Genomic DNA, 144,179 nt, shown 5'->3' on the forward strand with positions numbered 1-144,179 from the left:
GAGACCCACTTTGGACCTAAAGACACCTTCAGATTGAAAGTAAGGGGATGGAAAACCATCTATCATCCTAATGGTCAACAAAAGAAAGCCAGAGTAGCCATACCTATATCAGACAATCTAGATTTTAAAATACTGTAACGAGATGAAGAAGGGCATTATATCATAATCAAGGGGTCTATCCACCAAGAAGACCTAACAGTTGTAAACATTTATGCTCCAAATGTGGGAGCACCCAAATATACAAATCAATCACAAATGTAAAGAAACTCATTGATAATAATACCATAATAGTAGGGGACTTCAACACCCCACTTACAGCAATGGACAGATCATCTGAACAGAAAACCAACAAGGAAACAATGGCTTTGAATGACACACTGGACCAGATGGACTTAACAGATATATTCAGAACATTTCATCCTAAAGCAGCGGAATATACATTCTTCTCCAGGGCACATGGAACGTTCTCCAGAATAGATCACAACTGGGACACAAATCAGCCCTCAACAAGTACAAAAAGATCGAGATCATACTGTGCATATTTTCAGACCACAATGCTATGAAACTTGAAATCAACCACAAGAAAAAATTTGGAAAGGTAACAAATACTTGGAGACTAAAGAACATCCTACTAAATAATGAATGGACTAGCCAAGAAGTTAAAGAGGAAATTAAAAAGTACATGGAAGCCAGTGAAAATGGTAACACCACAGCCCAAAACCTCTGGGACGCAGCAAAAGGCGGTCCTAAGAGGGAAGTATATAGCAATCCAGGCCTTCCTAAAGAAGGAAGAAAGGTCTCAGATACGCAACTTAACCCTACACCTTAAAGAGCTGGAAAAAAAAAAAAACAGCAAATAAAATCCCAAACCAGCAGCAGACAGGAAATAATAAAGATTAGAGCAGAAATCAATGCTATTGAAATAAAAAAAACAGTAGAACAGATCAATGAAGCCAGAAGCTTGTTCTCTGAAAGAATTAACAAAACTGATAAACCACTAGCCAGTTTGATCAAAAAAGGATCCAAATAAATAAAATCAAGAATGAAAGAGGAGAAATCACAACCAACACAGCAGAAATAAAAACAATAATAAGAGAATATTATGAGCAATTATACACCAATAAAATGGGCAATCTGGAAGGAATGGAAAAATGCCTAGAAACATATAAACTACCAAAACTGAAACAGGAAGGAATAGAAAATTTGAACAGACCTGTAACCAGTAAGGAAATCGAATTGGCAATCAAAAATCTCCCAAGAAACAAGAGTCCAGGGCCAGATGGCTTTCCAGGGGAATTCTACCAAACATTTAAGGAAGAGTTACCACCTATTCTCTTGAAGCTGTTCCAAAAAATAGAAATGGAAGAAAAACTTCCAAACTCTTTCTATGAAGCCTGCATTACCTTGATTCCAAAACCAGACAAAGACCCCACTAAAAAGGAGAACTATAGACCAATTTCCCTGATGAACATGGATGCGAAAATCCTCAACAAGATATTAGCCAACCAGATCCAACAATACATTAAAAAAATTATTCACCATGACCAAGTGGGATTTATACCTGGGATGCCGGGCTGGTTCAATATCCACAAAACAATCAATATGATTCATCACATCAATAAAAGAAAGGACAAGAACCACATGATGCTCTCAATAGATGCAGAGAAAGCATTTGACATAATACAGCATCCGTTCTTGATAAAAAAAACCCTCAAGAAAGTAGGGATAGAAGGATCACACCTCACACCTTGAGATCATAAAAGCCATATACGAAAGACCCAACACTAATATCATCCCCCATGGGGAAAAACTGAGAGCTTTCCCCCTAAGGTCAGGAACGAGACAGGGATGTCCACTCGCCACTGTTATTCAACATAGTATTGGAAGTCTTTGCCTCAGCAATCAGACAACACAAAGAAATAAAAACGCATCCAAATCGGCCAGGAGGAGGTCAAACTTTCACTCTTTGCAGATGACATGATACTCTATATGGAAAACCCAAAAGATTCCACCAAAAAACTGCTAGAACTGATGCATGAATTACGCAAAGTTACAGGATATAAAACCAATGCACAGAAATTGGTTGCATGCCTATATACTAACAATGAAACAACAGAAAGAGAAATCAAGGAATCGATCCCATTTACAATTGCACCAAAAACCATAAAATATCTAGGAATAAATCTAACGAAAGAGGTGAAAAACCTATACACTGAAAACTATAGAAAGCTTATGAAAGAAATTGAAGACAACACAAAAAAATGGAAAATGATTCCATGCTCCTGGATAGGAAGAACAAATATTGTTAAACTGTCAATACTACCCAAAGCAATCTACATATTCAATGCAAGCCCTATCAAAATAACACCAGCATTCTTCACAGAACTAGAACAAATAATCCTAAAATTTGTATGGAACCAGAAAAGACCCCGAATAGCCAAAGCAATCTTGAAAAAGAAAACCAATGCAGGAGGCATCACAATCCTGGACCTCAAGCTGTATTACAAAGCTGTAATCATCAAAACAGTATGGTACTGGCACAAAAACAGACACTTAGATCAATGGAACAGAATAGAGAACCCAGAAATGGACCCACAAACATATGGCCAACTAATCTTTGACAAAGCAGGAAAGAATATCCAATGGAATAAAGACAGTCTCTTCAGCAAGTAGTGCTGAGAAAACTGGACAACGACATGCAGAAAAATGAATCTGCACCACTTTCTTATACCATACACAAAAATAAACTCAAAATGGATGAAAGACCTAAATTTAAGACAGGAAGCCATCAAAATGCTTGACGTTGGCCACAGCAACTTCTTACTCAACACATCTCTGGAGGCAAGAGAAACAAAAGCAAAACTGAACTATTGGAACCTTGTCAAAATAAAATCTTCTGCACAGTGAAGGAAACAATCAGCAAAACTAAAAGGCAACTGATGGAATCAGAGAAGATATTTGCAAATGACGTATCAGATAAAGGGTTAGTATCCAAAGTCTATAAAGAACTTATCAAACTCAACACCAGAAAAACAAATAATCCAGTGAAGAAATGGGCAAAAGACATGAATAGACACTTTTCCAAAGAAGACATCCAGATGGCCAAGTGACACATCACAAAATGCTCAACATCACTCATCATCAGGGAAATACAAATCAAAATCACAATGAGATACCACCTCACACCTGTCAGAATGGCTAACATTAACAACTCAGGGAACAACAGATGTTGGCGAGGATGTGGAGAAAGAGGAACCCTTTTGCTCTGTTGGTGGCAATGCAAGCTGGTGCAGCCACTCTGGAAAACAGTATGGAGGTTCCCAAAAAACTAAAAATAGAAATACCCTACGACCCAGCAATTGCACTACTAGACATTTATCCAAGGGATACAAGTATGCTGTTTCGAAGGGGCACATGCACCCCAATGTTTACAGCAGCACTATCAACAATAGCCAAAGTATGGAAAGAGCCCAAATGTCCACTGATGGATGAATGGATAAAGAAGATGTGGTATATATATACAATGGAGCATTACCTGGCAATCAAAAAGAATGAAATCTTGCCATTTGCAACTATGTGGATGGAACTAGCGGGTATTATGCTAAGCAAAATTAGAGAAAGACAAGTATCATATGAGTTCACTCATATGAAGACTTTAAGAGACAAAACGTGAACATAAGGGAAGGGAAGCAAAAAAAATATATAAAAACGGAGGGGAACAAAACATAAGAGACTCATAAATATGGAGAATAGAGGGTTACTGGAGGGGGTGTGGGAGGGGGGATGGGCTAAATTGGGGAAGGGGCATTAAGGAATCTACTCCTGAAATCATTGTTGCACTATATACTAACTTGGATGTAAATTAAAAAAATAAAATAAACACTTCAACAAAAAAAAAAAAAAGAAGAAGAAAAAAGAGTCAGATGCTTAACTGACTGAGCCACCCAGGGGACCCTGGGCATGTTTTTGAGGTTCGTTTATGTCATAGCATGTGTCCACAGTTTGTTGTTTGTTATTTTTTACTGATGAATAATATCCCTTGTATGGATATACCACATTGTGTCTATCCATTCACCATTTGGGGCTATTATGAACAATGTTGCCAAAAACACCATAAAAAAGTCAAAAGACAAATGATAAACAAGGAGAAAATACTTGCAACATACACCACAAAGTACTAATATGTCTAATACATTAAAAAACTTTCCAAATTTGAGGGGAAAGTCCAAAATTCCGATTTAGAAATGAGCCAAAGACATGAATAGACAATTCACCTGAAAAGATACTAAAATGACCCTTAAACATATGAAAAGAAATTCACTCATACTAAGAGTGCAAATTACAAATGTTATCGAGAGCAGTGACTAGGATGGGCATGAAAAAAGGCAGGTAATTACAAGTGTTGGCAGGGATGTGCAGAAACGAACCCTTGTGCGCTGCCGGCAGGACTGTAAAATGTGGCAGCCTGTTTGGAAGACAGTCTAGCAATTCCTCAAAAAATTAAACAGAGTTACCATATGATCCAGCAATTCCACTCCTGGGTATCCAACCACGAGACACGAAAACACACACCCACACAAAAACTTGTACGTAAATGTTCACAGTGGCATTATTCACAACAGCCAAAAGTAGAAACAGCCCAAACGTCCATCCCCCAATGAATGGATAAACAAAATGTGGTCGACGCACCTAGTGGAACGGTCTTCTGGCACAAAAAGGAATGGAGTATCACTACATGCCACAACATGGATGAACCCAAACAATATGCTAAGTGAAAGAAGCCAGACATAAAAGCCACATTGTATGCTTCCATTTATACAAAATGTCCAGAATAGGCAACTTCTTAGAGTCATAAAGTTTACAGGTTGTCAGGGGCTTCAGGGAAGGAAGAATGAGGGGTGACTTACTACTAGGTACAGGGTTACTTTTTGGGGTGATGAAAATGTTCTAGAATTGATTGTGGTGATGGAGGCACAGCTCTGTGAATATTCTAGGAACCACTGAATTGTGCACCCTAAATGGGTGAATTATACAGTATGTGAGATATGCCTCGATACGGCTGTTATAAAAAAAAAAAAAAAAAAAGAAACTACTGGAAAATACCATTTCTCTACTGTCACAGCAGCAAACATTCTAAAGCTTGATAATATACTCTGTTGACAATGCCGTGGGGTAACAGACACTCCTGTACATTGTGAGAATGCAAAATGGAAGGCAAATTTGATCATATCTAACAAAATTAAATTTATATTTACCCTCTGATCCAGCAACAACAGTTATAGGGCCTTGCTCTTTTTTTAAGGTTAGTTTATATATGTATGTATGTATGTATGTATGTATATAATCTCTACACCCAATGTGGGGCTCGAACTCATGACCCCAAGCTCAAGAGTTGCATGCTCTTCCAACTGAGCCAGCCAGGTGCCCCTCTGGGGCCTTACTCTTAAAATACACCTGTAATAACAAGAAAATACACAAGCATATTCATGATTACTCACACCTGCAAAACAGTAGAAACTACCTAATCATCTAAATGAAGGATATGGTTACATAAACTATGACACATCCACATAATAGAGTACTTTGTAGCTGGAAACAAAACAAAAAAGATGTTGGGGGGCACCTGGGTGGCTCAGTTGCTTAAGCATCCAACTTTGACTCAGGTCACGATCTCATGGTTCACATGTTTGGGCCACACATCGGGCTCTGTGCTGACATCTCAGAGCCTGGAGCCTGCTTCAGATTCTGTGTCTCCTCTCCCTTCCCCTCCCCAACTCACGCTCTGTCTCTCGCTCTCTCAAAAATAAACAGTAAAAAAAAAATTTTTTTTTAAAGATGTTGGAAGATCTCTAGAGGATGATATGGTCATTTCCAAGAAAAATTGTAAAGTGAAAAAGAATATAAATAGTCTGTTCCCATTTGTGTAAGAAAGGGGAAATAAGTAAAAATGCACTTTATCTCCTTATTTTTGCAAAAGGAAACACAGGAAGGATGAACCAGAAAAAAAAAAATGAAAGTAGTTACCTATAAGTAGTGTGTGTGTGTGTGTGTGTGTGTGTGTGTGTGTGTGTGGTGGGGTGGGGTGGACAGCATGAAATAAATCGGGGAGGGAACAGCCTTTGCAGGGTATATCATTTTGTGTAGTTTAATGCTGGGGTCAGAGGGGACAGCTTCGAAGGGCTGCCACTGTCCAAATATGGACCAACTGGAGCATCAAAATTAAGATGACAGTAAAGGATTCTAATCACTGAATAAAACAGGAATCCAGGAGACCAATTTAGTAATAAACAGGTAAGTATATACATGGGGGGAGACGGGAGGTTCTTCCTTACAGTAATGCTGACATATATATGGAAGGACTGGTAGGACTGGAAAATCTTCACCTTGCTTCCATCGTAGTAAATATTGATTTGGATGAGACTCATCCATGGATGCTAAATCTCTGGGAGAGAAAGTCTGATAAGGAGCAGGATATTTATATAGTTTTGAAGTATCTGTCTATTGACCACTTATTAGCTCCAAGGGGCAAAATTGTAACTACAGTGGGGAACCTGGCCAGTGCTTTGACCAGCTGATCAAAATGAACATTACAACCATGGGCAGGTGCACACATGCTTCTGGATGCAATCATCGCGGAAGGACACAGATCACTGATAGTATTTTGGCTGAGAAAGTATAATCTTTCTGAATCTGTGAGGAAACATCAGGCAAGCCCCGACTGAGGAACAGTTCTATAAAATATCTGGCCTGTGCTCTTCAAAAATACCCATGTCATAAAAAGTGACCAAAGGCGGAGGAACTGTTCCAGATAAAAGAGGAATATGAAATGCCCTGCATGACACTGGACAGGATCCTGCACTGAAGGAAAAAATGCTATAAAGGACATTATTGGGACAGTTGACAAAACTGAAATATGGACTAAAATCATATAAAGCATTGTATACAGTGTTACATCAATGAGTACTGTGGTTACATGAGAGAATCTATTTGTTCTTCTCTCAAATGGTTCAGACAAAATACACAGTAATGTATGCTTGGACATACATATGTACTCTAACACACACACACACACACACACCTAGAAAGAAAATGATAAAACAAACATGGAAAAACTTTTTTTCTTTAATATTTCATTTTTAAGTAATCTCTACACCCATCATGGGACTTGAACCTACAGCCCTGAGATCAAGAGTTGCACACTCCACTGACCAAGTCAGCCAGGCGCCCCAAACATGGAAAAGTTTTTAATTGGCTGGAATGGTCTGTACTGTGTCAACCTGGTTAAGCCAGAACCCTGTTTCCCAGAGTCGCCTTTCCCATATGTTTCCATGTCTGAGACTGGACATACAGAAGTAAAACACGACTCTCCAAACGCATTCGGGGTTAAATGCAGTGTAAGAGGCAGAGGTGTTGGCAGATTCCAGCTTGTTCTATTCTCTGCTCCATGGCCAGCTCTTCTTCCTAACTGCAGGTGTTACTGACCAACAGTGCCACCCTCCCTAGGTCCATCACCGGACTCTTGGCTGTAGCACCTCAGAGGCAAGAGTCCCCCAGGCCTGTCTACCAGCCTCCCTTTCAGTGCCCCAGGCCCTGCTTTGGCAGCTGAATGGGCCAGAGTCTTCATGATGACCTGACCAGTTGGTGACTCCTCACCCTCCAAGTTCCCCTTTCAGACACAGTCACATCCCCAGCTCCTCCCACAGCTCTGTTCTTTTCCCTATAATAAATCCCTTCTCACTCACAGTGGCCCTGCCTCCCTGACAGAACCCTGCCATTGGTGAATCTGAGTAAAGGGTATATGAGAGTTTTTTGTATTCTTAAAACGTTTTGGTAAACGTGAAATACTTTGAGAACAAAGTTTTCAAAATTCAAAGTTCTATTTTGGTAAAATTTTAAATATTGGATGATCCATTCACTAAAAGGTTAAAAAAAAAGGTTTTTTGTTTCTGGCGCCAAGACTATGTAGAAGTAGGCACAGCTATTTCTGATGACAGGTTCCCCCAACGAGGCCCTGGCAAGAGAGTGGGTGGAGGGTGGCTTTGCAGCCTCCTGCTCTGTTCTCCACAGACTTGATGGCAGGACACGTGAATAAGGCAGACATCACCAAAGACTGTAAGCAGTTCGCTGGACCCTGGACCCAACCTACCCCCTTCCAGCCATGTGATTGCACCGAGGTACCCAGACCAGGCTGTGACATGCTTTACAGCTGGAGAAAGGGGGACACAGCACAAGTAACTGGTGTTCTCATGGCTACTGAAAGATGCACCCACCCAGCCTTCAGCCACTGTATTCACATGAGGAAAAAAGAGCACACGGAAAGGCAAAAGATTAGAATCAGGGTCACAGATGGCTCTAAAATTACTGTCAGCAGTAACTGAAAATAGCAGAGTCAATATATCCACCTACTGTTTTATTCATCTAGTTTAAAAAAAAATTTTTTTAAGTTTATTTATTTTGGGGGGAGAGAGAGAAAGAGCACAAGCAGGGAGGGGCAGAGAGAGAGGGAGACACAGAATCTGAAGCAGGCTGTGCTGACAGCACAGAGCCTGACATGGGGCTTGAACTCACAAACCGTGAGATCATGACCTGAGCCGAAGTCGGACGCCCAACCAACTGAGCCACCCAGGCACCCCTTTTTAAATTTTTTTAAATGTCTATTTAGTTTTGAGAGAGAGAGTGCGTGCAAGCACAGCTTCTTTTGAGGCCCTATGCTATTTATTCCCTTTGGTAGAATTTAAGAGCAAATACTCCAAGGAGATCAGCATAGATGTGGCAAAAAAAATTTTTTTTCATAAAATACCCAAGTCCTAAATGTTCGGTTTTCGTAGCCATAACTCAGGAATAGTCCTATGTTTTGTAAATGTTGGCCAGCATTCCAGGACAACTTTAATGAAATACATTTCTGACTTTTGTTTTAAACCAGAAGACTAAAATTGTTTTAAAAAAAAGAATGCTGCCATCTTTAGAGTAATAATGAATTCAGGCAAGAATCGGCAATGGGTGCTAAAATTAGTAGCTTAAGTATTTGATGAGAAAATAGATATTTACATAGTCTCAAAGTACCTCCCCACAAATTACTTATTACAAAGGGGAAAATACTGACTTCACAGTGATGAAACCTGGCAAAGACTGCCTTACTATTACTAATAACCAGACACACAGATATCACATGCCTGCCTCCTCATGTGACGCACTGGTGACAAAACATCCCCTTCGTGGGGTTCCTGCCCAAAATGAACACCCTGAAGATGGGCATAAAGAAACATCAAATAAACCCATAATGACAGACATTCTATCAAATATCTGGCCCGTACTCTTCTAAAATGTCAAGGTCATGAAAGGCAAAGAAAGGCAGAGGAAGGTGGAACTGTTCTAGATGAAAGGAGGTAAAAGAGACACCACGATGAAATGCACTGTATCATCCTGGTCTGGATCCGGGACTAGGAAAACGAAATTGTGAACAGGACATTACTGGGACAATGAACAAAGTGTGAATAAGGACCACAGATTATGGTATTATATTGTTAAACGTCTTGATTTTGATGTGTGTATTGTGGTAATGCAAAACAAAGTCATGGGTGTCCATGTGCTGAGGAAATACACACTGACATTCTTAAGAAATACCCTTAGAGGTAGAGAAAACTTTGCAGGGACTGTTGCAAAATGTTAGAGTTGGTAAACCTGGGTGAAGGATAGGAGGGTGTTCTTTTGACACTCCTTGCTTTGTTACACTTGCTTTAAGCTGTTTTAACTTTCCTGTGAGTTTGAAATTATTACAAACTAAAAAGTTAAAAAGAACAGGTAAAATAAAAAGGCATGCTCTCTATGGTCCACTGCATCGGAACTCACTGAAGGGTCGTGTACTGCGAGAATTGTTAACATCAGGCAGGATTTCACAGGACCTTGTGAGCTGGAATCTTGGTTAGAGGAGAGGACTGGGCAAAGGTCTGAACCCACCTTTGTATTTGGTTGTCTTCTCCCATCGTTTTCCTCTGAAAGAGGATAGTGAACTGACTGACCAAGTTCACATGAGTGTCTCCAGGTTGAGTCGCACAGTAGACCCTGACAGCTTTATGCTGGGAGAGGCAGCACGGTGGGGAGAAACACCACTTCCAATAATATTAATGGTAAAGAGATAGTATTTAAAATAATGATAAACCTTCAGCTGTTTAGTCTCAGCTGTTAAAACACACTGGGATACACAGCAGGGCTCACTTACCTGTGGGGAAAGGTAGTCACTGGCCAACATTAACTGTAATAGCACCCGGCTGGTCTTAAGGGTTAACCTGCTTTCAAGTTAACACACTCCTCGCTTGCTGACCTAAGGCCTTTGATCTGTAACAGAATTGATTTACTCTCTTTGAGATATGCAGACCACTGGCCTTGGGAAATGAAGGACCAGAACTTTCCCAGGCCATAGAGGCCAGCAAGTGTGTTTGAGGCTGCGTCAGCTTTCCGATTAGCCCAGCAATTTTTTAGCAAAATGTTTTCTTTTTTTAAGGTCACATAAATGACTTCACTGACCTCCCTTTGTGCATCTGTAGACCTTGCCCTCCTATGCAGAAAGAACAGGATATTCTTGCACAAGACCCGGAGTCCCAAGGAACCATATCTTCTTCCACAACCACCCCCGCATACCAAGGAACCAGAACTTCTTGCACAGCCCGCCCTCCTGCCTCCCGGGCACCAAGGAACCAGAACTTCTTGCACAGCCTTCAAACACCAAGATAACTCTGTAGCTGGCATCATCGAGTTGCACATAATCAAGAAATGCCACAGACCACCGCACTCCCTTAACTGATTAAACTCCTTTAAAAATTTCTAGGCCAGGCAGAAACCTTGGAGTTGGCTTTTGGACAAGAGTCCACCTTCTCCCCAGGTGGCAGGCCATGTGAATACAGCTATTCCTTTCCAATCAACGCTTGTCTCTTGAGTATTGGCCTTTCAAGCGGCAGGCAGCCAAACTTGGGCCTGGTGACATCACTTATGTTCTCTAATCCTAAGATTGTTTTGTCACCATCTTTGCTTCAGCCAGGAAGAAGTCTCTGTAGCTGTGCTCACTCCTAGCCCTGGATCTTTCTCCAGTTTCCCTTCAAGTGCTGGCCAAGCTCCATTACTATGTCTTACCCTCCGCCTGGGCCATTCCCATAACTGTACCAACCAACACGTATCCACCAGGCACAAACCTTATACAAAGGCATTATTTAGCCTGCATCTACCAGCCTGGAATCTACCAGGAAAGCCACACATTGCGTGTACCTCCATTTCTCTAGCTGTAAAATGCTCCACTGAAAGGCAGACCCTGTCTTGTTCAATTTGTTTTGGGCCATATCCAGTCACGGGGAGAAGGAACAGTTTCTTTGGTGATGTTTTCCCTGGTCTGAGGGAACTCACAACATGGTAGGAAAGACAGAAACACATCAGATGTTAAAGTGATTTGTGCAGAGGACTGATGTGGTCTATTGCAAACTCACTGTATCACCATGGCAAATGACATGATCTCTTAAGGCTTCATGCCTCATTTGTAAAATGAGGGGGTTACAGTGGATGATAAAAAGGTAACAGAAATTCACTGAACACTTGTTATATACCAGATCCTATACTAAGCCCTGAACAAGGATTATCACATTGAAATCTCACAATACTGCTGTGAGGTAGGTACCACTGTCCACATTTTACAGATAAACTGTGAGATCCTTTCAACTCCAATGTTCTATAATTCTGTGATTACAAGTAACATGGTAAATTCTGTTTTCCAAAGGCGGCCACAATATTTCCCATCCCACATGCTCTTTTTTTAAGTTTATTTATTTTGAGAGAGACAGAACCAGCAGGGGAGGGGTAGAGAGAGAGGGAGAGAGACAGAATCCCAAGCAGGCTCTGTGATGTCAGTGCAGAGCTCAACGCAGGGCTTGAACTCACGAACCGTGAGATCATGACCTGAGCCCAAACCAAGAGTTGGATGCTTAACCGACTGAGCCACCCAGGTGCCCCTCACATACTCTTCTTAAAGTATGACTTTGGCACTCACACTCCTGCCTTTGCGAGGTGGGTCTATGTCCTCTCTCATTGAATTTGGGTGGGCTTATGATTGGAGAAAGCAATGTTATGTGACTTTAGAGACTAGATCACAAAAGCCAATATAGCTTATATTAGTTTTCCATTGTGGCACAACAGATTACCACAAACTTAGTGGCTTAAAACAATACCCACTTATTATCTGGGTCTGTAGGTCAGAATTCTAGGCACAGCATGGCTGGGTTCTCTGCTCAGGGTCTCACAAAGCTGAACTGAAGGTGTTGGCTGGACTGAGTTCTCAGAGTCTAGGGGAAAATCCACTTCCAGGCTCACTCACATTGTTGATAGAATTCAATTCTTTGTGAGGACAGAGGTCTGCCCCTCTTTGCTGGCTGTCAGCTGGGGCTGCACTCAGCTCCTAAAGGCTACCCAAATTCCTTGCTAATATGGCCACCTCCACCCTCAAAGCCAGCTGCAGATAATCTCCCTCACGTCAAATCCCTCCCACACTTCAAATCCCTTGATATCCTCTATCTCTGGCTTCTAGAATGGACCCAGATTTAAATGGCTCAAGTGATTACTTGAGGCCCACTTGTAGAATCTCCCTAACTTAAGGTTAATTGATTTGGGACCTTACTTACACCTGCAAAATCCCTTCTGTCATATAACCATGGGAGTGAAATCTAATCATATTCATAGGTTCCACCCATCCCAATGGGAGATATGCCAGGGCAAGGGTCATTGGGGGTAAAATTCTGCCTACCACAGGGCTTCTATTTGATTCTCCTGTTACGCTTATTTTTGAAGCACAGCCACCATACTGTGAGGAAGTACAAGCAGCTTGTGGGAAGGAACTGAGGCCTTCCAGCCAATGATCCCAGTGGAGCTCCCAGCCAACAACCGGTATCAACTTGCCAGTCATGTTAGTGAGCCACTTTGAAAGTGGATCTTCCAGCCCCAAACCGAGCTGCCCCAGCTGGTGATGCTTGGAGCAGTAAGCAGTCCTTATGGAGTCCCACCCAAACTGCAAATTTGTGAGTAAAATAAAGGACTGCTGTTGTTCTAAGCCACTAAGTTCTGGGGTGATTTATCACACAGCAAGAGTTAATCAAGAACGAAGTAACAACCCAAGTTTAGCTGATCTACAAGTACTGAAAGTTTTTTTATGGACAAGGAGTGGTAGCTTACATTTCTTTCAGGACACTGGAGCATCTGACAGTGTAGGCCTAGAATGTCACTCAATTCATGGTCGCTGATGTGTTAATTCAAACTAGTACTGAACCAATTTAGTATTCCAGTCATCCCTATTTGGAAGCCCAACATTTTAAAAAGGTTATCTAAAAATGATGCTGTTTTCCTTTTGAGCAATGGCTATACTATATACTTGAAGCGATATTTGCAAAATATTTGGGGTGTAAATAAACATAATTAATGTACTAATTTTTAAAGCTACCATGGTCTTGTTTATAAATCACTAAAGTATTAATATTTCAATGTAGATTTAATTTTCACGTTATTTTTAATTGGAAAAATAGGAAACACTTGTAAGATAATTATCAGTTGTGTCACTAAGAATTTTCATCAATGTATATTGACTATTAGGTGAAAGACTGTTGAAACAGAATTTCCATACACTCTCAGAGAGGCTCCCCCTGTATTATTTTGTTGATTACAGAGGGGGAGAAACCTGGCAGATAACCCCTTAACCAGATAATCAAACTTAATATCACCAATGATGGAAAAATGGGATATCATGTGCCTTCCACTGTGATGCACTAAGGAGACAACATCACATGTGTAGTATTCTTGACCCAAAATGTTTAACCTAAATCGAATTATGAGAAATCGTATAAATCCAAATTAAGGATATTCTGAAAAACCCCTGACTTGTACTCTTCAAAAATATCAATGTCATGAAAGACAAAAAACGCTGAGGAACTCCTCTATACTAAGGGAGATTAATCTAAAAGACGTAACTAAATGTGAATCTTAACTGGATCCTGGATCCCCCCTCTCCAACGTGAAAGAAAAAAAAAAAACAGCCCAAAACTATAAAACTTAAATATGCACTGCATATTAAATAGTACTGTATCTATTAAATAGTACGGTATGTAATGTTAAGCATCTGAGTGGATTATTGTACTGTGGTTAAGTTAGGAGAATGTCCTTAAGATCCAGATGCTGAAAGATTTAGGGGTGGAATGTCACAGTATCTGCAATGCTCAGGCAAACTGTATAAGGACTAAAATTGTGTACTTGGTTGAAGGATTCTGTATCAACATCTAGTCAACACTGTCCACAGACTGGGCAGAACAAGCCAAGTTTTCCCCTGGATAGTTGAAGAGAAGCACACAGCTGGACGGACACTCACCTCCCTGCCTGCCACGTGGAGCCCTGAGAGTTCTACGATGGCCACACCCCAATGGCGAGTGAAGACGAGGCTGCGGTCTCACCTTTGTTAGAGGAACGAACACACACACACACACACACACACACACACACACACACACACGAGCACGCACGCTCTGCATCCTTTCTGGCAGCGCTGCTTACGGATGATGGCGACGCCACGCCTTCCATCTCCAAACGCAACGGAACCTCGTTAAGTGCTTGTCAGATACACTTTACGGCCGTCACGTGAAGGCGGAAGGGCGTGGCCACACCTCCTGCACTTAAAGGCACGTGCGACAGAGGCATGCGCTGTGTGGAGCACTTTATGGCAGCCACGCGAAGGCGCGAGGACAGTGGCCGATTGTGCGTGGGGCGGGGTCTGCGTCCACGTCTTTGGAAGCTGGCTGTTATTCCGTTGGTGCTCCCACCGCTCGGCGATCATGGCGACGGTGGCAGCACTGTGGCGGAGAGCGAGGGACTACATGAAGACCAAGGAGTTCCGGGAATACCTGACCAGCGTGCACTTCTGGGGTCCTGTGGCCAACTGGGGCCTGCCGCTGGCCGCCTTTAAGGATATGAGGGCACCGCCCGACATCATCAGTGGCCGCATGACGACGGCGCTCATCTTCTACTCGATGGCCTTCATGCGTTTCGCCTATCGCGTACAGCCTCGAAACTTGCTGCTGTTGGCGTGCCACACCACCAACGTCATGGCGCAGAGTGTGCAGGCGGGCCGCTTCATAATCCACCACTACGGCGGCACCGCCACCACCACCGCTGCCGCCACCACCACCGCTGCCGCCACCACCACCAACGACCCCACCATGGTTCCCACCAGCGACCGTGTGCGTGCTAGCGACTTTGAGGATGACAACTCCTGCTAGGCAGCCCCCAGCTCCAACCCGTCGTCCTCCAAACCTGGCTGAGCGGGCCCGATTGAGTTTTTGCAGCTTGCAAGCACTGAACTGTTACTCTTCCTGAAGAAAAGGCCAGTGAAAAGTTTGGTTTTGACTCAAATAAAACAGTTCGAATCTGATTTAAACCTGCAGTTTGGTTAATAAAAAAAATAGAAAGCAAAGAACGGAAGCTGCAGAGTGTTTATTTCGTGCTCTGAAAATACAGTGTTGTTTAGGGGAGGGTAGATTGGCTGGTCTTTCTCTTCACGGGACCTGCACACACCTCGAGGGGTAGTTTTTACAGGGGAGGAAGACTGAATGAAAGCTCTCTTGGGATGTTCTGTTACTTGTTTTGGGGTGTCCAGGCCAAGTAACGGTGCCTAATAGCATTCATGATTTTTAAAACTTGGTACAGGCATTAATCTCTTACAGCAAAAATAACTCGGGGGCTATGTCTACCAAGGGAAATACTTCAAAGTGGGTTTAAATGAGTTCAGTGAAACCCAGTTTGGACTTTTAAAAGGGGTACTTATTAAGAGAACCTAGAATCTCTTGGTGGCTGGAGAGCAATGACAGACTCTACCATAGAAACAAGATAAACAACTCTGAGGTCTGTTGCTGTCAACCCTGGATTTTAGGTAACTAGAGAATAAGAACGACAAAATCCTAACCCTTTCCTCTTTTCTTCATGTCTAGAAATGGGGGGGGGGGGGAATGGCAGCTGGTAAAACTGGTAAGCCTATTGCCCTGTATTAAATGCTAGCTAGGGGTGGGGGTGGGGGTGAGGGTCAGTGGTCAACAGTATTAGCCCTGTGTTCCCCTAGGAATCCCATGGGTACTAAGAACTTGTCAAACCAGGTTGCATGAAGTGGGGAGAGAAGGGTGGGGATGTGGATGTGAGGCCACTACCTCTGCAGCAGAGGCTACCCTCTAGGATTTGACCCTGAATCTCTGGCCTGTGGAGGATGCAGGAAGTTCCAGAGTGGTCTGCTGGGTGAAGACTACTTAAACCTTACTTTGGTTAAAGATCTCAAATGTAAAGAAATTGACGACAACTCACTGAAAGGTTCTGAAGACATCAGGTCTTGGACAAGACAGGCACAACATTAGTGGAACTCTGTTAGATTCCCCTTTATCTTCTTTTTTAAAAATCTTTTTTTTTTTTTTTTTTTTTTAATTTTAGAGAGTGCAAGCTGGGGAGAGGGGCAGAGGGAGAGAGAGTCTTAAGCAGGCTCTACGCTCAGCATGGAGCCCGACACAGGGCTCAATCCCATGACCCCGGGATCACGACTTGAGCTGAGATCAAAGAGTCTGATGCTCAACTGACTGAGGCACCCAGGTGCCCCCACCCCCCCTTTATCTTCTGTGGCATCTAAGCAGTAGTCCTTTTTGTAGGCAGTTTCTGCATTTCACACTCTGCATTCAGGGGGAGAACAAACTCTGGAAAACTATTGTGTATCAGTAACAAATCACCCAAAACTTAGCTTAAAACAACAAATACTACCTCACGATTTCTGAGGGTCAGGAATCTGGGAGTGGCTTAGCTGTGTGTTTCCGGCTCAGGATCTCTCAGTTGTCGGCTGGGGCTGCAGTCTCTGGACTTGCCTTGGGCTGGCGGATCCATTTCCAAGCTCACTCATGCAGTTGTTTGCAGGTTTCATTCAGTTCCTTGGCATGGGGGCCACAGGGCTGCTCATGACAGGGCTTCCCTCCACGTATTCCAAGAGAGAGAAAGCCCAAGATAGCCATGGTCTTTTGTAGCGTAATCTGGGAAGTGACACACAATCACTTCAGCTGTGACCTGTTGGCCCATTTCTGGTACACTGTGGGAGGAAAATACAAGGGTGGGAATACCAGGAGGCAGGGATCTTTGGGGACCATCTTGGAGGCTAGTTACCACATATGGTTCTGAAATAAAAATCCTCACGCCTTTCTGAAAGTCAGTGGAAGGTAATAAAGCATGTCAGATCAGCACCCACCTTCCCCCAAAGATGTCACAAAATGCTCAGTTTACAGTTTTGTGGTTGTAACTAACATGCACATATCAGAGAGCATGGGTTTGAGAATCAGGAAGGAAGTCTCTGGAAGATAGTATTTTAGATAGTTCAGACTATAATGTAATAATAGAAACCAGTTCTGAAAGTTTTGAAGTGGGTCATAACCTTCTTTCAAGATTTTTATTAAAACTTTAAAGGAATTTTCCCTTTCACTAATGTCTGAGTAGGAATTAATATATTTTTAGATCTGTCTTACAACATGTATTTTGTAATTTGAGTATATTCCAATAAAAGGCAGGTAGGTTTCTAATTAACCTGGTAAGAGAAAAGTAGGTAATAATCCTTACTGATAATTTCCTATCACTTTACAACGTTTATAATTTAGAGGGCAAAATGATTAGAGAAAAAATCCAAAAGATTGCAACGCCTCCTACTCAAAGGCAATGCTCCACTTACAGGATCTAATTTGCAGTATGCCCACCCAACACGTAACCCTTTGTTGCCTAAGATATTCATGTTTCAAGCCATAAGAGTGATTAACACTTTAATAGAAATGAGCATTTCAGGGCGCCTGGGTGGCTCAGTTGGTTGAGTGTCCAATTCTTGATCTCAGCTCAGATCTTGATCTCAGGGTTGTGAGTTCAAACCCCACATTGAGCTCCAGGCTGGGCATGAAGCCTACTTAAAAAAAAAATAAAAAATAAAATTTTAAACCTTAGGGTAACAATCATTTCATAATCTTCCCCAAACTCTCAAACAATCCTTTCTGGCCCTGGCAATTTAACCTGTCTACAGATCTCTTCCACTACTTTATGAAGCCATTAACATTTTCTGAATTGGCAGAGCTATTTTTCCAGAAGTTTTTGTTACGGACACACTTTGGTTATTTCCCAGAATTCGTGTTTTATACTGAGTTTAATAAGTAATGTCTTTCCCCTTAGGTCCTCTGAGCTCCCTGGCAAAAAACGGGCTACAATCCAAAGAACTCCTTTGCAAAGAACCTCACCTTTGCAACCATAATGCTGAAACGATTTCTCTCCTCTGATTCTTTCCACATATCGTGTCCCAGGGAGAGACTGAGAGAGTAAATCATATTGCTGGATGAAAACCAGGCACTCCGAGATGAAACAGCCCTGTGTGGAAAGGAGACCACTGCCTGGGCTTCTCTGGACCCTGATGCCTCACAAGTGCCCCTGGAAGTGAAGCTGACCCCCACAAAAATGGAGGCTACAACATATTCCGGGAAACGTAACACATAAGTCATGGCAGTTTGAATTTATATCGTTTGCGCCTCTTTATTGTCTTGAAATGAAAAACTGTACTTAAAAACTTTCAAAATACCAGGAGTCCATGTTTGTTGCAAAAATTTCATGCAGGGGTATGCGAAGAGCAGGAAAGCCAGATTTCTAACTACCCCACTCAACCCCAGTTCCTTTCACAGAGCTAACACTGCAAAAGAGCTTGGGAAAAGCACACAACTTTCAAGACCTTTTGTTGAAAGATACAAATAGTTTAACAGCATGCCACGCATTGTTAAACATTCTGCTTTTCTATTTAGTAGGTGTTCGAGAGCATTCCACGTTACTGCATTGCAGCATTAGTTTATACTTCTTAGCAACTGCATAATGCTCTGTAGCATGGATGTGCTGGGATTTAACCCGTCATCTCAATGGCTGGCTGCCAACGCCGCTGTGAGCGCCCTTTTGTGCACATCCTGTGCCGCGCGCACAGATCCGTAGAGAGGCCCACAGGTTGATGTCCCTGTACACGCTACATTTGCTTTAAAGCTCTCTCTGGGCATGTCTTCCTTTCTTCAATTTCAGTGTAATTAAACGTTGCCAGCATAATGTTTTTCTGAACAGTATCTTGAATTTATCAGAGCAGACAATAAATCCAGAGAGGACAGCATGTATACCATTGTCCACACCCTATGAATCCTCACATTTGCGTCTATTCCAGGGCCTGACCCGTGGCTGACACGTGATAAACGTTGGAGAGAGAAGGAAAAGCTAACTAGATACAAGGGGCATGAAATGAAAGTGTTCATAACCCTAAGTTCCTAAAGTTAGAAATCAGGTCTTAAATTGGTTAGGGACTCAAAATTTAATTTGATCCCAACTCTTGTACCTTGTATCTAGAAGCTAGGAAATGTTTCAGCAAACTTCTTAGTTTGGGGATAGTTGTGAGATGAATGAAAATTCTTACTTTACTGTTGATGTCTTCTAAAGGAGCTGCATGAAATGAAGGGAGAAAGAAAATGTATGATTCAAGACCAAATAGTTAAGTTACAGGCACGTTTGTATTTATCCAGGGTTTACAGCATTATATTACACTCATTTTAATATAAAAATATACCAAATACACCTCACCCTCTCCCCATTCTCTAGAGACCACATCCTTTTTTTTTTTTTTTTTTAATGTTTATTTATTTATTTTGAGACAGCGTGCACTAGCAAGGAAGGGGGGAGAGAGAATTGTAAGCAGGCTCCACACTATCAGTTGTCAGCGTGGGGCCCAATGTGGGGCTCCAACCCACGAACCACAAGATCATGACCTGAGTCAAAATCAAGAGTCGGACACTTAACTGACTGAGCTACCCAGGTGCCCCTACAGGGTCACATCCTTGATGGGCAGCTCAGTAAGCAAAGGAGGATGGCTTCATTTGGGGTTGGAGTGGAAGCATCTCCTCCAGGAAGCGGGGAATGAGGCAATTCTGTTCCTGAAGGTCCAGAGGTGACATGGCCCAGTTAGGCACTGCTGGCTTTGAACAGGAGCAGAGGTAGGGAAGGGTGAGGCTGATCCCCCGGACCACTGCATATGACTGGACAGTGGTTTTGCAGTTTAGGAAACAGACAGGATAAAGTCAGAAGTAGATGACTTTTGGGGATAGAGGAAGTACAAATGAATCTGTCAATCTGCTGAAAGAAAAATGATGCCTTTGAATTTCTAAAAGAATGTTGGTATTTCACCCTTAAATCTCATAACAAAGGACCAGGTTGGTTTAGTTAATGGTCTAACATTCATGTGTATGAATAAGTGATCTGTGGATCCTTCGGTCAACAAATATTCATGGAGCACATGAGGGCTAGGCCCTGTGCACTCAGGATATTAATGAGCGGAAAGAGTGGATTGCCACGGGAGTTGACTTTTCCCAGGAGTACCGTAAACAGGTCAGTAACTGTGAAGCTATCCCCGACATTCCCGTTTGTGAGACTGGCATGGGCCTTCTGCCTGCTTTGGTCAATCAAGTCACTGTGTTCTCTGGTCCCCACTGACCAGCCTGGGCCCACCTCCTTGCCCTAGTGCCCGGGGCTACCAGAAATAGGTAGCAACAGTTCTGTACTAAATTGGAAATGGCTAGAAAATGGGCAATCTGTTTTCTTGCCTTCTTTCAAAAAGGAAGGATTTACATCACAGCCTGCCCCTTGGGCACCCCTCATAAGCGAGACTTTTTTTAGGAAGGGGGTAGGGACAGGGCTTGTGTGCCAGCTGGCAGAGAACTCTTTGTGACCCTTCGCCCAGGGCTGGCCAAATAGCCTTTACTGTGTTAAGCAGCTTAAGTTTAGGATCAGAAAGGAATAGCAAAAACCTTCCCGCAAAACCAATAAACCAAAACAAACAAAAGAAAAAAAAAAAAAAAAAAACTCTGGGTGACAGCAAGTTTTGGCACAACAGTATCTAACATTTTTTGGTGGGTTACAGATAACACAACACGAAGCTTACGAATATTAAAAAAAATATTCCCAAAGAGTCAAAGGAAAGTCCAAGAAAAGACAACAAAAATTCTTTTTTGTTTGGGTGGTGCACTCTGTTAAGTTTTTCCTTTTGCACAGAAAAGAAGGGCTGAGATTGAAGCCATGCCGACCTTCACATAACATGCCTGGGTTTTGTCAAAGGGCAGCCTAAAACAAGAGAAAATGTTTAATTTTCTTTATTTGAAAGGAAAAATGTAAAACACCAAAGACAGTTATTTTAACAAGTTTTTCTTATGGAAATTAACAAGTTGCTAGTAATGCCACAGGGAAGAGCTAGGGATCCCTGGTGTCATTTTAGGGCTGATGTGCTTTTGGATTATGTTAGAAAGTTGATTTACTTAAGACTAGACCAATGACCTCAGGTATATTTGACTAAACACAGCTGACAGGCAGATTACGTTGAATTACTTCACAGATGTGAGAACCATCAATTAGAAAGAGCGCAGGGCTCAGTGTCCTTTCTTTCAAATAATAAGGACACAGAAAAACTTCGGGTTAGACTAAATTGTGAGTTCATTATGGCCTTACATAAGAGAACAGGCATCAGAGAGATGAGGTTATTCTATCCTTACTTAACCTCATAGGTCTAAACTCACCTCAGGCCTTCCCTTCAGGTGTCTGTGCCCCAGGTTCCTTTGAACTTGGTTTTTGATGCTGTAGATGGAGGCTGTTTAGCTTCTGTATATCTTCGGTAAGACCATTTCTAAGATCCTCATTGTTTCTCAGAAATTCTTTCACTACTTCCAGTCGATTTAAGATCTGCAAGAGGAAACCACACAATGTATGGCTTAGAAAATTTTATAGCAGGCTTATAATTCTGATGAAAAATTTACTAGCTTCAAGACTGTCTCTTGCTCATGTGTCCATCAGTAGCTAGTTCTGGGGCTACACAAAGGGGTGTCTGCTTGTCTCAAGTTTTTTGTTTTTGTTTTTTTTTTTTTTTTGCTTTTAGGGGCCAACATCCAAAATATATAAAGAACTCGTACAACTCAGGTACAACAGGTACATGAAAAGGTGCTCAACATCACTAATCATCAGGGAAATGCAAAACAAAACCACAATGAAATCTCACCATGTGCCTGTCAGAGTGGCCATCGTCAAAAAGACAAGAGGTAACAGATGCTGGTGAAGATGTGGTCAAAAGGGACCCCCTGTGCACTGCTGGTGGGAATGTAAACTGGTGTAGCCACTATGGAGAACAGTATGGAGGTTCCTCAAAAAAATTAAACACAATTACCATGAGATCCAGCAATTCTACTTCTGGGAATATATCTGAAGGAAATAAAAACACCATGTGGAAGAGATATCTGCAGCCCCATGTTCATGAGCAGCATTATTAACAACAGTCAAGATGTGGAAACAGCCTAAGTATCCATCGATAGATGAATGGATAAAGAAGTTGTGGTACATATATATACCATGGGATATTATTCAGCCATAAAAAAAAGGAGGAAATCCTGCATTTGTGACAACGTGGATGGACCTTCAGGGCATTATGCTAAGTGAAAGAAGTCAGAGAAAGACAAATACTGTATGATTTATACGTGGAATCTTAAAAAAAAAAAAAAAAAAGCCCCAAAAAGCAAACTCAAAGACCAAGAGATCAGAATTGTAGTAACTAGAAGGGGGGGGTGGGGTGGGGCAAAGAGGGAATGGGAGGGAGGGGATCAAAATGTAACAAACTTTAGTTATAAGATAAAAAAAGTACTAGGGATGGAATGTACAACACAATGATTACAGCGAACACTGCTGTGTGATATACAGGACATTTGTTACAAGAGTAAATTCTAAGCGTTCGCATCACCAGGAAAAGTTTTTTTCTTATTTTTTGTTTGTATCTGTATGAGCAAATGGATATTAACTAAACTTACCGTGGTAACCATTTTACAGTATATGTAGGTCAAATCATCATGCTGTATGCCTTAAGCTGCATGTCAATTACATCTCATAAAAATGGGGAAAAATTTTTAATTCTTTTTGCTTTAAAACTTCCTGCATTTGAAAAAAAAAAATTTCCTGCATTTGTAGGAAAGGGCTATATATCTGTCTCTATCTGTATATGTGTATGTACACACACACACACACACACACACACGTATGCACACATATATACGTATACTGTAATATTAAAACAAAATGATGCCCTTTCATTTGGAATTTATAGCTGCACATTTATTACTATTGAATATGTGTATATTAAATACTTATAAAATATATGTATGGTTAATAGTAATAAATGTATATGTACAGAATTCAAAATGAACACAGGGGAACAAGGTAAAAAGTCAGTCTTCTTCCCCACCCTGTCCCCAGTCACCCAGCTCCTATCTTCAGAGGGGACCACAATAAAGTTTCTTGTGTTTCTTCCAGAGACTTACATGTGAGCACACATATATACATGTATACATACACATTTAAAAGTTTTTTCACAATAACTATGACTGACACATACACATTTTAAAAAACACAAATGGCAGCATACTAGATGCTGTCCCTCAACCGAGTTTTTTTTTCTGTGGCAGATTAGAAAGAGTGGCCTCATTATTTTTTTTTAATGACTATATAGTATTTCAGTTATGGATGCTTCACATTTTAACATATTATTTCAAGTCTTCTGTTAGGAGCAATAATGCTGGAGTAACTAACCTGGTACACGTGTCATTTTGCACAAGTGACAGGCTATTTGTAGGATCTGTTTTTAGAAGTGGAACGTGGTGTTAATTTTGAGTTTTCTCTTTTACTGTTAATAGATTTTGCCCAAACTACCAACTATAGAGGTTACTGTGCTGATTTAAACTCCCACCAGTAATGCATACTTCCCAACGCTTAAACTAATACAAGTACTCTCAGAATAGTACAATGGAAGTGTTTTCACTGGGCTTATCCTCAGGATCCCCTAACCGGTCACTTTGCTTAAATGAGAGCCACTCATATTTTGGGGGCATGGTGAATTTTTTTAATGGGGGACCCTGAACTCCAAGCTAAGTCAAGATGACTTAAATTTGATGAAGACAAGCAATGGAGTACCTTACTCCTAGCAGAGTGGTGGTTCTTAAACTTTACAGAGAATTCATAATTGATTCTGATGCAGTAGATGTGGGGCGTAAACTAAGCACGCACTCAGGTTATTGTGATGTAGGCACATGAAACAGCCAGATGCTGGATGATGGCGGGATGGGAGGGAGGGAGAAGACTGGCTGTGGCTTGTGGCTAGGATGAACAGGGATCTGGGAGGGCCAGCGAGGAGCTAAAGACTGCCAGAGATCTCCAGACAGATTAGTTAAGTAGAGGGGAACAGGATGTTTATTACACAGCTGGAAGCAAGTCTACTGCTCCTCAAAGTTACCTGGGCTTTAAGTAATAAATCTGGAAACCATAAAAATGTGAAAGATCACACTGACGACATTACCCCCAGCACACGTTGGTAACTGGATACTGCACTGTTAGCGCTTATGCCTGTGCTTGGTACTGGGTTCCCATCAGATGCCCATGACACCGCTGACTGAGTCTGCGAACTGCACACACTCCAAGATGGAGTGGGGGCCTTCCTCCCCCTCTCCAGAGACCTTCTCATTGGATGACTTGGGCACTGTGATCCTTTTGCTGTGACCTCTTGATCCTCTGTGCCCTTGAAATGTGCTTAAGAGGGGTGATTATTTTAGTTTGGGGGGGTGGTGGGGGCGGTGCAGAGACACAGTCAAAAATTTTTTTAAATTAAGAATAGGGAAGACTTCTGCACGTTTATATGTAAAGGGAGAAGAGGAAATAGAGATGGAAAAACTGAAAGTACTAGAAAAATCACGGAATGTAGTCAGACAGACTTGGATTTTGAAGCCCAGCTTTACCACTTAACCAGCTGTGTAAGTTTGGGTAAGACACTTGACCTCTCTGAGCTCACTTCCACATATGCCAATGAAAGATGAGGCTACCAACACCACCTAGGATTCTTGTGAGCACTAGAAATAATCTACTCCGGGGCGCCTGGGTGGCTCAGTTGGTTAAGCATCCAACTGCGGCTCAGGTGACGATCTCGAGGTTCATGGGTTCAAGCCCCGTGTCAGGCTCTGTGCTGACAGCTCAGAGCCTGGAGCTTGCTTCAGATTCTGTGTCTCCCTCTCTTTCTGCCCCTCCCCTGCTCATGCTCTGTGTCTCTCAAAAATAAAGCATTAAATACAATTTTTTTTTAATAAAAAAAGAAATAATCTACTCCAAGAACTTAGCATTGTGTCTGGTACATTCGTTCCACAAATACTTATCAAGAGCCAGTCTACTATGTGCCATGTGCTGCTCTAGGCAAAACATGCTTAGCATCCCCATTCTTCTGCTTAATCCCAAACCCTTGGACTTGTCTTTGACGTCTCTACATGCCCCCATGTGCGCACCTTCTCACCATACCATGTCTACACTTCTGTCCTGGTCTGAACCCGGTAAGTACAGGAGCCTCCTTGTGTGTCTCCCTGCTCCTGTCCCACGGCGGCCATCGCAGGAGTAAGAGCCTACGTCCTTCTGATGGCTCACGGGCCAATATGACCTGCTTCCTTCGCCTTACTTTCTCTTAACTCCTCACACGCTTTTCTTTCTCTATCCGCACCCCAGCCATCCTGCTCACATTGCTGTCCCCCCTGCCTGAAGGTTCTCCCTGCACATGTGCACATGGCTAATCCTCACCTTTTCCAGGGGGCCAACCTGACCACCTGGTTGCAACCTGATACTCGTCCCCACTCTGCTACTCCTCGTCCCCCATTCTGTGCTTGACACAGTACTTCTTCTAAAGCTGAGAAACGCCGTTTGCTTACTACATTGACTGTTTACGTCTCCCCCTACGGGGATCTTTGTTTTGGTCACTGATGCACACCAAGCTTCTAGAACTGTGCCTGGCACATAGTAGGTACATGCTCCATAAGTATTTTCTGGAATATAATAAATGAAGGGTCATTTCAATCCTTTTTCTGACTGAGTCAGGTACATCTGTCACTGCCCCTTCTGCTTATGTCTCCCCAGGGGTCTCTGTGGAGATGGTCCCTTCACCAGGGTTTAAGATATCAGGAATGGTTTTAAAGAATGCATAAATTCCTTACATGTTTTTTAGCCACTTACTGCGCTTGACATGCTTTAGCTGAATTAAAAAAAAATTTTTTTTTAACATTTATTCATTTTTGAGAGAGGGAGGGAGAGGGGCAGAGACAGGGACACAGAAGATCTGAAGCAGACTCCGTTCTGTGAGCTCAGAGCCTGATGTGGGGCTCAAATCCATGAACCGCGAGATCATGACCTCAGCTGAAATTAACAGTCAGCCGCAGCTGATGACATTTTCAATTCACTGCCATTTGGCTTAGCAAATCTTCAGACTTTGGAGGCTCACCCTAAAGAATGTGGATAATCATGTATGGTGTGGAACTTTCAAAAGAGATCAGTTCCACGCATCATGGAAAGCCAACCTTCAAATTCTTTGAGATAATGTGCCAATCAATCCTAACTTACATTTTGATCAATTGAAATATCAAGAGAAATGCCATGGTCTACTGAACAGAAAGCAGGAAAAATGCAAATTTATCAATTCTATATAGAGGCTTTGGGATGCAGAGGACGGGCCACCCAACCCCAGTTTCCTCTCTGTAAAGCAGAGGTAATGAGGGTTCAGAATTGACAGCTGCCAGCACCTCAGCGATATGAGATCTGCAGTGCCGCATGTGGAAAGGCACAGGACCAGAGGAGGGAGACCCATGCGCCAACCCTCACACTCATCTGTTCCTGCCTGCTCCTTGGGGTTGCTGCCTGGCATGTAAAGCAGGGGATATGGTGACCGCCAGGTTCCCTTCCAGCTTCTAAATTACACAGACTCCTGGCTTGAGTGTGCTCCTGTACAGATGCATTTTGCTGTGTGTTACACAGACAGAAAAAAAAAAAGAACCACAGGTCCCTCAAGAGAGAAGACAGAGGGGCGCCTGGGTGGCTCAGTCGGTTGAGCAGCCGACTTCAGCTCAGGTCATGATCTTGCGGTCCGTGAGTTCGAGCCCCGCGTCGGGCTCTGTGCTGACAGCTCAGAGCCTGGAGCCTGTTTCGGATTCTGTGTCTCCCTCTCTCTCTGACCCTCCCCCGTTCATGCTCTGTCTCTCTCTGTCTCAAAAATAAATAAACGTTAAAAAAATAAATAAATAAATAAATAAAAAAAAAGAGAGAGAAGACAGAGCTAGTGACCACTCAAGGGGCTTGAGTCTGACCCCTCCTCTCCAACCCCATTGTTGTCTTGTTCCGTTCTACACTGCTTCTAACAAAAGCAGCAGAAAGAAAATTGGGGCCGGTTATAATGGTATTTTATTTTATTTTTTTTTGTTTATTTTGAGAGAGAGAGAGAGAGCACACAAATGGGGGAGGAACAGAGAGAGATGATGGAGAGAGAGAATCCCAAGGAGGCTCCAAACTGTCAGTGCAGAGCCCAACACAGGGCTCGATCCCACGAACCTTGAGATCATGACCTGAACCGAAATTGAGAGTTGGATGCTGAACCAACTGAGCCACCCAGATGCCCCTGGTTCTAATGGTATTTTAAAATAAAGTAAGGTAAAACACCCGGGTTTAGAAAATACAAGACTTAACTGTCCTCTTCATCATTGTAAACACCTATGCTGTGCTGGGGTGGGAGCATCCAGAAACCAGTGGTACCTGGTCCCGCTGCTAAATTAGGAGCTCACCAGGCTGAATGAATCATCTAGGTCAAGGTCAGAATGATTAACATATGCATATGGACCAGTAAGGAGTACGGCTTAATGAATGAAATACTTTATAGTAAATAAACACTCTGTATTTAAAGAGGCAACCAGCAAAACTACTTTGCTTGGATAAGGTACAATGGAGAAGAAAAATGATTTGTCCAAGATTTCCTGGTGATGTAAAATTCCAATCCAGCAAGTACTGGAATACGTCTGAATTTTACCAGAACACTGTTTGCTTTTTTATACCTTGCATGTAACAAAGGGGATTCATTTCTCCTGTATTCCCTATCAGGACTTACGGCCATCATTAGCCTGCAGGGGCCTAAGCTGGAAACCTTGTTGATCCTTTGACCCCCTCCTTCCCCACCTCCTTCCAGCCCCATGCCACACTCCAAGTAATATAAGTATCCACTAAGAGCCATCAGCTCTACCCAAGCAATGCCTCCAGAATGCGGCCCCTCCACCGCACCTCTAGTTTCTGTCCTTTCTCCAACCTCGCATGGCTGTGACACCATCCTGCAAGTCTCCAAGCTCCAACTACCATGAGTTAACTTTCTAAAAGCCATACTGGATCCATTTGATTAACTCTTTCTGGCCTAAAACACCCATTGGCTCCCTACTGCTTTTTAGGAATAAGGTCCAAGCCCCTTGGAACAGCACAACAAACCTTTCAAAATACGGCTTCAAGCTACCTGACTGCCCTCGCATCTGACCACATCTTCTATGCTGGCCTTACCACTGCTCAGGTCCAAGTTATTCTTCTATACCTCTGCAAGTGCTGTTCCTCCTGCCAAGAACACCCTTCCACTCATGCCAGTTTGCCAAACTCTTACGTGATCCTCCTAGTCCTGGCTCAACAGCATCTTCTCAGCAAAGTCTTTTTTTGCAATCCCCTCTCGACCTGCAGAGAATCCCCAGAGCCTTTTGTTCAGAAACCTGTTGGAGCCCTTACCGTGTTGTGCCACTCTGCACACATTAGGCACTCAGATGTCTGCTGATTGAGGGAAAATATTTGTTTAAAGGTAGTGTTAGTCTGTGTCAAAAGAACATGCATTTCTGGAAATGATCGGACTTATAAATCAGAAACATAACTGGCAATATGTTGAAACAAGCTACTCTTCCTCCCTGGTGCCTTTCTTTGGTCTACTCGCACAGAGAATAGAATACTTTTTTTTTTTTTTTTTACCTCTTCAGGCAACACGTCTTGTTCTTGTGCTTGAAGATAGATCTCTTGAAGTTTCTCCTTTAGTAATTCCATTTCTATTTCATTTACTTGGCTCTCACTCAGGTAAACTCCTGTTTCATATTCACATCCATCTAGCTGATCTTCTGCAGGGATGTGAACAGCCCAGTCAGATGTCAACAGCTGTTTGAATCATCGAACAAATATATGAATAATGGAATGGAAAAGATGTTTCACTGGATTGCTCAAAGAATTTATAACTAAACCTCTTTGACTGTATCCATTTTAGTAATATCTTGTGACCACAGAAAAGCTTCTTAAGCCCAGCACAATTCTGCATTTCGTATCAACATTTTTCCCCCTGCTTACATTCTAAAATTTCATTTAAATCTAACAAACTTCAAATTCTAAATGAGTGACTGGAGTTGCTTTTTTCCCTTAGTTTTTTTTTTTTTTTAATGTTCATTTATTTATTTTGAGAGAGAGAGAGACTGTGCATGCACGGGGGAGGGGCAGAGACAATCCCAAGCAGGCTCCACGCTATACCATGGAGCCTGACGTGGGGTTCGATGCCACCAACCTCAAGATCATGACCTGAGTGGAAATCAAGAGTCAGACACTTAAACCAACTTAGCCACCCAGGCGCCCCTCTCCTTAGTTCTTTATGCCAGAACCGTTAAATCTGATTTTTACCTGTTCTATTCTGGCGTAGGCTGCCACAATCTCTGGAATATTCTTGAATTCATTCAGAAAATTTTGGATCTTCATCTGAAAATCTCGAAGCCACAGAGAAGACACTTTCATCTCTGAAGAATGCATGATCTCATTACGACATCTAATCACCTACAGAAAGGCAAAAAAAGATAGAAGGTTTCAAAGTCAAATGACGGGGTAAATGGAAATTCTGGACTTCCCAAGAAAAACTGCAGAAACGCTTCGTTAATTACGAAGTCCACAAGGCTTCAGGGGGATGTTTGACTGCCTGCTACTTGGAGTAACGAGTGAGAAATAAAAACAGGCCTACAACTATTGTCGGCTCTTGAAATCTTGTGACTGGCTGGTTATCTCTTACACAACCTCCCAAATCTCTAAACTTAAAACCACCTGCCAGGGGTGCCTGGGTGGCTCAGTCACTTGAGCAGCCGACTTGGGCTCAGGTTGTGATCTCGTGGTTTGTGAGCTCAAGCCCCACATTTGGCTCACTGCTGTCAGCGCAGAGCCCACTTCGGATCCTGTCTCCCTCTCTCTCTGCCCTTCTCCTGCTCTCGCTCTCTCTCAAAAACAACAAACAAATAACTAAAAAAAAAAAAAAAGAGACCACTCTTATCAAAAACAAACAAACAAACAAAAAAAAACCACCTGCCAAAGAGCAAGAGAATTGGTTACTGGCTCTACGTATACCCAAAGGCTGAAGCAGACAATGCAAAACTCTTTTAAATATTGTTGGAGCTCCAGGAAGGTGGGCGAAGGGGGTGTTTTGATGTGGCAAGTCTGATGAAAACAAAATCAACTTTTGCCTATATTGTATAACAAATGCTTCTGTCTCATTGTGTATTAGTATACAATTCACATAAAGTCTTCCACGTTCTTAGCTAAAAGATACGAAGAGGTCGACTTTGTACTGTGACAGTTTTTGTCTGCTGATATTATGAAAGATTCTCAGTTCTTCCAGCTGCTAGCATGCCAGCAAAATACACGTGCATTTTCTCTATATGTTATATATAATCCAGGTACGTTGTATACTCTTTTCGACAACCCTGAGACTAATCAATGTGCGAGAGCTGTTCTCTGGTGAAACAGAGAAAGTCTAAATCCCCCAGAGGAAATCTGACAAGCATAGTGATCTATTCGGAGACTGCTTGTCTGTTAGGGTTAGCCAAAGAGAGTCAGAAGGGCAGGATTCAAATGCTGGCACATGACCGACAGAGTGATGCACTCCTCTCTGTTTTATTTTTTATTTTTTAAACGTTTTATTTTTTTAAGTAATCTTTACACCCAACGTGTGGCTCGAATCTACAACCTCGAGATCAAGAGTCACATGCTCCACTGAGTGAGCCGGCCAGGCGCCCCTATTTTTTTTTTTAATATGGAAAATTACCTGACTTCTGTTTATGGCAGACCAGGGGAGAGAAATTGGTGGCTCATCTATTTTAGCAGTGAACAGAAGATCAAGGTGTTGGGAAACTTCAGTGAGGGAGAACTCAGGGGCCAGTCTCCTACCTGCATTCTCATAGGGGTTCTTGGACACACAGAAGGTGCATGCGACGTGGGCCCCACTAGCCCACTTAGTGTTGCCAACCTTGAGCCAAAGTCTAACTTTCCCTGCACGACACTGTTCTGGGGAGAGACCGTCTGCTACGTGGGTGTGCGCACGGCTGCTTGAGCACCGCAGGGTGTCTTTCTCAGCTGCCCTTCACAGCACCGACCCGACTGACTCTCACGGGATGATTTTATTTTTATTATTATTTTTTAATGTTTATTTATTTTTGAGTGAGAGAGAGGGAGAAAGAATGAGTGGGGAAGGGGCAGAGAGAGGGGGGGATAGAGCATCTGAAGCAGGCTCCAGGATCTGACCTGTCAGCATCTGAGCATGATGTGGGGCTCAAACCCACAAACTGTGAGATCATGACCTCAGCCGAAGTTGGACACTTAACCAACTGAGCCACCCAGGGGCCCCTCACTGGATGGCTTTACATGTGACAGCTCTTACCTCTGTGACTTTCTTTCGATCAATCATGAAGTGATCACAGGTGTTGATGAGGCTTAAAAGGGCAACGGCATCACATTCCTCAGGGCCTGTTTTGTCTGCCAGTCCTCGGGGCATGAAGGCCTAGAGTAGGGGAGGCACAAGGGACACCTGAGTCTCCTCCAACCCTAGGAACCGGTGGGCAAATGTTACTTGCCTGTTTCCCAAATGCTGATTGGAATGTTCTTACTGCGGTTTCAAGGTAGAGCCTTGTGAGTCCAAAACACAGGCTGGGAAAGAGTGTCAGAGCTAAGGCTTGGCCAAGTGTGATAACCGAAGGGTTGCTCTATCTATCCCTCTGCTATCAGAAATACTTCAACACTTGGCATAACTGTCCTTTCCTAATGGTGGACAAGCAGGAAGCATAGGTAGAAACCAGTCCTTTTTTCCCCCCTCTTTTCCTTCCTGAGGTTTCAGTGGCTGAATTGTTAAAGAAGATTTAAAATTTAAAAGTGAGAGTTACTCCCAAGTGAGCCTGGGCTTTGGAGTGTGATAGAGCCACGTTCACATCCCACCTCAGCCACCTGCCAACTTGGGTGACCCTAGGCGAGTTACTTACCCTCAGAGTCCTCATTGGTAAGTAGGGGATAACTGTCCTCGTCTACTTCGAAGGATGTTGTGAGAATTACGTGAGTTAATGCAGGTGAAGGACGGTGTCCGGCACACGGTAAACCAACAGGCCATAAATGTTGGCAATTACCGTGCTGATAGTGCAACGTGAGCATGACCTACCTAGGAGTTGCAGATGGGATCCTAGGGTTTGAGATACTAGATATATCAGAAGGGCCTCGTTCTAGTGTGATCTTGCCTTCTGTAGGATTTTATGGCACAGACCCCCAAAATGGTGTCACAGCAAGGCTTGGGCATATTTCTCTTCTGCAACAGTTCCAAATTTACATCTGAATGCAATAATTTTACCAAGCTCAGCAGCTCAAGAGTACATTCCTGCCAAGGAACTAGAAACGATGACATAAGCAAAATTACTTGCAATAAGAACTCTAAATAAAGAGACCTATTTTCCTGAAAACAGACACATTTCAGTAGGCAGGCAACCACATTTCCTATAGTGCTGCTCGTAACGGTATTACAGAAAGGGCTTGTGGTCGGTGCCAACACACCCCAAGGAGAGTCATGGCTATGTTCCTGATGGTGGTGGAATCCTCCACTGGAGCCTCACACAATTAAGAACTTTGGGGGACGCCTGGCTGGCTCAGTCGGTTAAGCATCGGACTTTGGCTCAGGTCACTATCTCACAGTTTGTGAGTTCGAGTCCCGTGTGCTATGTTGAGAGCTCAGAGCCTGGAGCCTGCTTCAGATTCTGTTCCCCACCCCCCCCCCCCACCCCTTCTCTCTGCCCCTCCGTTCATGCTTGCTCTCTCAAAAATGAATAAACATTAAAAAAAAAGATACAGTAGCCAGTACCACTGTCTTCTCATGTCTTAACAGCCACTGACTTGCTGATCCTCTGAAAGTCTATAGTGGATGCTACAATGTTTACAAAGAAGTTAACTTATCACAGCCAAAGCAGGGCAGTAAAACTGGAAAAAAAAAAACCCCAAAAAACCCACCACCATCATCAACAAAAAACACTTCAGCTCCTGCTGGGAGGATAATCCCAAAGTTAAGAAGGGATCTTAGGTGCCTCAAAACCAGGCATAGTTTTTCTTTTCTATTACAAGGAACGTCCCATCTGGCATTTTCTTGCCAGTATAAAACTGTCTTTCCCACGTTAACGTTTTATTCTAGGACTTATTCCCTTTCTTCAGAACTAGAAGCCGACAGCGAGGCTTTGCTGCCTCCTTGCCACTGAAAGGAGTTTCTTAAAATGGTGTTGCATGCCACCGTGTTCCAGATGTCAAAGGCACATGGTGGGAAACACCTGTTACTTGCCTCTCACTATCCTCTACTGCGTGTTCAGTGAGTAGGGGGAGATGAAGTTGGAGAAACAAACAGGGGCCAGATCGTGCTGGGCTTTACTGGCCCTGGAAAGGGGTTTGGAGTTTATTCGAAGGATATCAGGAAGCCATGTGAGGGTTTTAGGCAAGGGAAGAAAATGAGCCAATTTACCCCTGAATACCACACATCCTGCAGTGTGGAGAACGGACCAGAGGTGACCACACATGACCAGAGCAGCAGAGGTGACTGGGATGGAGGCTGCAGCCAGAGGCCAGGCAGGAGAGGTGAGAGTTGTGACGTGGAGATGGAGAGAAGCATCCAAAACTATTGTGCAGGTGTAAACAAGGGGGTGGAGAGGGAGAGATGAATCGAGGGTGGTTGTAGGTAGTTGCTGCTGGAGTGTGGCCGTGGGTTTGGTGGTGGGGTTGGGGGGTGGTGGTGGTAGAGATGAAGAGTCCTGCTCGAGGAGTAAATACAAAGTCCCCAGGAGGGAATAAGGAGAGGGGTCGAGCACGCACTTGCATATGGGAAGGGCCAGGGGTACGAAATGGGGAGCCATTAGCATAAGGGTAGTCTTTAATGGTGAACTCCATGGCCGGGGCGATATCACCAGAAGAGAAGAGGGGGACAGAAGAGGCCTGAGAAATGTCCACCGAGGACCAGGAGGAGGCCGAGGAGGAGGAAGAGCCAGAGAGAGAGGAGGAAACCTGTGGGGGAGAATGATGTCACAGAGCCACAACTGTTTCAAGAGTGGCCAGGAGAGCCAAATGTCTGAGAGGCAAGAAAGATGAGGCTGGAGAACTGGAGGTCAAGTGTGCCGACAAAATAGATGCAGTGTGCTGGGAGGGGCAGAAGCCACGGTGGAATGGGTTGAGGAGTGACCGGGAGCTGAGGGAAAGACAACAGGCATAAAACCCTTTCTGAGACGCTCTGCTGGGCATGCACATGGGAGGCAGGCAGAGAGATGGGGAGAGTGCTAGAGGGAATGGCTCAAGGGAAGCATTTCTTTCTTTTAAAATTTTATTTTCCAAATATCTATTCAAGCTTTTTTTTTTTTAAACGGCTTTATTGAGATATAATCCACATGCCATACAGTTCACCAGTTCAAAGCATACAGTTCCTTAAACGTTGAAAAAATAAATAAATAAACATTAGGGGCGCCTGGGTGGCACAGTCGGTTAAGCGTCCGACTTCAACCAGGTCACGATCTCGCGGTCCGTGAGTTCGAGCCCCGCGTCAGGCTCCGGGCTGATGGCTCAGAGCCTGGAGCCTGTTTCCGATTCTGTGTCTCCCTCTCTCTCTGCCCCTCCCCCATTCATGCTCTGTCTCTCTCTGTCCCAAAAATAAATAAACGTTGAAAAAATAAATAAATAAAGCATACAGTTCTTTCCAACAATGTGAATGGATCTTGAGGGCCTTATGCTGAGTGAAATAAGTCAGAGAAAGACAAATGTTGTGTGATCCCACTTCTATGTGGAATCTAAACCAAACCAAAGCAAAAACCCAAGCTCAGCGATCCAGAGAACAGATCGGTGGTTTTCAGAGGTGGGGGGTGGGAACGGGCAATATAGGTGAAGGGGGTCGAAGGGAACTGACTTCCAGTTATAAAATACATAGGTCCTGGGGATGTATTGTACTGCATGGTGCCTGTAGTTAATAATACTGTGTTGTATTTGAAAGTAGCTGAAACAGCAGATCTTAGAAGTTCTCATCACAAGAAAATAAACTTTTTGTAACTATGTATGGTGATGTGGCCAATCACTCGATACTCCTATCAAACCCTTCTGTTGCACATCTAAAACTGATACAATGTCATATGTCAGTTACACCGTGATACAAAAAATGTACAGTCCAGTGGTTTTTGGTATATTCACACAGTTGTGCAACCATCACCAGTTCGTTTTAGAACATTTTCATCACCCCGAAGAGAAGCCCTCTACCTCCATTCACTATCACTTCCCTCTTACCCCCAGGCCCTGGCAACCACTAACCTTTTATCTCTACATATCTGCCCATTCTGGACATTTCATATAATATATGCCTGGTTTCTTTCACTTGGCATAATGTTCTCAAGGTTCAACCAACTTCATTCCTTTTATGGCTAAATAACACCTCATTATATGGACAGGCCACATTTTGCTTATCCATTCATCAGCTGATGGACATTTGTGTTGTTTCCACATTTCGGCTATCGTGAATAGTGCTGCTAGGAACACTCACACACAAATGTGTGTGGTTTTTGTGTGGACGTATATTTCTAAATTCATTCAGTATAAACCTAGAAGTGGAATTGCTAGGTCATGTGGTAACCCTATGTTTAATCTTTTCTTTCTTTTTCAAAAAAAAATTAAATAAACTGAGGCAACGTTAAAGCTATTTGTATGGTGATGGGACTAAGCTGACAGGGAGAAAGAGTGGATACTTGAAGACTGAAAGTCTGTGGGTAGGTGGGAGGGAACGTGGTCTGACACACAAGTGGAGAGCCAAGGCAGTAAGAGATGCCCTTCCAACTCTAGCAGAAGGAAGACAGTGCACATGGAGATAGGCTGGTAGGTCTGGCAAAAAGATGCAGAAGCATGTATCTGAGGGCATGCATCAACTCCAGGAAAAAAGTCAGCAGCTGGGGGTGAGGGTGGAGGAGTGGAAGCTTACAGAAGGAAAGGCAGCAACAGCTGTCTCCAGAAACAGGAGCCCTATACACAGGCAAGGCCAGAGCAATGGGACTCGTGATCAAGAACTAAAAGTGATACCAGTCAGCTAACCTTGGGGTGCCTGGGTGGCTCAATGGGTTAAGCGTCTGACTTCTGATTTCTGTTCAGGTCATGATCTCATGGTTTGTGAGTTTGAGCCCTCTGCCCTTCTCACACGCTCTTTCTCTCAAACTAAATAAATAAACTCAAAAAAAAAAAAAAAAAAAAAAGAAAGAAAAAAAAAAGCCTGGGTGGCTCAGTTGGTTAAGGGTCTGACTTCCACTCAGGTCATGATCTTGCATTGACTTTGGACCCCGTGTTGAGCTCTGTGCTGACAGCTTGGAGCCTGGAGCCCACTTCGGATTCTGTGTCTCCTTCTCTCTGTCCCTCCCTCGTTCACACTTTTTCTCTCGGTTTCTCTCAAAAATAAATAAACATTTAAAAGAAAGAAAGAAAGAAAGAAAGAAGAAAGAAAGAAAGAAAGAAAGAAAGAAAGAAAGAAAGAAAGAAAGAAAGAAAGAAAGAAACCAGTCAGCTCCCTCAAGAGATTCTTCCCCTGAGCACAAACAGATTACAGTGTTATCGGGGTTGGGGGTGGGTCATGCAAGTTCAGAGAGGAGAAAAGAGGAGGGTGTGGCTGGGAAGAGCATATAAATACTCTGGTAGGACTGGAAGGTCTTTTGATGACAGCAACAGAAAGGGGCATGAACAGGTGGCAAGGGCTTCAAGAGGATGCCAAGGGTATGAAAGCAGCAACAAAGACCAAACAGGTAAGGGACAGTCACAGTCAAGGGTAGAATTTTGGGTTTCTTTCTTTTCTGGGTAAAAGTTGGCAAGTCTATGGTGGCAACAACAACAACAAAAAAAAATGGGGAAGAGGGTGTAGATGTGGTGGGTTTATGGGTCCACGATAGCCACCAGCCTGGTGGCCACTGATCAAGTCCAACTTCCTCATTTTTGAGGTTAGGGTACAGAGGCTGGGCTACTGTCACACAGCAGCAGCTGAAATGGGACTCTGATCCCTGCTTTCCCGGCACCAAGCCTGTGCCTGGCTGCTAATTAGTATGCAGATTGACTGCAAAAGTTAATTTGTGTTAGGAAGTGACTTTGCCCCTCCCCACTCCCTACAGGGCTTCTAGCAAACATCAAAAAGTTCTTAAAAATTCCCCAATTGTCTCAGCTAGTAAGTCATAGTGCAAAGATCTGAAAACAGGCCTAATAGTCTTCTATCTGGCTGCACACTTCACCGCGACCTCCTCAAAGTTTTACTCCTTAGCTGGGCCTGTGCTCATGATGCTCACTCTACATCTGGTGTCGGCATCTCTTGTCGAAATTTTCCTTATAGCGGGTAGCAAACTCAACTGCCTTGTTAGCAGAAAGGTAGAAGAAAGCTTCTACTTCCCTAACCTAGGTTAGATCCAGTACAACAGCCCTGAACCTCGTAAACACTAGACCCTATATCAAACACCCTTTCCTCTCTCCCGCATCTGTTTATGAGGCTCTGGGCTTCAAGTGACCAGTTACCTGGTGGGTCACCTCCTATCCTCCCGAGCAGGTGCTTACCTTGGCCACCTCCCAGGCGTCGACGGGCCACCGGCCCGGTCGGCAGTTTCCCCAGTGGACGTCTCCATTCCTGTTAGTGTGGTGTTTCAAAATCTCCTGTTTCCACTCTGCGCATACCTGACACTGCGGCTGAAACTACAGGGGGCGGCGGTGAGAAGGGGTCCCGGGCGAAGGGGTGCTGTTTTGGGCAAGTGAACGAGGAGCGTTGAGGTCGGCCCCGCCCCAGGGAGGGCTCGGGACACCGCGCTCGGGGACCAGGACAGGGGATAGGGTGCGGTGGTCAAGGTCCCCGGCCCTGGCCTCACCTGGCGAGCGCGCGGGCTGCACCGCGAGCCGCTGCAGCAGGTGGCGCGGGGGCCCAGGTTGGGGGCGGCGGCGAGCAGGCCGCGGTGGAAAGCGACCACCTCGCGGGCGACGAAACCCTGCAGACAGCCGCGCAGCAGCAGCAGGCAGTGGCCCGCCTTCACCCAGTTCTTGTACTCGGCGCAGTTGAGGCGCGCTGCCAGCTCAGACAGCACCATGTCCCGCTCGAGCCCAGGAGGCAGCGGGGCGAGGGGCGGGGCAGGCGGCAGTGCGCAGGCGCGGAAGCCTGGGAAGACGCCGTCGCCGGCGGCGGCTGCGCAGTGGGCGGCGGCTGCGCAGTGGGCGGTGGCTGCGCAAGTGGGCGGTGGCTGCGCAGTGGGCGGCGGCTGCGCAGTCGGCCTGGCCCCGCCTGGAGGCAGGCCCCACGAGCACGGCGAAGGGAGGGGGTTGAGCTCCTCGCGCAGCCTCCTTGATCCCTGGGCGGAGCCTTCTGGCTTAACCGGTACGTGCACCACCCCAGCGTTAGGGGATCGCAGACGCCTAATTCCTTTATCAAGTGCTTGCCCAGAGAGCCTGTACCTGAAACTCTTCCGCCCTCTAGTCTATTTCCCCAAACTGAAACCCTGCCAGTCCCCGATTCGACTCCCCCTCCTGGTGTCCGTGCCTCTTTTATTGTAGAGATGTGTAAGGTGCTCAAGGTACACTTCTTGAATTACAGATGTTCCTTGCATTATACAATTCTATGAAGTTTATTTAGTTCCTAAGCCCACACATTGGCTGTGGCAAATAAAGGCATTAGTGCGGTGTGACCGCCGGCTGCCTGTACCACGCATCTACCATGCTCCTGCAGTGTGCCAAGGTGACACAAAGTTCAAAAACATCCGCCACTGGGCCATCTAGCAGTGGCAAACAGGGACGACGCATGCCCTGGATCCTGGAGGGCTGTACTGCCCTGAGCCCGGTAAGAGCTTCTTCCACTATGGTCCTGAAGCATCCAGCTTAGATGATGATTATTTAGTATTCTCGGTTATAATTAGCGCTTCTTACATAAGGCAGTCTTAGTTAAGCTCCGAATAAGTGTAATGAGGGTCAGAAGGTAATGGACTGTCAACCCTATGTGACAAGAAGTCCTTTCAGTTTTAGTTGCTTTTTAGTGAGCTTCTTGAGCTTGGAAAAGTGTTAAAATTGTGTGGAGTCAAAGGCTCTGGCGGAAGAGCCTACACAAAACTTTCCCCTGACTTCATGGTTAAAAGCAAAGTGGCACAGTATGTAGGAATGCTAGCTCTGGACTCAAACTGCCCCCTTTTAGCTGTTTGATCTTAGGCAAACTTAATTTTATCTCAGCAAATTTGAAACTTCATTTCTCTGGGCCTCAGTTTACTCGTCTGTAAAAGGAGGATATTAATACATATCCTACTGAGTTGATGGGAGGATTAAACACACACTGAAATACTCAGGCCAGTGCCTGACAATAGTAGCTCTCAGTGAATATTAGCTCTTATTTTATATTGATCTAAATGTGCCTTTCCATCAATGTCATATTCCTGGGCAAGGTATTTGAATAAATCACTTGGCCACTTGGAAGTGGAGGCGACTTAAAGAAGATTGTGAGATATGATATCCTGGGGTTGTGCAGCACAATGCTGTCTGGCCTCTTATTTTCTCTTAATAACCTCGATACTAAATCCATCCAAAGTAAACTTCAAATCATTCCCTTAGAGAGACAATTCCACAAGAAATAGTGAAACACACATGAACATTTTCCCTTTCCCTTAAGTTTCTGGTAAGTTCTTAAAATTTTCTGTATACTCATTTTAGATCAAGAACACCTGGCAGGGGGGCACGCCTGGGTGGCTCAGTTGGTTAAGTGTCTGACTTTGGCTCAGGTCATGATTTCACAGTTCATGAGTTTGAGCCTAACATCGGGCTCTCTGCTTGTTCAGCGTGGAGCCCACTTTGGATCCTCTGTCTCCCTCTCTCTCTGCCCCTCCCCGGTTCATGCTCTCCCCCAAAAATAAACATTAAAAAAAAAAAGAACACTTGGATAATAAATATTAAAGTAAAATATAACAGGTAGTACTTGGAGGGGAAAAATCATGAAAGAAAGGAACTTTTTATATAGAAACTAGATTCCAAATTATAGCAAAATTATACTTCTTGAAGTTATCAAATTAATCATGGTCCAAAGAATGACTAACAGACTGTTAGTATCCTGTGGCTGAACGAGTTACTGTGTTAACTGCAACACCGTTATTAGTGGTATTTACATTCATTATCATGTATATTTTAGTTTCTGCTTGCAGTAGCTGAGGGTAAACTTTCAAACATTAAGGTTCAGCCCCTGTTACTAATAACTTGATATGTTCTGTTGAATTTTTCGCTTTCTTCCTAATTCTGAAAGTATTTCTGTACATTCCAAAACATCATTTCCACAAATGAAAAAAAGGTGGCAAATCAGGACCAATTTCTTCTTTTGAGATCAAGCTAATACTAAACCAGACTATTATCCAAAATATCCCCGTGAAAATTAACTAGAGAGAGTTGGTAGTTCTCTGAAACTTGTATAAATTTATTACCAAAATTACTAAAATCACATTGAAAACACCTTAAAGACCCAAACCACCTATCAGAAAAAAAAAAAAAAAAAAAAATCACTATAGGCATCCAGTCCCTTTGATTGCACCTGGGTAACAAAAGAGGCAAAGGACATGGTTTGTCATGGAACCTAAGATTTGAATGCTAGTATTTTCAAAGCTTTAATAAAGTATATACCGATTCCAAGTCCCAAGCATATCAAAATTCATATCATGGGTTTACTCTTAAGCAGCAAAAGCAAATTCTGCTCACTGAATCCTATCTTTTGATTTGCACAAGGCATTCGGAGATGAGTTATAATCAGGAAAAAAAGTGTCCACTGAATGCATCATGTTTAAAAATACAATTAATGTCTTGAAACCACTTAAAAGGGAGGATACCTGAAAAGCTTACTCTACTTGTAAAATTTGAGACAATATTGTCCTGCAGATAAAAATACATTTCTTGTACATACATGTAGATTTCTACATGAAAGAAAGGACTCAGCTCCAAATAGGAAAGTGCTGACCCTTGATAAAGACATCGTAGATTGCCAAACTGATGTGATTCCCATTATAAGGAGAACTGAAAACTGAAGGATAAAGGTTAAAGGAAGGATAAAGTTCAGTCACCTGCTCCTGAATAGCACAGAGCTTGGCAAGAAGGAGGGGATAAAGGTAGAAATAAGACACAAAAGAAAGGCAAAGAAGGCCTCAGTTCTGACCAGAAGTGAATGGAGAATCAAGCAAAGTTGAGAACAGATATAACTGCAGTGAGATGTTTGAAACTAGAATTTGGTAGTTGATAGTTAATAGAAGCTCGAATCAACTTAAAGGGGAATTAGAACATCTAAAATTTACTGGAGGGCCAATATTACAGTGACCAGATAATTCAGTGCAGTATTATCATATAAAAAAACTTTCCCAAATAACATTTAAGTCACCAGAAGACCTTTGCTTCTGATCAACATTCTTTGAAGCTTAAAAAGGTCCCTGACTGGGAGAGAGCACAGTGCTCCAAAAGGAAACTCTGCTGAGATGTGTCAGCACCAGAAACTCCATGTGACCCTGGATGGGCACTGGATCTTGGATTCTTCAAAGTGGGGGGACTGTGCCAGGTTTCTTCCAAGCAAAACATTGTACCGTTTTGGTGACAATGAATTAAGTTGGGATTGTGTAGAATAACCCCAATTTTGGTGGGGGAGGCAAGGGGGAGAGGTTAATAAGCAAGATAAAGAAATGTCACAGAAATTTCATGCAAGGGTAGGACATCCAAGTTCTGTGTTTCCTATTAAATGCTGTATGCAGAAGCATCCTGCAAGCTAAATTTGCCTAACAGAAAAAAGTTCCCATATCTTCAATGGATGAGAATGACTGCGGTAATTTGGGATCCTTGATCAATATGAACTACTCACTGTCTCTTCTCAAAGACTGGTTCCTTCTTTTTTACCCAAATCCTACACTAAAAGACAACTAAGGTGCAAAATGTTCACCATGGGTCAAGTTAGGAATGTTTGAAGAAAATAAATTAACCTTGAAACAAAGAAGCGGATGTTTTTGGTAAAATTCCAGACATGTATCATTAGAAATTAACTACTGGCCCCACCAGGTGAAAGATGAAGGGAGGCCCTGAGAAGTCTATAGAGCTGATATACACACAAGTGAGTGTCACTGTTTTGGTTTTTTTTTAAACCTAGTTTTATTAAATATTGCTGCTTTGGGATGTGTTTATAACAACTCCCAGAACATTTTCATGTAAGGATTCAAAGCGGGCATATTAAAATACAGCTTCAATATAAAGTTTATCACAGTTTTACAGTATTCAAAAAAGACAGACCTGCCTTAAAAAACAAACAAAAACCAAAAGAAGGACTATTACACCCAAAACATAAGAAAACAATTAAATAAACAAGTTTGGCATTTCCATAACTTTATAGTATAAAACAGAATATTAAATCTATTACTGGCAAGCGGACACTGATGTTTTACCTAGTTTGAAATGTGTCCCATTTAAACACACTATACAAGTTCACTATACAAAAGATTGATGGTCTTTTTGAAGTGCACCCTGAAAATTTTTGCCAGTTTAGAATATTTATCTCTAAAAGTCAAAAAAGTCCTTTTTCTTTTTAAACTGAAGGCTAAATTCAGATTTTTTTTTTTTTTTTTTTTTTTTTTTTTTGCTGTTTTGTCTCATTTGTCAGCCTTCCTGGTTTAAAAACAATAGTGTCTATGGACGCCCACCAGGGGGCAGTGTAAGATTAGCCATTAAATCACGAACAGCTGCAAATATTGTGCATTCACCTGCAACAGAGAAAAATGGTCATTAGCTATTCGCAATACAGGAAAGATGATGTCAACACACCGGTGGGGGTAGGGATAATTAAATCTAAAAATCAGATTAAATTAAATTTAATTTAAATTTAATCAAATTAAATTAAATCTAAAAATCTAAAATCAGAAAGAACTTTAAGGGTCAAAATAAAAGACTAAATTTTAACTGCACAGATTATAGGGGATTAAGCTTTCGTGTTAAGTATCAAATGATACTTGGTTAGGGTTTTGTTTTCCTCATGGGGAAATTTTGGGTAAGTCCCAGTTAGGTGTGAACGTAGTAAGATAGGCCTAGAGTTTCTCCATAGAAACACTGGAGCATTGGATAAGCCTTTAAAGTTGGGTTTCGAGGCTGCGGACAGTTTGTTTATGCATTTTGAAGCTAATGCAAAGATCTAGTTCATATTTGTGTATCAGCTACAACATCTACGATGTCCTTCTAATGTCGCTTCAAAGACCAGATAAAAATGTCTAACGATAGCACTGTCCAGTAGAACTTTCTGCACTAATGGAAGTATTCTAGATGTGCACTATGGCTAGTGTGACTGAGGAACTGAATTTTAAATTTTATTTCATTTTAATCAGCTTAAATTTAAAAAGCTACATGTGGCCAGTAGTGACAATTATATTGGACAGTGCAGTTCTATGACATATATTGGAGTTTTCTCAAAATTAACGGAAATGATAACTTCTGGAGTTCAACATTAAATTCAATGGAAAAAAAAGTGATTTTTCGTAAAAGCACTTCACTGGGAGGGGAGAAGTAATGGGTTCGGAGGGGAGGGGGCGCTGAAGTATGGCACACCAACAATCCAAAAACAAGACTTGCTTGCGGGTGGAGGGGAGGCTAATCATTCATCCTTTCGATTTCCCCTTTGCTGAAAGAAACCAAAGACCCTGCCTCTTACTTCTTGTGAACATGACATATATTTAGACATAATCAACTGAAACCAGCTGTAAATAATATAAACCAAAAGCTGGCTCCCTGTCCTGGAGCATGGCCTGGTGCTACAGTGGCTACAAGTGAGAGAACCAGGGACCCCAATTGAATAATGAATGGCCTTTTGGCCAAGGGTGGGATGTGCAGTGACCCTGTGCAAGTTACTGCACGCTTCTTTCCAACTGGTACAGAAAGAAAATGAAACCCAAAGTTTGCCCCGTCTAAGGTAGAAATTAAAAAAAGAAAAGAAAAAAAAAAAAAAAAAAAAGAAAAACACTCCCAAAACATCCCAACAATTTCTCAAATAAAAGGAAAAGTTATATCCTTCTTTTTCCTTTTTAAAAACACATTTTCATTATTGGTAGGTAGAAAAACTTGTTTGATCCCAATAGGATCAAAACATTCTTTCCTCTTAATTGTAAATTCCACAAGACATAATAATGATAATCATCTGCTGGTGAAGGAATGGCGTTATCATCAAAGTTCTACTGGATTGCTACTTTGAAAATTCTTTTAGCTTTAAACTTTGATTTTTAAGGACCTATTTTTAGCTGAAAGAAGAGATAAGTCAAAGGATGAAAGCAGAAAATTGTAAGAAGTGGAAGAAGTATTAGAAGCATACCCTTCTCTACTGCCCAGTTCATTCCTTATAAACTATGCTTGAGTGAAAACTTGCCGATGTATACAATATGGAGAAATAAATGGCTACAAATAGAATTTCTCCCATGATTCCTGTCTCTAGTAAAATTTTGACACTGTGGTACCTAAAAATGTTTCAGAGAACAACTTTCCCTCATTTAAAAACATAATTCTGTTATCGTACTATTCTGAACAGAAAGCTACACAGGACTTCCTTAATATTAGATATAAGCAAATTTAAATGTAAATTTAATTTCCTGAAAATCAGAAACAAGGAAAATGGAAGAAACGTTCTCTTTGCTGAGCTTTTATGTGTTGTAACCAAAAATTTAGCACTGCCAGGAGGTGTGTGTTAAGTGTAGGCTACTATGTTATCGAAGGGACCTTGTTTATCTGCCAGAAACATTCAGGTTTCCTTGAAAATGTTGTTTGAGAGCTTCCTTGTGCACTTGGTGAAAAGGTTCACTTGCACCCACCTGACACTTATATAAGAAGCCCAAAAAGCAGTGATGCCATTTGTATCAGCTTTTATTCTTCACAAAACATTTAGAAGATACAGAACTTTGAATGATAATATTCTATTCATGATTGAACCATGAAGTATGAGAAACCGACATGCATTTCAACTGGTGATGTACAGAGTGGCAGGTTATCGATGGTAGTAGGGCAGGAATTCACGGCCATGAAAAGTCTATCATCCTAACCTAGGGCTCTGTGGCAATGTGTGCTATGAACACAAGCTTCTGGCATTAGCAGCTGGGTCAGTCCCGATAGTAAATCACTAACGAAAATGAAGTCCAGGCAGCAGAGACATGGACAAAAATGAAGAACCAGTGAGAAAGGAAGAAAGCGACAGGCAGACGTTAAGAGGGCCACAGCAATCAGCGCTCTAGTACTAGGATTGGGGGTGGGGTGGGGAAGGAGGTGGGGTGGGGGGAGGAGGAGGAATCTCTCAAAAGAACTCTTAAAACATATATGCAATACGATAGCATGTACCGGTCATGTACCTTGTCGCGGTGGGTTCATCTCTGCAAACCTCTTCAGAATGTTGCTGACCATCATGGGCGCAGCAACAGAAGAGTTCTGCTGTCTGGGAATGTCTGCCTGTTGGGTGGTGCCTGAGGCCATGTCATAAATGATTGGAACTATAATACTAACAGGCTCTTGGGGAGGGACCGATGTTTTCTGAGTTAGTTGAAGCTGAAGACACACAACACATACAAAGAGAATAAAAACGTAGTAAGAAAAAACATTTGCCTAAATTTATCAAGGGTACTATCATGGACTCTATCATATTAAGTTACCTCAGGCAAAAGAAAATGAAGTAGGACAAGAAAAGTGACAACTGAGTATTACGCTTAAGATACAACGGTGCCACACAATTATCTGGTTCAGTAAATTTCTGTTCTTACTAAAGGAACCAGGATTATGTCAAGTCTAAACTGACAATTAAGGAATCTGAGCCTATGTTTGGCAGCGAAGGGTAATCCTGCAGTTATCCCGAAGTTGTTCTACTATCCTCGCATGGCTTTTGCCTCAGGGGCTCTGCGCGCGCGCGCGCGCCCACACACACACACACACACACACACACACACACACACGCTGGATGGTACTTACAAAAAAAAGCATTTTGGATTTCAGCACCACAGCGGGCGTCCCAGGAGGCGCGATCGGTGGTGCACTGGGAGGAATGGTCAGGCAAAACTGAACGTTCCATTTTAGCTGTGTTGCCTGGTCAGGAAACTGTTTTGAAAAGAAATCATGATCAAGTCATATGAACATTTAAAATTATACTCTAGTACAGGAATCTGAAAGGTTAGCATTTTATTTTATACTCCATTATTAACAGGACATAAAGATGATAGCAGCCTGTATTATTTCAAAGAAAACGCATCCATAAAGTTACTAAATAAAAGTCAACTCCAGATTTCTGGGATGTGTTCCACTTTCCTTCCCTCCCACTCCATTAATTCCTGAGGCCTGTGGGTTCTGCTTCCTTGGTGGCTCTGACATCTGTTCCCGCCTCTCTATTTTCACTGATGCCACCCAACAAGTTCCAGGGTTCGTGACTTCTCCCGTAGCCCCTAATGGTCCCTTCTGGTGGCTGCCTCTCCCAGTTCCTCCTCCCACTACTGCCAGGCAAATGTCCTAGAGCACGGTTCTCATCAAGCTCACAAATGATCAGTGACACACAATGACATGCTGTTCCCTTCCCCTCCCAGGACCGAGACCCGGCATTCAAGGCCCTTCTTAGCTGGTGCCAACCTAGACTTCCCAGTCTCATTTCCAACCCCTTTCCTAAAACAAACTAGTCAAACTGTCAAACTGTATTAATAATTTTAAATTGTATTCAGTGGTGTCTTTTTTAGCTACATGAATACTTATTCCTTTAAAAACACAAAAGGGCATCCTTTTTGACATAAATGTTTCCTATAGGCTATCAGAAAGAACAGAAGCAAATGTTGAGACTATTAGCAAAGGAACACTGCTATCCCAATATTAACAGTAAAACACCAACTGGAAAAAGGAGTGAGGTATTTGGAATTAACCAAAGCAATACTAGAAACATCTGAATGAAAGTGTTGTAAGCTTGGAAAAATATAATCAGCTGCCATCTGAATTTCATCTATATGACACACTTTCACAGGAGAGAAGTGGAATTAGTCTCCCCAGAGAAGACAGTTTTTTTTTTTTTTTTAAATAAATGATATTAGGGCAATTGGGGGCATCAGAAAAAGCTAGATTCACACCTCACATTTGACGGTAAGATATATTTTATTTTATTAAAAAGTTTTTTTAATGTTTATTTATTTTTGAGAGAGAGAGAGAGACACAGAGACAAAGACAGAGAGTGAGTGGGGAATGGGCAGAGAGAGAGGAAGACACATAATTTGAAGCAGGCTCCAGGCTCTGAGCTGTCAGCACAGAGCCCGACACAGGGCTCAAACCCATGAACTGTGAGATCATGACCTGAGCCAAAGTCAGATGCTTAACTGACTGAGTCACCCAGGTGCCCCAACACGAAGATATATTTTAAATGGAACAAAAATTTAAATAAGTAATTAAAAAAATTAATCTATAACATTAAAAGAAATATTAAAAGAAGCCACGGGAGCACCATCTCAGTATCCAGGAGCAGGAAGAGTGTATTAAATACATTTGCTTTAAATTTTTTTTTAAATCTTTTTATTTATTTTTGAGAGTGAGAGAGACAGAGTGCAAGGAGGGGAGAGGCAGAGAGAGACGAGGATACAGAATCCGAAGCAGGCTCCAGGCTCTGAGCTGTCAGCACAGAGCCCGATGCGGGGCTTGAACGCACAAACTGCGAGATCATGACCTGAGCTGAAGTCGGACGGTTAACTGACTGAGCCACCCAGGCACCCTTAAATATATTTGCTTTAAAAAATTTTTTTTGTGATGTTTATTTTTTGAGAGCGAGAGAGAGCGAGAGAGAGAGCATGAGCAGGGAAGGGACAGAGAGAGAGGGAGACACAGAATCCGAGGCAGGCTCCAAGGCTCTGAGCTGTCAGCCCAGAGCCTGACGCGGGGCTCAAACTCAAAAGCCATGAAATCATGACTTGAGAGCTGAAGTCGGACACTTAACCGACTGAGCCACCCAGGCGCCCCAAATGTATTTGTTTTTATAAGAGGTACAACTCGGGTTGCCTGTGCGGAGGGAGACTGGATGGCTGGACAGGGATAGATGGGAAATTTTCCACTGTATCATCTTGATCTAAATTCAAAAGATGCAGGAAGACTGTATTACTTACTCAAAGATAAAATACAATTCAAGTTAAAAATTAAGAAGAGTTTAAGAGAAAAGCAGAGTACATAAAAAGGGGGAAAACCAATAAACATTGCTCCCACTAACTCCAACCCCTTCAGACAGATCTTGCTATACATAAAAGTGTGTATTTCTCTGTAACTTACCAGCTCTAGCTTCATAATATGCACACAGTCCCTGAGGATGTGTGTAGGAGCTCCTAACAGCTTGGTGAAGGCTATTAAAGTATTGGCTTTAAATGGCGGTCCTGCAACCTACAGGGATAAAGAAAGCAGGTTACTCTGCATTCTACGTCAACTCTTCTCTTTTGTTGATTATACAGGCAGACCTTAGAGATGGGAGTTCAGTTCCAGACTGCAATAAAGCAAGTATCGCAATGAAGCGAGTCAAACGAATCTTCTGGTTTCCCAGACCATATAAAAGTTATGTTTACACCATAGTGTAAGTGTGCAATGGTATTATGTCTAAACAGGGTACATATCTTAATTACAAAATACTTTACTGCTAAAACATGCTAAGCATCGTCTAAACTTGCAATGAGTCATAATCACTGATCACCATAACAAAAATGAAGAAGTCTGAAATATTGAGAGAATTACCAAAATGTGACAAAGAGACTTGAAGTGACCAAATGCTGTTGGGAAAATGGCCCCAACAGACTTGCTCAGTGCAGGGTTGCCACACATCTTCAATTTGTAAAAAATATACTATCTACGGAACGCAATGAGGTAAAGTGCAATAAAACGAGGTATGCCTGTATTAAAATTACGCGTTAATAAACACATACTCTTGTTTCAAAGAATTTCTCTAAAACTTGAAGTTCATCAGGTTTCCACTGTCCTGCATTTTCAGGTGTCACTTTTAGCTGAAGTGTTTGGTTGGTTTTGGGACTAAGGGCTACTCTGCATTTCAGCGCATCAGTTTTAAACATGATCACTCCAGGTTCGTTGGAGTTTATCAGCTGCAGCTGCAAAACATGAAGGGTGCATCAAGTGAACATGTGAGACAGCATGTAAGACAAGAGAAAATGAAAATGCTGCTGAGAAAATGGTTTCAAAGGGAAAACAGCTAAGTTGATACCTGTTCCCAAACAAAAATATCTAGGCAGTGAGCACCACCAGCTGCTAACATCCTCAAGAAAAAAATGTACATGATGTGTCCTTGATGGAAGAACAGAACGCAACCTATGGAATAGTTTTGTAAAATAACAACAAATTTGAGCCTGAACTCAGTAGTTAGATCTGTGGATGGACCAATATTATAGAAATATGAGGGTCAAAAGAACATGTTAAATAATTCCAAAGGGATGCAATGTTAGATCTGGACTGGGACCTTACACTGGCCCAGGGGTTGGCAATTTTTTCTGTGAAGTAATGGAGAATAATTATCTTCGGCTATATGGTCTCCGTTGCAACCACTCAATGATGCTATTACAGCTGAATTTACAGACAGTATGTAAATTAATGGGTGTGACTGTGTTCCAGTAAAACTTTTATTTACAAAAACAGGTGGTGGATAGGACTTGGCCCCTGGGCCAGTAGTTTATTGACCTCTGCTCTAGCTTAATATATTGATTATGCAGATGAGCAAAATGAAGTTCAAAGAGCTGAAAGCTTACACGGCTCATAAGTGGCAGAGGTAGGGTAGATTACAGATCTCATAATAATCATTTTTTAAAATACTAATTTATTCAACTTACGTTAAAACCTCGATTTTTCAAAACATCTGAATATAAAGGTTGCAAATTACCTTGGTGCCATCCATGGAGTAGATATTTTAAACATTCTTCTACTTCATTAAAACATACATACATCAACAGTTACCAGTAACTAAAATGTACTGAAAAACACTAAGACATTATGCTAAGGGCTTTCTATGAAATACCTCAAATTTCCACAATTGTTATGAGGTAGGTAAATACCACTATCTACTCTTATCAAAAAGGGGAAGAGATTTGCCTAAGCTTGTAGTAGCACGTGGCATGGCCTGTGTACAAACCCAAGAGGCCGGGCTCCAGAACCGGTACCATCAACCCTGAACTATCTCATAAGGGTTATCACCACAGGACAGAGTTTTTTCTATAAAAATTTTACCTCAATTCAATCGCCCATGTATTGAAAAAGTTTTCCACCTTGTGATCATAAATAATTTTATTTCAGTGGAGAAGCCAATTCCAGAGGGCAAATAGTCACTTGTATGCTAGTCTCTCCAGAGCCAGATCTTGGATACGTTTGTCCTATGACATTGTAGGGACCTTGTGGGACCTATCTCCAGATCCATGTTAGCCACAGCAGAGCAAACGTAAAATGCAGGAATATGTTAATGTAAGAATGGAAAATAAAATAGTGCAGTGCATTTTTAACACCAGAGCAGGGTGAAAAACATAGTTCTAAACAAGCTAGTTAAAGGAGGTGAAGGAATATCAATTTCATTCAGATCCTGTTCTGTGGGGCAGCTTAGCACCCGCCTTTGACAATCACCACTTTTGAGTTCACTAGGTACCCGTACCGTTTCTTGTTGAATAATTCTTTGAAGGTGTCGTCTCATGATGACGGATCCAAGGAATCTCTCAAGTGGAGAACAAAGGTAACTACCTGCCAGACCAGGCACAAGGCCTGGTGTTGGAGAGGGCAGCAGTAAAATGTTCAAGGCACTGTGAGTGAGGATGGTAGGTATGGAGGCTGCCCAGGAGCGCTGAGGTAGTTTACGAGGTGGAGGCATGTTTGTTGGCAAAGTCTGGGAACCTGTGGGAAGGAAAACATGTCATTTCATCTACAAATCACACTGTCTCGTTCTGTTTCGCTTTTATTATAAATCTTTGATGTTCTAAAGCAACCCATACTGTTCATTACTCTTTGTGCTATAACAATCATATTAGCTTCCTGTTAGCAAAATGGTCAGACTTATTCTCCCCATAGCTAGGTCCATTGCAAAGTGGCTTTGTAGCAAGTCTTTCAAGGGATGGAGTCTACTTTACCTGGAATCTGGGCTGGCCTTGTGACTTGCTCACTTACAGAATGTGGTAGAAGGGACATGGTGCCAGCAACAAACCTAGGGTTCCACTCACGTTTCTGAAACCCTGTCCACCCATCAGGTCAACAAGCCTGTGTTCGAGTATGAGACCACATGGAACAGAGGAAGCCACACCAACTGGGACCACTTTAAGCCAGTCAGGCCCCAGCCAACCACAGAAGCGTGAGTGAGCAAAACAGAGTCTGGAAAACTTGCCCAGCTTGGCTTAGCCCAAAATCACCAAGCTACACAATGGTGAGTTAATACAAGATTGTTTTAAGTCATGAAGTGTTACATGGCAAAGCTAACTAACATATGTGTACAATTTTTCTCTTCTGTGTTAACTTGCATAACCTTATCAGTTAACTTTAGGTGTCTTTTAAGGTCTAGTAGCTAAGTTAGTAACAGAACAAAGGGGGTCAACCTCACAAGATTTCTGGAGGAGACATTTCTTTCTTACGTTTTGCTTAACTTTGCAAACTATTGTTAACCAATTTACTAAGTGGATAAAAGTTTAAGTTATTAAGTATCCCCATTTAACAAGTAGGTCATGGCTTTCAAATGTGAGGATGGAAAAAAATAGGTCATTTGGAGGTTAGACTAAAAATGAACACAAAAATGGTGATGACACTCACTTGTTCCAGCTCGAGGGGAATGAGAAGCATCTGGAACCGGAGAATGTAGTGATGGGTTGGCTGGTGACATTCCAGGCATGCGCGTTGCTGGTGAGGGGCCAGACACTTGAGGAGACCCTGGCCAGTTCCCGGCTCTTCCACTTGGTGACACCATAGTGTATGGAGAACTAGGGTCCAGGGTTCCTGTAAACAAGTAAACAGATGGTTTTCAAAACCTGTATTTTAATAACTGAAAAGTACTTGACAGCACTGAAACACTCGACACTTTACAAGGTGACTGCTTTATTTTTTCTTTTGCTATTTCACTGAAGTATGATGCTTCTTAACATGATACAAAATTAGAAAAATACAGACCGAGGCAGGATAAAATTTACCTTCACCCAAGCTTCAACATGGACATTGTGTAACAACCTACTATTTTCAAAGCCTATTTGCAAACATGTTTGAAAATGTTGAGCAAAAAAATCTCCAAGCTCATTTAAGGGCAGAAATCTACTTTTCAAGTAACACTGACAAATTACATTTTCATTCTACTCAACGCTGAGGACAGGAAAATTTTGTTTTATTTACTAAAGGCTACACTGAGAAATGAACCAAGAATCAAGTTTTGAAAGCAGCAACTTCCTGAACAATTTGATATTTAAATTTCATCCTGCAGATACCGTTAACATATTATATATACACCCCTCCGTAACCAAACGACAAACTGAGAAAACACTTTTACCATGTATCAGAGGAGAGTAGACGGTCCCAATTTCAAGTTTCATAAATAGTTCAGAAAAAAAACACAAGAATATATAGGCAGGGCATAAAATGAGAAATACCAAAGATCCATGGGGGGCAGGGGGACGGTTCAATTTCATTAATAATCCAAGAAACTTTCACCTATCAAAATGACTTAGATTTTTGAAAATCATTAATACCCTGTGTTGGCAATGATGCAGGAAAATAGATACTCTTGTTTGATGCTAGAGGAAATTGACATAGCCTTTCAGGTGAGCAATTTGCAGTATGCTTCAAAAGCTTTAGAATTTCTCAAACCCTTTGAAACAGCAATTCCACTTCTAGTAACTAACCTAAGGAAATAATTAGGTGAGCAGAGATGATACCATTTTTAGTTGTAAAAAAAAAAAAAAAAAAAGGAAACATTCTAAACATATGATAGGAGGACAGTTACATTACAGTATGCCGAGACGAGGGAATACTATGAAGTCATTTAGTATGACGATGTAGAGTTTTTACTGACAGAAATGTTCCTACAAATATTAACAGTAGAGAGTAAAACCACAGATGCTACATAGCTGTAATTAACTGGGAAAGTTCTTCATGTTGTGATTTGGCATGGCATTAGAATAAAATAAATGAAAAAAGTAAGGCACTGAAGTGTGTTGTCATGAGTGTAAAAGAGAAGGGGAGAGTACACTTACAGGTATCTGCTTCTGTACGCATAAAACACCTCTGCAAGAACACATGAAAAATTAATAACACTAAATGCCTCTGGGAAGAGGAACTAGGTGGTTGGTGGCATAGAAACCCTTCACTGGCTACCTCTTCTTTATGTGAACCAATTCAAAATAGATTATTTTTAGTTAAAAAGTTAGAAAATCCAAGTCTCAATACATATGGTACAGTCCCAACTATCGGGGGAGGTGTCTGAGGGGAGAGACAAGCATACAGGTGGAGGGCAACAGAGATGCAAGCAGGCAGGCAAGCAGGGGGTGCGTGACGGGAAGAGCAAGGCAGGGCGAGGGAGAGAGAGACAGAGGGTTCAAAGCAGAGAGGCCAACTGGTAGGTCTCTGCGTGGTGGGATTAGGACAAATTCATTCTTTTGCGATTTCCCCAATAAACAGAGTGCTACTTTTGCAATACGAAAATAATTTATTTAACAAAACAACGACTTTCACGTCAAATTCTTATGCTATCACGATTTCCATGTACAGACTCACCATGTGGACTAGCAAAACTGGCCCCTGGTCCTATTGAGATTCCATGCGAGGATGGGGGAGGAGTTGGAACAAATGACGCTGGTGAAGGGGCTCTCAAAGCCCCACTGGGGGAGCTGGCAGCATGCAGATTCCCTAATGAAGGAAAATAATTATAGATGATCTTGCAGGACACATATTATGTCCTGGCCGAGGACCTCAAGTTAAGACTCTCTCAACAGACTAAAGAAATAAGTAGTAAAGCTCCCATAAATAGCATAAAGAAAATCTGGAATGATTTTGTTATCGAACGAGAGAGAGACAGAGAGTCAGAGACAGAGAGAGAGGGAGAGATCAATTCCCTGGGGCCCAAATTCTAGCCCTTATATTGACTGAGTTCTACAAAAATATCCAGTGTACTTTTTTTTATTCGCTCATTGATTCAGCACGTGGGCATGAATGTCAATTTCACGCCAAGCACTGTTGTAGGCACTGGGGATGCAGCAGTTCACAAGAGACAAAAATTCCTGCCCTCACGGAGCTTATATTCTAGTAAAATGAGAAAGACAAACCAATATATGTCAGTGATAAGAACTATGGAGAAAAACAGGGCAAGGAAAGGGGGCAATTTCATGTAGTGGCAGAGGTGGGTGCTATCGTTGATATAAAGCAACCCGAGAAGACCGCTCTGAGAGCATGTGGGCCTTGTCACAAAGAAACTGAAGGGTAAGGCATGAAGATACCCAGGGGATAAGGTATTCCAGGCAAAAAGAAGAGCTAGTACAGAGGCCCCAGAGGCAGGAGCATAAATACCAGGGAGGAGGCCAGTGTGGCTGATCAGTGGGTGCACAGGGTCAGTGGGAGGAGATGAGGACAGAGAGGTGGCTGTGGGGGGTGTCCCCAGATCACACGGGGGCTTGTAGGCCCACTCTAAGGACACAGGGTTTACCCTGAATGAGACAGGAAACCACTGCAAAGTTTGGAGCAAAGGAGTCATAAACTAGCTTCTGTTTCCAAAGGATCACTCCAGGCGTTGTGTGGAAAATAAGACTGTAGGACAAGGGCAGGGAAACCAGTTAGAGGCCACATTAATAATCCGAGTGAAAGACGGTTAATGGCTTGGGCGAGGGCGGAGGCTGAGGAAGTGAAAAGCGGTTAGAGTCTGGATAAATTCTGAGTACAGAGCGGACAGTGACCGGTAACTGCTCAAGTGGGTGCGCGAGGAAGAGGGGTCGGGCACGACTCTAACAGCTCTGGCCAAGCGGCAGGAAGGAAGGGGCTGCCATTTCCGGAGATAGGGTGGGGGCAGGGGCGGGTGTTAGGAGTTCAAGTCTCAGCCACTGTCTAGACATCTACAAGGACATGCTGACTAGACAGCTGGGAGATACAGGACTTGAGTTCAGGGGAGAGGTCTAGATGGCAGATATTAAAAAACTGAGAGCCAGAAGCTTAAAGATGGGATTTACCACAGGACTAGTTTCAACTGAGGATCAGGAAAGGGGGAACCGTGCTACCAAAACTATAAATAAATTCAACACTGAAATATTTGCTACATTACCATAACTATCCTCCGTACCAGCAGGTTTTAAATTCTCTACTGCGTGAGAGAATTTCATATTTTTTATGTTCTACACGTAATGTAGTGCCTTACATTCAGTAAATACGTTCATCAACTCGACTAACCTTTAAGTGTCATACTTAGATAGTTAGCTGTGGGTTTGCTGTGGGGATTAAATGGATGAAGTGCTTAGAACATGGCCTGGCACACAGCAAATTCTATATACCTGTCTGCTTCTAGAATTACTTCAAAATTATTTCTACTTCCTTTTATATAAAACCTCACTCATCTCCTAGAAACACACTCCCCCTTGGGTTCTATGCTCATGTCTCCTGTTTTTCTCCTTGCTCCCTGGCAGCATCTTCTCAGGCTCCTGCTCCTGGGAAGCAGCTGCCAGTACTCGTCAGGGTCTGCGCTCACCCACCGAACTCAGCCTTCGGTGACCTTAGACAACAGGACAGTAACTTCCAAATCCTCATCTGTAGTCCCAGCACCTCTGATGAGCACGTAAGGGATCATCTACCCAAGAAATGTGATACCTATCTTCCATGCTGGATGATGAGCTGGAGGGTGGGGCCGGTGTCTGGCTCACTGCTGAATCCCCAGCACCACACAGCACTGGCACAGGGCAAGAACTCAAGCAACACTAACAGATCGTTCAGTTACAAGTAAAAATTCGGCATCCTCAAACAATTTCACAGCGCACTTCATGGGGCTGCCAACAGAGCCATTTTGATTGGACGAGCAGGCTGTGCCCCCCTCTGAGGGGCACGTCTCACATACCAGGGCTTGGCCAACTTTTTCTGTGAGGGGTTCCAGCACAGCAGGAAAGCAGCCTCGACACTGCACGAATGGGTGTAGCTGGGTTCCGACAAAACTACAAAAACAGGTGACGGGCAGGACTTGGCCCAGGGCCTTCGTTTGTTGGCCTCTGACATAGATCATATTGTGATTAGCACTTCTTGGAGCTGTGCCGTGAGCCTGGCTCTGGGTGACAATATCTCCACTTAATTCAAACCTGAATCGTGAACACAGATTTCACAATCCTGCCATAAGGAACAAATGGCCAATATTTAGCCAGAGATAAGGAGTTGTTTCTGAAGTCAAGGCTACATGTGTGGTGCGTGCGTGTGCGTATTCTGGATGTGAAAGTTGAACATGACAAGAGCACAGGTAAGACCTTACCTGGAGACTGTGTGTGCATCATAGAGGGAGACTGATTAACTGTGCTGTGGTAAGATGTAGGGGGCGAAGTAAGAGGATAAGCGCCTGATGACCCTGGCTGCTTGGGAAACGGCTGAAAAGAAAACAAGTAAACGTTGGTCAAACGGCCACCCAAGTAGATTATATAGTACATACAGCACACAGCCTACAGCTCAAGTGTTAACATTTACACATTTCACTGGTTACAAAACAGGAAACATGATATGAAAATGTGCAAAATACACAATAATTCAGAAATTTAAGAACTCTCTGACTTTCGAAATGTTTAAAACACAGCAAGAATCTCACTCCTGACCTTGTAATCCCCTTGCTTATATCCCTCAAAATGTTTTTTGCTCATCTTATCTACCATATCACTGATTTATCTGTATCAGTGATCTACCATTTCACCGATTCTAAGATTTTCTTCCCCTCCACGTTTTCACATCTCTGAAATCAGGGTGTGTCTTTCAATTCATGGCATGGCATAGCGACACTGGCAGTGTTGTTTCTGGCAGATCATAAAAAACAGTGCAACTCCCATTTGGTGGAGATTTAAAGGCAGTGAAACATGGTAGTACAGCCTATCTCTACTCCCCTTTACCTTCATCTCCAGCAAAGAAAAGCCTAGGACGACGTAATTCTTCCTAATCCGGTTTTTTATTTGAGTTACAAATCACATATAGTCAAGTACACACATCCTAACAAACACATGGTCTGATGGATTTTTACAACTGTAACTGCCACATGGATCAAGACACTGAAGAACGCTCCCAGTGCCCCGGAGGCCTCCCTCATACACCTCCCAAGTCTTTAGCACCTTCCCAAAGGTAGGCACTATTCTGACCTCTGTCACTCAAGCTTGATTTTGCCTCTTTTCACATTTTACATCAATACTGAATGTACTTATTAGTGTCTGGCTTCTTCTGTTCAACATTATGTCGGCAAAATTCGTCATGCTGTTGCATGCAGTGCAGCAGGAAGTTTGTTTTTTTATTTCTGTAAAGTATCCCATTGCATTAGTATACCCCAACTTATTCACTCATTCTGCTGTTTGATATTTGGGTAGCTTACAAGTTTTAGATAAATCAGGCTGATATGGATATTCTTGTGTTTTCTGGGGCATTTCTGTTGCTCATACCCCTAAGAGTAGAATTGTTAAGTCAGAGGTAAGCGTAATGTTCACATTTAACACCCTGGAGCACTTCTAAACACCACTGCATGGGAGCTGTACCATTTTATGCACCCTCTACTAGTAAGTGAGTTTCCGTCACTGCTAATACCTAATGTTGGCAAGAATTGTCAGTTTTCTCCTCCAAGCCATTTTTGTGGGTGTGGAGTATTCTCTCACTGTGCTTTCAAGCTGTATTTCTGTGATGCCAAACGATGTGGAACACCCTTTCTGTGCCTCCTGGCCACCTGGATATCATCCTCTTTGTGATCACATGGGTGATCACCTCACAGCATTTTAAGTCTGAGGTTAGAGCTAGTTCTGGTAATTCACTTGCCATTACTAGAAGCTTCTTCCTCTCCCTCTGTCTCTATTTTTTCATATGGACGTCCTGGATATCTTGGGCCCACCAAGGACCTCCTTGCCTTTCAACAGAGACGCCCAGACACCCGTAGAAGCCGTGAAGTTAGGCAAATATGATACCATTTGTAATTTCAGCTAGACATCACCTGTTGCTGGGGTGGTGGCTGGAGCTGTGAGATTAAAGAATCCATCATATCTCCCCCTATGGGAGAAGGGGGATTATCATCCTCGTTTACAGACCTTCTTCGAGCATCCTGATTGCTGTCAACAAACATATTCAGGAATGTCTATGGATATAAACAGGTAGAATTCAGATTATTTTACCTACCTTTAGTAGAATATGTTTAATCATTTAGATTATTTTAACACAAACAAATACACCATGCCCAACTCTGAAAGGTAAGTTTGATACGTGGCCACTTCCAGGACAAACTGGAAGACATATTGATAATTTTGAAGGAAGGCGGGGAAAGTGAGGAAATAACATCTAAGTTAAAAGTCCTCTCAAGAAGTATTGTGCAAGTACAAAGTTGAAGAAAGAAGTATACCCTGGTACCTCCCCACACCAGGTCCAAGTATTTTCTTGTTAACTTCTGAATCAGAAACGCAGGAAAAAAGAGAAAAGTTGTATGTTGGCCATATAAATCACTTCAGTGACTTTGTGAAATGTCCTATTTGGTAAGAGTTCTCTACCTTCTGAGCTAGAAAATATGACAGAAGAAAACTGAATACAGAAACCAAGCCATCTTTCCTCTTTTTATCTTAACGCGACTGAAATCTTGAACCACCAAGAGTGGGACAATCTTGTTTTATGGTGTATTTCATCAAAATTTCAGCAAGGCGACCAGACTTTGCATCTCAAGCATTCTCTTCCTTTTAATACGCTCCACCTTCCCAATCTTCAAAAACATAGATCAAAAGCTTATCAGGATCACTAGAAAGCTTTTCAAAGTATGCGGTCTGATATCTAATAAAAGATGATGGATTGACAATGCACATTTTATCTTTTCCGAGTAACCCACTGAAAGTCCTAAAACTTTTTTTCAAGCAGTAAGTCACAAAGACAGAACGAGAGAAGAGAAAAATAGCCATGAATTCTGGAGGCTGCAGAGCAGATGGCTGAGTGGTAACTGAACTATCTGATGTGAGGAAGTTGTAGCCTAAAGCGAGCAGTGGGGAAAGCCAAGAAGCAAAGCTATTTCTGTGCAGATCCCCAAGACATGTAGGAACCGGCAGCACTAGACACCTCTGGAAGGGGGGATGAAAAGTGAGACTAAAAATAGGACTGCCCGAAAGTCTTTTTAGGTGACATGGAAAGCCTCCCAGAACCTCTGTCAGGCTCACTGGGTGAGGCTGACCTCTACCACCTTGGTGGAGAGTCTCTGACTAGGGGGGTTCCGGCGCCAATTGAGAGGAGCGCCATATTAAAAATGAAGACCACGGGGGGTCTGGTGGGCTCACTCGGAAGAGCATGTGACTCTTGATCTCAGAGTCGTGAGTTTGAGCCCCACGCTGGGGGTGGAGATTACTTTAAAAAAACAATGAAGATTAAAGCTTACATACTGAATGTTGAAAATAGTATTCTCCTTCTCTTATTTGACTTGCCAGAAACTGGGGGCCAGATGCATCCCATCTATGCAGAGACTTGAATACTCCTCCCCTGGCACTCCCACCGGCCCAACAGAAAGACCTAAATCTACTGACACTGGGAGTTAGCCAAAGAAATGGCCCAAGCAGGTGATCCTGCAGTGAAAACCACAGTCAGCAAGTCTCACCTTTAAATAAGAACAGCAAGGGGGCACCTGGGTGGCTCATTCAGTTAAACATCTGACTCGATTTTGGCTCAGGTCATGATCTCATTGTTCGTGTGATAGAGCCCTGTGTCGGGCTCTGCACTAACAGCACAGAGCCTGCTTGGGATTCTCTCTTTCCCTCTGCCCCTCCCTTGCTTGCGCATGCGTGCACTCTCTCAAAAATAAACATTTAAATAAACAAATAAATACGAGCAGTGAGTTAAGAATCACCAATATGGGGGCGCCTGGGTGGCGCAGTCGGTTAAGCGTCCGACTTCAGCCAGGTCACGATCTCGCGGTCCGTGAGTTCGAGCCCCGCGTCGGGCTCTGGGCTGATGGCTCAGAGCCTGGAGCCTGCTTCCGATTCTGTGTCTCCCTCTCTCTCTGCCCCTCCCCCGTTCATGCTCTGTCTCTCTCTGTCCCAAAAATAAATAAACGTTGAAAAAAAAATTTAAAAAAAAAAAAAAAAGAATCACCAATATGAAAGAGATCAGAACAACAAAAAAGCAAGGTGGATGAAATGGAAAGTATGTAGGAAGAAAAGAGGTACAAGAAGATAAGATAGCCATTTACAACAAGGTATCATAAAATGAACATTTAATGACTATTTAGAAACAATAGAGAACTCCTGGGAATTTTTTAAAAGATCACAAAAAAAATTATCAAAAATAGAAAGCTTGAAAGAAAACATGAGGAAATCTCCCAAAAATAAAGAGACAAAAACAGGGAAGATAAGAAAACTAGAGGAAAAGTCCAGGATACCAATCAGAATAGTAGGGGTTCCAGAAAGAGCTAACAGAGAAAACAAAGAAGAATTGAAAAATGATACAAGGCAACTCCCAGAGCAAAAGGATGTGGGTTTCCAGAGTGAAAGAGCCCACTTAATTACATAAGGTTCAAGAACTGGAATGAGATTAAATACTTCAGTGGTCACAACGGAAGTTAGAAGACAATGGAGCAATGTCTTCAAAATTCTCACAGAAAATGATTATAATCTCAAATTCTACACTTAGCCATTCTCTCAATCAGATGAGGGTAAACTAAAGATGTTTTTAGGCACACAAGGTCTCAAATTAACCTCCCACGTACCTTCTCCCAGGAAACTATGTAGGAGGTTTTCTACGAAAACAATGGAGTAAACCAAGAAAAAGACCTGCGGTGCAAAGCCACAAGGCATGCAACGCAAGAGAGAAGTAAAGGACTCTCTCTCCCTCTTCACTATCCCTCTACAGATTCCTGAATCAAAACTGTGCAACAGGTCTGGAGCACTACCATTCCAGATTGGAGGTCAGAGGATTATAGAAGAGATTTCTTCAAGATGAAACCAGTGAGGTAGCTGATATATGAATGCGCGGAGGGGAAAGTTACATACATGGGAGAGACTCTAAGGTTGAGTTAGTGATAAGTACAGAGAAAGCTAAGAAAAAAAAAAAGCAAATTAATAATTCCCAGGAAAATAAAATGTTGAACAAGAAAGGAAAAGTAATCATAGTAAGCTTGGTGGACAGTGTTTACATATTTATAATAATGACAACACTGAAAAATTATCTAATCAAAATTGCTGCCTAGCCATATTGCAAGGATAGGAGGAAAGAAAGAAGGTATACTGGGAGCAGCCTGGAAGGAAGAAGGAGCATATACAAATTAAAAAAGAATTAAATCCTCATCTTCCCTTGTGAGAATCAGATAACGCCCTCAACCAAGAAGTCCACGAACAGCAATGTAAGCATTTCATTTAGGGACAGGGATGTAAATACCAAGAGAATCCTCATATAAGAGCTGAAAACAGAACAGGAAAATGGCAAGAGTGGGTTGCAAGGGACTAATTTTCAAAACAAGCCATTTGGAACCATCTGACTCTAAACTAGAAGCACATACAATTGAGCTATTATACCAGAATCTGCAGATATTGTGGCCCAGGATCCTACATTAAAAACAAACAAACAAAAAAATCCTCATGGTTGAACTGATGAATCAAACCTTCTCAATAATCAAGGATAAAGACATTGCTGAAGTTCCTTGAAGTTCCAACTAGCAAACGGGACTCTCTGCACTACCCTCCACCTTACTCATTACAAGGAAAGGAGAATTTATCATCTCATACACATAGGCACATGAGAACTTCCTGCTCCTTCAGAATGAAGTTGCAGAGATGACGAACTAACACAGCTGCTTATTAACTTTAAGCAGGAATTTGTTGCTTTCCCCATTATTTCCCCCTCAAAGCAACTGTTTTAGCGATGTCTATGTTTACTCATGCTATAATACCGAAGTTGGTTACCTTTAGTCCGGGTGCAGGATAAAAACCTTCAACTAACTTGCTATTGTCAAAAAGACTATAGGCACCATCCCGTATTGCCACCACGCCTCGGCTCCGGCAGTAAATATCAATGCAATACATGTTCCTGAAGGCCAGTCTGATGTGGGTGGACGACTGTGGCAGGATGGAGAAGCACTGGTAAGCAGTATTGGTTCTCTGGGTCAAGCCCAACATCGGCACAGTGGGGAGTTTGTTGATGGCATTTAACGGAGCCTGAGTATCAAAGAGTACCTAAAAGAGACACAACGAGAGCAACCAGTTTCCATACAAATGCTAAAGCCTCAGAATCTCTTATGGTCGTAAGTGAGACAATGTCTTTCTGGCACGGTCCATACAACGTTCCCTTGAAGAGAATGCAAATTATATCACTGCATCTACTTTGAATCAAAAGAAAATTCCCCAAGAAGAATGAAATATATAAAAGACAAAAATACACATCCTTGTCACTGAAGACAAGACCACACGATTTTTTGAGGGGTCTTACATGAGACCCTGACACTGACTCTTATTTTCACACAGAAAGTAAACTTAATTACCTGTAATAACTGAACCACATTCGGTGTTTTGTTGAACATTTCTTGAAGCTGATGGAGAATGGTATTGTGACAGTTACTGCAACCTGAGTTTGGACCAACAGTTCCCAAAGAGATGTGAAATTTCTGATGTATGGAATTCCACTGGATACTAATCTAAATCAAAGAGATTACAGGTTTCAGAAACTGAGAAAGTAACAGATTCCAGCAGAAGAAAAAACAATGTTTCAACAGTAAGGCAAAACGCCAAAGATATACATGAGGTCTTTTTGGAAAGCCAGCCAGAAGGCTGGACTCTGTGAACTCCAGATGTACTGGTACTATGGGCCAGTACATTTGCAGACTATGTATTAGCCCACTTCCACTAAATAAAACAGAAAGAGAAGGTGCTAAAGAAGACAATTTGGATTAAATTTTATTTAAAAACCATCATGGGGTGTTTCTGGGGCGCCTGGGTGGCTCAGTCGGTTAAGCGTCCGACTTCAGCTCAGGTCACGATCTCGCGATCCGCAAGTTCGAGCCCCGCGTCGGGCTCTGGGCTGATGGCTCAGAGCCTGGAGCCTGCTTCTGATTCTGTGTCTCCCTCTCTCTCTGCCCCTCCCCCGTTCATGCTGTGTCTCTCTCTGTCTCAAAAATAAATAAATGTTAAAAAAAAAAAAAAAAATTAAAAAAAAAAAAACCATCATGGGGTGTTTCTTATCTAGGACTGAAGAAAAGTCACCCTCTGGGTGAGCACTGTCGTAAAGGGAAAGGAAGCCACCTCCAACACAGATGCCTTCAGTTAATAGATTTTAAAACACTCAAGGAATTTCTGATATTACTTGATGTAGAAGAGTCCTGAAAGAAGCCAGCTGGCTGAATTTTTATGCGAAATTTCTAGGACTTTACATATGGGGTGGGAAGAAAATAAGGAAATAAGAGATTACAGGGAATACCTTCAAGACTGAGACAGGACCAAATAATGTTGATAGTCATGTGACCAAAAGCAGAGACATACTGTATTGTTCAAAACCATTCATAATCTTTCATTAAAGTGATCCTGCTGCTAACCAGATTTGAAATCCGTGAAGAAAACAAATACAAACACCAAAAGTACATTACCTTGTCCAAAACTCATCAAGATTATATACCCCATCAAAGAGAGCATAATTTTTGCTTTTGATTTTAAAGAGTTAAACATTATATTAAATATCACCAAAGTACTTAAAGTTTATCATTTTTATCCGCAATATTTATTTGAGTCCTCAATTATTTCAAGGTAGTTTTCATAGTTTTGGAATTCTTGCTTTTTAGAAGATTTAGGAGATGGGGCGCCCGGGTGGCTCAGTCGGTTAAGCATCTGACTTCGGCTCAGGTCATGATCTCTCGGTTTGTGGGTTCTAGCCCCACGTCAGGCTCTGTGCTGACAGCTCAGAGCCTGGAGCCGGCTTCGGATTCTGTCTCTCTGTCTCTCTCTGTCTCTCTGCCCCTCCCCTGCTCTCTCAAAAATGACTAAACATGAAAAAAAAATTTTAGAAGATTTAGGAGAGGAACTTCAGTTTTAATAAATTCACAGACTTACTGAGCTTCCCTTGGTGGTTCCATAACACAAGATAAGTTTTCGATAATTATAAACACGAACTTCCGAGAAAATATTTAGATGCGCAGGTATGTCTAGAGAGAGAAGAAGCAAAAGGGAGATTAAGATAACTCGCAAAACTTTAAAACACACATGGTGGCAGTATCATATGCCCAGACAGGCTGAGAGCTCTAAATATGTGATTTCGTTACAGAAGAATTGAAAATAAAACAAGGAAAGCAACGGCATGGATGGTGGGCTTCCATTTCCATTTGGAAACAAGGGGGGCAGGGCAGAGAGATACTGAGGCAGTGTACAGCACAACGGTCAGGAAGCTCCACTTGCAGCTCTACCCTTCACTAGCTATGCGACCTTCAGCAAGCTTCTCAGTCTCTGTGACTTGTTTCCTTCATTCGTGAAACGAGGAGTAATAAATGACCTACCTCACAGAGTGACTGCAAGGATTAAATGAGTCAACACAAGGAAACTGTTTATTACATCATATGGCATGTAGTAAACTCTCACTAAATACTACCTATTACTATAATGCGGTATAGCTAGGAGTAATGATTTCTGGATACCTAAGAAACTGAGTCGAGAACTCAGAAACTGGGGGAAGGAAATAAAAGCCTGAAGTAAAAGGGAAACTTATTTTTTCATTAGATATTCTCCTGAAAGAAAAGAATTTTTTTTTTTTATGATGTGCATCTTTTACTTCTTCAGTTAAAAAAAGGAAGGGGGGGCTTCTCCCCGACAAAAGGAAGATTATCGCACGTACCTGGTAGAGAACGTGCAAATTCCAACACACACTCATATAATCGTGCAATGCTATTCCAGTCATTAAGGAACATTTCAACAACTTTTCTACCACCAACTGGTTCGGACAGCAGGTTTTCGTATGTCAGATAAACATGCCGGGATGGCCCTACAGGATTAAAAAAAAAAAAAGAAAAGAAAAGAAAAGAAAAGAAAAGAAAAGAAAAGAAAAGAAAAGAGGATTAATAGCTATCAATATGGAAAAAAAAAAAAAAAAGAAATATGCAAAGACAAAATGTGTGAAGCATCTCACCTTGCTCCCTGGTAGAAGTGCCATTAAGTGGGCAATTTGCAAACACTAGCTCTGCCACCCACGTGCGGTTATTTCTACCTTGCAATCGGAAAGTGCAATCAAGGAGAGAGCGGTCCAGAGCCTTTTGGGTTTCCTCATTCACACCCTTACAGGGAGGAATTCTGGCGGCAAAAGATAGCACATGAAGTGTACTTGGCATCACGGAAAGACAAAAGCACAATCTACACAACAGGCAGTTCAAACTCCACTACTAGGCACCTTCTGCAAAAGAAGGAAGTGATCCATAGCAATTCACGGCAATACACAGCATTTAACCCGTCTCCATTCACGCCAACATGGATTAGGACCTCTTGGCTGAACAAAGTGTGTGTCTGAGTGTTTTAACAGTGTTTGTCTTCATCCTTAATCTCGTTATTAGAAACACCACGATTCTTCAGAGTGAAAATCAAGGATGTTGGCTTTCTATGAAATCTACCTAGAACATCCTCAAGGAAAACCTAAGGAGAACAAAACACTCGTAAAACCCCTCTTCGAGGGCAGAATGATACAGTGGAAACAATGTGGGCTTTGGAGTCATAGACCTGCATTCTATTTCTGACTCAGCCACATTTAACCTCTCTGAATTTGTTTTCCTGACTACAAAATGGAGATAAATAATTACCTTGTGGGTCACTGATCTTAAAACATGACACAACACAATATGTAAAGTGCTCATGGCAGCTGATACGGTCGGTATTCGTATTTGTTAGTTCCCCTTTGCAGTAAAACCAAGTGTCGCTCGCTGACTGCCAAGACGAAACGCCAGGTTCATTATCTGCCCCTCCTCTCCTCTTCTGTAGAGGGAACACTCATGGGATGGAGCTTTGCATGTCTCAACTCATCTAACATATTGTTACTTACATATATCTCATATAGAAGAGGAATGTATCAGTTTTGGTGTCGTACAATACCTACCTACCTACTAAAATACCTACCTACCTGTTTTCTTCTTGCTACTTTGTGGACATTTTCACTGGTTTTTCAGTCACAGATGAAACAATGAGATAACAGATTTTTTAATTACACATTATACTTTAACTCATAGGGAAGGTAGATTAATTCTCAGACTTGGTATAAAGATTATCTATATCTAAGTCAAAAAACAATTGGAAATACGGAATCTTGATTCAGGCCTCTTATTCAGAAGCACCTAGAACAGGGTTCTCAACCTCGGCAATACTGACATTTTAGGCTGGATAATTTTTTGTTGTGTAGCCTTGGCCTCTGCCTACCAGATGCCAGTAGTAACTCCCACCCCCTCTTCTCAGTTAATAATAACAAAAAATACCTCCAAACATTGCCAAATGTCCACTGGAGGGCAAAATCACCCTTGCGTTGAGAACCACTTGCCCAGGATAAACAATTTATGAGAGCAAAAGAGGGACAGAGATTGCATACGATAAAAAACAAAATTTGTAGGAGAACAGCTACACAGTTTACACAAAAACAGAATTCACATAGTACTAAAATTTTCTCATTGACTTAAAAATTCCACCACAGCTCCTCTTAAGTGTACAGTTTTTTTTAATGTTTTCAAAAGTTATTCTTTCATACTACATACCTTTATCACTCATTACCAGAAAGATTTTGTCCAGTGTTGCTAGGGGTAACTATATATAGTAACTGCATACGTTACATATATGCTTCTCATGAAAACTTCATAGGTATACTGAGGACTTTTGCCTGTCCTTATCCCTGAAAACATAACCCCGACCATAAGAGATATAAAGCAGCCAATTCAGACAGATTTTTAAATCTTGATTTAAGAAATGTAAATGCAGCACATTATCTTCCTTTCACATAAATAGGTGTTTCACGAAATCCATCTGGTTAGAAAATGAACACACAGAATCCGGCATGTTTTCAAAGAAAAGTAAGACTCCTTTCAATTTATGCTCTGAGGGACAGCATGAGCCTGACAGTGCATTCTATGTCACCTTCTTCATCTGTGATACAGATAGAATTGGCTCTACTTCAAGGAACCTGTAACCTTTCACTTGCTTTTAAGGTTACAAATGTAACAGAACAAAAATAAACTACAATTATACCTTTAATCCTCCCCCATGTGAGGAAACCTGACAAATTTATTACAAACTCAAAATACTATTATATTCACCAAAAATTAAGAACCGTGGGAGAGGTTTCCTGGACCATGGGTTAAATTTATCTGAAAATTTCTACCAATCCAAAAGTTTTTTTTTAACGTAAACAGCTACCCCTGGCTGATTTTTCTCCTAGAATTCTGAGTATGGAAAAAACGTAGGAACTAGGTTCTGGTCTTCCGGGGCAAGGGTGTGTTAGCGCCACGGCGTGCCGCATGTTGGTTCCGTTCTGAGGGGTTTTACAAACGTCAGGGACCACACTATGGTCCTGTGGTGCACAAGCGGGGAGGTCACTGAAAGTGCTAGTACAAGAAGCGCCATGCTGCCTACAAGGAAAGTGAAGAGGGTTTTATAAAGGCTGCACCTGCATATGCAAAAGGACTGAGTCACTCCATTGATGTAAGCTAAGTCCCACAACTTGCAAAAATGAGCTGTGCCTATGCATTATTTGCATAAGCTGCAAGAGGCAAAGAAACACAACGGACAAGACAAAAAAAAACCTTGTGGGTATGGACAGCAGACCAGCACCAACCATTGAAAGGTACTGTAATGTTAGTTCAGAAGAAGGGAAGTTGGCTCAAGAGCTCAAAACTAGGCACTGTGAGCATGCTGCTCTGGAGATCTGTGTCATCTGTGCTGTCAGATCAAGGCTCTTTGGAATCTACACGAGGCAACACACCCATGAGCCCTAGCAATCTAAGGTGTTTACCATGATACTTTCACAGATACATCAGGGAAGCCTGCTCAACAGATTTTCAAAAAGTTGTACAAGAACAGAACATATTTTTAACAAAGCGGAGAAAAATGTCCTCAAATTTAAAGCTTTGAAGTATCAACAACTCACATACGCATTTAATATTAATGTACCTAGGACTAAGGCTTAGGACCTTCTAAAGATTAAATGCGTTAAAGCAATTATATGCTAATTAGACCTTTGCCAGATTTTAATTTCATAAAACCATGTTTACACATTTATTGCTTACTTTTTCCGTCTTCATTTCATTCTACTACCCCCATAGTAGACAGCAGGCACCAGACAGACTGATATCTTTAATTTATCCATCTCTATTTTCTCCCTTTAAGTTCTGAATAAAATAGTAGCCAGGATATTATAAAGACTTTTAAAAAACTATTATAAGATGAAGCTTAAAACATAGGAAATGCTTCCTTCCTAGGTAGGACTATATTATGGGTTCTCTTGAATTCAAGAAGGAAGGGGGTTGGAATTTCTTTGTAAATATGCTGAGAACAAGATATTTTAAGACTTGCAACACATGAAAAACATAACTAAGAGAGTAGAACACAAATGTTAACATTATTTATCTCCAGTTACCAAGAAGAGTGAAAAGATTAAAAAAAAAAAAAAAACAAAAACCAATCCCCTATACTTTAGGCAGAAGTAATTCAAGACCAAAAGCCATTAAAAGTATCACATTTCTCTACTGATTTTCATTGCAAGGCCAGCTCTCTCGAGACCCTGAGAACTTTTTGTAGAAAGGGTGTTTACACAGCCAGGAAGGGAAAGCTATTCTTTCAACTCCAACTCAAGTGAGCACCATGACACAAGGGTGGAGAATGTGCTATTTGCTAGCCCTTCCCATCTTCCACAGAAACCAACTGATTCCCAAGTAAATAAAAACTAAAGACCCACTGGCTCAAATCATAGAGCTGCCATATTTTGTCAGACAGAGAAATTCGAGAAGTAAAAACTGCTTCTGTGATTTGTATTATTAAGCAACACCTAAGAAACAATGCAACACCCCCCCACCAACACACATACACCCTGAAAAAAACTCTTTACTTCACCAAAAAGCTTGATGTCTTAAATGGCACGCTAGCTTTGCAAGTCCATCCTGGTCACCTTATGTAGCACATGCACCATCTTACCTTTCCTTCTAAGCATCCTTTGGCCTCCTGTCCTCGATCCATTTAGAACCAAGCCCTCTGCCCAACTCCCTCGTATACTCTTTCCTGGCAATCTATTTTAATATCCCAGCTCAATTACTATCAGCTTCGTGATGACTCATCTACTTCTCCTGCCCAGGCCTGTCACCTGAGCTTGATACACAGGCCTGTCACCTGAGCTTGATACACAGCCCTGCCCGGCCAAAGGCATGTGTTGGCACCTCAAACCTAGCAAAGCCCCTTCAAACTCACATCTTAGGTATCCCTTATCTCAGGAAACACCACAATCATCCATAACGTGCCTAAGATGAAACGAATAGGCCTCTGTGCCATCTTCTCTTTCTTACCTTCAACATCAATCTCATCACCAACCCTTGAATATTCCATTCCCTGAGTCCTTGTGGAACCTTACGAGGTCTAAGCTACTAACAACTCTGGCGTGAACCACTTCAGCGACTGGTTTCACTACTTAGTCTTATTCCCCTGCAATTTATTCTCTACATGGCTTTCAGGATAAGCTTTCAAAAACACCTATCTAATGATGTCAGCTGCTGCTTAAAATCGCCATTAGGATAAAGTCTACATCCCTTAAGGACACTTCCAAAGTCCTTCAGGATCTGATCCCTTTCCCCCTTCTGGCTCCAGCTTCATCTCTCTCAACTCCTGACACTCTGACTTCCTTTCAGTTCCGGGACATAGAGCTTTCTTTCTCTTGCCTCCAAGACTCCACATCAGCAATTATCCCTTCTAGTTAGGACTGCCCACTCCCCCCTCAGCTCCCTCTCCTCTACCTAATTCTCACCTCACTTTCAGTTCCAGTATGACAGGTACTCCCTCAGGGCTACCCTTTCTGGCTTCCAAACCAGCTCAGATCCTCCCACCCATGGCATCCTGAAGGGCCCTATCAGAATTCAAACCTGACACACCGTTGCACTCAGGAAACATCCATTAAACGAATGAAAAGAAATGCAGAGGAAAGACATCCTCAAATACCAAGTGGTGCTGGACCTCCACTCGGCAAGTGAAAAGAGAATCCTCCCCCAGACCTCAGTAATTCCGTGCAGAAATCAGTGATGTGCACAAGTTGGGAACTCTGCTTTATGCAGTCTCACAGTAGGAGAGGAGCGGCTCTAGCAGATGTGACTTCTAATGCGTGGCCCTGAGTGAGACACAGGACGGAGACTTACTTTAGTAAGCGTATTGCGTGGCTGAAGCCATCACCTTCCATCTGCACTCCCTGATGGGGAATCTCCAGATTGGACAACTGGTAAGACAGAAGTAGTTAGATCAGATCAGCAATTTTACAGAGGAAACTTCCTTTTCTAAGTACTACTGTCCACTCTCATGGCACCTCTTCTACAACCACTCTGTTCCAAAGTTACAACGTATTAGGCATGCACACTGTCCTCCATCATTTGATTTCCTGGGCAACTATGTCAAGTCCAGTGAAACTCAAAGGTGACCCAGAGCTTCTAGTTAAAAAAAAAAAAAAAAAAACACCTCCAGGTGGCAAATCTTCAGAATTCTGGAGATTGATCTACTTTGGCAGCGAGCCAAAAGTAATCCAGAATCAATCCTGATGGTTCCAAATGAGGCAACTGCAAAATAAGACTGGTTTTCTTGTGTAATTCAATTATGTTTGGTCAAAACATAGTGTTCAAAACACTAGGTCTAAGGCCTAGTCACATCTCACTTTTAATCACAAACAATAGTTTGTAGTTTGTAACTTACCTGGAATACATTTTTAACAATTAAACCATTTCCTGGGTGAAACCCAAGAAAAAAAAGATTTCCAATTTATGCAGTTATCCAATGAGATATCTTTCTCAACTGGAAGATTTGGAAAGTGAGTTGAAAAGACCAATGCAGGGACAGTGCCTGAGGCCCCATGAGTGGAACTGCAGGTTATGTAGGTATGCCAAAAAGTCATCTGATCTACCAAAGAGAAGACTGCCTTTGGCTCATATTCCTGGGTCTTCTATGGCAGGCTATTTATTTATACCCACCTTGTTACAGAAAGGATTTAAAACAGCTCTAAGTATTTGACTGAGCCCTGCTTTGGGCCTGGAAAGGGCACATGTTTAAGAAAAATAGCTGCTGACCAAACAGGCCACAGGAGTTCAGGTTCAAAAGGAAGCAACGTGTGGGAAGACTCAAAAACATGGTCTCTATCCTATGGATCAGTGATATAAACATCCCTTGTAAGATGAGATTTATTCACATCTCAGTATAAATTAAGCAGAAAATGTGCTTGTCTTTTGTCTTCAACATGGCTTTTTTATTGAGAAAAGAAAAAGTAGATTGTTTAAGAGTTTGACTGAGTTTGACAAAGTACTACAGAATGTTCTTACATGTCCTATATGTGCAACAGGTATAGGCACGCAGAGAAGGGGGACAGAGAGGACATATGTCTATAGGTGTTAGTCTTTGTGGGTATTACAAAGGCACAATTTCTTGCAATTATGAGCCTGTAGGTGGGGAGGGAGGAGAGCAAGCAGGGAGACAGACATCACATTGCCCCTGGGTACCACGTAGCCTCCCTTCCCATGATAAAGGTAGTACGTGGATGACATTCGTGTAATCAATCCACAGGGCACAATAAAGAAGTCCAAGAACACAGTCAAGTAGATGGGAAGCATGGACCCTGTCTGTACAGTTTAGGAGCTATGGCTAGTACCCAGACATTTATCAAGCTCACAGTTCTAGGAGCTAGGACATCAAGGACACGAGCATCTATTTTAGGTAACTGTTTCTGGGCCTCGATTTCTCTGGGCTATTCCTGCTCTTTATAGTTTTACATCTTACCCTCTGCCTTCAGATCCTAAAGCTCGATAAAGCAGGGGTCAGCATACAACAGCTCATGGGTCAAATCTAGCCCACTGCCTGTTTTTGTAAATAAAGTTTTACTGAAACATAGCCACACTCATCTGTTTAAACATCAACTATGGCTGAGTCACACTACAACAGCAGATCTGAGTGGCTATAAGAGACCATGGGGCCCCCCAACACCTAAAATACTTACTATCTGGCCCTTTATACAAAAAGTTTGGTGAATTTGCAACAACGTGGGCAGAACTAGAGTGTATTATGCTGAGCGAAATTAGAGAAAGATAAATATCATTTCACTCACATGTGGAATTTAAGAAACACAACAGATGAACATAGGGGAAGAGAAGGAAAAATAAGATAAAAAGAGAGAGGGAGGCAAACCATAAGAGATTCTTAAATATAGAGAACTGAGGACTGATGGAGGGGAGGTGAGTGAGGAGATGGGCTAAATGGGTGATGGGTACTAAGGAGGCCACTTGTTGGGATGAGCACTGGGTGTCATATGTAAGAGATGAATCACTATATTCTACTCCTGAAATCATTATTACACTATATGTTAACTAAGCCGGATTTAAATAAAATTTTTAAAAAAGAAAAAAAAAAAGAAAAAGTTTGGCAATTCCTGCTCTAAAGCATGAAAGTGTTCAACAAGTCTTCCCAAGATTACCATCGTCAGTTTAACTGAAATAATTCACTTCCACATTGTCAGGTCTCTTCTTCTTCTTCTACTTTTTATATCCTCAGTTGTTTCACTCATAAACATGTTTTTTTTCTTTTAAAAAATTTTTTAGTTTTAATTGTGGTAGAAGTCTCCACTTCATTCATAGTAATTTACAGAGGGAAGGAGTCTTACAAAAAGTAAAACTTTAAAATAGAGCGAAATCATTAACGTCGTGGTGTATCCCTTTAAAGGGATGCCAATCCTTGGCCAAAGCCTTTCCTGGAAATGTAAAAATGCAGGTTCTGTTACCTCCCTTTCCTCTCATGTTTGGGGATCACGCTGGATATCACAACTGCATATTCTTGAAAGACACTAATTATATGTAGGTCTATTCCTTACTCCATGTGACAGAGTAAAAATTGGGTTTAATAGTCTTTCTGGTCTGCTTTTCGAAAGGAACCCAGGTTTATTAGTGTGTAAGCAGTATGTATGGCTTCACCAACTCAAAAATAAGCACCCCATCATCAACTAACTACCACAAAGAGATAATGCTCCTACTAAGAGGTATACAAGTTAAGATGTTAATTTTCAAAAGATGTCTTTTTTTTTTTTTTTTAACTTGGGAAGAATTTACTTTCCATTTCCATAAAGAACAGAATGCCCACAATTTGGAATCAGAAAGACGAAATAATGTGTTTTACAGATACACCATGAGATGCTATGATTTCAACCCCATCCCTCCCCAAATGAACAAGATCACAGCTATTCTGGTTTTCTTAATGGAATCCACATAGCTGTAGCAAGGCATTTTAGAAATTAGTCTTTCATATACTCAAAATTGTTCCAAAAAATTACCTCCAACCGAAGTCCTACGAATGGCATATTTGTATCACACATAGCAACAAAGTGAGCTAGAACTTTATTGAAGGCACACATTTCTCCTGATCGTTTGGTTTTCTTAGGTTCTACTGGACACAGATCATCAGACAGCTAGAATTTAAGTGAAGAACACAAGTAGGCAAAAAAAAAAAAAAATATAGGTGATGCAATTAGTTAAGACAGTTAAAATGACTATAGCTCAAGATTAATCAACAAATGTTATTCATTCAACAAATATTTACTGAGCAAATATTTTGATGTAAATACTGGAAATTTAAGTAACTACTGTGTATTTAGCAAACTTTCTGGTGGAAATGGTGTATGATTATTAATTAAAAGACAGGCATTTTCAAGAAAACATAGACAATTGTTATTTAAGCCTTATTGCCACCCAATCTCTTAAAAACCGTATCTAATTCTTATTTTTGAAACCCTATCTAGTTATCTCCCATATTAAAAATGGTTGAAGAATGCAACGAAGTTAAAACACACAAATTCTGTGCTCATTTCTGTATGTGATCATACCTTGCGCTTGGTGCCGGTTTTAGGTGGTTTCCCAGATTTTGTGCGAAAAACCAGCTCCTGGACGTTTTCCTTGAACTGCTGCAGCAAGAGCGCCATCACAGGGGCGTCCTCACGCTCCGCAGCGTTCACAGACATGAAGTAGTACTTGTATGACAGCTGTGTGGGCTTATTGGGGACCTCCAACATCTCCACAACCTAAAAAGGCCCAAATCAGAAATGAGACTCAGAGAATTAAGTCTGGTAGATTTGCCACCTTACAGCAAGTAGGGCTCAGAACTGTGAATCTAACATAGATGGTTTTTCTTCTTTAAACAAGGACAAATCAATCAGGATACTCAACAAAAAAGGGATTCCTGATAAATATATATACTTCGTTTTCTAAAAAAATAGAGCAGAAACACTGTATGCTTAAGTCTAGCAGGTATGCTAGATTTTCTAGGATGGGATCTATTGATTGATTTTTTAAAGCTTGAGAGAGAACAAGAGCGGGGGAGGGGCAGAGAGAGAGGGAGAGAGAGAATCCCAAGCAGGCTCTGTGCCTACAGCATGTGGGGCCGGATCCCAAGAACCGTGAGTTCATGACCTGAGCCAAAGTGCATAGCTGGACGCTTCACAAACTAAGCAATCCAGGTGGCCCTAGCATGGTATCTATTTTAAATTGCCCTGTTGCCCTTAACCATCAAAACATCTTAAGAATTCCACTGTTATAGCAGAGAAAAATGACAACTAACTCTTACAACTGGAAGCATACAAAAATAAACCCTGATTTTCAACTAAAAAATAGGTCACGGTGAGGATAAAGACCACCACCACCACCAATAGTCAACATGGAGGGGCGCCTGGGTGGCTCAGTGGGTTAAGCGTATGACTTCGGCTCAGGTCATGATCTCATGGTCTATGAGTCTGAGCCCTGCATGGGGCTCTGTGCTGACAGCTCAGAGCCTGGAACCTGCTTCAGATTCTGTGACTCCCCCTCTCTCTGCACCTCTCCTGCTCACACTGTGTCTCTCTCTCTCAAAAATAAACAAACATTAAAAAAAAAAAGTCAACACTGATATAGAGCTTACTACATGCCAGGTACTGTCCTGATATTGGACAAATGTTAACACATTCAATCTTCCTAATAACTCTGTAGAGAAGGGATTATTATCTTCATTTTTCTGATGGAAAAACTGAGGTGCAAAATAGTTTGGTTACTTGCCCAAGGTCTCAGAGCTGAGAAGTGATGGACTCATGCTCTGATGCCAGTTTGGCTCCAGAGACCTTGCTCTTAACCACTACACCAGCTTACTATTTTCAATGTCTACCTAAAATTTAAGAAAAGTCCCCTAAATACTTTAGGGAGAGAAAGAAATGCCATTGGACCATTGCTCCGACCAACACATACTTGCCTGTCTCTCTTCTCACCTCCCTTCTCTGCCTCTCCCCCTGCCTCCCCACACACTCTCTTCAGGAAATTCTTAGGCTAACACCTAATATCACACTGATGAACCTGAGGAAATAGAAGAATTAAAAGTAAAATGGATGCTTCACCAAAGAAGATAAAGGGATGGCAAATAAAACACATGAAAAGATATTTGATATCATCAGTCATTAGGACAACATAAATTAAGATGACAATAAAATACCACTACAAATCTATCAGAATGGCTAAAATTTTTTTTAGCCAAGGGCTGGCAAGAATGCAGAGCATCTAGAACTCTCTTGTATTGCCAACAGATATGCAAAATGACCCGGCCAATTTGCAAAACAGTTTGGCAGTTTTTTATAAAGCTGAACATACACTGATCATGTAACTTAACCCACCAATCCCACTAGTTAATTTATCCAAAAGAAGTGAAAACTTAAGATCACAAAGAAACCTATATACAAACCTATATAGCAGCTTTATAATTGCCCCAATTAAACAAACCATCCATACCATGGAATACTACTCCAATTAAAGGAATATTTGTTTTTATTTTTTAAAGTTTACTTATTTATTTTGAGAGAGAGACAGACAGAAGGAAGAGACAGAGAATCCCAAGCAGGCTCCACGCTGTCAGTGCAGAGCCCGACACGGGGTTCAAACTCATGAACTGCGAGATGATGGACCTGAGCTGAAACCAAGAGTTGGACGCTTAACCAACTGAGCCACCCAGGCACCCCAATTAAAGGAATGAACTATAACACCACCACAGTATGGGTGGAAATCAAAGGCATTATGCTGAGTGAAAGAAACTAGATTGATGGGCAAACCCATAAAGACAGAAAACAGGGGGCGCCTGGGTGGCTCAGCCGGTTAAGCGTCCGACTTCGGCTCAGGTCATGATCTTGCAGTCTGTGGGTTTGAGCCCCACGTCAGGCTCTGTGCTGACAGCTCGGAGCCTGGAGCCTGTTTCAGATGCTGTGTCTCCCTCTTTCTCTGACCCTCCACTGTTCATGCTCTCTGTCTCAAAAATAAATATTTAAAAAAATTAAAAAAAAAAAAAAAAAGAAAACAGGTCAGTGGTCACCAGCTGAAAGTGGGAAGAGGGTTTAATTATAGAGATGCAGCACTAGGGCATTTTGGGGGTAATGGATCTGTGTTCTGCTGAGATGGGGATTACAACAGTGTATGCATTTATTCCAACTCAAACACAAAAAGTCTAAATTTTTCCTGTATGTAAATTACCTCTTAATAAAGCTGACAAAAGTAAAATGGCAGAAAGACATTTAAAGGTAGCAAGCCTTGGGGCGCCTGGGTGGCTCAGTCGGTTAAGCATCTGACTTCGGCTTAGGTCATGATCTCACGGTTCATGAGTTCGAGCCCCGCATGGGGCTCTGTGCTGACAGCTCAGAGCCTGGAGCCTGCTTCAGATTCTGTGTCTCCCTCTCTCTCTGCCCCCCCACCCCCCACTCACATTCTGTCCCTCTCTCTCTCTCTCTCTCAAAAATAAACATTAAAAAAAATATTTAAAGGTAGTAAGACTTTCCTCTGTACTTCTTAATGTCCGTGGTCATTTCCATTTCTATGAATGTATCACCCCTACGTGAGAAATAAGAAGGATGAAGAGAATGTACATTCAGTTTTGGTCTAAACCATGTGAAACAACTTACTGCTTTTCAATAAGTTGTTAGTCACTGAAACTAACATTTGGCTTCTGGTGATACTAAATAAGATCAGAAATACTAAAACCATTTTGTCCGTGGCTGTGTATAAGGATCTTTGTGTGTTCATGGGTTTGATTATTATGCATATATTCTGAATATCATTTTATATGTAGACTAGGCAGCTCACCAAGAGCGGAAACAACAATCCTTTGTCATGTATCAAATCTAGTTCTACAGCTGGGGTTTTAAATTCAGAAAAAAGTGAAATTCACATCACTGACAGACTTACTGCTCTGCTCTACATAAATAACACTAACTTAAGATATGTCAGGGTATACATGGCACTTTTTTTTTAAAGATACTATCTTTTTTTAAATTTTACTTATTTATTTAATTTTTTTATGTTTACTTATTTTTGAGAGAGACAGAGCACAAGCAGGGGAGGAGCAGAGAAAGAGCAGGGGAGAGGAAGAGAGAGATGGAGACACAGAATCTGAAGCAGGCTCCAGGCTCTGAGCACAGAGCCTGACGCAGGGCTCAAACTCACAAACCATGAGATCATGACCTGAGCTGAAGTCGGACACTTAGTAACTGACTGAGCCACCCCACATGCGCCTTACGATAATATCTTTTAAAAGTACAGCTCAAGACCTTAAAAAACTCACTCCTACGGGTGCCAGGGTGGCTCAGTCGGTTAAGTGTCTGACTTTGGCTCAGGTCATGGTCTCCTGGCTCGTGGACTCAAGCCCTACGTCAGGCTCTGTGCTGACAGCTCAGAGCCTGGAGCCTGCTTTGGATTCTGTGTCTCCATCTCTCTCTTCCTCTTCCTCCCTCTCTGTCTGCCCCTCCCCCACTCGCTCTTTCTCTCTCAAATATAAACATCAAAAAAATAAAATAAAATTCAATCCTATTGCCTTCAACCAACAATCTTGAATTAAGTTTTTCAAACATCTTATATTCTTTGCCAAAAATATCTACTTGGTATAAACAGAAATTTCTATAAGCAGGGAAATATATTTAGGGTGAGTTCATATTTCAAATTCTTGCAAATTTTAACCAATTCAAAGATCTCAAAGAAACTAGAAGACACACAGAAAGAGTGAAAAAAGAACAAGACAGGATCTTACCATGCCCTGAAAGGTACATACAACAAAAGGATGAGAATATAAAGCTACTTCACTTCAGCCAGCCCATATTTTAAAAAGCTGCATTATGCAAGTTAACATTTGATTAAAACCAATCAAGTTTCTCTGACACCAAAAGATCTCCAAACATTCACAGTAGTTGCTTTCAAAATTCTTCTTATATAGAGATGCTTCATCCAAAGCAGAAACTAGGCCTCACTACAGGAAAGATCCAAGAGTGAGGGATAGAGGCACACCTATATTTCCCAACCCTGCCTGATCATCGTACCATTTCTTACACACATGATTCTCCTCTCTCCCCTATCCCTACTTCCTAGGTTGAAAATCACTAAACTTAAATATCCAATAAAATATATTTGTAAATTAAGTTAAGCAATAAATCATTTGAGATACTAAGAGAATGAACTGAATTCGATCACCCAAATCACCCCTTTTCATACTTACAATGTAGTACTGTGGAAGACGGGTAAGTTTAATGAACAGCTTATTCTTAGAAAGGTTTCCAATAGGATGGGTTGAGTAATTGGACAGCTGCAATGTTTCACTGGTTAATGTAGGCAAATGTTTTATAGATTGTTTGCAACGCTGTTGTCCAAGCCAAAACCTTAATTGAAAGAAAATAATTTACGTCACAAAATCATAGATTCTTCTGTGTGCAACTGATTTGTAAATTGATTACTGAAGACCACTAAAAAATAACAATCTGAAACTTAACTGCTAGTAAAAAGACACATAACCATACCGATGAATCATTTCTCCAGTTTTACATTGGTCTGTTAGTTCTAGTTCTTTTTCTTTGTTTTTAGAGACAGAGTGACAGTGGGGGACAGGGGCAGAGGGAGAGAAAGAGAATCTCAGGTAGGCTTCACACTCACCACAGAGCCCGATGCAGGGCTTGATCCCACGACTCTGGGATCATGACCAGAACCAAAATCAAGAATCGGATGCTCAACTGAGTCACTCAAGCGCCCCTGTTAGTTCTAGCTCTAGTTTAAGGAATTGAAACTGCAATGTGAATGATTTTGATTAGTTATAAGGAAGAATTAACTAGTATTAAGGCTGGGACACTGTAGAAGTTTATTACAGAGGAGGACAGATTTCCTAGGGTTTATTAAGACAGCAATAACTAACCTCAACATCTTTCATAAAATGCCTTTAGTGTTTATAAAACAAAGAGAAAACAATAAATAGGTATAAAGGTGCCTAATTTTTCTTAAAAAAATTTTTTCAATGTTTATTTTTGAGAGAGTTTGTGCACGTGTGCAAGCTGGGTACCGGCAGACAGAGACAGAGACACAAAATCTGAAGCAAGATCCAGGCTCTGAGCCGTCAGCACAGAGCTCAAGGCGGGACTTGAACCCACGAACCGTGATGACATGACCTGAACCGACTGAGCCACCCAGGTGCCTCAAAGGTGCCTACTTTTTTTAGTATCACTGGAGATATACAGTCCTAGTTGTTATACTGTGTATGTGTAAAGTGATGGGTATATAGCGCGGGTGCCAGGAAGGTATTAATTACCTTCTTTCCCTCCTCTCAGTTCAGCCACCAGATTTCAGTTTGAAGCTTTTTATAATATTCCTCTCACTTATTTCATTAGCTGTCCTTGAGGCTAGACACTGTGTGTGTGTGTGTGTGTGTGTGTGTGTGTATAAGATACGTGAAAAGGAGAGAAAATGACTGGTTCACAAACTTTCACTGATTCACAATGAAGTAACTACAGAAAATAAGAATACGAATTTAGAAACTTTTGACAGCAATGTAACAATTATCACAACATCCCAGCTCACGATCAGTAGGCTCACCTTGCTGAACAGGGTACAGACCCGTCCGGGTGCTGCTGCACTGGTGTGGTGAGCTGCATGTGGCACCGACCCTGTGCTAGTCACACGCAGTAAAACCTAACATAACACGTTTGAAGGCTAGTTTGTCAACTATTACCCAAAAATGTAGAAGGTCTAGAAACCTGTTTTTTTCCCCACTGAAAAAACAAATTTAACTGCAACATCACAGAATCAATTGCTAGAACTGGCCACAAATGAAGAAATGAAGAAAAATTTTGAAAATACAACCATACTTGCTTCATTTTAAGGTAGAAGTTAAAAATGAATATTCTGAACTTGCTAAAACTGCTTTCAAATCTCTACTTCCAGTCCCATCAACAAGTGAGACTGTGAGACTGGTATCCCTATTATGTATGTTTTTAAAAGAAAAACAGAAAAAGATACACATTATCTCCTGTGATGAGCATCATCATCAATCCAACTTAGGTAAGTTACAACAAGCAAGAAACAAGCTCATCTGTCACCTTAAAAATTCTAAACACAATGTAAATTCTAAATATATATAAACGTGTATTCATACGAATTGTAAACACAACATACTCTTTTCAAAGCACACACGGAATGGCCATTTTACTCAACCTTTTGTCTTATTACGATTTCATGGGACAAAAAAATCTGAGCGTAAGAGTGAATGTTCCACATTAACTGCCTGTGTACACTTCCAATGAAAAGCGTGTAGAGATTTTTTTCATTTTTATACTGTTTGTTCTGATTATATTTGTTGAGATGCAATTCTGTCTGTTGATCCTTACAATAAAAAAATTGGGATGGGGCGCCTGGGTGGCGCAGTCGGTTAAGCGTCTGACTTCAGCCAGGTCACGATCTCGTGGTCCGTGAGTTCGAGCCCCGCGTCGGGCTCTGGGCTGATGGCTCAGAGCCTGGAGCCTGTTTCCGCTTCTGTGTCTCCCTCTCTCTCTGCCCCTCCCCCGTTCATGCTCTGTCTCTCTCTGTCCCAAAAATAAAATAAAAACGTTGAAAAAAAAAATTTTTTTTAAAAATTGGGGCTTTTATTTATTTTTTAAGTTTGTTTATTTATTTTGAGAGAGAGAGAGAGAGAGCAAGCAGGGGAGGGGCAGAAAGAGAGGGAGAAAGGGAATCCCAAGCAGGCTCCATGGTGTCAGTGCAGGCTTGATCCCACAAACCGTTGAGATCATGACCTGAGCCAAAATCAAGAGTCAGATGCTCAACCGACTGAGCCACCCAGGCGCCCTGGGGCTTATATTTTATACATGTTTTTTCATTTCCTTTTTCTACAATTTGTTTTCATTGCATATGACAAGAAAGGTGATCACATGAACAGATGCTCAGAATCATTTGTCATTAGAAAACTGTAAACTAAAATCACAATGCAATACCTCATCACACTTACCAGGATGGCTATAGTCAAAAACGGTAACAAGCTTCGGCAAGGACTCAGGGAAATGGAAACCCTCAAATATTGCTGATGTGATTTTAAAATGGCATAGCTACTCTGGAAACTAGTTTGGCAGTTTCTTTAATAAGCTAAACATAAATTTACTGTATGACCCAGCAATTCTACTCTTAGTGGAATGAAAATGTTAAGTTCACATATAGACTTAGACGTGACTATTCACAGCAGTATTACTCATAACAGGCAAAAAGTGAAACAACCCACATGCCCATCAATTTAGGAATGGATAAACAATGTGGTATATATCCATATAACAGAATATCATTCAGCCACAAAAAGGAATTAAGCATCGATAACTGCTACAACATGGATGAACCTCAAAACATTATGCTAAGTGAAAGAAGCCAGTCACAAAAGACCACATACTTTATGATTCCCTTTCTACAAAATGTCCACACACACAAAAAAAAAATCTATAAAAGCAGAAAGTAGATTCATAGTTGCCAGGGGCTGAAGTTGGGAATGAGGTTTAACTGTAAATGAACACCTGCTTGAGGTGGTGAAAATGTTCCAAATGTTCTAAAAATGGATTGTGATTATGGTTAAATTCAGTAAATTTACTACAAGTCATTGAATTAGACACTTAAAATGGGTGAATTTTACAGTACGTAAATTATACCTCAATAAAGTTATTTCAAAAAATTAATGTCCCATAACAGATTAACAGATTAGCAATAAGCTGGTCATTCACCAAAGATCATTTGAGAAGCATGATTACAAGTGATAACCAGGGGACCTTTCTTATAAATTATGTGTTTAAGTACAGAGACACATTTGATAAGTTTAAGGCTTTGGGGACTTGGCCTTCTGGTTTTAGGTTATTTCTCCTCTCGCTGGAACTGCCAGATAAACCACCTCAAGTTATGCAAGCTGTGAATTATTGAGCATTTAAGTATTTGAACCTTATTTGTTTAGCCAGAATGCACAACAATGCACCAAAAAATGCCAAAGCGCTAAAAATTTTGGAATTTGTTATTAGAGTATTCCTTATTCAGAGGAAGGAGTATCACTTTTCATACACAGTTAAACTAAACAGCTATTCAAAAGGAGGCTCATATAATATCACCAATCTGGTTGGCATTAAAAATCACATCTTGTTAATGAAAACACTACTTGATTATAGTGAAGCCTTCAAATATTTATACAACTCAAACTAGCAAAAGGAGAAGGGGTAGGCTAGATCACAAAGAACACTCTAGCCCTCTCCCCTTCTCCATTTGACAGTTTGGGTTTTGACCTCTGCAATTTATTTTTATCCCCTGGAATTTTATTAATTTTAAAAGCGAGTTTGTTAGAGTTGCCATAATGGCACCTCTGTGTACCAGGGTGGCAATGAAACCTCACAGAATTGTCTTTAGCTCCATTTTCAATTTTATTTAGTTTGACAGTATGAAGCATTCAAAGGACTTTGAGACAATATTGAATGACAGTATTAGAGAAGCAGAAACAACTATTCTGAAGGGTCAGCTGGTAGATTCATACCATGAAGATTATCCTGGGTAAGAACAAATAAGACTATTGCAGAGAACACTAGAGTCAATAAAATCCATTGTGTAAGTGATTTGCAGAGTGCTTTTCCAGGAGGAAACATGGCGACGAGTGAAAGTTGAGTGTCATGCCCTTCATACCTGTATTTGCCCTAGAGGGGAACTGGATACAAAACATTGCTATCTTGGGCCTATTCCAAGACAATTTCGATTCCAAGTACCAAAAGGTGCTCAAGTTTCATGTCATAAACATTAAGGACAGTGACTGATCAAGAGTAATGATGGAGAAGAAAATATATCGTGTCAAAATAACTTTCCATTTTTAGTCTTGAGCTAAATAAATAAGCTTACTTAAGTTGTTGAATCCAAGGAATAATTCGTTTCATATCATCGTTCACAGACTTCTCCATGTCATCCAGCGTGGCCTGGTCTATAGAATATAGCACTTCATTAATTCGTTGCTTACACGAGGCACAAAATATTTAGGTAGCCCAGAACTTAAATGAAAATGATTGTTTTAGGCAAAAATTAGTGTTATTTTTGAGTCAGAGAAAAACTAAACTAAATGCATCATTAGGCATAAATTAACCTAATTTGTTTTCTCTCTTTAACATTTAGGGAGAGTTATAGTTAAGACAACTGATTAATAGCAAATGTACATTAGCAGGAAGAACAAGTAACAAATACATGAACTCATTATCTGCCTGCATTTCAATTCCCAAACCCTAGGCCTAGTTAATTAATATTTTTAACTTGCATGTATTTCTAACTCATAGTATTACCAAACTTAGAACCTTAAAAATGTAAAAACTGTAAAACTCCACTAAAATATTTATTTATTCAACACAAATGGTTTCTGGCATAAGCAAGAGCTGTTGGCTGAAGTTCAGCTTCCTAAATGTCACTTAGAATTTTTAATGACACCGAAAAAATGCTAATAATAGCACGTTTTGAACAAAAGCAAAATATACAATGATTTCAGTTCAAGAAAAAAAGTATAAGAAAATTAGTGCAGCATTGCCATGGTTTAATTGTACCCCCCAAAATTCGTATGTCGAAGCCCTCACTCCTAATGTGATGATGGTATTTAGAGATGGGGTCTTTGGGAGGTAATCAGGTTTAGATGAGGTCATGAGGGTGGCACTGTCTTGATGGGATTAGTGCCCTTATAAGAAGAGTCACCAGAGAGCTTGCTCTCCTCTTCTGCCGTGATGACAGGGAGAAGGCCTGGGCCTACGAGCCAGGAACAGAACCCTCACCATAATGTGACCATGCCAGCAACCTGATTTTATGCTTCCAAACTCTAATACTATGATAAAATAAATTTCTTTCTTTTTAACAACCTACTCTGTGGTTCTTTGTTATGGCAGCCTCAGCTAAAATAAGCATATATCCCCTAAAACAAGAATGACTGCCAACAGGTAACTTTTTTTGGCTTCTCTCAGTTTTACATGGTCATCTTCTTTATCTGTGAGTGTGTACTGTGTGAACAGTCAAGAAAACAGTTAAGTAAAAAAAATTCTGAAGAATGAACAACAGCTGCCTTGTGGTTCGAAACCAGTTAAACAGTAATTCATAAGTGTGTCACTAATAAGCCATCATAAAGGCGATGTGATTCAAAGTAATGAAGCCAGTTTTCCATGAACGGTTCATAGAAAAAGCTATCTTTTTTTTCTTAAGTTTATTTATTTTTTTAGTAACCTCTACACCCAATGTGTGGGGCTCAAACTCATGACCCGGAGATCAAAAGTCAAATGCTCCTCCGACTGAGCCAGCCAGGCTCCCTGAAAAACTTACTTTTACAACTATATGAGCAGAAAATCATTTATTTTCGCTAATCTAGCTTAATGTTAATTTCAAATGGTAAATGTGCTAATATATTCTAGAACACTGTTCCATTAGCAATACAAAAACACTACGTTCCAAGTAGTTCATCATTTCAGAACACCAACTTGGTAACAGAACATGGTAAATCAAACTTTAATTTTGACTGTGTTTAACTCAGAAATATAAACATCCTTTCCTTCAGGATTCTGTACCCTAAGTCATCTTTTAGATGTTTATACTGTCATTCGTATATGTTCTTTAGCCATTAGAATCCCTTGTAGTCATTTCCATGTCACCTATTAGTGGTAAAACAGTTCATCTAAAAACCATCAGCCATCATCATTATTACTTCTACATAAGAGAAACAACATAAATGTACTTCATACTGGGAAATTTAACTTCTGGGAAGAGAAAATCCCAGGCAGGGTTAAAATTGGCCCCAAGGAACGGACATCAGCCAGAGTCATTCCTTCCACATCTACTTTCTGTACTGTGGATACCACCCCTTCCCAATACCTAATGGCAGAAAAATTTTGTTTTGCTTTTGTCAAAATATTTTTCCTTACACTGAGTGACCATGTCATTGGGTAACTTACCAAGTCCATAAAGCATCAATTGAAACATTCCAGAATGCAAGTCTACAAAAATGTGTAGACACTCCGAGTTACCGCAGGGCTCCAAGATGGGAACGACAAGAGCTGGAAGTGCAGTCTCTATGGAAGCTGAACAGTTAAGAATGAAAAAGTGTATTTCTATCTGAATATTTCCCACAAAAGATCATTTCTCAGTGTGTAGAAACAAACCAACTATCAAATAATCCTGAATATCAGAGGAAAAACATGATTTTGCAAAACTGGACTGGTACTATTATGTTAATTAGTAGCTCAAAAGGAAGAATGTATTCCTCAGGGTGACTTGAAACGAACATACCCATCTCAACCGCTACAGCAAAAAAAACCTCAGGATTCCTTTAAAAAAAGGTTAAAATAGCTAGTGAAAATATTAACTTCATCAGTGAGCCGAGTTCTAGTTTTACTTTTCACTCAGTAATTACTAATAAGTTAGTTTTTAAGGATTTCCTTTTTGATATAGTGGGAAGAAAATGGTTTGGTAAACAGAATAAGTTTCATCAACGGCCTAAATATTTTCAATGTCATTCCTCACAAAGAGAGGTTTTCTGGCAATTAGGGCCCATGGGTTTAAGAAAAACACTTGAAAACCATTAAACATTATTGTTTATATAGGAAAAACATTTTTTTCACGTTACTTCTATACCTCATTTTCAAGTCACAGATGAAATAAGAACATAAGCAATTGTTACACACAAAGTCCCAAGGCTGCCAATATACTCGTTCTCAAGTTTCACAGTATTTCCACCTGGCCCAATTAACTCTTCCCTTAATCCCACAAGCTGGCATAACGAAATCCAGTAAAGGAGCAGAGCATTCATTGAAATCACACCCCGTGCTGATCAGGTGGAGAAGCTCTAAAGAAATATGCTCTTCTAGTTACCATGGTCCTCTAATGCTACAGCACAGAAGAAAAGGCAGGCAGTGAGGAGAGTGGTTACATAGGCCCAGCCTTTCACCAGGTGTGACTTCTCTGTGCTACTTTGTTAAACAAGAACAGTAACATCTTCCTGTCCAAGCCTTGGGTCCTTAGGAGGAAGAAATGACAAGTTTGAAAAGGTGCCTTAAAAAGCAAAGTGCTCAACAATGTACATTCTCTATACCCCTTTCATGAATCAAAGAAACAAGCCAAACCCTCTCATCAGGAATCTGCACAATAATGAAAATGGGCAGAGTTACCACTAGTGCTATCTATACAAAGAAATTATCAAACGAGTTAATAAAGCAAAGAGAGCTGCAGGAGACATATTTAATCAGATGAAAACAAACTGCTTTCCAGTCCATCTACTACATTTGTGAAGAACTGTTGAACATACAGGGCCAGCAGAGCTCTCACCTAAAACACACACACACATATACATACACACACAAGAACGAACAAATAGGTACAAACAGAAATTCCTCTTACAATATCTTATAACTCAGAGCAGGAGGACAAATTAGTTCAAATGATGTTTTGCTGAATTTACCAGGTTAATATAATAAATAGTGCTTACAGATCTGAAGCAGGGTTGCTAGGTTTCCACACCTATCTGGATTGTTAATAATTCCCAATGGAGAAGGAATGTCTTCTTAGTGTAGTAATGGTGTAAAACTAATTCTGACAATTGGGATAACAATGATCATTCCAATCTAATTATCAAAATTGAGTATTCTTGAAAAGACAGGGCATTAGAGAAGAATATAGAAAGCACAGTCCAAAAGATAAAATATACTTTGATGTATCTCTAATAACTGCCAATGTCCACATTTTTCTTTGCAAAAAATAAAATATATAAGGCCCTAAGCATTTAAAGGCAACTGGCTTGAAGGTATCAAAAATGGCAAAACTTAAAACATAGAAGGGAGGGGCGCCTGGGTGGCGCAGTCGGTTAAGCGTCCAACTTCAGCCAGGTCACGATCTCACGGTCCGTGAGTTCGAGCCCCGCGTCAGGCTCTGGGCTGATGGCTCAGAGCCTGGAGCCTGTTTCCGATTCTGTGTTTCCCTCTCTCTCTGCCCCTCCCCCGTTCATGCTCTGTCTCTCTCTGTCCCGAAAATAAATAAACGTTGAAGAAAAAAAAAATTAAAAAAAAAAAAAAAACATAGAAGGGAGAGTGAAAGGTTGTGCAAGATGACAGGATGGTACACTGCTCTTTCCTGAAACAGAAATATATATACATCTCCTCTTTGATTTCTCCCTATTTACCAAGGACAAAATGAGGAATGGACCAATACATAGTAATGTAAAGTGTGAAGACTAAAGAGAAGCAACTAAAGCCCAGGTAGGAATAGCCGCGTGTGGTTCTCAGCTTCTGAACTGCCCTGGGTACCTTGATTCTGGCTCTGACAGAGCACAACACAAGGGAGACTCCCCTGGCTTTCAAGAGACAGGAGTGCTGCAAGCGAGGCCACCTGGGGCAAGTGACCTGAAGTGCCTTGCACTGCCTTTTTTGACCTTCTCTCCAAAGTTCTGCCTACTCTCCCTTGAGACATTCCCACCCCCATGAAACCACATGCTGCCATCTAGACCATCCAAACCTGCTATCTGTACATTCCCCTAGCCCTCCCTTGAAATGCTCCATTGTCCAAGCTACTCACTTCCTTGGCTTATTCCAGGCAGGAGCTGGAAGAAAAGCCAGGTGATTAAGGGTGATTGCACAAAGGGATTCTAAGAACAGCCCTAGGTCCCAGTAAAGGATTTGACTAAAGCATGCTTTCCCATCACAAAAGGGATCAAGTAAGACTACACGAAGAATACAAATGCATGAACATGAATTTTAAAAACAAGCTAAAGCATAGGTAATAAAATGGTGGGTCAGCAGGCCCTTTCCTATAATGGCCCTCATATCCACAACCGTTCTGATTAAAGCAGGTCTGAGGGGCCCAACCCCACACACAAGCACCGACCTCTCCTCCAAAACACAGTCTCCAAAGCACCCTTCTCTCACACCCGGAATTCTACAGACACCTAGAACTAGAAAACCGATGCTGGAGCACACTCCCACTAGAGTCAGAGATCTAGGAAGAGCCTGGACTAACATCCTTGAGTTACAGATGAGAGTGGAGCCCAAAGAATGCTACTTGTTCAAGAGCATGCAGCTCAACTCACACCTTCTGGCTGCCCAACCAGTGAGATCTCTACAAAATGGTGCTAAAGAAAAATCTTTGCAACTTACATTAACAAGACACAAAAGTACGTTTCTTCTGTAAACACCTGGTCACTCTATTTTTCAAAGTAATTTAAGTATCTCCTGGGCAACCATACTGAGTTCTTACTTACTTAAAACAAACTAAACCTTGTTTACAGATGATACTAAATTAAACCAGAGCTTATCAAAATATCAAAAGATCACAAACCCTGATTTTCTACAATCCCAACAAATGAATTTTAGAATTTTACTATTTTGAAAAATCAGAAATAAAAAAAAAATTGGTGCCTAATAGGGTTCTTTAGGAACGAAAGGTATATTTCAACAGGGTGCCAAGACAACTAAATGGGAAAACTTTATTTTTTCACCAAATGTTACTGGAATGACTGTGTATCCCCCTACAAAAGAATGCAGTTGGACCACCACCTCATACCACATACAAACATTAACTCAAAAAGTAATCTAAATGTAAGAGCTAAAACTACTCAACAGAAGATGTTTAAGAATCATTAGGTAGATTCAAATCAAAACCACAAAGGAATACCAGTTCACACCCACCAGAACGGCTAAAAACAAAAAGACAGGACAATAACAGGTCTTGGTAAATATTCAAAGAAACTGGAACCCTCAAACACTACTGGTAGTGGGATTAAGAGGTGGTGTTAAACATGTAAAAAGTTAAAACAGAGTTACCATATGACCCAGCCCTTCCACTACTAGGTACATGGCCAGGAGAAATGAAAACAAGTCCACACAAAAACCTGTACAAGAACGTTCATAGCAGTGTTATTCATCATAGGGGGAAAAAAAAGTGGAAGGAACCCCATCAACGATGAATGGATAAATAAAATGTGGTATATCCATGCAATGGATTATTTGACAATAAAAACGAAGTACCAAAGCATGCTTTAATATACACAAACCTCAAAAACGTTATGCTACCAACGATATGTAGAAGACCACACATTATATGATTTCATTTACTGAAATGTCCAGAACAGGCAATTCTATAGAGACAGAAGGTAGATTAGTGGTTGCCAAGAGCTGAGGGGAGGGATGAATAGGAGAGTGACTGCTAATGGATACGGAGTTTCTTTGGGGGATGATGAAAATGTTCTAAAATTAGACTGTGGAGATAGTTGTACAACTTGAGTATGTTAAAGAAAAAAACCACTGAATGAGTGAATTGTATGCAAATTATACCTCAAAACTATTACTAAAAAAGAACAGGAGGGTGGTTATGTGTGCTTTCTAACCCCAATGAAAGTTTTCGTTTGTTTTTTTTTTTGAAAGTTTTGATTATACTTCCTAATCAGAAAAATTTAGGTCTGTATTTATAACATCTTTGCTTGAGGGATTAAAGTGGGGGCAGGGGGATGAGGACTTCCATGTACCTTATAATTAAACTAAAATCATCAAGACTCGATAAATCTAATGGTAAGCCCTGTTGGGGCTAGTGAACATGCCCCCTCAAAATAGATTAAAACACTACATTCATTCATCAGATGTCTAGCATACTTTGTATTTAAGGCCTGCACTTGTTTAGTTAAGCTGTTTCCACTTAGTCTTTAGTCTGTTTCAGACCCTCTTTCACACCTCTGTTCTTTCACTTTCTTTGAATGACTATGTATTCTGAATACAAATTTATTTTCCTGTCTGTCCTCTCTTCAGGCAGTATTTTTAGCTAATTCGTCAAAGTGGTACCGAAGAAGCTGCTTTTTTAAGTATAATGGATTGAGCTGGGCTCTGTGACGGTGCAACGCAGTACTTTAGCTACCAGTTATTAAAGACAGCATTTTTACGGCACTTCACATACATCGTTTCACTTAATTAAAGGCTGTTCACTGTGGGCACAAGGTCATCACAACCAAAAACTGAGGAAGGGATAGTCTATGCTCATAATACTGTGAAACTATTACTAGAATGAAAGCACTTACTTTCTAAATGATTGTCCCCCGAAGCTCTAAACGTACTTACTAAGTGAACTTAGAAGATTTTTCGCTATGAGTGTATACGTGTTTCTTATTTGAGGCCTGCTCATGTATTAACAACTAAATAAAAATCTTTAAAAAGACAAAGGATAAATTCTGCTTCACTCAAAGAGACATATTTTATAAATAACATCATAAGTATCTGCAAAGCTACCTTATTCTTAGAAGATGACCTAAAAGAAATGATTCGTATTAAAATGTTAAAATAACTTCCATTTCAATAGGAAAAAAAGTTTCAAGGAGGTTCAATATGCATACCTTTAAAAAATAAGGCCAAACTAAATAATTAACAAGAGAATTAGAGAAAAATTTGGACAAGCTTGGTAGATCACAAGTTAAAATGCAGAAATGCCCAACTCCATAACAAAACCAGGAAAAAAGTCTAATTAAGAAAGACGTTTCATAAAATAAGAGTGGATACTAATGAAAACAAAAGAAAGGTGGAAATGCCAGTTTAAAAGAACCTACAGTTTTCGTTGGCATTGAAGCCTCTCAGAATGGCCTTCAGCTCCTGGAGCTTCTGATGAGCTCGTGCATGGACGCTGTCAATCAGGAGCTTTTCTATTGATAAGTGATCAATCTGCATAAATAAGAACAGAATCATATGTGCAATTTAAACATTTTCACTTTAAAAGTCTGAGAGTAGATTACTGTGGCTCAAGATAGTTCCTTTTAGAATCACACTGACTGAGTGTTAACCAGTAGAAGAAAGCAAACTTAAAGGTAAAAAAGATAAACTTAGATGGTATTGGGAGCTTAAAGACTATAGCTAACATTTTGGCAATTACAAATCAAGATAGGTTATGTACTGGTTATCAGTGATTAAATGTCAGACCTTAAAAATAAAATGGTGATATGACCTAAATTTTAAAATGTGAAAGAACATCTTACAAATTATACATAACGTTAGTTATTTAATAAAACAAATGTGGGCACCTGGGTGGCTCAGTCGTTTAAGCATCCAACTCTTGATTTCGGTTCAGGTCATGATCTCATGGTTCCTGAGATTGCGCTGATAGTGCAGAGGCCACTTGGGATTCTCTCTCTCTCTCTCTCTCTCTCTGTCTGTCTCTCTCTCTGTCCCCCTCTCCCTCTCCCTCTCTCTGTGCCCCTCACCCACTTGCATGCGTGTACTCTCTCTCAAAATAAATAAACATTAAAAAAAACCCCACAAATGCAAAAGCATAACATTCACATAAAACAAGTTTAATAAAGGGTTTTAGGAACAATCAGGTATTTTATCTTTTTATTTTAATATTCATTTCTTTTTGAGACAGAGACAGTTGAGAGAGACAGACAGAGTATGAGCAGGGGAGGGGCAGAGAGAGAGGGAGACACAGAATCCAAAGCAGGCTCCAGGCTCCCAGCTGTCAGCACAGAGCCCCACGTGGGGCTTGAACTCACGAACCGTGAGGTCATGACCCCAGCCGAAGTCGGCGCTCAACCGATTGAGCCACTTAGGCGCCCCCTTTATTATTTTTTAAGTAGGCTCCATGCCTGGTGTGGAGTCCAACACGGGGCCTGTGCTCATGACCCTGAAATCAAGACCCGAACTGAGATCAAGAGTAGGACACTTAACTGAATGAGCCACCCAGGTGCCCCACCATGTATTTTAAAGAATGTGTTAAAAGTTTAAGAATAAAGTGTAAGTTATATACATTCATTTAATCAAACCAATATTAAAATATATTGAGATCTCTTACCTTCATGGCTCTTTCTACTAACTTGGAATCAGAAGCTGGCAAAGGAGGATCATGAAAAATCTGTAAAGGCTTAGAGACATCATTTTCATCAATTTTAATTGTAACTTTGTGAACAGATGCCGTCCCTGTTTTTCTCCCAAGAACCTGTTGACTAAAGAGAAAAGAAATACTAATGATTTTTTTCAACACAGCCTGTTAATTTTTGGAATAAAACAGAAACAATCTATTGTATGCCTTAGCCAGAGCCTAGAACATGATAGGCCCTCAATGTTTGTGGAGGGAATAATTTAATATTGAGAAGACAGCTATTCTGTAATCCAACGCAGTATTTGATTTACATCCTTTTTAAAAAAAACAGACACAATTTAAAAACAAAACACACGTGGGGTGCCTGGGTGGTTCAGTCAGTTAAGCTTCTGACTTCAGCTCAGGTCATGATCTCACGGTTTGTGAGTTTGAGCCCCACATTGGGCTCTGTGCTGTCAGTGCACAGCCTGGAGCCTGCTTGGATCTGTGTCTCCCTCTCTCTCTCTGCCCCTTCCCCGCTCATGCTCTGTCTCTCTTGCTCTCAAAAATAAACATTAAAAAATTTTTTTAATAAATAAAAAATAGAAACACATGCACACAAAGAAATCTGAAAACAAAACAATCTGTCTTCTACATGGTGTCTATTTATCTCTAATTCCTTTACAGAAAATGAGAATCAAGCAAAGTTCAAACAGGGAATTGAGGATTGTAAACAGCCTAATACTGATTTTCCCCAAAACTCTCCCTCAAAAAAGACATTAAGAGGCACAGTTCAAAATATAAAATTGTGATAAGCAAACATGTTTTAAAAACATACCCAACAATCTTAATGGTCTTTCAGCAATCTGGTATAAGGCCAGAGTAATCTAACTTTTTGAGAATAGCAAGTCTTAGTACAAACAGATGTCTACATATTTAAAACATGCCATGTTCTAAGAAAGGAGTCAATTACAGATGTCTTATGTGGTTTATATGATACCATGGGACTTTACTATATAAAATCATGTTGCTAGAGGTACATAGCTATTGGTCTATAGTAAATCAGGTATAGGAAAGAAAAAGAGAAACATAAAGGATATTTACAGTCACAACATGAACTTGCCAGAATCAATTTCACTTACTTCCAAACTGAGAGGGAGAGGCACTTGCCAGCATGGTACCTTTCCACCTGTACAAGGTCTCCCCACCGCTCTCGGATTAACATTAGAGTTTGGGAATGTAGCACTTCTAACTGAAGTGACAAGCAGAATGAATCTGATGGGGTTTGTTAAGCAAATTTAATAAATCACTACAAGGGCCAGTGAACTACAAGCAAACTTCATTTAACAAAAGCTCTATTCCCCAAAAGCTGGCTATGAAGGAAATTTCTGGAATTCTATTTCTTCGATGACATATACTAAAAGGTGTGATCAACTGTGGCACAATTTTAGAAAAAGGTTTTATATTTCATTTTGAACCGACATAAACAAACTATAAGGCCCAGGTTGCCTGCGAATTCATCATGGTTTAGAGAATATGAGTAGAACAAATGGCACTATTTTCTCCCCTCTACATTTCTTACTCATTTTTGTTTTACCAACAGTAAAATTTAAAACTTGGTCTATTATAGATGTATCACTATTCTCCACACTCACCAGTTCCCCAGCCCCATTTCTACTCCAAAAAAGGAAAGTTCAGGATAGGGGGTAAATGGAAATATGGGGAGGACAGGGACACACGAATTCCTTACAAATACAGGTCTCAAATTTCAAAAGGATACGTAGGCAGTTGTACATGTCCTGAAGAGGTTTTTCATCAGCAAAGAGTCTAGACTGCACCAGCTGATGGATAAAGTTGATTTGCATACTATGAACCAAGGCTCGCCCATCTTCCATTGGCAGGAGAAAAAAAGGCGGTAAACCAGAAAAGTGTATAGATCATATCATAGTACCAACTAAGGAAGAGTACACCGACTAACAATAAATTAAACAAACAAACAAAAAAAGAACTGAAATTATCCATGGAAATCAGAGAACATTATACTTGAGAAACACTAAAATCTCCATGGAAAGTAAGTATGATTATCACAACATCTACTTCAAATTACAGAATAAATTGCCAAACATTTAGTACTCTGTAAGAATGTTTCAATAATATAAAAACACCAAACATCTGAATTAATATTTATGATTTAAATCAGTATTTATGATTTACCTCCCGTTTCCTTATCCTCAACCAGAATTTCTAGCTTGAGAAGACGCCATGGTACATCCGGATCATCTCCCATCACGGTCAAGGTGGCTTCAAATTCTCCCTCAACTCGAAACTTCACCCGGCCATTTGCTTTTAAAAGAAGAAGAAGAAGAAGAAGAAGAAGAAGAAGAAGAAGAAGAAGACTACTTTGCTAGAAAATAACCAGCTTCCCGCTAGCCTAGAACGTTCAATTTTGCTTACAAGAAATTTTAAATAGCTTGAAAGTTCTTTCAGAAGTGTCCAAAGAACTCAGTAGTTCCTGCATAAGCAATAGCCAAAGGCAGTGAACACTTCTAACATCAACTGACAATTTTCTCTTGAGGTATAACTCTGGGGCTTCATCTCTCCTCCAGCCCCAGGTGATCTCCCTGTTCCCAGCTTCACATACCACCATTTTATCTCCAGGTACTAAAATTTTATCCCTTGGTACTAAAGAGAAACGATCGGTTGACAAGTCACAGATGTGAACACTACCTGAATTGCAGACCAAACCCTCAAAATGAGAGTTCTTTGAATGAAACCCCAAAAGCTGTTTGAAAAAAATTCTAACAAGTCAATTCTTAAAAAAGACAAACTTCCGGTACATACCAACTGTAAGATTGGCTAACTGAGGAGGGAGATCTGTGGTCACAAGCCTATGTCTAAGAATCTGATTGAGCTGGTGAAGTGTGGCTTGTTTCTCAATCTTGGTAATTGGGTCTGGAGGAATAATTTTATCCTACAAAAAAAATTCAGTGATTTTATAACCATGTACAAAGAGACACAACTCTTACCTGCACCTGTCTTAACATAATATTTTCTCACTTTGCCCAAGAGGATCTTAACACTCATTTCTTAAGTCGACATCCAGTAATAGTGATATGCCTCTTAACTATGGTGCATCAGAGTGCCACCCAGCTGAGACAGTAATGCAACATGATCTTCTTCACGCTGTATTTATGAAATCAAGTTCATGTCACTAGATGACTTTCACCACTTCTTAAAAGTATAAAATACAATAGCACCACATCAGTAAACTATTACCGCACTACTTAAAAAAAAAAAAGCTCCCAAAAAGCAACTAGCATACCGTATTTTCACATATGAAATAGATGTAAGTTAATTTACACCTGTTTACCGCCCCCCCCCCCCCATTTATCTATTTTGATAGCTATTCACATTTTGGCCTCAATGTATTCCAAAAAAACACAATTCTAATTATGGAGAAAAAAGTGAATTACATGAAATCTTTTAAAATATAGAACAGGGGCACCTGGGTGGCTCAGTCGGTTAAACGTCCAACTCTTGATTTCGGCTCAGGTCATGATCTCATGGTTTGTGAATTTGAGCCCCGCCTTGGGCTCTGCGCGGACAGCTTGGAGCCTACTTGGGATTCTCTCTCTTTACCTCTCCCCCATTCTCTCCCACTCTCTCTCTCAAAAATGATTACATAAACTCAAAAATGTATATATAGAACAGTTGTTTTGCTGGACAATTTAATAACACAGTAGACTCCAATGCCAAAGCCTTTAACTTCTAAGAACAGGAGTGGTGAGCAGTGCACTTACCCTAATGCAGGTGGGCAGTCGTGGGTAAGATCCAGTAGTCAGTACATCAATGGCATACGGGATGGCAAAACTAGGCAGGCGTGCATGGACTAGGGCATCTCTAGCTAATGAGGCCAGGCGATCAGCAGTGTCCACGAACAGAATGGCTTGCTGATCTAAAAAGCTTGAAATCATCTTTAAAGCAAAGGGTAAATGAATTAAACTTCATTGAGAGCTAGCTACTTTGCACTTCAAATATCACTTATTCATTCCAAAGTAAACTCTGAGGGACCTTAATATAAGTTTCCCACATTTCAAAATATTTCCTCAAAAAATTTTCCAGTAATGTGAAGAAATATTTAATACGTTTATATTTAACATTAAAAACAATAACTTCCTATCACTTTAAGTAAAACGTTTTCCAATTTGTTTCTCCATCCTTAACATTACACATACATATCAGAAGTTAGGAAAAACAGAACAAAATGCTTTTTCCTCTTACAGATTTCTAGAGTTGGCTGGTAATGAAGTAGTTAAAAGCATGGCCTCTTGGACCCAAACTGCCTTGGTCTCAATTTTAACTCTGCAACTTACTATCCCTGCAACCTTAGGCAAGTTACTTAACCTCTCTGTGCCTCAGGTTTTTCAACTGTAGAATAGAGATAATGATTTCCAACCTTACAAGGTTGTTCTGAGGAGCAAGAGTTATTGCACACAAAACCTTAAGAACAGTGCCTAGAACACAAAAGATACTCCATAAATGCTGTTATAAGACATCTAGGCCATCTTCATGCCCCAAACAGAAATCCTTTCCATCAGTTCTCTATTGAATGTGTTTCTGAATAGTAGAGCTCATCATGGAGCTGCAAACTCCTTCCTTGAAACTTTTCTATTCTGGAGCAGTAATGTCTCTCATGTCCTTCCAACACGGGGAAGCCCACCCTATCTTCAAAGCTAAACATTTCAAGTCACTTCAATTTAGTCTTTACATCTCCAAATTTCTATCTCACCACCCTTGTTCTGCTGCCTTGGAAAGGCTCCAATTTATCAGTGGCTAACTTAAAACATGGTATCCAGAATTAATACCACATCACACCCACAATTAATACCAGCACACAATGCCCTACATTTATTTTCTCAGTATTTCCATACTCATTTTATTATCTGATCTTCACAACTCCAGGAAACAGACAAAATCAGATAATTCCTATCACTTTAGAGATGAGAAAATTGAGACTCAGGTTAAGACAGGGGCACCTGGGTGGCTCAGTCAGTTAAATGGCCAACTCTTGATTTGGGCTCATGTCATGATCTCACAGTTCGTCAGATCGAGCCTCGAGTGAGGTAGCAGATTCATACAATTCAACTATAAAAAGGAATGAAGTACTACGACATGAATGAACCTTGGAAACATTATGCTAAATTAAACAAGCCCGTCACACAAGACTCCATCATGGTGCCATTTATATGAAATGTTCAGAATAGGCAAATCTATAGACAGCAGATTAGTGGCTGCTTAGGACTGGGATGGGGGGCACTTGGGGTGACAGTAAAAGGGTACATGTTTTCTTTTTGACATGATGAAAACATTCTACAATTGACTGTGATGGTTGCACATATCTGAATACACTAAAAACCATTGAATTAGACACTTTAATGGGTGGATTGTATGGTATGTGAATTATATCTCAATAAAACTGTTTCTCAAAAAGCTCTAGGAATAGGATTATTTTCTCTTTTTCTTAAATAAAACATTATCCAGACTGTTTCACCATTAGAATTCTACAAACTATGTATTTACACACTCAGCTACACACATAATATGTCTGGTATGGCTAAAGATCATTATCTATTAAGAACCTCAGATGAAACTAGTTAAATAATCATTAGGTTGAGAACAGAAGAGTTAAAACATGAATAATCTTCTAATTCTTCAGCTGATGGACCTTACACCTGACATAAACACATCTGTGTCTACATTCACAAAATACCAAAACTTTACAGAAGTTCAATATGAGACTTCATTCAGAATGTGATTTATTTGAACAGCCAACTCAAGAAGCTAATAGAAGAATACTCTACTTTGAATTAATGAAAGATGAATTACAATATGGCTCAATATTAAAACCAAGAGTTTTGGATTTTCCCTGACACTATGTTACTGAACTCAGTAGTATTAAACAGGTAACTGAAATACCCATGATATAATTAGGAATTTAACACCAGATGCAAGTTTGAACATCTTTAAGAAAAGATTGCTCCAAATTAATTATTGAGAAGAAACCCCAGGCTTTTCAGAAACAGTATACCATGCTACCTCTATTCAGCCAAAACAGATTTACTACATTTGGTGTCCAAATTTCCAGAACAATGAGTTGTAAAACTTTCTGATAAATAAGCTTGGAATGAGTCTGTTTGTTAATATTTATAATCAAAACCATTCTTTGTATGATCCTTTACGGTGTACAAAAGACCCTCCGAATATAAACTTTAACTTCCCTATCATACCAACAGACAACCGATGAATAAAAGAATGTTTTCCCCCATAAGGAAAATGTATGGTACAAAATACTGTCCCTCTAAATAAACCCTTGATCGATATTATATAGAAGGATGACAGCTTACTCCTACAGACAAAAGATATGTGACTAGAATGTGTCTTGGTAGAATTCTTCCAGTCTGATCACTAACTTAGTTGGTAGAGCTGGAATGGAGTATCAACTTCAATGAAGATTGGGTTTTATTTTTAACTTAAAAACAATTATTCTCCTAGAATTTAAAATTCTCAACTTCTTCAAGCCCCTTTTCTCCTTTCACTTTAGCAACTTCACACAGACTTGGGGTCTAACGATAAAGGAACCTAGTAAAACCGAGGGCAGTGAATGCAGTGGCTACAACAGAGGTGAAAAGTCAAGAAATCACGTGCAGAAGAAACACAACTGTGCTGTAGATTCCTTTCTGAAGTGCGATTTTATGGAATAGGTAAACCCTGACAGATTTGCAAATATAAAATTACTCTAAAAATATTCTAGACTTAGCCTGTCAGAGTGCTAAAAATACACTTGTTATGGTACCTCTATACTAAGTGGGTAGCTGCTAATTTTAATTTATCCAGGAAGTCTAGTAAACTTTAAGAGAATTTAAAAATGACTCAAATAAAATTTAACCAAAGTAAAGTTGTTTTTCTGCCTTCACCTATTAAAACTGATAAAAAAAATTTTAATGTTATTACATAACTGAATGGAAAAAAAAAAAAGAATATGAGCATCAATATCAAGCTCACTTAGAGAATCTACCCACTTTCCAAATAAAACTGACTAGTGGCTAGATTACTTGGACCTTGTAGAGCAGACTTCAATTAAAGTGAGTAAATGCTCTCATTATTTTAGGACTTTATTCATTTTATGATAATTACCCTCCCTTTCCAGTATGAAAAAGTACTCTACTCTTTCCATTCTCCTCACCGGAAATGACCAAAGGAAAACAGAAGGGAGTAATTGGGAGGCACCATCCTCCCCAAGTTAGGAGCTCAACAGGCTAACACAAGACCCCTACTGATGTTTTCCCTCAACACTTCTTGAATACAGCTTCAAAAAAATTTTTTTTGTTTTGGTGGGGGAGGCGGGGAGGGAGACACAGATTTTAGCATCTCTGGTATGTAACAGTCAAAAGACTATGAGCTTTGGGGCACCTGGGTGGCTCAGCTAAATGTCTGACTTCAGCTCATGTCATGATCTTGTGGTATGTGGGTTTGAGTCCCGCGTCAGGCTCTGTGCTGACAGCTCGGAGCCTGGAGCCTGCTTCGGATTCTGTGTCTCTCTCTCTCTCTCTCTCTCTCTCTCTCTCTCAAAAATAAATAAAGATTAAAAGAAATTTTTTTTAAAAGCTATGAGCTTCTTGAGGGTAGGGGCTGTGCTTTACTTGGGTGTCATCCACTATACCCTATACTCTGTGCTCACTAAGGGTTTGGAGAATGAATAGATGAACAGCAAACAGATAAATGCTGTCATCAGCTCTGTGGCCCTGACTGAAGCCAGTTAGTTTCTAAAAACCTTACTCCCTCATCTGTAAAACAAGAAGATACCGACTCTGCCATACTCTGAGGGTTTTCAAGAACAGGCAAAATTCAAGAAGCACTTTGCAGACTTTAAGGAAGTGTACAAATGTAAGGCTGTTTCCCCCCTTTAATTCAAGTCTTTGTCTTTAATGTCTTCTAGAGTAATGTCTTCAGATACGGCCTACTCTTTTTTCTAGTCAGGTAATCAAATACTAAGTTTCTACAGAAATATATTACACATTTTCATACAGAAACAGAATTACTCACTTAAATAATGTCTCTCAAACAAATCAGCAGATATAAATTTAAGCTAAAATCAAAAGTTATATCTATTACAAGTTAACATTCCAAAAAGTTACTTAATATAAAACATAATCAAAAGTTTAACTCACCGCACATTTTTCCACCTTGCCAGCGTTATTAGCCCATTTTACTAAAGCTAATAATCGAACAAAGAGTTGACGTGTCCGGCTAGCAAACTGCACTATTTCTATTTTCCTATAAAATAAAACAATTCTTAATGAACCAACATAGTTGAAAAGAATATTTAACAATTTATTTCATCTGAGCTAAAATATGACTCAATCTTTGTTTATAACCATTACAACAAAATGAATCACCTAAAATATTTATAAGTATGAATTATTGTCACATTTTGCATACTGGCTGCATTTTTAATTTTCTACTTCAGGGTAACAAATCCAATAGTATCAGAGTAACAAATCAGAATCACATTTTAAAAACGAATTTTGCAGGACAATAAAAGTTGCTCACTAAAATATACCCAATTCACAGATATAAAAGTACAATACAGAAGTTAACCAGGTCACAGAGGAGATCAAATTAGGAGTTAGGAATTTCATAATTGTGGTTATGAGTTATGAATTGGCAACCTTTTTGGTACAAGAAAGGAACTGAAATAGATCTTTACCAAAGCTTGAAACTGTCTTACTTCTACAAAAGCAAGGGTCCATTTCCCATCTTGCAAGAGCATGATTTAAAAAGCTGAATAATCAAAGAACTATCCAACTCTTTACCAAACTAATTTCAACGACAAGCTTAGATATTAAATTATCTAAACAAAGTTAAGGAAAGTAAGTTGACTACTAAAAGTAACAGTTAGATGGTCAGTCTGTATCTATTTTTATGCTATACCCACTATGATGCTTTTTCTCCCACTACTCATCCGTATTTTTATCATCTCCTCATAAAGCCTTAAAAGCTTTACATTGTCAATCAATGTGTGAACTAGACCTCTCAATTTTCTGTCAGCTATAAAACTGAAAATCACTTTCATAGTTTACCTTAAGATACCGAAAAAAAATATTGAACAGGCCAGGACTGATGACAAACCCAGCAGGACATCAGCCTCCTGCCAAGTGGACTCTAACCTGTATTAGTCTCAGTATAGCTGTTCAATGACCTGCAGATCCAAACCACATCCCTGCATCTCACCAACAGCAACACCATGAAGCAACGCACCCAACCAAAAGTTTCTGTTGAAGTATAATCCTGACTGACTAGAGTCTAACTCCTAGTGAAAGCATGTGTATGGAGCCCACAGACAACGTGAAAGGCTTAAGATTCAGCCAGCAATAGGATCAGTGGTAGTACAAAGAGAAGAATCAAGGACACAGATACAGTTATGACTCTTTGCCAGTGCCTGTGAAGGATCTTAAGAGATAAAACCACCAGACCATCACAGGCAAGACTGGAACACAGAAAAAATATTCAACGCACATTACAACCTGACAGCCACCTCCATGCTAGGAGAATTAGCACCATCATTCTAACTCAGCAACAACTTACAGAGCAGGTGAGGTTGCTCTCCTAGAGCAAGCATATCTGTATATTATTAACTTGCTTTCCCAAATGAGCTCCTCTACTGGAAAGCAAACACCCACCTTTGTAAACTATCGTAACGTGATCTTTTTGACACCATGCAATCTCAGGTGATAAGCAGCATGAGTCTGTTTTTCCAAGGTCCAGTTTCCCTTCCTACCCCAGAGTGGACAGAAGAAATCTGGATTTTCATTTCCTTCCTTTAAAACTGACCGGCCAAACTGTCTCCCCCATCTCTGCCTTTTCAGTCTAATTCCATCAGAAAGAGAGCTGGTGGTGGAGGTGGAGCATAGTCACTAATAAATCCTCCCTAGTGACTTGGTCTTTAGAAAAAAAAAAAAAAAAAATCAAGGAGCATTAGTGCCAAAGATGCAGTCAAGTAGTCTATACTATAGCCACAATTTAAATCTCTATCATAGGATTGCCTTGAAACCTTAATTTATCTTGTTCCCTTGGCCTATGGAAACATTGGTGTCTAGTTATGTCTTAAGCCCCCAACTCCAACTCAATAAAAATTATCTCAACTATAAAGCAGCAACAGAGTAGGCAAATGTCAATTCTCTAAAGATATCTGGCGTCGTGGTAAACTAGCAGCCAACTTTCTAAAGTGAATCTGTTCCTCAGCTTCTTTATTAAGTTCTAAGTTTTCTACATCTTTCTACCCCCTCAGGGACTTGACCTGGTCAGTGACTCAACAAAGGTTTCTAGAACAGAAGGTCCAGAGCTGGTCTCACACCAAGAATTGTCAAGGATGAGGAAACCACATTTCCCAGGGCCCCCTAAACAAATGGAGTGAAACGTCACCCTGGGTTCTCTGGGCCTAGGTTTCCAATCCACAGCCCTGCCACCCACAGACACACAAACACACACATTCTCTCTCTCCCTCTCTCTCATATACCATACACATATACACACTCCCATAGATCTAACAACACAGACACAGATTTAAGGTTTTTTTCATACTTACCTTTCCACATCAGATTTCCTTGGCAGTCTAAGAAGGAAAAAACACAAAAGAAATTGACTAAATATATGCATACCTTCATCAAAATGATAATGGTCTTTATTCTGACTCTATTACATACTTTAGCATTTCAGAAAAGCTGGATCAATAGCCACTACAAGCTTGTGTGGCTACCTACTCTTTTTTATGAGTTTCCAGCATTATGGCCATAAGGGACAAAAATCAACAAAGGAACATTCCTCTCCATTCAAAATGCTCCAAAAGGTATTGCATGAGCCTCAAACATTGAAAAAGCTCAAGTCTTACGTTACGCACACTACTATATCACAGAGTCATAGAAAATACTTTTAAAACCAAAACAGTCACAGATGCAGAATACTAGTTGTCAGCCTCCCTGTATCCAATGGAACCTTGCCTCCAAGCAATAACCTCTCCATGTTTTGTTAGGGTGGGCAAAACTGGAAGCTAAGCACACAAAAGGACCAGTGTCAGCCAAGGGTTTTATGGTAATTATAACGTTGCATGGTGGTTAGCTGTAAATGATTACTTTTAAACAGCTCCAATAAGGTTTTGATTTCTTTTTGCTAGTTTTCCAGTACAACAGCCAGCTACCAATGTCACCATTTTCCCTGTTAAATTATACTATTTAACACTCTCACATCCACTGATGCTCACAGAGGTCCCGATCTAGCCTCATGAATCACCACATTCTAGAAACCCCTATCCCATGGCCCAAGATTCAACTGCCTGAGCAACTCTAAAACCTCCTCTACATCTAATCACTTCTTTTTTGTTTTTTTTTTATTTTTTTTAATGTTTATTTTTGAGAGAGACAGAGCGTGAGCAGGGGAGGGGCAGAGGGAGACACAGAGTCTGAAGCAGGCTCCAGGCTCTGAGCTGTCAGCACAGAGCCTGACGCAGGGCTTGAACCCATGAACCGTGAAATCATGACTTGAGCCGAAGTCTGGCGCTTAACTGACTGAGCCACCCAGGCGCTCCACATCTAATCACTTCTTGAAGAACACACACTGAACTACTTAGATCCTCTTCCCCACCCCACCCCCACAGGCCACAGGTGCAGAAACAATAAAACCAGAGATTCAAGGCAGAAGGAGGGGAAACTATTAAAATGAGCTCTGGCTTGTAGATAACTACAATTCGGAGAGTAGACAGTGACATAGAAGTTGAAGTTATGATCTGGTGATAAAGGAAACCGGGTAGAAGCTGGATGAGCCAGCAGATTAGATGAAGCATACATTAGGCCTTGTAAGACTACAAGTAAAAACAACTACTGGTAAGTTCCTCTACATGTGAAAGCTCCTAACACTCCCCGAGGAGCCACAACCCTCATCCTCAAGGGAGGGAAAGAATGAGAACCATGGATGCTTGTGTGTGCTTAACAGACACAGAGAAACAAAAGAGGAGAGATTTTGTGGGTAGAAAGAACAGAAAACATTGTTCCAGCTCTTTCCACCTGCCCCGGACACCCTAAAAGGATCACCTCATTTCAGAGGTGGTATCATTTTGGAGACCAAGATTATAAGGCTCTGTTGCCTGCACCACCACCACCCCCCCACCCGCCCAATTCCTCCTAATCTATTTAAAATTCCTTTATGGATAATGAATCCACCATTTGGGGCAAAAGCCCTAAAACACAAATTTTTGGAAGTCACAGAAACTTACACCAAAGTGTGATAAGGCAAGTTTACGTGATGGAGATCTTAGCATTTTCTAATTTTAATTAAAACAGGCAAAAAAAAAAAAAAAAAAAAAAAAGAAAGAAAGAAAGAAAGAAAGAAAGAAAAGAAAGAAGAAAAAAGTAGGACCTACATCCCTAAAAAGTCAAGGCAGAGTATAAACTCTTAGATGAGAGTGTGTAAGGAGGTTGGGATAGACAAGGAGAAGGAAAAAACCCAGAAATCCATGGCCCAAAACAAACCACTGAAATTGTCAAGGCGGTCCTTTTTACTTTCAATAGTTCACAGACAAGCATCAAATGTGGCAGAAATAAGATTCGTATTAAGTATACCTAGAACACTAGCTTTACATCAATACGTTAATTCTGACAGCTTCCAGCTGGAACAAGGGAAAACACAGGATTTAGGAACTCCAAGGTAAGTTCTCAAACTAATTTTGGCTTGCACAAATCAAAAGAGAAAAGAGTTATCTTACTCTTTTCTAAGTATTAAGAACAGTGTATTTTCCTGTTAAATACTCCATGGTCTGCAATTACAATTCTAAAAATTCATTTGTTGATGTGTTAAGTCAATAGATACTTAATCCCCGACTATGTGCCAGACACTGTTCTAGGCCCACCGAACATAGCAAACAAATCAAAATCCCCATCCTCATGGAGCCTCCAGTAAGGAAGAGACACACAATAAACTAAGAGTACCCACTAGTGATTAAGAGAAAAAGTGAGTTAAGAATGCACAGCAGAGGCAGAGTGCTTTTCATGGGTGGTCAGAGAAAGTCTTTGTGATAAGTTCTATCTGAACAAAGACCTAAAGGAAATAGGAAAGCAAACCACACAGATTTCTGGGGGAAGAGCAAAGGCTCTAAGGTGGGAGTGTGCCTGGCACTATGAAAAAACATCAAGAAGGGCAATGTGGCTGAAACAGAATAAGCAAAGAGGAGCGTATTTGGAAATGAGGATAAAGAGGTAAGGGAGAGAGAGAAGGCTCAGACCACGTATCCTTGTTTGCCCAAGATAGTCCTGGTTTGTGCCTGTTGCTCCAACATTATTATTAACAGCACCACCTTTCATGCTCAAAAGTGTCCTGACTTGGACCATAACTTTTATGGTCACTCCATATATAGGTGACTATAAAACCTTTTTACTGTAAGTGAGATAGATGGAGAACCGCTGGAGAGATGTGAGAAGTTTTAAAAGGATCATCCTATTTTATGGATGACAAAAACTGTAAAGGGGCAAGCTAGCAGTGGAGATATCAGATGGCAGACTACTGCAGTTAACAGGGGCAAAGGAATCACACTTGATGGAAATGTTGAAAAGTGGTCAGATTCTGAAGTCAGAGATGATCAGTACTTGCTGATGTACTGGGTGTAGGATTGGAAGAAAGAAGAGCCAAGAGTTACCCCCAATTTTTGGCCTAAGCAACAACAGGAAGAATGGAGATGCTCTTTAGAGAGACAGGAAAGGTGGGGGGGGGAGGGAGGGGGGATCAAGTGGAATCAGGAGTTTGAGTCTGGACTTGGTACACTGAAATACCCATTAGGTATTTAAATGTAGGCGTTTGGATATAGAGTCTGGAGTTCAGTGGAGAGGTCTCTGCTGAAGATAGAAGTATGGGAATCATCATCATATAAAGGGTGCAGGATTGAAATTATGTACTTATTCTACAGCAGTAAAACAGATGTTTCTTCATAACTAAACTGTAAAATAGTAAGAATGCAGTATAGCTCGAAGAATTTCTACAAATCCTCTACGAAAAAACAAATTATACAACCACTGATAGCAGTTTTCGACATTTTTCCCTAGCTATACCTTGGGTAGGTGACCTTTACATGTATGAAATTGTCTCATGGATACTCTTAAATTTTCATGATATCCACCAGTAATTGGCTCAGACAGGTATATTACTACGACACCTAATCATGACAGCTATTTAAGTTTCTCATTAGGCAGGGGTAGTCTTCTTTCTCTTCCATTCAATAAAGTACAACATATCCAAATTGAGAATGATGTTTTGCAGGAATAAGGAGAACCTATTCTAACTCTTTCATTCATCTGCAAATATTTTTAGTCTCTAGTAACAAATTAATGTTCTACTTGAAAATACTGATCTGCAATCTAACAATAGATCAAAGATAAAAACTACAATTAAAAACTTATAATTCTTACTTTTTCTGAACCTGGATTTAAAAATGTAAAACAGTAAAGTACATATACCCGCAATTTTATAATGCCTTTTCTTCACACACTAAAAATCACGAGTGTAGTCTGATCCTATTCTGAAGGGATTAACACCCTAATCATGTCCCATGGCATTTCATTGGTAACTTAGTGATCTATAAACTCCCTTCATACTCCAAGAGACAATAACAGAAGACCAGTTACAGCTTTTACTTACACTTAAGGCGTTAAGACTCAGAACACTCTCAAACATTCCAGAAAAAAAAAACCACACATACACACACACCTTGGATTCCAAATTTTTGGATTATCTTATACACAATACATCTCCTGAGTTCAAACTTTGCCAGAAGCAATTACAACCTTCGTTTAAAATGTACCGTCAAGACGCTGTAAAACAGATTTCCTGTCTTTAGGAATTCGAATATTATGTATTCCTAAACCCTAAAAGTGGGCTTTCGGCTAAAAAGCTTCCAACCAAGAAATTAATAGGGTTCGGTTGGCAACTCGAGCAAAAATCCCAAAGATGAGATTTTCAGGGCAAGTCTAACATGCATAATTAACAAGTGTCCGTTGCTTCATCTCCAGAAAGATCCCAAATGCAAAGCTTTTCCTCCACCTCCGTTGAGCCCCAAGAGTTCAAAAATTCTAGATTAGCCCAGAGGAAAGGAGAAAACAGCAGCCCCTTGAAGAGAGGGAGGTGCGAGCCTATCTGAGCCGGTTGGGCGGGAAGAGCGGGGGGGGGGGGGGGGGGCTGGAGAGCAGGCATGGGTTTCGCGGCACTTACAGATCCGTCAACACCATGAGCTCCGAGTAGGCCCGGTGCAGCAGAAATTCGATAAGGGTGCTCAGCCGGTAGCCGGGGCTGGCCGCAGCTGCAGCTGCCGCCGCCACGGCAGCTCCGGGAGGAGGAGGCGCCGGGGCTGAGGCGGGACCGCCGCTGCCCCCGCCACCGCCTCCGGGAGGGACCAGCTGGTGGTTCTCCAGTTGCACTGGGGCCATGGCGGCGCAGGGCCGGGCTTGGTGCAGCGGCACAAGATGAAGCCCTCGAGCTTCCCGGGCGCTCGGTCACCGCGCCGAAGTGGGCGCGGGCAGAGTCGCCGCCGCCTACCGCCAGGCCGCCTCCGAACAGGAAGCCGTGAGCCGGCCGCGGAGGCCCGCCCCCATGTAGCAACGAGCCCGCCGGCCCCAGGGACTGGAGAGAGGGGCGGGGGAGAGGCGGGGAGGGCGGGGAAGCGGGGAGGCCTCCGCAGAGAAGCTGCGCCTCCGCAACCGATCAGAGGCCGCTTCGCCAAGCAGCCGCAGCGTCCATGTTGACGGCCCAAAGCGGAAGTCGTTAGGCAGAGCGGAAGGGGAACCTGCAGGGGGACTTCCGACAGCAACCTGTGCCTTTTCTCCGGCTGTCCGGTGCCGTGACGCTTGGGGGCGCGTGGGAGTGGGGCGGGGCCGGAGCGCGGGTGGGGAAAGCGGAAGCGGTGGCCGCGCGTCGCCGGAAGCGGGTGTGAGGGCGGAGCCATGGACGTCACCGTGAACGTCATAGTTGCCCCGCCCTTGCCCTCGCCGCCCTCCGGTGTTTAAAAGGCTACAATGTACCCTGAGGTATTTATCAGCGCTCCCCAGTGCGGGGCGAACGCGGCTGGGTAGGTTTCCTTCCTAGATGTTCGTGAGTTGTGGTTCTGGAGTCGCGAAGAAATTGTTGCGGCTGCGCTCTCGTGGCTTCTCAGACCTTTGCTCCTCCCACAGTCTGCTCATGCGCCTTTCGTGGGATAGAAAACGTTTCCGTCATTTTTTTTTTTTTAACTGTGGGAAAAGATGCGAGAAAATATGATGGGGGATAAGAGCAGGGCTGCTGGCAGAGTAACTTCACTTTAATGGAATTGGACATATGCCGACCTCGTTACCGAGCCCCAAATCCGGGGAGTTCTACCACAGAGACAGCCTTTAAATCCTCTACCGCTGGCTCTCACTCCCTTCTTTCTTGTCCCTGCCCTTGCAGTAGACGCCCTGCCCTCCCAGGGTTTTCAGTTTTTCTTCTATGTTCTGCCTCCACTTTTCCCCTTCAAAATTTTGCTTCCTGCTTTAAAACAGTGATTCTCAACGTAGCCTTCACGTTGGAATCACCGGGCGGGGGCGGGGTTTAAAAAAATACTTATGCCACGCTCATAGATGCGGCTTTAAGTGGTCTGATGTGAGATCTGGGCTTCCAGGTTTTAAAGATTCCTAGGTGACTCTGATGTGCAACTAACGTAGAAGTCTATTGTTAAAAAGCGTCAATTGCTCCTACCCTTTTTTCAAACATTTTTGCAGATTCCTATCTGTAACTCCTAGGTGTAAGAGATACTCTTGCTGTTCTTTAAGGTTAAACCAATCTTACTCTTTTTTAAAAAATTTTTAAGTGTATTTATTTTTGACAGAGACAGAGTGCGAGCATGAGCTGGGTGGGTAGGGGGGGGGGGGCAGAGAGAGACACACACACACAGAATCCGAAGCAGGCTCCAGGCTCCAAGCTGTTAGCACAGAGCCTGACGTGGGGCTCCAACTCATGAACCATGAGATCATGACCTGGGCCGAAGTCGGACGCTTAACTGACTGAGCCACCCAGGCGCCCCAAAATAATCTTATTCTTGTCCACTTGTGTAATTCTCGGTAATTCTTGAAGGCCATTCACCTGTCTTCTGAAGGTATAACCTTTGGAGTATAGTCGCTTGCTCCCTCTTTTGGGACCTTAAAGCACACTTACACGCAATATCATCATGATACTTATCAAAACGCATTAGTGTTACACCCCTTGCTGGCGTGCGGAGATTATCATTCCTCCCTATGCAAGCTACCTTTGGGAACAAATTTTTATGTTAGCTAGAATGGTACCATTTATTTTGCAGTTGATTTGTTTCACTGAAGATTTTCCCTCTTTCTTGAGAACTACTGACTTAAAACCAAACAAAAAAACCCGGTGATCACATACCCAGGAAAGTTGGTGGTTGTACAAGGTGGTCTTTAAGGTCTTTTCTAACTCTCAGATTCTGATTCTGTGTGATGTTGATAGGATTTTAACTCTGCCTTATTGCATATATTAAACACAGTTATTACACACCATGTCTTTTGGTATACGTTCAATTTGGCAGTAAGGTTCTACCTAGAGACAGCACAACCAGCTTGCAAATGAAAGGAAAATAATTAATTGGATGAAAAAAATTGTTTTAGGATAGAGAAAATTTCACTCACATCCGTCAGATTAAAATCTTTGGAAATTTCTGTTTCAATAGATACCTTTAAAAATTGAAAAGTACCTTTTAAAAAGGATATTCTAAAGGAAAATAGGGCAAAAATCTTACTAATACAACTGTGAGATGTGCTATGTTTGAGTTGTTGGTGATCAGGGAGGTAATATAAATGAAAGCTCCTAAAAGAAGTGATAACCCTCCCTCCCAAGCTGATAATGTAGCCACTAAACAAATACAGGAAGTGCAAATAGAAGAAATGAATGGGGTTGGAGAAAGAATGTTAGCATGTTTGGCCGAGTTACTAAAGGAATGACTCACATCCAAATCACTTTTGGAAATCCTATAATTTATCATTTTAAAACTTACAGTACAATGTTTGGCACTATGGTATATATACATAATTCTTTCACATTTTTCAATTGTTCCTCTATTTGGTCATCACCAGATTCTGTCACACTTCGGATAGTTTCAGAACTAGCAGCATGATACTTCCGTGGCTCTTCAGTTGAACTAAACACTTGAAATCTTTCATGAAGCCAGTCCAATTTTTTTTTTTATTTAAATTTTTTTTTTTCAACGTTTTATTTATTTTTGGGACAGAGAGAGACAGAGCATGAACGGGGGAGGGGCAGAGAGAGAGGGAGACACAGAATCGGAAACAGGCTCCAGGCTCTGAGCCATCAGCCCAGAGCCCGACGCGGGGCTCGAACTCCCGGACCCCGAGATCGTGACCTGGCTGAAGTCGGACGCTTAACCGACTGCGCCACCCAGGCGCCCCTCAATCAATTTCTTTTATTAAAATTGGACTGGCTTGGGGCGCCTGGGTTAAGCGTCCGACTTCAGCCAGGTCACGATCTCGGGGTCCGGGAGTTCGAGCCCCGCGTCGGGCTCTGGGCTGATGGCTCAGAGCCTGGAGCCTGTTTCCGATTCTGTGTCTCCCTCTCTCTCTGCCCCTCCCCCGTTCATGCTCTGTCTCTCTCTGTCCCAAAAATAAATTAAAAAAAAAAACGTTGAAAAAAAAAAGAAATTGATTGCAAAATATGGAAAAATAAAATAGCATTTCCTTTTAAGCCCTTTTGCTGGAAAAATGAAATTGTGATAAATATAGTTTCATTTTGAAACATACAGCTGCCCCTCAGACACAAATGAGTAGGAAAGGGATTGAAAAGTAGTTTTTTTCTTCCTTTTTGTGAGATACTACAATTAATTCCTCTAAAACAGAGAGCAAAAGCAGTAACTGCATTCATTCAATAGATGCTCCATTCATGGTGAAGTTGAGGGAAGGTGCTCACAACACTCTTGAGTATGGTCTGACCAACCTAGAAAAAATGAGAACACTTTAATTGTTTTGCCTATAAAAGAAAACCCAAACTTCTTACTGTGGTCTCCAAAGCCCCTAAGAGAGTGATCCTTGTCTGCTTCTCCACTGCTATCTCCTACTACTCTTTCCTTCCCTCACTACACCTGTAACCACACTGGGTCTAGCACATGCTGTTCCTTCAGTGTTAAGGCTTGTCCACTGTTCCAGATATGGGAAACACTTGTTTCCCAGCTCATCACATGTTTCTGGCTTCTCATCCTTCCAGTGTCAGCTTAAATGAGAAAATCCTTAGGGAGGCCTCCCTTGGCTATTTGATATTAGGAATATATAAGGAATTCCATTGCAGCATTGTAGAAGCCAAACCATATGATCTTAACTGTCTCAGTAGAATGGTTAAGTAAATTACTATATTTCCATGTAACTGTTCAAGTGAAGGAGTTAGACCTACATGTACCAACATGGATTCATCTCAAAAACAATACTGAATGAAAACAGCCATCTTTTTTGATACCATTTCTGTCCATTTTTATTTTTTTATTCTTTAAAATTTAATTTTAATTCCAGTATAGTTAACATACACTGTTATATTATTTTCAGATATACAATATAGTGATCCAGCAGTTCTATACATTACCCTGTGCTCATCATGACAAGTTCACTCCTTAATCCCCATCACTTATTTTATCCATTACCCCACCCACCTCCCTTCTGGTAACCATCAGTTTGTTCTCTATACTTAAGAGTCTGTTTCTTGCTTTGTCTCTCTCTTTCTCTCTTTTTTCCTTCACTCATTCGTTTTGTTTCTTATCTGTCCATTTTTAAAGCACACAAAATAACTGTAATTTTATATATTGTAGTCAAGGTAAAAAATGTCAATGAAGATGATAGCACTTTCAGGATGGTAGTTACTTCTAGGGAGGGGTAAGGGACGAGGTAGTGCTTTATTGGATATTAGCTATTAGTTATATCTAATGGGTTTACTGAAGAAAAACCTGAAGGATATGTGACAACATTAATATCTATTAAATCTGGGGAGAGAGAGATGATTGTAAATATGTTCTGTACTTTTCAATATTTTTATAAAGATTTTATAATTAAAAAATGTTTAATGTTTATTTACTTTTGAGACACGGTGTGAGGGGGAAGAGACAGAGAGAGAGAGGTAGACAGAGAATCTGAGGCTGGTTCTGCGCTGTCAGTGCAAAACCCTACATGGGGCCTGAACTGAACTGTAAGATCATGGCCTGAGCTGAAGTTGGATGCTCAAACAACTGAGCCACTCAGGGGCCCCAAGATTTCATAATTTTTTTAAGTTTAAATTAAAATGTTTCTATTAGTGTGATTTATACAAACTGCCATAACAAACCCCCAATCTCAGTGACTTAACATGGTAAGAGTTTATTTCTCATGTTCACAAAGTTCAGTAAAGATGTACCTGATGGAGAGGCTCTCTCTAAGTAGTAACCCAGAGATCTAGACTCCTTCTTTTTTTTTTTTTTTTTAATGTTTATTTATTTTTGAGAGAGAGAGACAGTGAGAACCAGGGAGGGGCAGAGAGAGAGGGGTAGACACAGAATCCAAAACAGGCTCCAGGCTCTGAGCTGTCAGCACACAGCGCAATGTGGGGCTTGAACTCACGAACATGAGATCATGACCCAAGCCAAAGTCAGACACTTAACCGACTGAGCCACCCAGCTGCCCCAGGACTCCTTGTATCTTGGGAAGCCATCGCTCTAACTGGGAGATTTTGTCTATGTCCACCCACATTCCATTAGTCAGAATTAGTTACATAGTCCTTTTAAATGCTAGGAGCTGGGTCGATCCATGTTGTCTCAAATGGCAAGACCTTATTCTTTTTTTATGGCTGGGTGATATTCCACTGTACATATACCACATCTTATTTATTCATTTATCAGCAGACACTTAGGTTGCTTCCATGTCTTTGTTACTGTAAATAATGGTTCAGTGTAGGTCAGGGAGTGAGGGGTAGATGAACTAGGTGAAGGGGATTAAGAGGTACAACTTTCCAGTTGTAGTAAGTCACAGAGATGAAAAGTACCACATAGGAAATATTGTCAACAATATTATAATAACGTTATATGGAGACAGATAGTGACTACACTTCCGTGGTGAGCACAGCTTAGTGTATAGAATTGTTAAATCACTATGTTGTACCCCTGAAATTAATATAATATTGTATGTCAATTACACTTCAATAATACATTTTTTTTTTAAATAAAGTCTAGGGAGCTGGGAAATACAGTCTTCTTGTGTGCCTAGGAAGAAAATGAAATGGTTTGGTGAACAAAGAATATTTCTTTTTACCACAAGACTAAAGTAGTCTTCTCTCTCTCTTTTTTTTCCCTTAGAGCATGGTCTCTGGAATCAGACCACTTAGATTAAAGTCCTAGCTTGACCACTTGCCATCTGAATGCTCTCCAGCAAGTTATTTCACTTCTCTGGGTCTCAGTTTCCTCGATCTGTAATAATAGTATTTACCTCAGAGGATGACTATGAAGAACTAATGAGTTAACATTTGCAAACAGTAAGTGATCTATAAATATTAATTATTACCACCATCATCACTTAGGAGTAATAATTCTTATATTTGGTTTTTCACCTAATAACCTGTGAACTTACTGTCTTTCCCTGCCCTCATGTGGCTCTCGCTCTGATAATCCCAGCACCTAGCATAGTGCCCTAGCTATCTGGTTTTAATGAATGAATGGGACAGGTATATTCCTTCACCTATACACTGTAGTTCTATTTATATTGCATTAACCTATTTGGGATTAAGATTGACTTACGTGTATTTACGTGTGAAAAAGAAGTGTCTAGGCTTTCTACAAAAACACTTAAGAAAAAAACTTGGTGGAGGTAGATGAACTACAATTGGCAACATGTTGACAGTTATTAAAGTTGATGATGGATACATGGAAGTTTCTTACACTCTGTTCTTTCTCCTCTTTTCTGTATGCACGAGAACATATATAATAAAAAGTTTTGAAAAATCAAAACTGGGTACTCAACTAAAGGTCCAGATCTTTTTTTCTTTCCTAATCGACAGCTTTTAATATATGTATCTACTCAATCTTTGAGAGTTTTTAAAACATTTTTGTAATTTATGGAGTGTTTAACATTAAAAAAACTACAAGGAAACTTAAATTATAACTGCTTGTAAAAGAAATGAATGTGTCAAATATTTTAACAATTTTGGTTTCAGGCCTTGGAATAAGAATGTTTGCAAGGAGCTCTAAAAAAAACTTATCCAGATTTATAATCTTAAGAATTTCTAGCTGTGCTAAAATTCAGTATCTTTTTTTTCACCTCACAGTTACTTTTTAAAAAATTTTGTGGTGAGAACATTTAAGATCTACTCTCTTAGCAACTTTAAAATATACAGCACGTGTTAACTATAGTCACCATGCTGTATATCAGATCCCCAGAACTTATTCATTTTATAACTGGAAGTTTATACCATTTGACTGTCTCCCCATTTCCCCCACCCCCGGCCCCTGGCAACCACCAGTCTACTCTTTCTTTCTATGAGTTTGGCCTTTCTGGGTTCCCACATGTAAGTGCAACCATACAGTATTTGTTTTTCTATGTATGACTTACTTTAGTTAGCATATTGCCATCAAAATTTTATCCAAATGGCAGTGTTTCCTTCTTTCCTTCTTTTATGGCTGATTAATATTCCTCTGTGTGTCTTTGTGTGTGTGTGTGTGTGTGTGTGTGTGTGTGTGTGTGTGTACATAGATAGATGAGTATCACGTTTTTTTAATCCAGTCATCCATTGACAGACACTTAGGTTGTTTCCATGTTTTGGCTATTATGAATAATGCTGCAGTGAACATGTGGGGTGCAGATACCTCTTTGTAAAATTCATTATCTTTTAAACAAATGATTTCTAACGGGTGAACAAAGGAAGAAGAAAAAGAATTATAAGAACTATATTTAGAATGCTGGTATTATATTCATCACTAAGATAAAAATCTTATCTTGCCTTATTCTATCTTCATTAGGGAAGAATGCCAACCTCTGGATGCCAGGTGTTGGTGCCATCCATAGGTGGCATCCATAGGTGCCAGAGTAATCCTCGGCACAGATCAGAGTGGTCAGATTAAACCTCAGCACAGCAAATAGCAGGGACATCAGCATGATAGCTCTGCTTCTCATGCCCCCAAGTCCCATGAAATGATGTGATGGACCCAGATGGAGACCCTGTGCTCAGCGAGTTGCATCATGGGTGAGAAACCCAGGGCCAAGGGTTCAACATCTTAATTCTCATCAGTCAGATTGAGAGCTTGTTTGGAGGTTCCAGCAGGGAAGCACAGATAGTCGTATACCTCTGACTGATGAACAGTCCTCCTCTATCGGAGAAGGTCGTCCTCTTCAACCAAGTGTGCAGCTTCGGGAGTGACGTACGTGGAGTGGTGAGGTAGGAAGGGAGGCCCACCTAGCCAGCCAGATCAGCCAAATCAACCCTGGCAATCAATGGAGTGACAGATGTCACAGCCAGATCACCCTCACATCATCATCAGTCAGACTGAAACAAGATTACACTGGTGCACACGTGAGAAGGGAGCTGAAGTGTCAGGCACAGCCGAGCAGTCCTGCTTTCATCGGGGCATCGGACAGAGCTGAATAGTGCTGCCATCCTGAGGGTGTCCAGCACAGGGGAATAGTTCCAATCTGGCCACACCCACAGGAGTTTTTCTGTTTTCCTAGCTCAAGGATGAGATGACAAACCCAGCAGCAGGGTCATAGTGTCAACTGTAGCTGCTGCTTGACTCATGTGAACCACGTGATTGTTTTGTGAATGCTGCAGTGCTGGATGAAGGGGACAAAGAAAGCATTAAATGTTCCCACCCCTTCCCCCCCTACCCGCCGCATACACCTCACAGGGATGCAGGCATTCCACCATCAGGTACCAGGGTTATTCTTCTCTTTCCATGGCCATGAAGGTCATTTGTTCTAAGTCAGTAGCCACTATGTCTCTCTTCACTCACCTGACTCCTACCTCCATGCAGACCTTCTTCCATTTCAGATGCATGCTGTGATGGAACTTGGTAGAACCAAGAGTTCCCCCACCGTCAAGCAGGCCACCGTAGGGATACTCCAGGACTCATAAGTTTCACCAACTGACTCTTATCCTCATGGCCAGCAGTCTTCCTCCCCCAACAACTGAAACCAAGTGGTAGCAGAAGCAACAGATGCAGTCACCTTCCCTTTGTGGTCCAACTGCCACCTTAAGATGAAGCCAGTGAGGCTTCCCAGGTACTAGGACCAGAGGGGGAAAATGGTGAGGAGTGACTAGAGATTGTCAGGGTGGAATCACAAACACAGAGTCCCAGACTCCCGTTGCTCCCAACCTTTCAGTCCTGACCTTCCCTACACGGCTGTTCCAAAGGAGATGCTCCCTTGGAAGCCTAATAGGCAGTATGGCTCCATTCAGTCTCACCCAGGTGTGGACTCTTTCTACCAGTGTCTGCATGGGCCACATGAATGTGCTATTGGCCTGTAGCAATGGCTTTTCAGAGTTCACAGCCCCACAGAGCAGTGTTTTTACTACTAGGTGCCTGACCTGAGAGCTAGAGCATTAGCCACAGCCTGAGTCAGTTGAACATATACCATGGATGGTCCTTAGCAGTACCGCCTAAGAGAAGAGTAATGCCTATAAGCTTGGCCCATTGTACTGACCAGTCCTTACCACAGTTTTTCTTCCAGACCTGTTGGGGACACACAGGTGCTGCCACCCAGGACACATCATCAGCTTTAAGTTTGGCTGAACCATCAGTAAACCAAGCCCAAGGACCCTTAGGGACACTCTGGAAGTGGGGTCCCTAGGTAGCTGGAGGCTGGCCCTGTGAGTGATCTAGGAGGGGGAGCTACGATGGCCCCTAAACCTGTGGCCCCAATATCTTCATGTGAGGAGGACACACCTGTGGGGCTAAGCATGCTATTTTCATTAAGTAAGAAAAGACTGCTGTGCCTTTCCAACACTGGTACCATTGAGTGGACCCAACCTGAGAGAATATCTAGGTGCAGTGTTACCTGGAAGTACTGGGTAAGATGCTCAGTCTCCCCAAGTGCCCACCTAATAGCAGACCAGTAGCTGTTTTGCAAATGGAATGTTGTGGGTAGGTGCTAGGGTGGCAGCAAGTCCAGAGTCCCAGGGGATGCCTCCAAGCAGAAGCAGCCTCCCTTCACCAGAGGTGTATGACAAGGGTCCAAAAAGCCAGACTCAGATGGTTACAGTTAATTCCCTTCCTCATATTACTTCATTTCCAATTCTGGCCAATTGAACGCATGGCTGTGAACGAGCTCTGGTATTCAAGTCATAAAAATTTTTATCCTGCTTCCTTGCCCTCCCTTCACCTCATTGTACCCTCATTAGAGACTAAGGCCTCTGGTCTGCCCTGGGGGTGGAGAAACTTCAATCCCCACCCTTAGTCCCCTTTCTCCTTAAAGGCAGTTAAATCAGAATACATAGTTCATGGTCAAGTGGTAAAGGTGCTGAAGGAAGAATTTGTTTTAAGGCAACCACTTGGCTTCTTAGTTCCTCCAGTAGAGAGAATGATTTCTGTGGCGGGATCTGGTTTCGCAGAGGCACTCTCAGTTCCAACTGGGTCGATGACTAACTGGCTGCTGCCCCCTCCCCCATAGCTCAATATCCGGACCAAATCTCTTTGGTCCTCACCCTCTCCATGTCTTCTATGCTTAGCCCCTGCTTGAACAGCCATATCCACGTTGCCTTATGGGTCCCTTTGGAGGGAATTTGATATTCCCTTCCTTAGTTTTGTCTTGCATTGCAGTCTTTGCCTTGTTTGGGTTGCCCATCTTTATCCCAGGCATTTTTTTTGGCTCAGGGTCAGCAGTGCCCACACAGAGGGCCTTTGAGTACTAAAAACAAAGGTAGTGGAGTCTTCCACCTGCTGGGGGCAAACCACAACACCCTTTCAGCCATTCTCTGAAGTGAGGGGCTCATCATGAGGGCTTTCATTGTGTCCATTTTGTAGTCAGTCTGGAGCATCTACAGCACTCAGGCTTTGAATAACTTCTTCCATGGTGTTCCATGGCATTTTTAAAATCAGCATTGGGGAAAGCTTTCTGGTTTGGCCATAATGTCATCATTGAAACAAATTCACAGGTGCCTGGGTGGCTCAGTCGGTTGAGCGTCCGACTTGGGCTCAGGTCATGATCTTGCGGTTTGTGGGTTCAAGCCCTATGTAGGGCTCTGTGCTGACAGCTTGGAGCCTGGAACCTGCTTCGAATTCTGTGTCTCCCTCTTTCTCTGCAACCCCCGCTTCCCTGCTCGCGTTCTGTCTCTCTCTCAAACATAAACATTAAAAAGTTAAAAAAAATTTTTTTTTTATCATTTATTCATTTTGGAGAGAGAGAGACAGAGCATGAGCGGGGATGGGGCAGAGAGAGGGAGACACAGAATCCGAAGCAGGCTCCAGGCTCTGAGCTGTCAGCACAGAGCCCAACGCAGGGCTCGAACTCACGAACTGCGAGATCATGACCTGAGCCAAAGTCGGACGCTCAGCTGACTGAGCCACCCAGGTGCCCCAATATTTAAAAATTTTTAAAAATTCAAAGTAGCAAGCCTTGTTGAGGGCATAATTGTGTCCCAGTTACATAGTAGCTTAAAGCATGTGAGACAGCCTAGCTGCTGACATTCATTCTCGCTCCCTCATCACACAGACATACCAGCCAGGTCTTCAACAGCTCTCCAGTCTGTCAGCCAAAGCCATCCCGGGTGTCCCTCACCAGAATAGGTGGATTGAAAACTGATTTTGTTGGACTACAGGTTTGTCCCTGGTGATCTTAGGCTGATTAGGGTAGGATCATTTGGAGTTTCTACCCAGGTATGGTCAAGCCCCTCACTGCTATGGACCAGCACCCTTCATTTGGTAATAATGTACACATCTGCAGCCCCTTGCATCGCATCCACTTGAGGCATCTCTATCCCTAATAACATGGATTTTGCACTGAATCTGGACGCTGATGATCTCTTTGGCTCTTTGGTTGTCAGATTTGTTATACCATCCTGGGATTTTAGAGTTCTGATCAATCTGTGGTGGCCTCTGATGAAATATGCCTTTTAATACCATCCTCTGTGTTCTGTATGTCCATCATCTTGTATGTTGTCTGAGAACTTAGAGATGGGCCTTGGGAGAGATCCTTGTAAATATTCTGTCCTCCAGGAGGCTGCTGATTTCTCCAGTCAGCAGTTGAAGAGATTTAACATTAGAGTCAAGGTCCCAAGTCATTCATAAGTGATATTTTAAAAAAAAAATTTTTTTTTTCAACGTTTATTTATTTTTGGGACAGAGAGAGACAGAGCATGAACGGGGGAGGGGCAGAGAGAGAGGGAGACACAGAATCGGAAACAGGCTCCAGGCTCTGAGCCATCAGCCCAGAGGCCAACGCGGGGCTCGAACTCACGGACCGCGAGTTCGTGACCTGGCTGAAGTCGGACGCTTAACCGACTGCGCCACCCAGGCGCCCCAATAAGTGATATTTTTATGTTTAACTGAGTGTCAGCTAATGTCCCATGGGGTTTTTGGCTAATGAACATACTAACTTCTGGCATAACTTCACTGAGGACAATTTAGAATTGTAATGGCCACTTTAGGCAACTTTGACACGAATAAGATTGTTCGTCTGAGAGGGGCTTTAGAACAAAAAGAAAAAAAACTCACGAGGAGACTACCTTGTCTAAAAAAAAGAAATCACGTTATTTTCCCATACATTGAGTATTAATAAGCACTGAATTTTCCTGGTATGACTTGATAAAATTACCAAGGCCCTAAGTTATTGGTTAAAACACCTCCGATGACTGTTGTGGGTAGGTGTATATAACTGTCAAAATGGGTGTTTAGCTTTTGCAGTGATAATGTCATTCTGAAACCGGTTCCTTCTCTCCTTTTACAGTTTTTCTTTTTCTCTTTGCCTCACTTGGGAAATTTTAAAGGTTATCATAAAAATTATTTTGTCATTAGGTGCATATTCTAGGAATATCTAGTACAGATAGTCATAAATGTCTATGAGAAAGAAAAAACATAATAAACTTTCTTTCGCTTTAGAAAACATGACAGACTTAAATAGTGGCCTTTTTTAGTAGACTTACAAGGTGAGAAGAGTGTCTTCTTTTGGTTTTAATCTGTAAAATTATTGCAAGTCAGTGTTCTACTTAAGCAGGCTCCATGCTCAACACAGAGCCCAATGCAGGGCTTGATGCCACGAGTGTGGGATCATGACCTGAGTTGAAATCGAGAGCCGGATCCTCAACCAACCGATCCACCCAGGCCCCCTATGAATATAATCTAAAAAGTGTATTCAGGGAATCTTGGCTAGAAGGTTCTTGATTTCCTGTCTATTGGTTTTCTCTGGGTCTGGAGAAAGCCAAAGTTGGCTGGGGAGATTAAAGGAGATAATAAAAATAATTATACTATATGCAATATAATAATTATGTAAAACATGAATATGTATACAGGAAAATGGATATTATTTGTCTGTTAGGGAAATTATTAAGTTTATTAAATTATTAAACTTATTAAAATAGTAATTTCAATGTAATTCATATTTTGTTTAATATGTCAACACTAATTATGTCTTAAAATTAAAGCCCTTAGGGGCGCCTGGGTGGCGCAGTCGGTTAAGCGTCCGACTTCAGCCAGGTCACGATCTCGCGGCCCGTGAGTTCGAGCCCCACGTCAGGCTCTGGGCTGATGGCTCAGAGCCTGGAGCCTGTTTCCGATTCTGTGTCTCCCTCTCTCTCTGCCCCTCCCCCATTCATGCTCTGTCTCTCTCTGTCCCAAAAATAAATAAACGTTGAAAAAAAAAAAATTAAAAAAAAAAAAAAAAAATTAAAGCCCTTAATTTTATTGTGTATTTACATTGCTATATGTTTACATACAAACACATTCATATGAAGGTATATTAAGGAGTGATGTCACTGCACGTTGCAGAGTAGGGAACTCCAGGGCTGCATCCTCCCCAGAAGAAACCAATGAGCTGGCAAAAACTATCATAATCAGCTTTTGCAAAACACTAGAATCGAGTCAGTTATAACTATCAGAGGAAGGCTTGATGAAGACAACAGCTGCTGTGCTGTGGAAAGAGAACATAGTGGCCTTTTAAATTGCCCACTACGGTCCCCCACACCCTAGATTGGGAGCACCAAGAGGACAGCCGTCCACACTCTTAGTGCAGGTTGCTAGTGCCTAGGAGAGCAGTATGGACCTTATTCTCAAATAATTGTGCTTGTGGGTTTAGAATTGTCTGGTAGCTCTCTAAAGGACCTGCACAATGTTTACCTTTGTTTCTGTCAACTCAGAGCATTCCTGGACCTGGGGCACCTTCCCGAGCAGCTTTTGCCAAAAACATTTAAAGGCCCACATATTGGCTATAGCAGCCTGGGAGCAAGGGACAACAGCCAGGACAACAAATAGACCATAAAGCCTAGGAAGGAAGAGATTGGGAAAGGAGATAGATGGAGAATTAGGGACTTTTAGAAGCTCCCACATATACCTGGGAATCAGGAAGGCCTCATGTGTGCCCAGGGCTGGATACATCCTCAAAAAAACCCTGAAAAGACCCTAAGCTTTTACCTCCAGCTCGACTTCAGGCTCCATACAATCAGGATGTGAAGGCTAAGGCAGAATCACAAATGGCCTGGCTAAGCATTGGAGAAGTGCTCCCACATTGAGCCAATCTTAGAAGACTGGAAGAGTAGTTTATTTTTTTCTTTTTCCTTCCTTCTTCCCCTTTGTTCTTCTTTCTTCCTCCTCTTTCTCTTCCTCTTTCTTCTCTCCCAGTATTTACAGAAACTCTGCAAAATACTAACTGACCACAAAGCTAACAAAACAGAGGCTTAGGTAGCCATATGTGACAAAGAATACAGATTTTACAAATATAGTTTAGAAAAGTTACTAAACAAGCAACAGCATAGATCAATGGAATAGAGTTGAGAATTGAGAAAGAAACCTGTATATCTATGGCCAGCTGATTTTTGACAAGAGTGCCAAAACCATTGAATGAGGAAAGAATTGTCTCTTCAATAAATGGTGCTGGAAAACTAGGTATACACGTGCAAAAGAATGAAATTGGACCCTTACCTTATACTATATACAAAAATTAACTCAAAAATGGATGAAAGATCTAAATGTAAAAGCTAAAACTATAAAACCCTTAGAAGAAAACATAGGGGTAAAATTTCATGACTTTAGATTTGACAATGGATTCTTAAATATGATACCAAAAGCACAGACAATAAAAGAAGAGGGAGATAAATTGGACTCCATCATAATTAGAAACTTTTGCAAAAATGAACTGTTGGGACCTCATCAAAATAAAAACTTCTGCACAGCAAAGGAACAATCAGCAAAACTAAAAGGCAACCGACAGAATGGGAGAAGATATTTGCAAATGACATATCGGATAAAGGGTTAGCATCCAAAATCTATAAAGAACTTATCAAACTCAACACCCAAAAAACAAATAATCCAGTGAAGAAATGGGCAAAAGACATGAATAGACACTTCTCCAAAGAAGACATCCAGATGGCCAACAGACACATGACAAAATGCTCAACATCACTCATCATCAGGGAAATACAAATCAAAACCACAATGAGATACCACCCCACACCTGTCAGAATGGCTAACATGAACAACTCAGGCAACAACAGATGTTGGTGAGGATGTGGAGAGAGAGGATCTCTTTTGCATTGTTGGTGGGAATGCAAACTGGTGCAGCCACTCTGGAAAACAGTATGGAGGTTCCTCAAAAAATTAAAAATAGAACTACCCTATGACCCAGAAATGGCACTACTAGGTATTTATCCAAGGGATACAGGGATGCTGTTTCGAAGGGGCACATACACCCGCATGTTTATAGCAGCACTATCCACAATAGCCGAAGTATGGAAAGAGCCCAAATGTCCATCGATGGATGAATGGATAAAGAAGATGTGGTATATATATACAATGGAGTATTACCCGGCAATCAAAAAGAATGAAATCTTGCCATTTGCAACCACGTGGATGGAACTAGAGGGTATTGTGCTAAGCAAAATTAGTCAGAGAAAGACAAATATCATATGACTTCACTCATATGAGGACTTTAAGACACAGAACACGTGAACGCATGGGAAGGAAAGCAAAAATAATATAAAAACAGGGACGGGGACAAAACATAAGAGACTCTTAAATATAAAGAACAAACAGAGGGTTCCTGGAGGGGTTGTGGGAGGGGGGATCGGCTAAATGGGTAAGGGGCATTAAGGAATCTACTGAAATCATTGCTGCACTATATGCTAACTAACTTGGATGTAAACTTAAAAAAATCTTTTAAAAGAATTAAAAACTTTGGTACATCAAAGGACACTATCAGGAAAGTGAAAATACAACTACAGAACAAAAGAAAATTTGTGCTTTGTGAATCATAAATCTTAGAAGAGTCTAGTATCCAGAATATATACAGGACTCTTACACCTCACCCAAAGACAAACCATACAGTTTTGAAATGTGCAAAGGACTTGAATAGACATTTCTCTAAAGAAGACATACAGAAATGGGTGCCTGGGTGACTCAGTCAGTTAAGCCTCCGACTTGAGCTCAGGTCATGATCTCACAGTTCGTGAGTTTGAGCCCTGCTCTGGGCTGTGTGCTGACAGTGGGGAGCCTGTTCAGATTCTCTGTCTCCATCTCTCTCTGCCCCTCCCCTGCTCATGTGCTCATGTGCGCTCTCTCTCAAAAATAAATAAACATTTAAAAAAATGAAGACCTACAGATGGACAATAAATACATGAAAAGATGCTCAGCATCACTAATCATTAGGGAAATGAAAATCAAAACCACCACGAGATACCACTTTCCACCTAGTAGGATGGCTGTTATTAAAAAAAAAAAAAAAGAAAATAGCAAGAGTTGGTGAGGACATGGAGAGTTGGAGTCCTCATGCATGGATGATGGAAGTGTAAAATGGTGTAGCTGCTGTGGAAAACAGTTTGGTTGGTCTTCAAAAATGTTAAACGAACAATTGCCATATGACCCAGCACTTCCACTCTTATGTAAATACCCAAAAAGAACTTAAAGCAGGTAAACAAATACTTGCACACGAATGTTCAGAGCAGCACTATTCCTAATAGCTGAAAGATGGAAACAACCCAAATGTCCATTCAACCAGTGAATAAACAAAATGTGATACACACATACATACAAAGGATGTTGTTCAGCCATAAAAAGGAGTGAGATACTGGCATATACTACAACATAGACGAACCTCAAAAACATGCCAAGTGAAAAAAGCCAGACACAAAAGGTCATATATTGTGTGATTCTACATATATGAAATACCCAGAATAGGCAAATCCGTAGAGACAGAAAGCAGATTAGTTGTTGCCTAGGGCTGGAGGGAGGAGAGAATGGGGAGTGAGTGCTTAGTAGGTATAGGGTTTCCCTTTGGGGTAATGAAAATGTTTGGAACTAGATAGAGGTGATAGTTGTACAACACTGTAAATGTGCTAAATGCCATTGAGTTGTACACCTTAAAATAGTTCATTTTACATTATATGAATTTTACCTCGTTATGAAAGTATATTAATTTTTAAAAGGTCTGTAAATGGCAAAAAAGGGTATGTCCAATGTTGATAGGTTTACTTATTTAAAAATGCATATATGGGCGCCTGGTTAGCCCAGTCAGAGGAGTATGTGACTCTTAATCTCAGGGTTGTGAGTTTTAGCCCCACATTGGTTTAAATGAATGAATGAATGAGTGAATGAATGAATGAATGAATGAATAAAACTTTACAAAATAAAATAAAAAGGTATATAAGTACCTTGCTGCAAATTATTACATAGATGACATACAAAAAAAGTAAAATTAGATTTGTTTTTTTAATAAAACAACCAGCTACTTCTCTGCGTAGATAACAGAGGGTTTCTGTTGTGAGTTATTTAAAAATCATAGAGCATATTTTGTTAAGACCAAAAACATTATTTTTACTTTTTGTACTTCTAGCAAAGTCTTGAATAATTCTGACAAAAGTTTTTTTATTTTTTTTTAAGTTAAATTCCTTTTTAAAATAACACTGCTAATTATTACTGTGGTTTAAATATATATATATATATATATATATATACATATATATATATATATATATATATATATGTATATATATATATATATATATATGTATGTATGTAACTGAATTTGGGGTTTAAAAACTATGATTGCACAGTTAACAGGAAATAATATTTCTCCCAAGGACATACTATAGGTATAGAATGTCATAATAACCACCTTCTTTGGGTGACTAATGCTGCCATACTAATGGAGAAACTTTAGTCTCTAAAATTATAGACTATCAGAAACTTTGCTTTTTGAAAATATATCTTTAAAAATAAAGCGTCCCAGGGGCGCCTGGGTGGCTCAGTCGGTTGAGCGTCTGACTTCAGCTCAGGTCATGGTCTCGCAGTTTGTGAGTTCAAGCCCCGCGTCGGTCTCTGTGTTAATAAACAGTTCAGAGCCTGGAGCCTGCTTCAGATTCTCCGTCTCCCTCTCTCTCTCTCCACCTCCCCTGCTCATGCTCTGCCTCTCTCTGCCTCTCAAAAATAAATAAATGTTAAAAACAAAAAAATAAAAAAATAAAAAGCATCCCAGGGGCACCTGGGTGGCTCAGTCAGTTAGGCGGCCAACTTTGGCTCAGGTCACGATCTCCTGGTTTGTAAGTTCGAGCCCCCGTGTTGGGTTCTGTGCTGACAGCTTATAGCCTGGAGCCTGCTTTGGATTCTGTGTCTCCCTCTCTCTCTGCCCCTCCCCAACGCTGTCTCTTTCTCTCTCTCTCAAAAAATAAGTATTAAAAGAAATTTAATAAATAAATAAAAAATAAAGCATCCTATTCTTGCTTGGAGAATCTTAAGTCACTTTGATCTAGAGAAACAGCTGCAGTTTTCACCCTAGGTGCAGAGCTTCAGGTAAGGGCTCTGGCTTCAACATTCTGCGTATATCCTAACTTGGTAGATTCCAAGGAATCCAAGGGTATACTTTGCTGCTTAGAACTGATATTGGTCCCTTTACACACAACCTTGCTTTAAGCCTCCTGCTTCATTTAAATTTCCCCTAAACTCTAACCTCCCCCCAAATTCTATACAGACTCTATCTTACCCTTCCTTTTTTTAAAATGTCCCATGGTTCCTCTGATGTGACCTCCCTCATTGCAGTGGGTCAGTGAACCTGATTTTGTTGTACTCTAAGCTTGTTTTTGGTAGCCTGATGGGGCTAACAGAGTAAAATTCCTGCTTCCACACATGTCAGAAAAGTAGGCAACAAGATTCAATCAATCACAAGTCGTTTTATTACAGCATAGCAAGCAGTAGGAGCATCTGCATAGCAGTGGCAGTTCCTGTGCCCCCAAGTCTCATGTTGTGACGTGAGGGGCTACACGCATAGTGGATCGTGCCACAGCTGAGAAATTCAGTGCCAAGAACTCAGCATGTTCTGTAGCAAGCATCAAACAGGGCAGTTCCCCTTTCCCAGGGAGCAGTGACATTGTAGTCATCTTTTGGTCACCCTGACCAAGCTAACTGTGTGTGTGACTCTATACAAACCAGTCGGTATCAGGGGATGGTTAGGCCTTAGCAAGGCAATGTAAGGATGCTTCAGCCCTGTGGTGACCACCTCTCCTATAAACCAGTGAAAATATTTGTATTGAATGCATTTTTATTTCAAAAACCTTTAGCTCATTATTTCTAGAGATTTTTGAAGAAGATAGAAAGTCAAAAGGGAAGGAAACTCCTAATTCTAAGCCCAAAGCAAAGTTTAGAGAGAAAACAATGCTCCTTGGAAAACGTGATTTATAACTTTGGTTTTTGTTTGATACTTATGAAGGATGCCAAACTTACTTCCTCTGGACATTATCAAAAGATTGTTGAATTGGTTACTATCAAGAGATAGGTAGTGGTATAGCAGCGTATTCACTAAACCAAAGGTCCAAAATAAGATTGCCAAATATGATGACATTGTTGATTCTTCACTAATTTCCTTTATATATGTTTTCTTAATCTTTCAGAGTTTTCTATTTTGGCCAACTCCAACAACCAGAAATGTATGTGTTGTGTTGGAACCTAGACTACATTGAGCCCAAACGATTTGATTTTGAGGGCCACCAAGATATAAAAATACACGTGGATACATCTATACCTTGAAATCTGATTTTGGGTTAAGCTTATATCATCCCCTGGAATCACTGTAGGTGACAATATTTTCACTGCACGAAACTTAGAGCACATTGCTTTACATGTGGCAGTGGAGTAACAGTTCTGTCATGCTGAATTTCCATATTGGCCATTTATTTCCCCTTTATAGATGTTGTGTTCAATTATTCTGATATCGTAGGTTATTTTTTAAATGTTTATTGATTTTTAAGACAGAGAGAGAGTGCAAGTAGGGGAGGGACAGAGAGAGAGGGAGACACAGATCTGAAGCAGGCTCCAGGCTCTGACCTGTCAGCACAGATCCCAGCACGGGGCTCAAACTCACAAACCGCGAGATCATGACCAGAGCCGAAGTCAGATGCTTAACTGACTGAACCACCCAGGTGCCCCTGTAGGTTGTTGTTTAATGCCAAAGTATTTTCTCTTTGACAACAGAACACTTTTGCAGATAGAACAAATAATAAATAGATTTAAGAGACCATGTGGAAACTTGTATTGATTGATAGTGCCACTGAACGGTAAAGCATCTGTCTTTGGTATGTAGTTGTCACAGCCCATTCAGCCTTTCCCACATCTGGTCTTACCTCAGCCAAATACTAGATTAGGTTTTGAAATCATTAGGACTGTGGACACTTACTTGAGAAAAACAGAATAAATGAAACTCTGCCCAAATAAAAATGAATTCTTTTTTTTTTTTTTTAATTCTCAAAGCCAGAATATCTTCCATTGTATCAGCTAGGAATGATTTTGGCTGCAAGAACAGACAGTGTGGCTAATGATGGACAGGAGTTCATTTTTCTCACATAACAAGGTGTCGGGAGATTTGTGGCTGCTGGGGAATTGGTTTAATGTCTCAACTGTATCAGGATCCTCTGCTCTATAAGTTCATGTTTGCAAGATGGTTGCTGTAACTCCAGACACGGCATGAAATAGAGAAAAAGAAACGGACACAGGATATTTGTCCTTTTCGTTATAAAGCAAAACTCTTCCAGGAGTCCTCCGATAGATTTCTGCTTATAGTTCATCAGTCACACAGTGAAACATGGCCACTAAAGGCTGCAAGGGAGACTGGGAAACCAAGGCTTTTTGTAGCCTCTAGAATGGAGACAAGGAGGGGGCAAAAGCAGATGGGTACAGACCTGGGGTTACCCTATCAACACATGTGAAACACATGTAACTTCTATGCTATTCAGTTCTATTCTGTGTGACACAGGGCAGCAAAATTAAGGAGAAAATCAAAGAATTTCTGTCTGCCTGGAGTTCATAATGTCCTTTCATCTATTTTCCCAAAATAGAAATCAAAGCTACTATTCAAGCTTTATTTACTAATATTTCCTTTAGTGTACTGTATGATCTGACCCAATTTGATTTCCTGCCTCCATGCATTTTCTCACGCTGTTAGCTCAGCCTGAATAGACCTCTTCCCATTTCTACAAATTAAACATCTTATTTGTTCTTCAAAACCTAGCTCAAATATTATTTCTCTCATAAAATGTTTCCTACTCTCCCCAGCTTGAAATTATCTGTGAGCTCCAAAGACACATTCTTATTGCCTAAAATAACAATAGCTTGAGTTCTTTACATAGACCATCTCAATCTTCACAACCACCCAGTGAGGTAGGTACTATTGTTATTCTATGGTTGTTGAAACTGAAACTTAGGAAGATGAAGAACACACTGCTTGTAAGTGCTAGTGTGAAGATTTAACCCCAGTTCTATCTGATGCCCAAATCCATTCTCTTAACACTATGCCATACTACTTTCTTTATCTACCCACTGGTTGCAAGAGGGTAAATTAAGCTAGGAACAGAGTCTTATTCTCCTCTAACTAGCCTCCCCTCCTTTACTCATTCACTGCCTTGATATTCAGAGGCACTCAGAAAGTTACTAAATAAATAAGTAAAGCTGGGGGTGCCTGGGTGGCTCAGTCGGTTGAGCGACCGACTTCGGCTCGGGTCATGATCTCACGGTTTGTGAGTTCGAGTCCCGAGTCGGGCTGTGTGCTGACAGCTCAGAGCCTGGAGCCTGTTTCAGATTCTGTGTCTCCCTCTCTCTCTGCCCCTCCCCCACCCATGCTCTGTCTCTGTCTCAGAAATAAATAAACATTAAAAAAAACTTTTTTTAAAAATAAGTAAAGCTGAAGGCTCTGCCAATATGGCAGCAAAGTAGTACGTAAGAAGGAGATTCAAAACCAGACTGTCCGGGTTTGAATCTTGGCTTATTTGAGCAAGTTATTTACCCTGTACCACAATTTTCTTGCCAGTAAAATAGAAATAATGTCTCTGTCTTACAGAGTTATTTTTATTAGGTTTAAATAAAATAATACATATAAAGTACTTAAAACAGTGTTGGCACAAAGTAATTGCTTGATAAATGTTAGCTATTATTTATTTTTTCAATAGCCCTTTTTCAAATTGAGATTAAAGATGGTAAGAATAGAGGGACCATTTTCAGATGGGCCTACCTAACAGGCTGTAATGTAAATGGATTGCTACAAATAATTTACTGAGTAGTTCTGTTTGTTTAATTCTGATTACATTATTTCAATGTATTTTTAATAAACAAGTAGCACCAATAAATACCTATATCTTTCTAAGTCCACACCCTACCCCGACAAAACAAGAACTCTAACATGCATTCAGTTTCCTCTGCTACCTGTGCTCCTCACATATAGAAATCACCTGGGGATTTAGTTGGACTGGTTTCTGTTGGTTTTTTTTGCGGGGGGAGGGGGGGTGGTTGTTTTTGCAGTACACAGCAATATTGACTTAGATTTGTTTTCTTTTTTCTTCTTGCCTCATTTTTATTTTGACAAAGTACATCTTGAAATAATTCCTTCAAAAATAGTTTACATGTCTAGACACTGAGAAATTTTGCAGTTGTTAGGGTCTGGGAAAAACAATTTAGAGGCGCTAAAGAGAAATGTTTCATTTAGCTCTCAAGGTTGAATGCTAGTGAGGCTTGGTATAAAATTCTAGGATCAAAACAGTTTTCCCTCAGAACTTTCAAGATATTGTCTTATAGCATCCATGGTTGTCAATTTTATTCTCATTTCTGTATTAGTAACCAGCTAATTTTTCTCTGAATGCTTTTGGATTTTCTTTAAATTATAAGATGTATATAGGTGGAGGATTTTATAAAAAATCCATGTGTGTACTTGGTGGGACCTGATGGCCTGAAGACTGACATCCTGAACTCTGATAATGTTCATTATTTCTTTATATATATAGTTTGTATATGTGTGTGTGTGTGTGTGTATATATAAACTTTATTATTTTGAGAGACACAGTGCATGAGTGCTGGGGTGGCGGGGGGGGGGGTGCAGAGCAGAGAGAGAGAGAGAGAGAGAAAGAATCCCAAGCGGGCTCCATGCTGACAGCAGGGCTCAATCTCACGAACTATGAGATCATGACCTGAGCTGAAACCAAGAGTTGGACACTTAACCGAATGAGCTACCCAGATGTCCCCATTATTTTTTTTATTCCTTCCCTTCCCTTTCACTGTTTTACCATGAATCACAATCATGTGGATATTTAAACTTCTGAATCTATTTTCTATGTCCTTTGGTATGTCTTTTCATTTTTTTGTCCCTATGCATTGTATTCTGGAAAAATCATCTGGCTCATTCTTCATCTGTGTTTAAGACTGAAATTAAGCCAGTATACACTGTTAGGTCATACTATTCCAAGTCTTACTGGTTAGGCATATATTCTGATTATTCGATAACTGTGTCATACTAGTCAGTAAATATTTTTAAAATCATTCTTAGGTGTGTTTGTTATTCTTTTTAGCCCATCTCTTGAGTTTTTTATTTCTTTTTTTTTTAAACATTTATTTATTTTTGAGACAGAGAGAGACAGAGCATGAACGGGAGAGGGTCAGAGAGAGGGAGACAAAGAATCCGAAACAGGCTCCAGGCTCTGAGCTGTCAGCACAGAGCCCGACGCAGGGCTCGAACTCACAGACCGTGAGATCATGACCTGAGCTGAAGTTGGACATTTAACCGAGTGAGCCACCCAGGCGTCCCGAGGTTTTTACTTCAATGATCATATATTTCACTTCTAAAAGCTCTAGCTATATCTTTTCTCTCATGTATATCATCTAGAATATCTCTGGGATATTATACTTAATTCTAAAGTCTTCTTTAGTTTGCTGTGTTAATTATTTCTAACATTTGGGGAGTTGGCTAATTTTCTTTCATGGTTGTTCTTGATTTTGTGCTTATATTTCCTTCAGATACTCTGTTATTCTGTCTATGGATTTTTGTTCCATGTAATGGATTTGGCATTGTTAGCAGTAAGGGGTTCTAGATAGGTTTCAGTTGTGTGAATTAATCTGTAGCACAATTCTTTCAGTACTAAAACATACAAGTATTTTTGCATAAACATTATCATGGCTATATAATTACCTGCCACATAGGATTAAGGCCTCCTTTATGAGCTGGAAATGCTATATGGGAAGTTTTGAGGGGAGGGAGTCTCCCTGAAAAATCAAAATTCCAGGACTATGCCTCTTCTGGATTTGAAGTCCATATTTACACTGCCCATATGGTTTGGTAATCCCAAAATAGGCAAAAAATGTAAAAAATTAGACCTGCTCCTAAAGGACCTGTTGCCCCAATTATCAGTTTATTGACTTTAAGCTTTAAATCTACCTTTCTTTGTCCTGTTTTGTGATACCGGACCTTGTAAACATTTCTCCTTGGCTGGACAGTATAATGTTAGGCTTTGTCAGGTGAGGGTGCTGGAGGAACAGTGCAAGGAAGCAGAGGCAAGAGCTTATCTTTCTGGTCTGGAGTGGGTTTGTTTTTTTTTTTTTCCTGAATCTATCATGCAACTGCCCTGGTATGCAGAAGACCAAGTGGTGCTCATTCAGCAATTTACGCCAGATTCCAAGCAGGCAGCATCCTTGCTAGCAGTGTATGGGAGACTCAGGGGCAGCCTGCGTCCAGTGAATTTCCCTTGCACCCAAACAGGCAGGTGCCTGTCTTCTAGCTCTAGCTCACTAGCCCCAGCACACCAGCACCCTGGTGAGCAGCTCCCTGTTTGCCGGCCTTGGCCTGCCAGTTATGGGCCAGCTCTGATCTGTTCTACCTCAGAGGACTCCTTCACCATCCGGTGGGCTGCAACCCACCCTCTCTGCCAAGGTCCGAGTCCCAGCCTGAGTTGGTGGTAGAAGGGGCAGTGCTTTTTCAAGTCCTTGGATCTTCTCCCTCAACTCTAGAGGTAATAGCTGCTCCCTGCAATGCTATTCCTGTATTCTTCAGAGTTCTCTTTTATCCTTTTAGTAATAACCTCTAGCTTGTTAGTAATTCTTTGTATTAATTATGTTCAAATTACTGGCATGGTTTCTGTGTCCTGACTGGACTCTAATTGATACACCTGGCAAAAGTAAATGCCAAGAGCCCAGGTTGCATTGGCTACAGATAGAAAAATAAATGCCGCCAACACACACATTGAACTTAGAATAAAAACGTATAAAACCTCACAGGGAAACAGCTCAACACAAGCAGAAGTCAGCAGACATAATCAGTGGAAGGATTAAAGCCCCTCAAACCAGGGATAATAGAATAAAATTTGAAAGAGAATATAAAATCAGTATGTTTTAGAGACTTTAGAAGCCCAGAAGAAGGATCAAAACACTAAGAAAAGAGCAAGACGCTATGAACAAAGAACAGACAGATTAGGAAAAACAACCACAGAAATGTAAAGATCAAAAAGCAATTTAATCGATGAGTTAAAAAGCAAATTAGACACAGATAAAAAGAGAATAAATAACCTGTAAAATTGATTTAAGGAAATGTCCAGAATTCTGTGATACAGAGTGACACAAAGATTGAAAATACTTTAAAAAGTTTAAGAGGCCTAGAAGATAAAATGTATAAGACCCAGGGGAGCCTGGGTGGCTCAGTGGGTTGAGTGTCCGACTTCAGCTCAGGTCATGATCTCACAGTTCGTGGGTTCAAGCCCCGCATCGGGCTCTGTGCTGACAGGTCAGAGCCTGGAGCCTGCTTCCAACTCTGTGTCTCCCTCTCTCTCTGCCCCTCCCCCGTTCATGCTCTGTCTCTCTCTCTCTCTCTCTCTCTCTCTGTCAAAAATAAATAAACATTAAAAAAATATATATAGACCCAGAGCAGTGTTTATACTTTGGTACCATGTGTGTAAGAAGAAAGTAAAATTGTGTATTCATATTTTATTATATTTCCATAAGAAAAGGCACACACAAAAATTGGCAAAATGTACATGTGCGCGAATATGGTGGTGATGAGGGAAAATGGTAGATGTGGGCAAGGGTGGGAATGAGACTTTTATTACTTGGATACATTTTATATTCATTTAATTTACAAACCTTCTGCATTAGTTTAGGTCCTCTGCAAAGCAGAAGGCAAGATGAGATTGGATATGTAAGAGACCCATTGGGGAAATTGCCTTTGAGTGTAAAAGGGGAGGGAGCCCCAGAAGGTGGAAAGAGTGTTCGATGACCATGCAGATCTGACCCCCTGTCAAAGAAGGAGGGTTGCCCAGGCAGATTGTAAAGACTGCAGTGCGGTTGTAAGACAAGTTCAGCCAGGCTGATGAGGAATCCTCAAGTCAAAGTAGCCTGTCAAAGGAATCACATGTCTTGCAGGAATGGGTCTGCCTTACTTTTCTTGCCATGCTTAGTCACTGACTGTGAGCAGCCTGTGTGAAGTGTGGCCTGGTGTGGCCTCCATGCTAACATGGTGGCGGATTCAGAGTGCAGCAGCTGAGGCCATCTGTCAATTACACTCCTGTAGCAAGAGAGCTGAGTGGCCTATTTTCATAGCCACCACACCGCGTGATTCAATTTTGTATTCAAAGAAGAGCAAAATAAAGACATTTTCAGACAAAGACTGAAGGACGTTATCACTCACAGAATGTCAGTCTAGGAACCCCTGAAGGATTCATTATGGAAAAAAAATTTTTGAATCCTGAAGGGTAGTGCAGGATGCAGGAAGCGATGATGAGCAAATACATTGTGTATAAGAGGTCCAGCTTCTCTACATCCTCACCAGCATTTGGTATCATCATTATATTTTCTTTTTGTTGTTTTAATATGTTTATAGTGATATCTCATTGTTTAGATTTGTATTTCTCTAGGGAGTAATGATGTTAAACATCTTTTCAGGTACTTATTTGCCATCCACATCTCTTTCTGGGTGAAATGTTTGTTCAATGTCTTTTGCTCTTTTGTAATTGGATTTTTTTCCTGCTAAGTTTTGAGAGTTCTTTACTTATTTACAAAGAAAGCTTTTGCTGGAAATGTCATTTGCAAATATTTTGACCACACTGTAGCTTGTCTTTTCATCCTCTTAGTAAAATATTTCACAGCATAAAAGTTTTTAATTCTGATGAAGTCTAAACTATTATTTTTTCTTTTATGAATAGTGCTTTTAGTGTCATTTTAAAGAACTCTTCAACTAGTTCTGAGTCCTGAAGATGTTCACGTGTTTTCTTCTAAAAGTTTCAGTTTTACATTTTACATTTAAATCCAAGATTCATTTAGAATTAAGTTTTCTATATGGTAAAGTGTCTAGGTCAAGACTTAACTTTTTCTTCTTTTTCCCCCCTGTATGCATGCCCAATTGTTCTAGCACAATTTGTTGAAAAAGCTATCCTACCTTCATTGAATTGCTTTTGGACCTTTGTCAAAAATCAGTTGGACATTTCAACAAATGATGCTGGGAAAACTGGATATCCACATGCAAAAAAATGAATTTGGATTGATACTTCACCATATATACAAAAATTAAAACATCAGAGACTGCCTTCTCCCCAGCAGTTCAGCAAAGTACAAAGATTCAAAGCATCCCTTTTTTTAATTTTGTAGTTCTTTACTGCAGAATAGCTCAGAATGTCACTTCTGTTTTAAATAACAGAATTGATGACTGAGCAAGGAAATATAACCTGGATTATAAAATTATCACCTTAATAAAAATTCCTTAAACAGTAAAAAAAAAAAAAAATGTATCAAAGACCTAAATGTAAGATCTCTCCATTGTTCAGATTGTGTAAATTCTATTGATTTGTCTTTGAGTTCTCTGATTCTTTTTTTGTCTTCTCCAATACACTGTCGAACCTAACCAATGAGGTTTTGTGTTTTTTTTTTTTTTAATTTCGGTAAGACTTTCCAGTTCTATAATTTCTGTGGTTCTTTTTAAATATCTTCTTTTTTTTGCTGAGAATTTCTATTTCATTTGTTTCAAGAGTGTTCATAATTGCTCACTGAAGCATTTTTAGGATTGATGCTTTAAAATCCTTGTCAGATAATTGCAACATCTGAGTCATCTCTGTTGGCATCTACACAATCGTCCTGATTTTTGGTATAATGAGTCATCTCTGATTGTATCATGGATATTTTGGGTATTATGTTGTGAAACTCTGGACCCTACTTAATCATTATAGGCAGGCTGTACTGTTTAGTTGTAGGGAACAAATCCAGCTTTTTGTCCATTTATAAAATTGGTTTGTTTTCTTATCAATGAGTTGTAAGAGTTCTTTGTATATTCTGGATATACAAGTCCTTTATCTGGGTATGTAATTTGCAAATATTTTCTCCCAGTTCTATGGCTTTTATGTGCATTTTCTTAGGGTGTTAACTGGTGTTTCTTAGTGGTGTTTTGAGCTTAGGAGTTCAAAAACTTTCAATTTTGATGACATTGGATTTATTAATGTATTCTTTTATGAATCATACTTTTGGGGTCATACATAAGAAATCTTTTCCTAATTAAGGTCCTTAAGATTTTCACCTGTTTTCTGTTACAGGTTTTATAATGTTAGCTTTTACACTTAGATCTCTGATTCATTTTGAGTTAATGTATGAGTGTCATGTCATGTGGATATCCAATTTTCCCAGCACCATTTGTTGAAAAGGCTATCTTTTCCCCCAGTGAAATGCCTTGGCACCTTTATCAAGCATCAATTGACCGTGAATGTAAAAGTTTATTTCTAGATTCTCACTTCTTTCCTTTAGATCTATCTGCCTGTCTTTGTGCTAGCATCCTGCTATATGGATAACTATAGTTTATAATAAGTTTTGAAATTGGGAAGTGAAAGTCCCAATTTTCATTTCAAACTTTGTGTGTGTGTGTGGGAGTATTCTAGGTCTATTTCATTTAATTTTAGGATCAGTATTAAGTCAAAAACTGTGAGGGGTCTGAGATTTTACCCTACTTTCAAACTAAGTTAGTCACAGTTTCACATGCATATACTGACGAAGGACGTCAGATCCCTGTGTCAGGGACAAAGATGGTAGATTACTCCCGGTAAAAGTGGCATCCAGAGTAGCATCTTGCATCAATTCCCCATGTGGCAGTTCTCCACAGAGAAACACAAATGAAGGTCAGATGTTTGCCTGTATGTGCAGTGGGGTTCACTGCAGGAATGGACGCCCCCCCCCCTCAAATTATGAGACTCTAAGTTCATATAAGGTTTGCTGGCATATCTGCCCATTCTTCTCTTTTGGAAGAGAGAATGACTTTACCTTTACTCTGGAATGTAAAGAAATCTTCTCTGGGGAGGGGACGGAGAAGGTCTCTAGATTTATAACCTTGGAATGTGAGCAAATGTCTCTTAGGGAAACATATCTCTCAATCGCTAGCTTCCAAGGTCTTTGCTGTTCAAACATGTTCTTTGCTCAGAAGACCTACACTGTGCAGAACTGTAGAATATCCACAGAGAATTGTCTCCCAACAGTCAGCCTGTCAATTTCCACATACACAAAAAAATTGTTGGAATTTTGGTAGGGATTGTGTTAATCTGTAGATCAATTTGGGGATGTCACAGAATGTCTCTCCATTTATTTCAATCTTCTTTGATTTGCCTCATCAGTGTTTTTAAATTTTCAGTGTACCTGTTTTGTACTTATTAAATTTATTCCTACGTGTTTTTATTCTTTTTAGTGCTATTGTGAATGGAATTACTTTCTTAATTTCATTTTGAATTGTTTATTGCTTGTAAAGAGTAATACAATTGATTTTCATATACTGATTTTACATCCTGAAATTTTGCTGAACTGATTTATTAGTTCTAGTAGTTTTTTGTTTGTTAATTCCTTACAATTTTCTACATATAGGCTCTTGTCATTTGCAAATGAAGACATTTTTTCTTCTTCCTTCACAATCTCGATGCCTTTTATTTTTCTTGCCTGATTGCACTGGCCAGAACCTTTAGTACAATGTTGAAGTAGCAACAGTGAAGTGGCAAGAGTGGACATCCTTGCTTTGTTCCCAACTTAAAGAGGTAATATCCAGTCTTTTATCATTAAGTATCATGTTAACTGCAGGGTTTTTGTACATGTCTTTATCAGCTTAAGGAATTTCTCCTCTATTCTAGGTTTCTTGAGAGTTTGTATTATGAACATCGGATGCTTGCTTCTATATCTATGTAGTGATTAGGTAGCTTCTGTTATTTATTTTATTTTGTTGTTCATTTTCAACTGAATTCCTTTTCCTGAACTTTTAGAAATGATTTATAAATTTGTGGCTAGAGCCCTCTCCTACTGTCTTTGTGAAGTGTCAGAAACTATGGTGGCTTAATTGCTGGGGTTTCTAGACTCTGTTCCCCTCTTTTAATTTTTCTGAACCTGTTCTTTCCTGTGTCTCTATTGTCTCTATCCTGTTCAATTTAGATTCACCAGTAAAGATCCTCAGTGTGGATCTTTACCCTTAAAGGACGCTTTAGGTGGTTAGTTCTAAGAGTTTGTATGTGTTAGCCAGACTGTTTTAGCCCTCTTAGACCTTATTGCAGGCCCATGGTACTCACTTGACATTGGAATATTAAACCCTTTACAGTTTTAACTCCTGTCCTCATGTTGGCTCTATGAGCTTTCAGTGAGTACTTGTTCGTTGTTTTGTTGTTCTCAGGTCAGTGAGAGGCCCTATTGCTTCCCTATGATTCCTTCTGGATATAAAATAATAAAATAATAATACTTTTGGACAGTATTGTACTTGTCACTAGTCTGTCCCCACTTGCTCATATTTTGGTTTTTTGGTGGGGGGATAATTTATCAGCTTGTTTTGTTTTGTACAAATAACTCCTATTTAGAAAGAAAGCTAGCAGCTACATAACTTGAACATGAAAACGAGAAACCAAGAACAAAAGTAAAACATGTCAACTCCTGGGACCAGGACTGTGACAGATGTATGTGTATGTGTGTGAGATAATCCCTTTTGTTGGACCACATCTTCTGTGCACCAGGTGGCAGAAATAATTGGGAATGGACAGGGAGTAAACAACCAAAAAAAAAGTGGCAGTCTTCACCTCCACTGCTTCAACTTACTAATTTTCTTTTTAAAAGATTTAATGAAAATTAAGTTACACGAGGGAGCCCGGAATTATATTTTACACAGGTAGTTATGAGTGGAGAAGAAAGGCAGTTAATGAGCTGGTGCTTTGGTGTTGTAACAGATGTTATTTGAATCCTTCAAACAAAGATTTTGGACTTTTTTTTTTATATCATGGTGAAATAATGAGGCTTGTTATTATGGTATATTCTCTCTTCAAAGAGGGAGACCTTGAAAATGGATTTTACTCCCATGTGCCATCAGTAGACAAGTAAAATAAACAAATACTCATAACCTAAGTATAAGTGATTACTCAATAAAGTCCAACGAATTTGAAACCCGGAAAAGTAATCTAGAGGCTCTAGGTAAATACTTGAAAACCAAATAACTGTGCCTTTGAGCATACCATAAGATGATTTATAAAAAAGACAAATATATAGATTCAAATTTAAAAATAAATATTTTTAAATCTGGCATGCTATGTGATTAGAATTCTCAGTGACTAAAACAGGGAATTTCCATTTTTAAAAAGTAAGATGTTGGACTTTTGGATATTTCAAACCCACCTCCACACACACTATTCTTATCCCAAGAATTTTATTTCAGCCATTGTGTAACATTTTAAATTTCTCCACAAATAACTTTATACTTTTGTCTTAAATTCCCCAAATGCTTAAAATCATGCATTTTAAACCTTAAAAAATTCCTAGTACACTTAGTAATTTAATGGTGCCCAAGTGTGGAAATGTAATTCTAGTTCATTCGCTGAGAGTAACTTCTTAAAAGTTACAATCAAAAAAGTAAAGATTAACAAAAGCATTTATCTTGAATATTGAGCCTTCATAATAAAAAGTAGGGGATGTACTTCTTGTCATTATATTTTATTTAGAAGCCGTAGAAGGAAACACACACACTTGCAAAATATTTTTAATATTTAAATTTTTTTTAACGTTTATTCATTTTTTGATAGAGAGAGAGAGAGAGAGAGAGAGAGCGGGGGAGGGGCAGAGAGAGACGGAGACACAGAATCTGAAGCAGGCTCCAGGCCCTGAGCTGTCAGCACAGGGCCCGATGTGGGGCTCGAACCCATGGACCGTGAGATCTCGACCTGAGCCGAAGTTGGACGTTTAACCAACTGAGCCACCTAGGCGCCCCCACACACTTGCAAAATATTTTTAATGTGCATACATTAACTTTTAAATCAATCTAGTTTCAAAAATTTTTCTGACTGCCTAATATATTCCCATTAAATACCATAATGACTGGCTATGCTTTAAAATTACAGGAAGAGGGGCGCCTGGGTGGTTCAGTTGGTTAGGTGTCTGACCTCGGCTCAGGTCATGATCTCGTGGTCCCTGAGTTCAAGCCCCACCTTGGGCTGTGTGCTGACAGCTCGGAGCCTGGATCCTGCTTTGGATTCTGTTTCTCCCTCTCTCTCTGTCCCTCCCGTACTCGTGCTCTGTTTCTCTCTCTCAAAAATAAATAAACATTAAAAAAGTTTTAAATTATAGGAAGAATAAGTAAAGGTTTTAGTCTGGAAAATTAAAAACATATTGCAGAGTGATATGTCCAAATAATTTGAAAAACCAACCTAAAATTAATGGGCAAGTGCCTCATTAAACATCATCAAGTAATTCTGATATTTAAGGAAAACAGATGCTAGTTCAAGAAGCCTCCCCTGCCTCCTTCTTCATCCTACCAGTGCAGTCTGTACATGTTGTCAACAGAGAGAGCTTTATAGTAAGCACAGCCTGAGGAATAAAACTGTATGTCTAATAATACATATATCTAAGAAATGTTTATTTTTTTCAACTAAGCCTGTTCAAAATTGAGATAACACTGAAAAAGAGATCAAGGTAAAAGATGAAAGGTTTTCCTGGATATCAACTACTCTCTTAAATTTTTTAGGGCAAAGAGTGGGGAAGGAAGATGAATGACACAAGAAAGGAAAGAGATCACAAAGAAATTTCTAGAAGAAAGAAAAATATATACCTAAGAAAAAACTAACAAAATCCTGGCTCATTAAGATCTGTAGCCTGAAGAAGAAGGAGGAGCCTATATTCACAATTCCTTTATATGCATTGGATGGGGATCTAAGAGACAAAATTCTTTTTCATTATTTAGAGTTATACCTATTGATATAGTGAAAATGTGATTAAAAGATGTGGAAGAAATAGGTTACAGAAAATATTTGCCCCGTGACCAGCACTTAAAGCATAACAGTCAACCAGTCATCCCCTTTTGAAACACGAAATAGCCTACTATGTGCCAGAGTTGGTTCTAAACACTGAGACCAAAGAGAAAACAAAACAGACAACAATTCATACCTTCATAAGATTATATTTTGGTGGGAAAAACCGATAAAAACAGGATAAATAAGTAAACTTATAGGATGCAGATATAAAAAGAGCTATCAATCAATAGTGCTACATGCTATGGAGAAAAAAATAAAGCCATGAAGGAGGATAGGATGTCTCAGTCAAGAGTGATAGTAGTGGTGGTGTGGAGATGAATAAGAAGATGACATTGGGGCGCCTGGGTGGCGCAGTTAAGCGTCCGACTTTAGCCAGGTCACGATCTCGCGGTCCGTGAGTTCGAGCCCTGCATCAGGCTCTGGGCTGATGGCTCAGAGCCTGGAGCCTGTTTCCGATTCTGTGTCTCCCTCTCTCTCTGCCCCTCCCCCGTTCATGCTCTGTCTCTCTCTGTCCCAAAAATAAATAAACGTTGAAAAAAAAATTAAAAAAAAAAAAAAAAAAGAAGGTGACATTAAGTAATATCCAAAGGAAATGAGACTATCTGGGGAAAGAGCATTCTAGGGAGAGGGAAGAAGAAATGCCAAAACTTTGAGACAGGAGCTTGTCTGATGTGCTGAGTGAATTACCAGAAGGCCACTGTGGCTGGAGCAGAGTGAGTGAAGGAACGAAGAATGAGAGTTGAGGTCACCTGATACAGTTACAAAATCTTCTTTTCTTTGTGGGTACTTCTAGGATCTACTATTAGCAACTTTCAAATATGCAATACTGTATTATTAATGGTAGTCACCATATTGTATATTACATCCCCAGAGCTTATTTCTCTTATAAACTGGCAGTTTATACCTTTTGACCACCATCACCCAATTCTCTCACCGCCTAACCCCCGCCTCCAGCAACCCACAAATCTGATCTCTGCTTCTATGAATTTGGTTTTTTTTAGGTTCTGCATGTAAGTGAGATCATATGGTACACAGCATACACAGAACTGACTTCTGTGGCATGACCAGATGGATAAATGATGGCTATTAACTAAAGTCATCGTGGTAATTATTTAGCAACACAGGTATCCCCCGCATTTCAAAAGTTCACATTATACCAGTTCGCTTTTACAAAAAACGTGCATCAGTACCTATTTTTGCTAACCAAGAGAAATCCAAAGAGGATTTTTGTTTTTTTGAAAAGAGGTGAAAAGCGAAAACAGCTTTCAGCATTTGTTTTGCGGAGAGCCATTAAAGAGAGCACACCCCGAGAGCAGTGAGAGCGGCCCCACCAAGCTCCTTCCCCCAGAACCACTCTCAACAACTCCACATCAGGCCCCCAGAGTTTTCAACTACATCTGTGAGCATCTGTGCCTTATCTCAATTTATTCTGCAAATCCATTGGCAAGATGTGTCCTAAGGTATCAGACAAGCCTAAGAGAGCGATTTTGAGGGGCTGAAAACACTCAAAAATTTTTCCATATAAATAATGGTAATTATGCCATTTTGGCTTATGAGAAGTTTCATAGGAACACCCTACTTTTGGATAGTGGAGGGAAACTGTATATACATATTATCAAATCATTCTGTTACACACCTTAAATCTATATTCTGTTACATGCCAGTTATACCTCAAACTGGGAAAAAATGATGACAACATCAAGTGCTGGTGAGGATGTGGAGAAACTGAATCTCTTATACACTGCTAGTAGCATGTAAAATGGTACAGCTACTCTGGAAAGCAGTTTGGCGTTTCCTTTAAAACCTAAACATACACTTACCATATGGCCTAGTAATCACACTCTTCGGCATTCATCCCAGAGGAATAAAAATTATGCCCACATCAAAACCTATACATGATTATTCTAGCAGTTTTATTTATAGTAGCCTAAAATTGGAAACAGCCCAGATGTCTTTCATAGGTGAACGGCTTGTGGTACATCTGTGCCATGGAATATAACTCAGCAATAAAAAGAAGTAACTATTAGTGTTTACAGCAGCTTGGAGGAATTCCAAGGGCACTATACTCAGTGAACAAAAGCCATTTTTAAAAGGTCACATATTGAGGCACCTGGGTGGCTCAGTCTGTTAACCGTCTGACTCTTGATCGCAGTTTAGGTCTTGATCTCGGGGTCCTGGGTTCAAGCCCCACATGGGGCTCCATGCTGGGCATGAAGCCTACTTTAAAAAAATACATAAAAAAATAAAAGGCCACCTATTATATGATTCTATTCATATAACATTCTCTAGTGACAAAATTATAGAGATGGAGAACAAATTAGTGGTGGCCAGGAGCTAGAGTTTGTGGCATGAGGGGGGAAGACGTGGATGTGACTATTAAGAGGTAGCAAAAAGGGAGTTCTTTATGGCAATGGAAGTGTTGTGTTTTGATTGCAGTGGAGAGTACACAAATCTGCACATGTGATAAAATGACATAGAGCTGCACACACACACTGTGCCCATGTCAGTTTACTGGTTGTGATACTGTTCTTCAGGTAGGTGGGATGCACTTTGGGGGAAAATTAGTGAAGGGTACCTGGGATCTCTCTGTACTGTCCCTGCAACTTCCTGTGAACATATAATTATT

The 144,179-nt window shown here is 40.9% G+C and overlaps 3 protein-coding genes and 1 long non-coding RNA gene across 7 annotated transcripts; 2 read left to right on the forward strand and 2 right to left on the reverse strand.

Annotated features, from left to right (window-relative positions):
• The first annotated feature begins 13,519 nt into the window (after positions 1-13,519).
• On the forward strand, positions 13,520-15,445 carry MPC1L (mitochondrial pyruvate carrier 1 like). The gene has a single exon (XM_045472935.1). It carries the CDS (start codon positions 14,850-14,852, stop codon positions 15,291-15,293), a length of 444 nt encoding a protein of 147 aa, XP_045328891.1. The 5' UTR covers positions 13,520-14,849; the 3' UTR covers positions 15,294-15,445.
• Positions 15,446-19,582: 4,137 nt separating this feature from the next.
• On the reverse strand, positions 19,583-38,418 carry CXHXorf38 (chromosome X CXorf38 homolog). Its single transcript, XM_045472945.1, has 7 exons — positions 38,154-38,418; positions 37,849-37,983; positions 31,664-31,783; positions 29,647-29,796; positions 28,957-29,136; positions 21,654-21,816; positions 19,583-21,204 (listed from the first exon to the last, which is right to left on the reverse strand). Exons 1-6 carry the CDS (start codon positions 38,367-38,369, stop codon positions 21,655-21,657), a joined length of 963 nt encoding a protein of 320 aa, XP_045328901.1. The 5' UTR covers positions 38,370-38,418; the 3' UTR covers positions 19,583-21,204; position 21,654.
• Positions 36,950-96,100, forward strand: LOC123595341. The gene is made up of 3 exons (XR_006711134.1): positions 36,950-37,055; positions 51,516-51,688; positions 95,004-96,100. It is a non-coding gene; the product is annotated as an uncharacterized LOC123595341 (long non-coding RNA).
• On the reverse strand, positions 42,405-108,781 carry MED14 (mediator complex subunit 14). Of its 4 annotated transcripts, XM_045472940.1 has the most exons (31): positions 108,071-108,781; positions 103,410-103,436; positions 100,993-101,098; positions 96,565-96,738; positions 95,606-95,735; positions 94,979-95,107; positions 94,545-94,652; positions 93,907-94,039; positions 92,759-92,909; positions 91,524-91,635; positions 85,903-86,028; positions 83,831-83,909; positions 79,161-79,320; positions 74,500-74,694; positions 73,951-74,085; positions 70,793-70,869; positions 65,560-65,720; positions 65,269-65,415; positions 64,494-64,585; positions 62,936-63,088; positions 62,361-62,630; positions 58,433-58,573; positions 56,735-56,846; positions 54,016-54,147; positions 52,069-52,251; positions 50,930-51,165; positions 49,209-49,388; positions 48,568-48,675; positions 46,255-46,380; positions 45,645-45,837; positions 42,405-43,028 (listed from the first exon to the last, which is right to left on the reverse strand). In XM_045472940.1, the coding sequence occupies exons 1-31, from the start codon at positions 108,283-108,285 to the stop codon at positions 42,955-42,957; spliced, it is 4,365 nt and encodes a 1,454-aa protein (XP_045328896.1). In that variant the 5' UTR covers positions 108,286-108,781; the 3' UTR covers positions 42,405-42,954. The 4 variants fall into 4 exon arrangements, with proteins under 4 accessions (XP_045328896.1, XP_045328897.1, XP_045328898.1 ...); XM_045472941.1 differs by lacking the exon at positions 54,016-54,147; XM_045472942.1 differs by lacking the exon at positions 49,209-49,388 and having other exon boundaries at positions 108,071-108,707.
• Between the last annotated feature and the right edge of the window lie 35,398 nt (positions 108,782-144,179).

This window comes from Leopardus geoffroyi, chromosome X (assembly GCF_018350155.1).
Source record: "Leopardus geoffroyi isolate Oge1 chromosome X, O.geoffroyi_Oge1_pat1.0, whole genome shotgun sequence".
NCBI classification, from domain to species: domain Eukaryota; kingdom Metazoa; phylum Chordata; class Mammalia; order Carnivora; family Felidae; genus Leopardus; species Leopardus geoffroyi.

Excerpts from the sequence above, each read along its gene's own strand:
- MED14 (XM_045472940.1), bottom strand. The coding sequence starts at position 108,285 with ATGGCCCCAGTGCAACTGGAGAACCACCAGCTGGTCCCTCCCGGAGGC. Across the intron at positions 96,739-100,992 it reads GCAAGGTGGAAAAATGTGCG|ATGATTTCAAGCTTTTTAGA; the intron begins GTGAGTTAAACT and ends TTTGCTTTAAAG. Across the intron at positions 51,166-52,068 it reads TTCCCCTCGAGCTGGAACAA|GTTCCCAGACTTTGCCAACA; the intron begins GTGAGTGTCATC and ends TCCTTCCCACAG.
- MPC1L (XM_045472935.1), top strand. The coding sequence starts at position 14,850 with ATGGCGACGGTGGCAGCACTGTGGCGGAGAGCGAGGGACTACATGAAG.
- CXHXorf38 (XM_045472945.1), bottom strand. The coding sequence starts at position 38,369 with ATGGTGCTGTCTGAGCTGGCAGCGCGCCTCAACTGCGCCGAGTACAAG. Across the intron at positions 31,784-37,848 it reads ACGCCTGGGAGGTGGCCAAG|GCCTTCATGCCCCGAGGACT; the intron begins GTAAGCACCTGC and ends CCCCTACTCTAG. Across the intron at positions 21,817-28,956 it reads AAGACGTGTTGCCTGAAGAG|ATCTTAAATCGACTGGAAGT; the intron begins GTAAAAAAAAAA and ends TTCCTCTTGCAG.